Raw genomic sequence first — 144,179 nt, forward strand, 5'->3', positions numbered from 1 at the left:
AAGGGCTCCGAATCAGATTCTGATGAAGATTGGGGCAAAAAGAAGGGCAAAAAAGTAAGATAAACTTTTCTTCTTTATTAAAAAGTCTCAAGTAATGTGATTTATACTGCTTTCCATTTTTTTAAATATATAAAAATTTTTATTGAATGAACGGTATTTTGCATTGATTCTATCTTGCTATAAATGAATGACTTATGATCTGGGGATTTATTATTATCAATTATTCTCACCTTAGCCATGCAGAAGAGCTCCTATATTAGGGCCAACTTCAACAAACCTTCCCATAATAAATTTCCCTTATCCAAACCAAAAATTATCCATCTATTGTCTATTATAACCATAAATAAAAAGTAACTTCCAATCTTAGATGGGTAATGGTCTAATTATCTTTTTTAAAACGCTTTACCAAATTGTTTAAATTCAGTCTCTGAAGACAATACTCAAACAGTAATTTTTTCCCACAGTATTTGAACTTGAAAATACAATTTTAGTCCTGATGTCTTTGATGTTGTTTTTAAAGGTATCTGTTTGGTCCGCTCCTATTATATATGGTTTTCCTTCTTCAGTAGGATCAATTCTATGTCCATCTGCCAAGACCAATTCTGCGCCAGCTGCTAATTGACGACTAAGAAGCCTATCTATGCTACAATCATTGTAATCTTTATCCTCTGATTCTTCATCAGTAAAAGAACTGTGGTCGGCGGTTCAATATATATTGAGTCCACTGGTAGTTCATCAGAATATGCAATTTGAAGAGATTCCTTTAAAGTAAAGCGTGTAACGTGTACATTTCAAAATCAATATTTGCGGGTCTTACATAAAATAATATTATCAATAAATTTTCTTATAGAAATATGTATTTGTGTTTATTCAACTATATATACACAATAATGTTTTTCAGTTATAATAGTCTTTGAAATTTTTTGTTTTATATGAAATTTTGCAGGGTGGCGGTGGCGGAAAGAAAGGTGGAAGCGGTTACACGAAAGTAATGACTCTATCTCCCGAACTTGCAGCTTTAGTTGGTCAAGAATCAATGGCTCGACATGAAGTAGTGAAGAAAGTTTGGGCGATAATCAAAGAAAAAGATTTATATGACCCTAAAAATAAGCAGTACGCTATTTGTGACGACGCGTTGATGAAAGTAATCGGAACGAAACGTTTTCGCACTTTTGGTATGATGAAATACCTGAAAAATCATTTTATTAGCTAAACGATTTTCACAATAGGCCGATTAGCGTCCACACTATTAATTTTTCTTATATAAATATATATATATAAAATACTCTCATCGAGTAAAATTATTCAAAAGTAGTTTGGTGTTTGTATTTTGTGCGCGTTAGTCGGCGAGTTTCAAATATAAATGTTGAAAATAGAATTAAAAATATTTTTATTATAAGCCCCGTTTAGAACTGATTTAGTTTTTAGGTTTTAATATTCACAAAATTTTTTTTTATATACAAATATTTGTTACAGTTAAAACACATATTTCGTTAGAACTAGTTTTTCCTAGTTAAAACTAGTTTTTTTAGTTTTGTTAGTTTGTTAAAACTAGAATTTACCACTAGATATATTTCGGATATCATATCGAGCTGTATTTAAAACTAACACTAGAAAAACTAATTTGGGATTGAAAACAATTTATAATTTTATATATTCAGTACAACATCGTAAAATCCGGAATTGTTGGGAAAAGATTGATTCCGAATTTTAGATTTTTTGTTAGGGTTGTAAGTTAAGAAACTAATTTTACCTTTAAATCCAACAACAGATTCGTCTACCGATACCTCTCTTGATGTAAGTGTAGCATCCAAAAATTTTTAAAAATCGTTCTTTTCTAAATATGCTACTAAAAAAAAGTATTTTGGCGTTAAACTCTTGTAACCAATACTTTTGGATATTAGATACGGTTATCGTACCCGTATTTAGGATAACACCAATAAATTCGTTAAACTCTTCTACTGTAACATCTACCCACGTATGCCATGTAGAACATTTTGACAACCTCTTCTGTGCAATTTTATGTCTAGCGTAGTTATTTGTTTGCTCCACTATTTTTATTATTAGCTCATCGGTAAAAAAGAGCTTGAAAAAATCTATGGGTTTTGTACAAGTAGCTTGTATTTGTGGTTCTATCATTTTATCCCCAGAAGTAAATAGAATCTTGTCTGGTACCTGATCGTGCAATGTAATGTCCTGCCATGGACCAAAATTACTAGGTTGTCTTATATTCTCGTCGTCTTCACTGCTGCTTGAGCTTGATGGTAAAGGTAAGATTCTCTGTCTTTTAGCAACTATAATATCTCTACCAATACTATAGTCACTTTCTTCACTAATATTATCACTATCCAATTAATTATGCCGCCTATACGGCGACATACGAGTGCAAAGGGTTAAAAGTATTGCTCGCACCTCTACTCAAAAAGACCACTTCCTTTGTCTTCTTTTTTCTTAATACTATGAGGCCCGTTTTTATTTTCAACCTCCTATCGCTTCATGCAAACGCTATGCGGGCAAAAGAAAGCGCAGTAGGCGACTGAGAAGCTATCGCACTACACACACGCGTCAGTCGGCGTTGTGCTACATCCACGTAAATATATCCGCCAGCTTATTGTACTTTTTCAATTCAATTTCGTCCACTAAATTGTCATAATATAATATTTTTTAAGTCATCCCGAATCACTAATAACTTCTTTGAAAATTCCTCATTATACGTGCTTATCGGAATAAAAACAAAGCGAACGGCTCTGTTTGCTCGCACTTATTGAATCAGGTTATGTCTGGCGACAAATCAGAATGAAGTACTATAATCAGTTTTAACCGACTATCCTCGGAGTAACGCGTTTTGTCTAGTAAGAACTAGTTTTAACTGATATTCGATTTGAGCATTAGTTAATTCTAGTTTTAACAAAGGCATTCATTAAAAACTAGTTCTATCTAAAAACTAGTTTTAACTGTAACATATATATATATATAAATGCTACTGTGTATCGAACTTACCATAACTTGCGTTGTATAATTTTTGCACTTGTAAATGTTTTGTCAAAAAATTTGTATGAAGTATGTGCAGATTTTTATTGAATAAAATCCAAAAATAGCTTCTTAATTTTTTTAAATTGGTGTCTACATGACTTCGCAAAGTCAAGAAAAACCGGGGATTCGACGGGAATTTTCAGTAATTTTGTGTGAGCCAACCAAGCATAGCAACTTGTATAGCTTCCTACTGATCTATCGAAACATGTTGAATCGCCCTCGAACTGGATCTAAAGTTTAACTTAGATTTGGTGCAAGGTTATCTCCCAATTTGTTTTATTTATTTAAGAAATACGATTTAGGTTAGTAACCGAATAATATGTTTCATATCAGTTTTTAGGTACTTTAGATCAGGGTTGTTTTGTTTAAAATGCATAAATAGGCATTTTTTTTCAAAAATTTTGTACTTTCCTAAAAGAAAAAATCATAGTCAACCATTCAACGATATATATCGTGAATCATTCTCTTGCAAATAAAAATAATTAAATCAAATAGTAGACATTACAAATTTTGAGCACGTAATTACTTCAGATTCATTTTTAAACAGTTTTTAAAAACGATAAAAATAGTTTAATACATGAAAAAAGGAAAGTTGTTATCCATTACTGGTTGCTTTGTATTCCATCCGAAATTCTGTTCGGTACGATGACTAGAAAACCTGTTTAACAAAAAACACGAATCAGAAGCCATCATGTGAAACTTAAAACTGGAAAATTCTTTTAAGACCAATGTGTCCACGAATGTTACAAGATAATTATTTTCACAGATTCACTTTTATCGGCAAATTACAAAAATATTCTTATAGTTAATTTAAAGTATTCAAAAAATAATACTACAACCGGAAGACGAAGAAATCGCTCGGTGAAAATGACAATAGATGATAAAACACATCGAAAAAGATATTAAGTATCAAGCTACTGTAAAAAGTCAATGTGACGAAGTACAATCAAATATTAACACCGATAAAATTGAAAATAAAATAAACTGCCAGAAAACAAGTGCAAAGAAGAGCTTGTTACTGAGTCTATCAAAATAAACAATAATTAGATTATTGTCAAATATGAATATCAATTATTTTTCCCGGAAATAATTACGAATCGAAAAAAAGTCAAATATTAGTTAATGCAATGGAAAGTTGTGGAAATGATTGAAGGTGACCTGAAAGAAAGGATGAAATTTGGTATGATGAAGTTGAAATTATGGAGAAAATAAAACCTCTTGTAAAAAAATTAAAGAGAGAGACTATTCCGTCATCGGAATCAATAAATAAAGGGCTTTTGAATAAAAATTATTCTACTATGAACTAATCTGTCCACAAATGGTACAAGAGGGTTATTTTCATAGGTTCACTTTTATCATGAAAATATTCTTATAGTTAAGGTTTGGGAAAGCTTAATTATATAAAAAATAATACTACAACCCTTAGTTTTCTATAATTTTCACCGCTGTTTTGTATGATTTTCTAATTTTTAAGTACGCCTTAAACTTCCCAAAAATGGTGCTTCTACCCTATATGGTGTTGTAAAATTCGCTAAAATAACATAGATTAATGAGAAAAAAGATACAGTACATTTCATAAGATTCGTTGGGATTATTGATTAGGTAACGGTAATATATGAAAAAACAACTAAATACGTTATCAATTGGAAGATTATTTTATTTCTATTAGAGTTTTGGAGGTATGTATTTATAATGTTAAGGATCGTAGAGAACTAACTACCTACTACCTAAACTTAATATATTTTTGGTTTGTATTATCGACCTGGTTTTGTGACCTGTGAAATATGTTTAACACATGTTTTAAAATAAAAAACTTCACTTCCAAAATGATATTGAAATTAATATATCAAAAGTCTTGAAATAAAGAGATTTTTACATTCAATATTCCCACAGGAATTAATCATAAAGGAGACACCTTTTTTTACCTCGCTCTTTGTTACATTTTCTTGTCTGTCAAGTTCTAAGGCTTGCTTCGGTAGTAAAACTAGGGTGTGAGTATAAATTGTCGATTTTGTTTTGTCGAATACCATTCTAAAACGTTATTTTTCGAGTTTTTCATTTCTATTATAGTTTTGGAGATATGTACCGGGTGTCCCAATAAGAATGGCTCTCGGGAACAGTTTATAGTACAGCTTCGGAAAAAAAAAATTTTATGACAAAAGTGACATCGAGAAAAACCTGGAAATTATTTACAGAGTGGTAGGTCCACCGACACATGAACAATTTACAAATTTTGCCTAATTAAGATGCATTTGAACTATGATTATCGTATTCTTCAAGAAATTCGGCGTATATTTGATCTTACAAGTTTTAGTCTATCTCTTCAAATAAGAGGTGGGGGGAAACGGGAACTTTATTATGAAAAAACGCCTATAAGTCCTGTTTTACTTAACCTATATATGCAAACTTAATCTTTTTGAAGAGAGTTCCCTTCTACCAATGTAAGAGTTATAATTTCGAAACAACCTATTGAGTAACGTATACGCTAGAGGGCGCTATTTATTTATTTTTTTAAATCTAGCTATCCTTGAAAAATGTTGAATAGAAACATGCAGTTTTAATTAAGTAATATAAAAGTAGACCAAATTAGCAACAGAATAGCGAAAACCGCATATCAATATCTTTTTCGTATTACGAGATATCCTAAGAAATATGTAAATTTTAAGCATTTTCCTTTAAACATAAATTACTCCGGTTTGACTGAACGGATTTTAACATTTTTTGACTCCTCAAAATTGTCTTTCCTTGTTCTATTAAGAATCATTCCAATTATTATGTCAATATTAGTTATGCTGTCACCGGGAAACTGTTAAGTTATATCTAAGATGATTATTACAAACGTAGAAGCATTTGATATGATAGGCATTTACTTTGAATGTATGAGAAATGTAACTGTTGCGACTAGGGTATATGCCATAGGTGGGGAACCTGCGGCTTCCGCGAGGTTCTTGTGCTGCCCTTTGCCACCTAGTACAAAATGGAAATGGTGTTTTTTCTTATTCTTTTCTTTTTTCATTTAGAAGGAATATTGGGAATTAAAAAATTGTAGAATTGTCAGGTAATTGAAAAATTATTTATTCGGATATTTCAGAATTTCAGAAATCAATTATACTTTGTATAGACTTTTGCCGAAATGTTGGCTTTATATCCAAACAAATAATTTTACACTTTACTGAAAATTCCACATTGTTTATGTAATTTACATATCTAAAAGAAACAAATAATGTTCTATGTAATATTTATTTTAAAATAAAGTAAAATTACAAAATATTATTAACAAAATTTGTCATACAGAACAGCCATATGCTAGCAGACGATATGTTTACATCGATATTGACTAGTTGCATCATCGATTACACAGAGCCATTCATTAGTCAGCTGATTGTCTTAAAAAAAAATTAAAATAGCGCTAGCAACGCCAACTACCTTGTCTAAGAAGTAAACAAAACTCGGTTTCAGATCTCCCATTTGAGTGTCACACATTGCTTTGGCTTCTCGGACTCGCATCTCTCAACGCTTCTCTGTTGCGATCTTCAGTAAACTGTAGTTAACTGTGCCCGCTTATAATAGTTACACGGTTTTATTGTATTTCTAGAAGTATAGACTTTGTTAAAGATATTATTTGATATTCGTTTTTTTATCCATCATGTCAAATAGTAAGAGAAGAAAATTAGGTGATGAAAACAGAACATTTTTTTTCTTTACTGCTGAGAAAGATAAAATGATGGGTGTGTTGTGCAATAAAGTTTTAAGTACTTTAAAAAAAGCGAATGCAAATAAACACTACTTGACTCGTGAAGAATATAAATATTTCGATTTAGAATCACGAAAAGCCGCTCTTCAAAAGTTGAAAAATGAGAAGCATCATAAGCAGGCATCTTTTAGTGTCTTTGTAAATCAAAATTCCGCAGCAAATAATGTATTGTTGAAGCAGTGAGTATGTTATATTCAAGAAATATCGACAAATACAAACAATTACCTCTTTCCAAAAGAACTGTAACAGATCGACAGCACGAATTAGCGCAAAATGTAATAGAGCAACTGGAAGAACTCGCGGAGCCGATATTTTCGAAAACTTCAAAGAAGTATGTAATAAATTACAATTGAATGTCAGTAATTTAGTCAGTGTCTGCACCGATGGCGCGCCTTCCATGAGAGGCAAAAAATGCTTTGTTAAAAAAGGAAATTTAAACTTTAAAAAATTGATATCATTTCACTGCATTTTGCATCCGCAAAATCTACCATTTTGCAAGACACTCTGGATGGAACCATTGCCATTGTCATGCTCTCTTTAGATGAGGAAACGTATAGTGAAGACCTACCATACTACTGCAAGGTTCGTTGGCTATCAACACGTCAGGTTTTGATAAAAGTTTTGTCTTTAAGACGACAAACTTTTATCAAGAACAAGGAAAACATTATGTTCTATCAGATGAAGTATTTCTCAGAAACCTTGCATTTTTCTCTGATATGATGTCAAAATAAAACAATTTAAATATTTGCCTGCAAGGTGAAACGAGGTATGTTTATGAAATGTGGCAAAAGATCCAATCGTTTAAAAAAAATGTATCATTTTTCGAAACATTGCTTTGTCAATCGGAAATATCTGCACAACACTTCCCGCAGCTAGCTAAAATGTTAAATGAGCAGAACTGTGAAAATAAAGAGTATACAAATAGATTTTCTGATTTTGACGAGCACACTTCTGCTATAAAACTGGCAGTTGAACCACATTTAATAGATATATCCGAGGCTCCTACAGAACTACAAATGGATTTAATTGATTTAGGGGAAGATAGTATCATCAAATCCCTTTTTAACGCTAAAAAGGATCCCATAGAAATTTGGAAAAATGCTGTTGAATATCCATGCCTTCGAGAATATACTCGCCGTTTTCTTTCCTGCTTCGGAAGTACCTACTGTGGCGAGACAACATTTTCTCTCATGTCAAAAATAAAAACAAATTTAAGAACGCAAATTACAGATGCACATTTAGAGGATCAATTAAAGTGTGTGTTACGAAGCTTGATCCAAATATCCAACTGTCAAACAAAAAACAAAGCCAAATAAGTCAATAAGTAAATAAAAAAATATCTTTTATCGTATTTTTTTAAAATATTTTTATATTATTTTAAATGTATATTATATTTAAAATTTTGTAGTATTATATTTTATTTTTTCTATATAATGCAATAAATTGTTAAATCTATAGAAAAACTACAATAATTTCACAAAAGTCACTTTCTTAGGTCAATCAGCTTATGCGGCCTCTCTTATTGCCTCTAATGGTAAAAAGGTTCCCCACCTCTGGTATATGCCATACAATATCCCCAAAGACGTCATTCTGTTAGCAGAGTTTTTCGTCGACTCATACACCGTTTAAAACGACTGGAAATGTAAATCTTCCTGTATTTAGAAGACGTGGCAGAGGTCGTTCAGAGGAAAACACAATAAATGTTTTGTAGTATGTACGAGTAGTATGTAGAGCAATAAGTAGAGACTTGGGGATAAGCAGAACCACCATTCAACGTATTTTGACAGGACACAAGTAAATTATGATGTAAAAAGGTATGTTTTTTAAACAAAATATACCCGCATAATATTATTTGTGGGCATGATTATATGTTAACATAATAATTTATTTATCATTCCGGAAAGATATTTAATAGGACAATTTAGATTTCATCCATATTATACAGTCCTGCATCAACAATTGGTTGATCGTGATTACGACAGAAGGTTAGGTTAGGTTAGGTTAGGTTAGGTTTATTGCAACTCGTTACTACATATGGTATATGACGACCCTCAATTACTGTCACGTATTTTGTGGTCAGACGAAGCTACATTTAGTAGTGATGGTACGGTTAACCGGCATAATAAGCACTATTGGTCACAGAATTATCCACGCTGGATGGAAGAAGTTTAGTAACAGGGGCGATGGTCGTTGAATGTATGGTGTGGTATTGTAGATGGTCAGAAAATTGGATCTTTTATTCTTAATTAACGGGGAACGCTACCTAAATTTCATAAGGGATGAATTACCACTTCTAGAAAATATATCACTAGCAACTCGTAGGTCTATGTTGTTTCAGCACAATGGGTGTCCGGCGCATTTCTCCAGAGAATAATTTTTAGATAATATCCACCCTGATAGGTGAATAGGACGTGGAGGCCTATTTTTTTTGGCCAGCCAGATTACCAGACTTAACCGTCTTAGATTTCTATCTCTGGAGCCGGATTAAAGACCTTGTTTATGCAATTAGACCCACTACTAGAAATAACATGATCGAGAGAATAAGAAACGCCATTCAGAGAATTACGAGAGCAGAAATTGAGACTGCTGTTCAATCTATTCTTCAAAGAATAAATGCTTAAAATTTACACATTTCTTAGGATATCTCGTAATACGAAAAATATATCGACATGCGGTTTTCGCTATTCTGTTGCTAATTTGGTCTACTTTTATATTACTTAATTAAAACTGCATGTTTCCATTCAACATATTTCAAGGATAGCTAGATTTAAAAAAATAAATAAATAGCGCCCTCTAGCGTATACGTTACTCAATAGGTTGTTTCGAAATTATAACTCTTACATTGGTAGAAGGGAACTCTCTTCAAAAAGACTAAGTTTGCGTAGATAGGTTAAGCAGAACTGGACTTATAGGCGTTTTTTCATAATAAAGTTCCCGCTTCCCCCCACCTCTTATTTGAAGAGATAGACTAAAACTTGTAAGATCAAATATACGCCGAATTTCTTGAAGAATACGATAACCATAGTTTAAATGCATCTTAATTAGGCAAAATTTGTGAATTATTCATTTTATAATTTTTGGTATTTAATTACGCCCTCTAGCGATGGACCTACAACTCTGTAAATAATTTCCAGGTTTTTCTCGAGGTCACTTTTGTTACAAATTTTTTTTTCCCGAAGCTGTACTATAAACGGTTCCCGATATATGGCCAAGAGCCATTCTTATTGGGACACCCGGTACTTATAATGTTGAGGATCGGAGAGTACTAACTACCTAACTACCTAAACTTAATACATTTTTGGTGTGTATTATCGATTTTATATTTAAACTTATACCTGGTTTTGTGATCTGTAGCTCGAAAATCTTTTATTTTCTTTATTTTAGGAAATACCTTCTTCAGTAAGGTTAAAAATGTGTTGTTTTAAAATAGAAAGCTTCACTTCCAAAATTATAGTGAAGTCAATATATTAAAAGTCTTGAAAGAAAGGAATTTGTACATTCAATATTCCCACAGGAATTAATCGTAAAGGAAATCTTAATTTTTCTTTTTCCGTTGAAGTTTCAAGTTCTTAAGTTTGCTTCGCTAGTAAAACCACAGTGTTAGTGTAAGTTGTCGATTTTGATTGTTTTATTTTGTTATTTTTCAAGTTTTTTATTTCTATTAGGGTTTTGGCAGTATGTACTTATAATCTTAAGGATCGGAGAGAACTAACTACCTACTGGAATGTCAGTGTAAATTGTCGAATTTGTTTGTCTTTTCTGATATTTTTTTGTTTTGTCTTATCTAGAAAGGAGTCGTAATTGTTCTAAAACATTATTTTTCATGTCTTGGTCTGTTATAACCTCTTCCAGATCTTTTGTTCTCGGATCCACAAGCGGATTTCTGGACGAGTTATGTGTTACTTCTCCATTATCTCCTGATCAAGAATATCACTTGGCTTAAAAACTTTGTAGGTGAAGATAAGACGGTTTAGTGGGCAAATTCCTATGCTCGTAATATTTTGTGGTGTAACAGAACTTATGAAGAATTTTATCCAAATAATAGCCAATCATTAAAAGCAATAGAAAGTTCACTTTTGAAAAGCCTGAAAAGTCGTGTGTTGTATGTGGGGAAGTTATACCGTTTTCTCTAGAGTTAATAATTGCCTCTTATTATTGTCTAGTAAAAGTAAAATTCTAGTACTTTGTAAGAATTTGGTGTGGCTGACTAGATGTTCCAAAACTTCTAAAAAGTTATCTGAGGTTATTCAGCCATTCTTACTTCCTAGAGTAACAGGTATGTAAATTTGCGGAAAATCGATATGTTATATCGAGGAGGTGATTGATTTGACGCTCATTTCCTGCGTATAGCTTGATATCCTCCATTTAGAGAAGATGGGAGATGGTACAATTGGTGTTTCTGTTAGCTTCATTGTTGAATCCGGTCAACTACATTACGCTTACTTCAATATCTTATACATAACCACTGGATTTCTTGTTCATGTATCATGAATTTATATAAAGAAAAAAAATAAGTGTAAAACAATGAACGTTTGTCGCGTACACATCTTTTCGAGAGGTTAAAACATTTTCAAGATGGCCGCGATAATTTTGAACATGATTCACGTTAGGCTCGCACTTCCACATCAAAAACGGATGAAAATATCAAATTCATGTTCGATCAGACCATCGGTTAAGTAAAATTGTGCATTAAATCCTCACATTCGAACAAAAAGCTCACAAAAATATTTGTATTGACACTTGATGCGATTGAAAATGATTCAAACTTATTGGAAGAGGTAATAACGTGTGTCAAATCAAATCTGCATTGAAAGGAACAAGTTTTGAGTCTATTTAAGTTGTGAAAGTGTGTGAAAAAGACTTCCTGCAATATTTCCAACACTGGAATATTCCTCGCAGTCACATTTCGCACTTCCTTAAAGATGGTTCTAGAGTTGCAAACTCCTGTAGGTGGAAACTGGAAAGTAGAAAAAAGGAACCAAAAGAGCAAAGATATTTGGATCATTATTTATAATAAAAGACGTTTATTTCAGAAATATTGTATTTTCTATAAATACAATCTTTGGTATATGTACAAAAAATATAATAAATGCATAGTTTTAATATATATATATATATATATATATATATATATATATATATATATAGAAGGAAATTTAATAATTTAGAACACATTTAAATACACTAGTATATTAAACCCACATTATGTTATCCACTTCTATTTTTATGTCTAACCTAACCTCGGTTGAGATTGGGAAGTTGGTCGTGATAGATATCGTCTTTACAATTACATCTTTATTTCTCTAAAGAGGTTATTATTTATTGGATGATAGATCAGGACTGTAAAATAGGTGGTAAAAGACTAGCCACTTATACTTTTGGAGAAATGGTTATATCACCACATTGGCACTATGAGGAATCGTGCCAGGTGAGAACATGCCTCTTCGTCTAGTTTTTGGGATGAAGACACCAAGAAGCACGTTCCAAAACACCGTAGCCGTGGTTTTCTTTTTGGTCTGTTTTACCTTCTTTGTTAGTGCGAGTGCATCCATTGTTTTAACTTTTCTTTAGTCTCTAGATTGGAACCAAGTCACATGTCCAGTAACACTGAATTGTTATGGTACTTTATATGGTACTTTTCATTAATCCACTAGTGGAGAAAGTGGCTCTTTATACGGTTTATCAGTGTATATGTTACCGACTAAACTCGATTTCAGGACAAACTAGTTTTGCCTAGGCTAAACTTCTTTATATAGGCGATAAGATAAACTAGTATAGCCTAGTACAAACTAATTGATCCTGAATAAAATATGGACACTCTAGAACGAACTAGTACGGCCTAGTCTAAACATTATAGTATATCTAGAAAGTCAAAATAATAAATGATGTTAGGTTAGGAAATTCTAAGTGCCACAAAAGCACACCACACATGTAAAAATAAATAACAATTTCAAAAATTGAGATATAATTATTACTTTTATTTGAAAAAAAAAAAAATTTATTTGTTATAGTATGATTGTATTACCAATAAACCTAAACTTTTAACGAAGAATTACTAGGGAAATTATCTGCAAACCGAATATTTAATACAAATGAAACTGGCATAACTACAGTTCCCAATAAACAGCCAAACATCCTCTCATTGAAAGGGAAGAAACAAGTGGGACTGCTGGCATCAGCTGAACGTGGAACCTTGGTGACGGCAGAGGTCTGTTTTAGTGCGTCTGGTAAAAATGTGCCTCCTTTACTGATCTTTCCTCGCGTTAGAAAAGACCCGGCTTTTGAGAAGGGTCTTCCTCCCGACAGTCTGGTGGTTGCACATCCTTCAGGATGGATGCAAGCTGAAATTTTCGCCCCAATATGGTTCGAGCGTATCTTCTGCCATGCTCGACCAACTAAAGAAGAACCAGGTCTATTTATATTAAATGGCCATGCCACTCATACCAAGAATTTAACACTCATCGAAATGACGCGAACAAATAACGTGCATATTTTGGTTATTCCACTTCACACATCCCATCGACTTCAAGCATTGGATGTGGGGTTTATGAAGCCACTGAACATTTTTTATGCACAAACTGTGAAGACGTGGCTAAGAAATAATCCTGGGAAAGTGGTCACATTGAAAGATATCAGCTCTATTTTGGGGGAAGCTTATATGAGGGCAGCGACTACACAGACAGTAGTTGCGTCATTTAGAAGCACAGGGGTCTTCCCCTTCAATCCTTATATTTTCCCTGAGGAAGCTTATGATGCTGCCACTACAACTGATCGCCCACAACAAGAAAATAACTCCATACCAGCTGCTCTAGACCAAACAACGCCATCAACATTTCATAGAAGGCCAAGGCCATCTTCTCTTGTTACCACCCCTGAAGGGATATTCTACCTCTACCAAAAGAGAAGGCCGAAAAGAAACAAAGAACAGAAGAACTGGAAAGACGGCCGTAATAACCGATTTTCCTTATTTGAAAGAGCTTATGGATTCAAAAAATTCAACGACACGTCCGGTTAAAAAAGTTAAAAAAAATTAACCTTTGAACCTTCCAGTAAAAGGGTGAAAAAGAACCGTCGCCATTCATCGTCTGATTCCGATATAGATGAGAGGCAGCTCTGCCAGGACTCCTCTGGCTCGGATAGTGAGTGGCACGAATCGGAAACCGAGAGTAGCGAAGAGAATGCAGGGCCAAAATTTTCTGCTGACTATGGGGTCGGTGATTTTGTTCTCGTCGAGATTAAAAACGAGAAAATAAAAAAAATTGCTAATACTAAGTTTGGATAATGCCTCTGCCGAGGTCTCATTTCTAAGAAATTTTAGAAAACATAAAGACATATTTGTTTTCCCTGAAGCTGAAGATAGAAGCTTAGTATACAAACATGAAATAAAAGGAAAATTTATGTATGCTGGTTCGATGCGTAGGGGGCAGATCATTTTAAAATAAAAATGTATAAATTTATAAGTTCCATTATTGCAAGTCTTTAAAACTTGTGATATTTATTAAAGTAATGTTCAAATAGATTTATAGTAGCTTAAGAACCTACTGAGTATTTTTTATGTATGATAAACTGTTAATTGGATGTTAACCCTCACACTTTGCCCCACATTCCCCTATTGTTTTAATAAAAATGATTGTTTTTGGTTATGATTTTAGGTCTCTTCTGTTTCAAAATTAGTTTTTTTTTTGATAGTTTTTATTTTGATAAAGACTTGAAGAAAAGTCGAAACATCAAAATTTATCTTTCTTTTAAAAACAATAAAAAACTAATTTTGAAACAGAAGAGACCTAAAATCAAGAACATTTAGATGCATTACTATAATGTTTAGACTAGGCCATACTAGTTTATTCTAGAGTATCCATATTTATATCAGGATCAACTAGTTTGACCTTCTAGTTAATCCTATTGCTTATAGGAAGAACTAGTTTAGACTATAAAACTTCAATGATAAGGTAATTATGGATAAATAATTTATAATATTTTAGTATGATTTTAATGGCAAAAATATAAAATTATCCTTAGTAATAATGAAAGTTCAATAATTTCATTAAAATACTAAAAGTTTTCAAGTATCTATTTACAAAATTAAAAATTAGGTTATGTATAATAGACATCTTTGCTCCACGAAAATCCCCAACAGAATTCTGAATCCCAACGTGTTTTATTAGCACTGCGAACGGATAATTTCAAATTGCGCATGAAAATAGTGACAGGACATGTTAAAAATTTCGCGAACATCGCTAATTACCAACGGTTCCAGAAATTCATGCAATTGATTATATTATATCACAAATTATCAAAATGTGGGTTTAACTACTATGACTTATTAATATTCAACACCTGGCGATGAATTACTAGTCAAAAATTGAATACACACATTTACACATTGAAGAAATTGCGAAAAATATGCGAATATTGAGAAACCGAAGCTTATTCCACATGGTATAACAATAAAATCGTTCTAATTTATATAACATTTTAATACGGATATATAATTATTGAATGTCTCTACAGAAAATCTTGATATTATTTACCTAATCATTTCTATATCAGTTATCCTGTACCTGATCTGATGTGAAGTACTGAGCATAATTGACATCATCCAATTATAACCAAAAAACGTCTTAGAAACATGTGTAGCTTCAACCAGGAAAACATTCATACCATTGTTATCTATAGAAAATCTGGGGAAAGTAACATGACAAAATCGATAGCCCCTTAAAACTGATTTAAAAACTACGAAAAAATATGAAGAAGAAGAATTAGGTAAAAATAAAATACTACTAGATTAAAAAGAAAGGCTAAAAACTAAGATTTTATATTTAGATTTATTCATAAATGAAACAAAACCAGACTAGTCATGGGGACTTTTTCTTAACAGTAATGGTAAGTACTAACATTCTAAAAAAATTTTATTTTATTGACTAAATTAATCAATATAGTAATCATTTTTCACCACAGAAAGGACAGTAATACACATTTTCGTCATTTTTTTGGTTTCTTAAGAGTCATATTTAACATCATTCATCAGTCTTTTAGCAAATTTCGTTTCTTCATTTTTTTTCGTAGTTTCTAAATCAGCTTTAAGAGACTATCAATTTATCAATTTTGTGATGTTACTTTTGGAGGATCTTATATAAATCACAATGGTATGAATGTTTTGCTTATTGAAGCTACACATGTTGGTGAAAATGCATTGGCATCTGTACTGGTCACAGTTGTGTTTGTCGCTGAACAATATTGGGAGGTTTCTAAGACGTTTTCTGGTATTGTCTGGTCATAATTGGATATCATTTATGCTCAGTACTTCATATCAATCTAGTACAGGATGACTGAATCGTGTAGCAACTGTAAAGCTACTCAAAAAAGAGGCTAGCTCTGAAATACAAATAGAAATAATACCGAAGGCGATGTAGTTCCTGCACTTCCCAAAACTTCTTGTAGTTCTTATTATTGTTGTATCAATAATTAAAAGATTAATCATAGTAGCGCCATATATGTGGAGATCTCCGAAACAGCTCACTTGAGAGCATTGTAAACTGCAATATCTTATGACAATAAGTTTGTCGAATTTCAGTTATGTCATTTTATGAATAAAGTAGTCTTGTATAAACTCTTAACCGAGTTACAGCAGAAGAGGTGGACGCTACTAAGTAACTGAATCTTTTTGGAAATGTACCTCTAATGTTGTAGTTGGCAACATCTCTTCTAAATTTTGGGCAGGAGTCATGTTCGTTACAGAAGCTACCGCGAAATGTAACAGGGGAACATTTTCAATCGGCAAAGGTAAGTACTAACATTCTATAAACATTTATTCTGTCGACTGATCGGTAATTTTGCTGCGGGATCTTGAAATATTTGCTGTTGCGTATACTTACCCACAGTGCTGCGAAAAAAAATCCTGGAAATTAAAAATATCAAGAGGTGTCTCGTCGAAAATTTCAATTTCCTATTGGATTAACATGGAATTTTTTTTTCTAACTTTGGAATTCATTAACTCTTTAACACGTTAACGGACTAGTTGAGTCAGAACATATTTTTGTAGAGAATTGGACGGTCTACAAAAAAAAGATTCTTATCATTTTATTCACTTTTTCAAAAGTTGTTTAACGCTAAAGATGGATTGATTTAAAATTTTTACATTTTTCTAATTTTCCAAAACCACATTAAAAAATTTTTTTTCGTATTTTTTTTCAAGATCTATCAAAATCAACCGGTTCAAACCTTAGTTAAAATTTAAGTTCAGACAAGCCCTTTCGAATGGCGTCAACCACGATTAAATCGGTCAAGCTGTTTAAAAGTTATGGGAGGTTTTTAGTTTTTTACAAATAACTTACGATCTGTAAAACATTTAGAAAATTTTTCAAGGGCTACGTTATAGGAAATTAAATTTTTTACAAAAAAACTTTATCATAAAGTTGATGCTTTCGTCGGAAAATTAGAAAAATGTAAAAATTTTAAATGAATCCATCTTTAGTGTTAAATAACTTTTAAAAAAGTAAATATATCAAAAAATTATAACAATTCTTTTTTGTAGAGCGTTCAATTCTCTACAAAAATATGTTACTCAAGTAGTCCGATGACTTGTTAATGAATTCCAAAGTGAGAAAAAAAAATTTTCCCACGTTAATCAAATAAGAAATTGAAATTTTCTACGCGGCACCTCTTGATATTAAGAGCTCTATATTTTTCAGGATTTTTTTTCGTCATTACAAACAATATTTTAAATATTAATAAGAAAAAAAATAATCAATTTTTTTGAAACAGTATAGTGTATATGTTTTATGATTTTATTATAAAATGGAATCATTTATAACAATTAGAAACTATTGGTTGCTATTTTATAATAATTTATAGTATGCCTATAGTTAAATTTTGAAATATCGCAAATTTTTCAAAATTTCGTGTAATTAACGTTGATCTTCAATAATCGATTACTTCACTTTGCGTTTTATCTTCTCACTATTCGACTAAAGTTTTCGAATGATGCGATTGTTGTTTGCTTTTTAAAATTTTTTAGCGTTAAATTGGATCTATGAGCTATTTCTAAAGCTCCTTTTGGATAATTTTTACAAATCATATGGAATAATGGTTAACATCAACATATTATTCGGCGGATTAGACATCGTCATCCTCCTCCTAGTGACTTAAATCAGCTTCAAATCACACTTCGGGAAGAATAGGATGTTATACCGGTGCAAAATTTACTTTTTTCGATGTCTGACAGCGTTAGAGCTCTTCGCCGTAGCGGAGGGAAAATACCCGCAATCAGAATGACATAGCTTGTCAGAAAACCTAATAACAATGAAGAATAAAGTTTTACTTCAACCTCGATAGTTAAGAAAATATATGTTAAGTTTACATTTATACATTTTTTTAGTTATTGAAATCAAATTGAATTCACAGACACTGGAGTTTCAATTAATAGGTAAGTAGACAATAGCCGTCTCGATCGCCAAATCTGATGCCATGTTATTTCTAGTTTCGGGGATTCAAAAAGGATCCTATTTATGTCCCTTAAGCCCCAGCTGACCTTTTACGAAATATAAAGCAGCTTTTGCAACTATTACTTGAGATAAATTGATTAGAAAAAACGAATATTGTTTTGACGGGCACCCAGTGAAGAATGGTGCTTACGTGTATTATCATTCGTAGATTTTCATGTAGAATTGAATTGTTCTTCTGTTGGATGTATTATTTCTAACGCTATTAATATTGATACACCCGGTATTTATCGCCTTTATCTCGGAAACGGCTTGTACGATTTTATATATTTTGTGTTTTTCTATATATCCTGAAGAAATACTTATTGCCATAATTTATATAATACATTTGTGTCCTGCTAGAAGATGATCTTGAGTAATAGAAAAATATCCAGAAAATTTGATAGTGCTCCACCTCACTATGCGTGTGTGGTGAAGCAATGACCCCCGCGATCATTCGACATGAATCCTTTAGACTATTTCCTGTGGGGTTACTTAAAAAACATCGTTTATAAAACAAAACCTGCCAATATTCAGGAATTAAAAGATAAGATTACTACAGAGATGAGAAGAATTAAGAAGTCAGGGATGTTGCAAAATGTATGGACAACATGTTGAGCATCTGCTGTAATCGTCTTTACTGTATGTTTTCTAAAATTCGTAATTTTTCTGATTCACAAATGTGGATCTACTTCTAACATGACACAAACATTTAAAGTTTTAACTTCAGTTGTTATAGGATTTCTGCGCCATGATTTGGATAAATATGTTACTGTACTAGTTTCGTTAAACTTTTTACTAACTTACTGACACTAGATCTTGTTACGAGATCCGTATTAACACATAAATTATTAAAGAATATTTCAAATTAAACGAGTTTATTCAATCGTAGTCATCTAAATGTACAAAATTTATTGTAACTTTGTTGGAGGTATTGTAAATGTAGCTATAACTTCAAAATTATGGTATTTAGGTATAGATATAACAAAGTTCATTATTTTTCCTGAAAAAGATCTAACAACAATATAAATACCACCATTATACAAACTTTCCGAGATAATTCAGTCGTTCCATACATAAAACTCACTCTGTATGACAAACATAAAGCCATTTTCTTATTATTTTTGGTTTAGTGAATCATGCACGTTTTTTACAATACATTTAACTATTTAAGTTTTATACTTTTTGATTAATAATAATAATGGATCAAATATAAAACGCAATATTATGTAATCGATTATTGTTAATCAACTTATGATATATCATCGAAGAACGCATCATTTGATTCAACTAGCGCTACTTTTATTCTCGAATTTTTGTTGCAGCGTTGCAACATTCGAATTCGACCTTGCTGCATTCCGAAGACCCGTTGAACTTTTCGCACTGTTGCCGGTATCAGAATTGTTTTTACCGAGTTTATTAGCTACCACTTCACTTTTTTTCTCTTGTGATTTGGAATTCACAGGTTTGAGGTTATTTTTAACTTTAGATAAGGGCACTGTAGGTTTAGCACTTGTTATAGTTGGTTTTTTATTTACCGAACCACCACCTAATACGTCGGGCGGTTTAGAGGAATTAGTGTTGCAGCTGGTTACTAAATCCGGACTGTTCGTAACCGAACGATTGGTTTTTTGTACCGGCGGAGTCGGCCTCGTAGGAGACGGCTTTCTAGTGCGCAAATTTGGAGGAGTAATTTGTCTACTGATTGACTTAGGAGGTGTTTTATTTGTTGGGGAAGAGGATGTTTTTGATTTGTTTCTTTCTGGTGACATATCGATTTTTTTTAAATTTATTTGTGCTGGTTTAAACCCCGTAGTTAATGGTTTGTTTGGTGGTTTAGTATCTGCTTTGAAAGAACTTAAATTAGGTTTAATTTCTTCTACTTTTTTCGGTTCTTCTTTTACGGGCACGTTTATAGAAGAAGGTAGAATATATCCACTAGAAGTTGAACTGGCACTAGATTTTAAATTTCCGCTCATATTACTGTACTCGCTGTCCGGATAATGTAAAGTTGACGTATTTACGTACGTTTCAGAGGAATCTGGTGACAATTGATTTTTCTTTTTCTCTTCTTCTTCCTTTTTCTTTCTAGCTAAAGTCGAAGTCGAATATATTGAATCGAAATTTCTGTTTTGAATTTCTGTAACTATTTCTCCCAGTAAACCCATACTTTCACTGGAACTAGAATTGTTCGGATGTGTTTCGGGCGATTTAAGGGATATTGGAGATACGGGAGATTCCTCTATTACTGCATAAATATTATCTCCACTGGGATTGTTCTTAGCTAACGAAATTTCTTCATTTAAACAGTCATCATATTGATCGGAGTTGTCAGATTTCTCTTGCGATTCCTCTAATGAGGGTCTCGGGGGTGGTGGATTTTTAGGACGATTCCCAGAAGGTATACTAACAGGTCTTTTGAATCCACTAGGTTGCCGCATAGAGCCGAATGTCTGTATATGCGGTCTGTCGCTTTGTTTTGTAGCGCGCATGCTCTGTGCGCGCATAACCACATTTTTAGTACCTATGTTATCGACTGGTAAAGCTGTTACGGAAATTTCTATATGAGTTTGAGGTATAGGGTTAGAAATTTCTATGTTACGTAAAGTTTCTTTATCTTTTACTTTGGTGGCTTTTACTTGAGTCGATTTTTGAACTACAGAAGGTTTTTTATCTACTGGTTTTAGAAAAGAAGCTATTCTATTCAAAGTACTGGTACTAACACTTTCTTTGGGACGTTTTGATTCTTCCGACATATTTGTTGGTGAAACGTTGGTAGTGGATAAAGTATTTGGTGTGGATAGAGGCCTTGATACTTCTACAGGAGCTTGAGGGGCGGCTCTGATGGGAACCTTTGGAGCATTTTTTAAAGGTGACACTAGTTCTTTAGCTGTACAAGTAGAATTCTCTAGTATTGGAGATGAAATTATTGGTTTTGCTTGACTTCCAGGATTAGGTGGTGGTAAAGCAGGAGCCGCAGATATGTTGTTTACAGTAGATACTCCTCCAGACAGTGTATTACTCTTTCTAAAGGAATTATATTTCTGGATTGAATTGCTAAATATGCCTTGTTTCGGTTCTTGGGAAGTTGTTATTTTTGTAGATTTGGGAATTGGGGTAACAACAGGCGGAGGAGGTGCGGATCGATTTGGTTGCACTTCGTTCTTCAATGGACTGATTGAAAATCCTTTAAAATTACCAAAGAAGTTATTAGATAGACCGATAAAACCACCTGGTGGAGGCGACTCTTCTCGAAGTAGTGAATGATTGTCTTCTGTCCTTTTTGCTTCTTCTGACGCGAACGGTGGTGGCCCTCTTGATTTTGAAGGAGATTTCGACCTGTCAATATAACAAATAAAATGCGTTACTAACAAAAAAATAACCTCAATTTTATCAATAATAAATAAAAATCAATTGTTTAGTTGATACACGAAATTTAATGTATATTTTCATTAATGGATAAAGCGCTTAAGGAGGTTTGAGTTCCCTAAAAAAGATAGAGTGTAGTGGTGAAGATGAAGAAATACTTGAATGTAGAAGAAGAGAAACTACTGGAAATCAAAGATGAAAGGCATATAGAACCAGAAAACTAACAAACTATACAAAAAATTGAAAAGCAGTAAAAAGCTAAAAAACATTAGGATACGACAAAATATTATCAGAAATGCTACAAAATGTGGGAGAAAGGGGTCTAAAATAGGTGTCTCTATATGCTACATTGCATATAAAGAAGAAAAAATTCCGATAGATTGGGAATAAACATAATTCTACTATTTTTTGAAAAATGAGACAAAACAAATTATAGAAACATAATATTGCTAAGCTTCTAATGAAAATCAAAGACAACCAATTATAGGAATCGCAAAGCGGCTTTAGGTAAGGTAAAAGTACACGAGATTATGTATTTACCTTGAAACAAATTATAGAGAAAAAAACTAAAAACAACAAAGTATATCTCGGTTTTATAGAAATCTAAAAAGTATTTGACAACGTTCGTGGAAACCAAATATGGAATTGTTCACAACAAAGAGGAGTTGATGATTATGATAATGGATAATGTATTGAAAGAAGTGAAACAGAATTATGGAAATAATTGGAATCTCTGAATTGTTTTTACCGTCGATTTAGCTAACAATGAGAATGAATTGAAATATAATTTACTAATATTTAAACATGTATTAAAATCGAGGAACATGAATATCAATATGGAAAAGACAACAATAATGGCAGTGAAGAAACAAAAACAAATCGAAATAGATGAAATATAGTTGGAACAAGTGAAAAGATTCGAATATTTATATAGAGCGAGGTGAATGAAGGAATAAGCGCGGCAGTCAAACTTTATTATGCGTTGAAAAGAAATTTTCTGTGAAGAAATGTGATAAAAACCAACATGAACATGTATAAATGAATATTTCGACCTGTTTTTGTACATGGTGGCGAAAGCTGGGTATTTACAAACTCACTCAAATGCAAAATTCATGGTTTGGACACCTTAGTAGAATGGAGAACAATAGACCGGTAAAAGGGATTTGACAAGTTAGAGAAATGGAAAAGAGAAAAATGGGACGACCAAAGAAATCTTGGGAAAATACAATTGCATTTAGTAAACACCCTAGTAGTTTAAATTTTCATTCAATCTGTCCATTTTATACTAAGTTTCAATTTTTATTATAATTTGTTTTCTCTTTAAATTAGAGTAAAAACCAGTTTTTTAACATATTTTCAATACCTACTTGATGTAAATTTTTTCCTCAAAATATACTGGTTTTCAAAACTCAACCCAATATTAATACCAAAATATAACGAATTCTGATAAAAGGTAAAGGAAGTTCAAAACAATTTTTAGAATTTTCTAAAATCTCATATAACACTCTTTACTAACAGATTTCGATAGTGGACATTATAAAAATGTATTTTAAAATTACATAATTGAAATAATACAGGGTGAGTCATGAGGAACTTTACGTAATTCTATCATATGTAGAATCTCTCAGGGAGGGCTACCAAAAAGTGTCATCTTTTCTAGTGTAGGCTAAAAAAAACTTTTATTTTTTTAGTTACTATGAAAATATCGTCGAAAAAAAATTCTGGTAAAGTTTGAGCTCTTAATTTCAATATTTAGAAGTGCAGCATCGTGATTTTTTATTTCCCGTTTAAATTACACGGGATTTTTTTTTTTTTTTGGAATTCTAATGTATTTCAACGAATTATTATAGTAAAAAGAAATAGATATTTTTGTAGGAAATTAAACGGCCTACAAAAAAGGTTTTCTCAATAGTTCAGTAACATGTAAAACATTTAGTTAAAGTTTACAAAAAGCGAAAAAAAAAACTCATGGTTAAGTTGTTTAAAAATACATCGCGGAAAAACTTCGTGACACGTGATTTATACCTATCAAGATTAGATTATGTTGTAGGTACTCATTACAATTCATAAAAGCTTTCATTGGTTAATTATGTAGTTTCATAATTAGTTCTTGCATATGAAAAATATACGAATCCCTAAATTGATATTTCCAAAGCCAGTCCCTTCTAAGTTTAGCTAATACCATCATTAAAAAATTTGAAAAATCAAATGAGCTGCGTAAACACTATAGCTAATTCAAATTCATAGTCACTTTCACAAATTACCCTGTAAATTAATAAAAAACAGAAATTGACAATTTTAATAAAATCATGAGGGGCTCTACGTATGGTAAAAGTATGTAAAGTTCTTCATGACCCACCCTGTATAAATACCTACCTTATTGTGCATATATTTGTAAACATTCTTTTGGAACAGAAAAAAAACAGATTTCTTAACGCATGCAAAACAAAAAGTAAGAAGAAATAGAAAGAGCAGAAATATATTACAAAAGTTTACAAAAGTAGCACTACATAAAGAAGAAAGCAACTACACTACAGAGAAGTGAAGTAAAAAACATTATAATACAATATTTAAAATAAAATTTAGTGGACAACATTGATAAGAGTGTTTGTTGAAAAACATATTACCAAAGTTATTCAAAAGAATTAATAATTGGTTTAGAAAATTAGTTCTGAAAATAAAATTAGTATATAAAACGTGACAAATTTTCTAAATCCTGTAACGATGTTTCTTTCCTTTTGTTCTTACTCCACAAAAATTAGGGAATTTCATAAATTTTGGAATGATTCTACTCTTTTACCATTTACTCTATAAGCAGAACAAAAAGGTATTGTTAAGAATGCTTCATTACCCTGGAGCAGGCCCTACCTGGATGTAGTGGAATTCTAAAATTCACATCTTTGATATTTGTTTTTATATAAGTTTTCATTATAGCAGGCCGTTTATTTACATTGTTTCTTTGGAACATATTTTAGGAAGGTCTATTTATTTATTGGTTTTGTTTCTTTATTTTCTAGAACTTTTGAAAATGTTTTTGGAACATATAAGGAGTTTGTGTATCGCAGTTTAGTTCAGTCTATAACAAATAGTCGTAGTGAATAAATTATTCAAGTTAGTGTTAAGTGATATTGATAAGTGAATTATTAGAAGTTAGTGTAGTGTATAGTGTTTAAATAAATTAAGGACGTAAGATACCCCACGAATAGAAATCGTATAAATAAATAAGAAAAACATTACAGCGAATAGTCTATAAGTCACTAAAGTGGGTCAGAAAACATAGAATGACGGTATTTATTGTGGAAGATCTTATGGCCATTCATTGTTATAGTCATTTCTAATTGTTTGGTTAGAAACATACCAAACATACCTACTTAACATATGGAGTGTTTTTTAGGGACGATCCCCTGTAATCGATGGAATGTTCAATTTCTTGGGTATATTTGCAACTGCTTCGACCAAAGTCGACAATGACTTTCTCAAGGTCGTGAAAACGAAGACTGGAGTATTTGCTTGGCTGTTTTTGACTTCATGTATATGAGACACAATAAATGATAGCACATCTGAGTGAGATTTAATTTGTACACATTTCTCTTCATACAGATAGTTAGAGCGGCGTGTTTTCTGAGTGATTATGGTTTTTCACTGATGCACTTACAAGAACTTTTGCGTCTCCCTTTTCGGAAGCCATAGCCTTGACAGGGATAATGTCATCTTCCTTGGAATTTTTCTGAAGTTGGTGCTTCCTCGTACCAGGTTTTTCCCAAAATAAACAACCAGGTTCCACAATATCACTTACATTGAGTCAAACTGCCGCGTGTTAATACTGATCTAGTGGAAGGCACTTTCTCAGATGAAGACAGATTTGTTGAAGTATTCAATTTGTCGCTATATACACTACTAGTACCATTGTTAACTAATGAAACTGTGGAACGTTCCTCTTTACAGTAGCAAGGGCCTCATCTTTTCGTGATCTCTTGTTATCTTCAGGGTTTTGAAGTTTTTCGTTTGTGTTATCTTGGCATAAGGCACACGGAGACCAATCAATACCACTCTTCCGCTTTCTGAACTGCTGTTCATTAACAGACACATTTAAATCTAATAACTTAAATCACGGTTTGTTTATTTTGGATGAAAAAAAAAACATTTTGAGTACATGTGTTTGCATCGGTTAATGTTCATGCTCAGTCTTATTCTAGGAGCAATAAGTGAAAACACAATTAATGACGGCATATCTGAGTGAGCTCTTTTTCTTCATACAGGTAGCTAGAACTGTATATTTTATGAGTAATTATGTTTATTCACCTATGCACTTACAAGAGCTTTGGCGTCTCTCTTTTTGGAAGCCATAGGGGTAATGTCATCTTCATTGGAAATTTTCTGAAAATGGTGGTGGTGGTAATTAATCTCAGAATTTATGAATTTCCACAACTTTTGTGAAGCAGTCAATAATTTTAGAATCACGTAAGGTAGTGTTTAAATTTTATATAACAAAAAAATTTAATACTACGAGATCAATTTTGTATCTAAAGTTAATACATTAAAATCAAATTATTCTAACTTAAGAATAAGATTTAAAAAACTGAATCATTAGTCATGCATAAAAAACTACATAAAAATAACATTCACAAAAAGACAAGCACTTATTAAAAATACCCAAAACCATTTAAAATGTATTTATAGGAGAAGAGTATTTTTAGAGACTGAATTTAGAGCTGGTAATGCAAAATCTCAAAAAAATATTACCAAAACATGATCAAAGTTTTTATATCTGATTATATTTATGTAACGGGTGTCCGATGGCAGAATGAGGATTTGTTTGTATAAAAAATAATATAAAATAAGATATATGGCAGGATAGCTTGAATAAGAATAAATTTTCTAACCATGGGCTGCCAGGACGATAAAAACGGATAATCTCATTACCATTTACCAATAATAAAATTGTTATTTATACTTTTGTTGAACACAACCAGATAATATTCCAAGATGACTAAACAAGGATTACCTCCCTGTATGCAGGTACAGAAGAAAAACGAGAATTAGAGATACAAAAAGCTAAAGGAATATGGCACCATGAAGAAGATGAAAAGTTGATGGTTAGCCCACTTTACTGTAACTGTCATTGAAGAAGAGGATATTTTGCAATAGTTTAAATATATTTTTATATTTACAAAACATATTGACATAAATGAAAAATCATATGATTATATAGCACCTGGAATCGTGAAGGGGATACCTAGAAGTGGATGCGAAATTAATCTTATTTGAAAAAGTTATCCAGCCATATTATGTGCTTTTCAAGTACAAAAAGAATAATAAATTTCTATTTGCAGAAGTAATTTATTTCGTTTAATTCGAAAAGTATAAATTAACCTTTCCAAGTAACAGCAACATCAAGTCTTTTCGCCAGATCTTTGACAGATAGAACATTTGCATGATCGCTATCGTCTAGAACAGTCTCACATGTTAGAGGGCTTTTACCGCCAACTTCATCGGTTTGAACGGGTGAAAGATTTGTATTTAACTTTAAATGTTTCACATTTTTTAATGAGAATCTTCGTTCGGATTTGGGATCAATTTTAGAGTCCATTGGGACTATATTGTCGCATATATCGTCATTCACAACTAAATTCTTATCATCGTTCATAATTTTGTTCGAAATACGTCTCAACTTTTTGATTGATTTTAAAGAAAGTCTGCGTTCATATTTTACGTCGTTTTTATTGATAGTATTACTCCTATAAATACACTCGTTATTAGTTGATGAAACTGATCCGTTTACAAGTACTATGTCCGCTTTTTTAGTGTTAATAGCCGCTGAGACAGAAGGAATAGAAGGTGATGATTTGACGGATGAACCAAAACCTTTAAAAGCATGCTGTAACCATTGTGGTACATACGTTGATTGTGGCGATTTTTTTCTACCGAAGCGCAGATTATGTCGAGCATAATAGAATAGGAATGCCGTAATCGCTACCAAAGGCACTATGCCCAGGAAGAAGATGAACAGTCCTGCTACGAGTCCTTGACGAGCTACAACATATTTACATAAATATTAATATTGCTCTCGTTCTATTATATTACTCACTTTTAACTCAATCAATCACTACAGGGCTGTCAAACATGAGAGAAATCAGACCGGAAGGAAAGGGATTGAACAACAGTTCATTCACGATTTTCTGATTCCAGCCTTTTGGAGTACTGAAAGGGTATAGAAAGTAATAACGATTTGTGGATAATTCTTCGAGTTTCCATAGACATTTTCCTGGAATAGTTTTTCTTTACAAAAAATGGGTCCTGCCATGATTTTCTGAGAATATATCAAATGTTAACAAAATTTTTTTGGCAAAGTTTTTGAGGGCTCATCTCAAGAGCGTGATCTCAATCGACCTTTTTGTCCATATTAATATCCTCAACTGAAAAGAGTTGTTTGTAACCACTGACTAGTTTCGACGTTATTATGTCTCATCAGAGGGAATACTGTTTATATTCTTTTAGTACTCCAAAAGGCAGGAATAAAAAAATCCTGGACAAACTTCGGTCCAAGCACTTGATATTTGTATGAAAAGACATTAACCTAACCTAACCTCAAGGTTATAGGAGATAGAATTTCCAAATTTTAGGTTAGGTTAGTTTTTGTACTCAGTAGACCGGTAGGAACAGTGAGCTGAAAATATGAAAGCATGGGATCGTATACTATGAAAAATTGAAAATACGAAGTTTAGAATGGAAAAAAATTAGGTATGAGCGCCCTAAAAGATAGAATTTCAAAATATTTGTTATTGTCCAAAATTTATAGAAAATAATGAGAATAAATAAAAGTAATTTTTATATGAAAACAATGAAACTTTACGATTTTACTTTCTTTCTTGCAAACGAAGAGGTACGTTTTTTATCACACTCTGCAGACCTGCACATGTTTACAAGCTCATCATCTGTAGATTTTATCGAATTTTAATCTGGACAACGATATTCTGAATAGCAGAGAAATACTTAATCCAATATTGCCTTGGTTGAAAATGATAAGTTGAAAAACAACAAGACTCTGAAACCCATTAAAAGTTATGTCACCTGTGCATTAGAACTTTTCCAATCAAAAGCCTTCGATGTGCCACAAATTCACTGAATTGAATATTTTATTAACAGTTCTTGATATTGCAAAAAAACATTCATACAAGCAAATATTCTCACTTTATATTTATATTTCCAAAATATCCCGATAATAAAAATGGGAAGTTTTTAGTTAAGTTATTTTAGTTAATATACTGACCATTTGGATCCGCAGCTGGACCACTGTCCAGAGATCCCCCAGGACCCGGATAGTAGCAATTGGGAGGAGCAAAACCGTCTTTACAATGACAATTGCCTCTGTTGTTACACCAGCCGTTACCATTACAATCATCGGGACAATGCGGACCTTGCTTCCTTAAACTGGAGACCGACATACATTTTTGGTTAACACACATCTGAAATATTTTGAAACGTAAAAAAAGTTGCACACTTGATAAAATAGAAAAAACTATTATGTCCAAGTGACTGCATAATCTATTAGATGGAGAGGAAAATATCCTGAAGGAAAAATCTTTAAACATCTGACACATACTTCCAAAACTTCAAGCCAAAAGATCACATATGAAATTATAGAACAACGAGGAAAGTAGAAATCTTTGAAATATGACACAATACACTAAAACAAACATCTGAGCAGCGGCATAAAGTACACCCCCACGGTGCGAGAGGGCGCGTAGGCGGGCAGGCTTCGACGTAAGGCTAAAAATTAAAATAAAAAAAAGGTTTTTTGCTATAAAAAAATTATTATTAAGTTACAGAGCTGAAAGTCTCCGCAAAACTTTTCTTGGACACTGGATCCTTTGGATCGCAGTGTGTATGAGACCCCAACATTTTTCTCACCTTTTCAGTAGCTTTCGAATGACTTTTTTGTAATAAATATCGTTAATATAAGAAAGTGTTCCACTGTTTTCCAATCCAATTGCTTCAACGTTTCCATCGTTTTGGAATATGACGACATTTTGATCTGTATACAGATTTCACCATATTTTTTAGGAGGTTACTATAATACTGGGCTGTCACAGCTCGTTGTTTGATGAGAAAACCGCATTTACTCCCAAAATAATGTACATAACACCTTTCTCGCTGACATTAATTATTATTTGTGCTTTAAGCCCTGCCTTTAAACTTTTCGATTTCAAGCAATCTAAAAACCCTCTATATAATTGAAACACACTCAAAAGAACGCCCTACCAACTCCCCTATTATGCCTCCAGTTTACTTTCGTCAACCCAATGGTTTAGCGGACTCAGCATTACCAACTTACATTATTCAATACAAACAGAAAATTATCCTGACAACCTAAAGTTTTCTTAATCATATGATTGTCAAAGAATGGAATGCATCAGTTTCAAAAATCATGATCTCTCTTTCTCTTTTATTAACCCTTTGCCCCCATCACTTCTGATTTGAAATATCCTATATTCCCTGATTCTCACGCATTCTTCCCTTGCATCTCTCACAAACTGATTCATACACGTAGTTCTCACATGTTTCTATGCCCATTCCACCACACAGAATTTTGTTCTTCTCCTAAATCAAACCGATAAAATTGCCATGTCTTGTGGCAAATTGCATCTCTTTTTTGAATAGGTAAATCTTTCCGACTCCACTTTCCTACACGCTCCATATAACATACTTCGTTTCTTACGCCTAATTTCCCAATAACTAATTTTAAGTTCTCCTATCGCATATCGTATATTTCTTCCCCTGCTCTTGATTCAAAATGAGTCTTTTGTCCCCATATGTTTCCTCCCCCAATCAAATCTCACGACCTCATCATCTTTCTCATATTGATCTATCATTGATTGCACCATTACTTCCAAATTCATCATCACACAACTTTTGATTCTGTCACAACTCTCATTATTTTCTTTCGACTCCCTTGACCTTTCCAATTCATACCTCACTGCTTCCTTCCCACTCCTCCACAAGTCTTGATAATTTCACCTCCTACTTCTTGCCAGAGAATTAGCGTCGTTTTCGTACTCATTTCGAAGTTAATCACAATCAGCCAATTCCTAGTATAAATCCATCCAATAAATCTATGGGTGTAAATTTGGAAAATATCGGTGAAACAACGATAAAAAAAGATAGTACTAGGAAATCCTTTCAAGCTCCTGAGAATGTTGAATACATGACGATTGATGTAGGAAAAAACCCGCGAAGGCTAGCGTGTCGACAAATTTCCGACAAGTCTGCCATCCAGTTGTTCTATATCTTAAGACATAGCCAATGTCAACTACTTCTCCCATAATACTCGCACTCCTGTTCACATGTCTCATTCTGGTTTATCCCTCTCCTGGTGACTTATCCTGTATTCTTTCCTTCGCCACGGTGGGTCCCTAATGTTCTCATTCGCTCTCCATCGCATTCATTCCTTACCTTCCGTCTAGCTTTTGCATCCATTTATACATGCACCACTTGTAATGCATCAGTCGTGCTATATGCAGGACCCATTCCCTTCATGACAACCCTACTTACAACATCTAGATGTCTTTTTATTTTGAAATATTCTGCCTTTATTCGCCATATCTCAGTACCATATAGAAGAGTTGCCTTTAACTGGCGCACCATCGTCTTTCTTGTTCCATTCCATAGCGTTTATTCTCTGGATTATTGTGGTGTATCCAAGTTTCGTCTCTGATGAATATTTGGTACAATAAATTTTCTCCTTCCTCTTCATAGGCTGCAGTCCAAACTTCCCAGCATGTTAATTTCTGCTCTGCTCTCATTCAGAAATCTTGGCATTCATCTGGCGACAATTTTGCTGTAACCGAGCCGTTAATGAATTATTTGTTCACGCTGATGTCCTTTTCTTCAGCCCATATCACGTACAGTACTACAACGGTTTTCAAAAATGATTTTTTTTTACCTCGCTGTCGTTCTCATCGGTAACACTTGTTCTGGAGTGGCGAGCATGTGTCAATTTCTCGACCTTTTTGTATTTGTATTTGTATAAATTGAAAATTGATGTAAATAAAAATTATAGGAAATACCTTTCCATCCCCGCATAATGCACCATCAGGAGTTAATCCAGGATCAACTTGATTTATTCCCAAATCCACGATGGCCGTTCTACAAGGAATGATCGAGCCTTTTTTGTTAATGAAAGTATGGGATAGTATAGCAACTGATTCCATGCCGAATTCTAATCTTTCGTTCAAATGTTTACAGTGCAACATACCACATAAAACACTCCTGAAAAAAAAAATGAAATCAAAGTTAAAAATTGGTATAAATCTCGTAATTATTTGACAACGTACTCGTTTTCACACTTGAAGAATGTTTGGGTTAATTTATCGTAGCCGCAGTTTCCGTGTCTGTTACCCTTGATGTTCATCATATAACATTGATCATCGCTGGATTTCCCCGTATCGCCCCATAACAATTTACATTGATCGGATCTAGTACTACAGAAACCGTGATAACAGAAAGCTCTTCCTCCGTCACATGATTCGGTATCTAATTTGTAATTATCCTCTGGACAATATTCTGATTGTCCCGTGCAATATTCGGGAAGATCGCATTCGTAATCTGCGGATCGACAAAGAGTTCCCGCCGTTTTCGGTAAGCATGTCTAAAAGAGCGAATTCAATCATTTATTCCCAAATACAAATGTGATCAAATCAACATTAAATTCGGAAAAACAAAAATGAAAAAATTAATTAGATTAAAGTAGACAACTAGTTAATTTAATACAAGTAATTTTTTACAAAACTAAATCAAATTATCAGGTATGAGTGAGCGAACAAATTTTAAAATGGCATAGAAAATGGACGGCGCAACTTTTCAAGGTTACCGCGTTTTACCATATCGATAACTATGTAGCAGCTCAGTGTCGTTTTCGTACTCATTTCGAAGTTAATCGCAATCAGCTAGTGCCTAATTTAAATTCAATAAAGTAGAGAACAAATTTGGAAAATATGAGTGAATTAACGAGCAAAAAAGATCCTTTCGAACTCCTGAGAATGTTGAATGCATGAGGGTTGTTGTAGGAAAAAGCTCGCGAAGGTGAGCGTGTTGACAGATTGCAGCTCTTGGAATTTTCGACAAGTCTGTCCGAAGGATCTTCAAGTCAGATTTGCACAATCACCCTTACAAAATTCAAGTGGTACAGACGTTAAAAGGATTCTAGTGCCTGACGGCAATTCTGCGCAACGTTTTTGGACATGGTTGAAGAAAATGAGGAGCTTCTTTAAAACCTCCGATTGATTGACGAGCCGTGAATCAACTAGAGGTTAAGGAACATTTTGATTACTCTGAATGTGTGAACAAACAAAACTTCTGGTACTGGAGTGATCAAAACTTTCATCAACTTCATCAGCAACCTCTCCACTGAGTAAATGTGGTGTGCTATTCCCTCATCGGGAAACGTAATCCCATTTTTTTTTTCGAATGGGGGCAATCTGTTATTGTTACCAATATCGAGCAATTGTTTTGAAAAAACTTGCTTAGATTGGTCGTTCTTCAATTCGATTCACATGTTCATATATAATTTCAACGTTTTAACGTCTTTCCATAAAATGGATGACTGTAAACATGCGTTAAATTTGTCGGCTGGCGTTAATGGTTGACCAAGTATTCGTAACGTATATGTTGGTCTATCCAAAATTACCAAAAAAATGATCTTGTAATTTAAGGCTTGATGGCTCTGAATTAACCATTATGTGCACTATAATAAAAAAGTCCGACCAAAACATCTGTTGCAGCACGCATTCTGTCAATTCAACGTCAAATGTTATAAGGTTGACATTAAGCAAGTTTATATTGTCCAAAGCGATAAGGTTAGATAAATTAATTAAGAATTCTTAAATTAACTAGTTTTCCGCGCAATTTTCTTAATTTTTTCTTTTATAAGAACCTTCTGACAATAACAAACACAACAAAAAATGAATTAGCGAAATCTGCCTACCCGTTCACGCGTAAGTAATGGCGTGACAAAGGAAAATTTTTATGTAATTAAAAAAACATTTTTTAATTAATGAGCATGCCTCGTATATCACCTAATAATTCAATTCACGTATACCGCCGTCTACGGCTACAGATCTACTTGACTAATGGTTCGCAGTTGGAAGTGAAGATGTCGCCAGAAGACGTCTACTGAGGAATGTTCAACTACATGAATCAAGTAACGCGCCGGCTGACTGTCTTCAGTTCGGATAAGAAACTCCGTACGATAAGTTGTTACGCCACTCAGAAGAGACGCAACAACGTCGAAACTAGTCAGTGGTTACGCTCCTCTTCTTGATATTGCAAGCCATTAGAGATGCCAATGTCGACGGATTGTCGTAGACATCACGTTCTTCAGTGGAGATGTAATTCAATATTCTTCGTGGTATTAGCCAGGAAAGTAGTTGTTTTCTCCTTTGAGGAACGGCAAGCCATCACTTCGAATCATGAAATTCGAAATAATAAGTGCAAATAGATAATATGTATATATTTATTAAAACTTGAGCTCGTAGGTTGATTTTTATTTGGATTTTATTTTATCTTGACGTTTCCCTTCTGATTAGAACCATTATCGAAAGACTTATAATTAAAAATAATTAAAAAATGTGAAAAAAATTTTTGTTCAAATTATTTTTGTGTCACTTTGATAACTTACCGATAGATCGCAGCATTCTCCCGTTGCACAACTAGCGTTACTGTGCAACATACAAGTACTGGCATTACAACAATAATTATCACAGTGTTCTTCGAGGCCACAATCACATTGTTCACCTGGTTCCACGAATCCGTTTCCGCATACGGGACTATCAAATAATGCTTTAGGCTTATTTTTTAGACAGTAGTCCATACCGTGAGTGAAGGCTTGAAGGAGGTAGCTTAAGCTACAAGACGACCAGTGCTTCGGAGCTACAGTTGAGCTACTTGGTGCCATTATGCAACGGTCATCCGGACAATCGCACTCTACTGTATCATGTTCCATACCTAGATTATACATAGAAATATATATTAAAAACAAGATAGATGTGAGCAAACAAAAACATTCTGTAGAAAAAAGGGTAAAAAACGACAATATACTTTGGCCGGATCTATTGAATTTTCGTCAAAATAACACTAATTGTTTGATTGGTTCTACAAAGCTCTTCCTTCCTCTTTTTTATCAACTAATTTCTTTTGATAGCGTGGTGCTTTATTGTCAAAAAATAGAAACTAGAAACTTATTTGAGGTAATTTGGTATTCAAGTTAGTTTGGATACTCCTATAACTAAAATCGTATGTTCGAGAAAACTGAACTTTTTGATATAGTTCAAGATTTGAAAATTCTACTGGTAAATTTGTAACATATGTAATAAATCAATCGTGTCAACAAAAACTCATTTTTGAAAGTATATTTAAATCAAGGAAATGAGGATTATTCAAGGTTATGAATAGTTACTTTACTAGAATTCATTTTTTCAGGTAACTACGCCGTCTCTGGTGGAATTCTTAGTACGGAGCGCTTAGATATTACTACTAGATCATCAAAGAAATGTTATATGAGCTCAACGACTTATTAATGACACAGAGTGCAGAACGAGTCATCGTTTTTTTTTAATTATTTTCCATAACATTTTCAGGTGTTCCTCATTTCTTCTATGTTCTGTTCAATATTACCTTCCACGATTTCTCTAAAGTTCTACTTCTTGACATTAGTCTGCTTATTTGGTCTTTCGTTTTTTACCGATGCTTGCGCCATTTTCTTCATTGATCTATCATTACATATTTTATTTCTTTTATTGTCGTTTCTTATTAAGTTACTTTTCTTTTTTATCTTATAAACTTAGTTTTTCCTTCGATGAGTTCGTTTCGGTTGTTTTATCTAGTCTTTTCTCATAATTGTTCAGTTTTCTGTTAAGTGTAAATTGTTAGTAGAAGTTGTAAACTAATAATTTTTAAGTATATAGATAGCAGTTTAAATACATCGGACACCAAATTAACTTGAAATAAGTAAATTGATAGATTGGTTGAGTAGACATCAAAAAAAGTCAATATACTCACCAAAATTGTGACCCATTTCATGGGCAACAGTGGTGGCAACAAGTCCTACAACAGGTGAATGTTCGGTATTTACCCCACCGGAAAATTCATAAGTACAAATTGGACCTTTTAGAGCCTTTCCAACAACGCCGTTATCGAAATTAAATTTTCTGAAACAAAATACAAATTCGTAAAGTACATGATTAGTTGTTGGTGAATAAGTATTATACAACTATATACAGGGTTATTTATAAGTATAAAATTCATTTCTATGAACACAACGACGTTTTTATACAATACTTACGTTAATAGTTGAGCGTTGTCATTAGGATGGCTTTTGATTAATTTTTCTCTTCTGTAATGAAGGAAATTTGTAAGTGTCGTATCGCCGTTGGCAGAAAAATTGATCTCATCATTTTCACTCCAAATCACAACTCCCACTAAAGCTATAAAAATATTCAAGGGAGAATACAGCTGAAATTGAAATAAAATTTCTAATTAATACAAAATATTTGTGGATGTACTTAAAAATAAAATATATTTGCTTATGGGAGTTGAATATGACACTATTTATCAAATTGAGAAGAATGACAACAAGGATCTGTACAAAATAACCAAAATAAATAAAAAGCTACCACAATAACGAAAATTGGTTCAGATAATTCAACAAAATTTCCAATTTAATAGGTTGATGAGTACAGTCTTCACACACAAAATAATTATCATACTAACATTTAAAATTTACATTTGTTCTGTTTGGTTATCAAAATTCCATTGATTTTTGTGACAATGTACCATTAAAATATGCAATTCCAATTCTATTTTAGGCTAAAAAGATATATTTGAAAATTTATCAAGTACTAGGACAATAAAATTCGCACTATTTATAAAATTTAAATTTACTACTATTTTGTAATGAATGTGAATTTGTATATGTTAAGATTTAGTATTTAAGGCAGCTTGTACACGTATACGGAGTTCTTAATCGTTTGACATTCGTCGAGTACGCCAAGAAACCAAGTTTAATTAATTATTTTCCTGCTTAATAGTTTTTTCCAATTTTCCAAAGTAGTGAATTGATTGTTTCAACTTTATGTGTTAACTAATCACCCAATGTTTGGTTAGATATGAAGAATTAAAATAGAAGAAATAACATAACATTTAACTGTCTAAATACAAGCCCTTTTCAATTGGTGCATCCACTAAAATTCTAAATTAAACATGTTCGAAAAATTATAGTCTATTTTTATGTCCAAGAGAGAAACAAAAACCTACTTACTTGTAATGTACCTTCGGACTAACCAATAATGGTTGACTGTATTCTTTATATTAAAACTACTTTGTAACTTAATAACCAAAATTTTAATTTTTCATATCTAATTAACAACCGTCTCATCGCATACCTCGTCAGTTGATGGCATTAGCTTGAGCTGTCGCGGGCCAGATTGATGGCGCTGGTGGGCCGGATCTGGCCCGTGGACAGTATTAAAACCTTTAAGAATAAGATATATTTGTAGGGATGCTGAGGACCAGCTTTCATACCACCTTATAGGTGGTCGTCCAGGAGGTCGAGTTGTGTCTGGTTTCTCTTCCTTTGCAATTTTTGCTAACCGTTCATTTGGTCTCTCCATTCTCTTCTGCGGCTCCTTGCCCATCTTAATACATCCTGAATATCGCACATGTCCCTTATTTCTTAATTTCTCTTCCCATCGAGTAACATATGTCCTGTTATTGATCTCAGAGTTCGCATTTCTGTTGTTCTTAGGAGCCGTTTAGTGGTTGTGTTCTCCGCTCTAGTTTCTATTGCATATGTCATTACCGGCCTTACGCAAGTTTTTTATATTCTAATTTTACATTTTGTGCTCATGTATTTATTTCGCCAAATTAAATCTCTAAGGTATCCTGACATTAATGCTGCCTTCGTTGTTTCTGCTTTTACTTCTTTCTTTAGATTTCTATCGCTTGTTATGTTTGTCCCTAGATATTTAAAGGACATCACTTGTTCTACGCTCTGATCGTAGATCGCTAGTTTACATCTCTCAGTTCTTTAGATATTGAGAGATTTCGTTTCTTTTGTGGATATTTGCATGTTGTACGTGTTCGCTATTTGTTGGAATTTATATAGGAGCTTCTGTAGGTTACCTTCGTCTTCCAAGATGATTACTGCGTCATCAGCATAGCATATTATTTTTAACTCTTTGTCTGCCATTTGGTATTCTCTCCCGGCTTGCTATACTTCGTTGATGATTTCGTCCATTATGATATTGAACAGGATTGGGCTTAGGCTACCCCTTGTCTGATACCAGTTGCCACAGGTATTTAATTGCCTAATTTGTTTGCCGTTTTCACAAATGTTATAATTATCGGTGTTAAGTTTTTCGATAACTCTTATTATATTGAGGTGAATGTTCCTGTGCTGATACGTTAGCTTGTGTTGAACTATAGAGTTTTTCAAAATGTCTTTCCCATTCGTCTGCCGTGAATTAGATAGATATATAGATATAGATATATTTGCACCGGAGTATTTTCTTTTCTGGCTTATCCAATTTTTTACAAATATTGGCTTCTGTAGGAAAGTTCTTCTTTTTTTACTGATAATAAAATAGATTTTCCGTTTTGCACATCCAGATCCCACCTCTTTAGATGATTTTTGCAATATCGTTTTGCCAAGTTATGGTTGATCCTTATCTTTTGGAACAGATAACAAGAGTCTGTATAGTGTAAGTATTTCTCAAGTTTACAGTGAATCAACCAGTTCAATTTTTGAGTGACCTGAAGACGTTTTAGGTGGTCTAATTTACCTCTGGATCCAGACAAAAAAATCAAGATCAGAATTGACATTGAATTGAAACAATTGAAAGCTCAAATGATCAAAAAACTTGAAATGTGGCTCTATTGACGCATCCTGAAGATACCCTGGACTGACAGAATCACCAACGACGAAGTACTAAGACGCATTGGTCGCAAAAGAAAGCTGTTGACAATTATTAAGATAAGAAAAACATCTTACATAGGACGCAACGACAAATACCTAAGAAAGGCATCGGCAGGAAGAAGAAATCCTGGCTCCGTAACATAAGAGAATGGACAAATCTCAGCGGAAATTGTTAAATGTTGCCAGTGACAGACTCATTTAAAAATGTCGTCGCCAACTTTCAGACTTTCAGTTGGCTATCGGGAAAGAATACATTCAAATTTTAACAAAATGGGTAAATAGTATTGTCCGAAATTGCCTTTATCACAACTCTTGACAAAATATTTTGAAAACTGACCCAACTGTCCTAAATAGCAAATAATAAATAAATTAATTTTATTTATATATTTATACTTACCCCATTTATAATATTAGCAATAGTTTTGGCATGGTTAATGGTTCTAGTTTTACTTTCTCCTAATTCTTTGTACTGTTGATTATCTATCACAAGTACTAGTTCTACATATTTGGATTGTTTATTGGCATTATAGGGTCCTCTGACTAACTGTTGGTCTACGTCTCGTTTATACTAAAAAAAATGTATCAATATATTGGTGAAATCGAAATCTATATTCTTGAAGCTGAGAAAAGAACCAGATTTAATTTTACAACATTTTTCAATAGAAGAGAACAATAATATGCGAATACACATTATAAATATTATAAAAACTTGAGAGGTCAGCATAAATCCGGCAACGCTGTCGAAAAAAAAAAAAAAAATAAAACGAATCATGTTGTGTCGTGATAAAACATGCTCGGCGAGTAGAATGATTAACCGATGCAAGTTCACGCTTCAAGAAAGATTTTTATTCGTTACGTAATATCTGCGTGCGAACGCGGATTACGAAACTAACTTTACTGAATAATTTCAACAACAATTTCTGAACTCGCCGCTACCAAATCGTTCAACAGTCTGGAAGAAGTACCAGACATTCTTAAAAACGGGCTCTGTTGTCGACGCGCCGCGATCTGGACAACCGGTATCCGTAACAACTAAAGAAATTATGAAATATTTTGACAAGTCCAGAGTCAGCAAGAAATGAACATGAGCCAGTATTTCATTGAAGACGCGGTTACCCAAGTAAAATGTGCACATCCGAAAGAGATCACCGATTCATTGTCAGCTTATCACTGAGAAATCGGATCCTCACTGGTGTTTAAGTCCAACAAGAGTTCAGATAAACGCAGGGAGGGGTTTTGACTGACTGGACAGTAATAAGAAGGCTTAAGACAGCTAACCTTGAGCCGAAAAAGCCAGCTACTGGCCCCAAATCAACCCTAGCCCATATACGATTTACCAGAAAACACATGGGGCTACGTTCTCGTTACAGACGAAAGTAGAGTGTGTCTGCATGGTAGCGATAGAAGAAGACGAATCTACGAGAAGATCTAGAGAAAGATTAGCGTAGTGTTGCATAGAAGAACACGTGACTTTGGAAAGAGGTTCTTGGATGATTTTGGCGGCCATTTCAATGGACAACACACACAAAATCGGAGTTTAAAACGTCGCGGTGCTCACTGAAAAATGGGATAACTTCGAACAAGATCGAGTAAAGAAACTTGTTCGACATTTAAAAAAGCGATTACTGTTAATTATAACCCTTTATCATTGTTCAAGATACCTTTTAGTTTGATATTTTTTCTTTACAAAAAAAATTGTCAATAACAACATAGCCTGCTTATTATGTAGCTAAGACCAATGGTATTGAGATACTAAAATCAGAAAAAGAATGGAAGCTATGATTCTTTTGTTTTTTTGACCGCCAAGCGAGCGACTTGAATGAAATTTCGAAGAACGTCAAAAAGTTTTCTAGAAACCTATGAAGCTAGATTTCTGTTAATCCTTGAATTGGGTTAATACCTCCCGGAGTAATAAATTACTATATTAATTGCGACGCCATATTTTTATTGCGTCAATAAGTTCACTTCGCCCGTCTGATTATATCAATATCTTACCCTTAATATTCTATTTTTTTTATGGTTATGAAATTTTTTGGGGTCTACAGCGTCTCCTGCATATCCACAAGTCTTATTATGTTTTCGCAAATCGGAATGTTTATATAAAAAATGATCGGATTCTATATCAGCCGTCCTATTACGAGTTTCGATATAATGCATTTCATCTCCGTCAAAAATGACTCCCGAAAGTCCATCGCATGTCGAGATTGCCACCCACGAATTGGGTTTTCCTCGGACTTTTCCACTATAATCGCAAAGGTTCACTTCCTAAAAAAAAAAAAAATTCAAAACATCGATGTAACAAAAATCTTTTTTACTTGAAAAATGTAACATGCCTTTCGGTTTGTTACGTTTTTCTTCAAATATTTTAATTATTCCTTGGTTCAGTAATCAACTTTAACGTTCCACTGTTTGAAGGAATTAATTTATGTCGACCTTCTACTCTATTCGAAAAATTCAATAAAATATTGGTATCTATTCTAAAACGTCCTCTATATATCATTCTACAACGACTAATTAAAGTTCAAATTAAATTTTAGTAAATTTGTGGTGATATTATTCTTTATATTTAATGGAAAGTTTTTCTAATATCTTTTCAACTTGGCTTTTTTATTATAGTGCTCACAAAATTTCAATTTCATAATTTCCTATTTCCATTAGCTAGTTTTTATCCAGAACTCGTTCATTCTTTAGTGCGAATACCACCAAGGACCCAGCCGGTGCACCACCATGGACACACTCAACAACTTGGAACTCAGTTGAAGGGAATTTTATTACTTTTTAATAATATTATTATTTGCTGAACCTATTTTATTTATACAACAATAAATATTAATTGGGAGAATCATGTCCAGGGATATTTTTTAGTAATTTAATCAAAAGATGTTTACTGCTTTTTAACCTTGTCAATCACTTTCAACTTGGTTAGTTAAAAAGCTAGAGGTGTCCAATTTAATACTAATTCCTGAAGAAGGAAGAATTTCCATTTCCAAAAAGTATTCTTCAAGATAAGGATAAATAATATATTCAGAAGTTCACAAATTTTTTTTTCTCGTGAACAACTTTCAAAATACTTATTACTAGTTTTAGTTGATACATTTACACAAATTCAAGTACACTCAGAGCTTCCCATGGACCTCTGGGGTCGCACCTGCACCGTGGACCTGATGGGGAGAAGAATTCTTGGAGAAGATAATTGCACATACACATAAGACTAAATATTTAATTTTATCTTAAGAAAAGTAAGTAAACAATAATTTATTTACGAACCTCTAATGAAGGTTTGTGGATTTTATAGTCTCCGTTTTCTTGATGTTTGTGAAAAAATCCTTGTGGTATCAAATCTTTATTTATGGTTAAATCTAGTATCATGTCTTGTCCATCAACTTCCATCTTGATTTGTATATGGTCGGTGTGTGTTCCAGTCTAAATGAAAACAATAATAAAAGTAATTTGTATCAATTTGAAAACATACCACCCCCTATATTTAGAATAGGCAATTCGAAAATATGTAAAGACACGTCAAATTTATTTTTATGGGGATTTGTAGTTTGTAGGCAAATTTTCAACAAATTCTGTCAATTCTCTAGAGGCGGCAGTTCCTTTTTCGATATTTTTGTATTACAGTGTTGCCATTCTACACATGTGTATATAGTGTGATTTAAAAAAAAGTTACAACTTTCATCCCGTATATTTCTCAGAAATATGAAACTGGATTTTCCGTATATAAAAGTTTTTGAACTACTCGTATGAAAAAATCTCTTTGTACAAGAATTTACAGAATCTGAAATAAAATTTGGTTCAATTTTTAGAGCACAGGGGTCCCCTTTGAAACATGAAATTTTGTTCCATAACTTCTAATTTTATGTTATAGAATTGGCTTTGTATCATCACGAAAACGCTGTTGTACTGCTCCTACTTTCACCCTGTATATTTCTTACAAATATAAAACTGAAATACTGAATCCTTTATATAAGCATGTCAAATTTTTTTCAAAATTTCCTGGTTATTTGTTATTCTGATAAATTCAAGAATAACTGCACCGCCTCACTCCTTCCACCCACCCATATTGATATCTACTTGATCGTCAACTTAAAGAAGAAAGTGATATTTGGAAATGGACCCGAATCAAGTGAAAAATAAATATGATATTGTATATATGTCATTTATCTAAATCTTATTTGAACTACCTTTTGTTTTGTCGACGAAATTTGTCTCTTTTCTCGCCCATGGTACAATTTCGGTTTCACTATTGTATGATTGCCGAATTCCATCGTAGGATGTACTTCAACTGTTACTAAAAAAAGTAATGAAACAAAAGTTATCTGGATGCTTCTAAATGTTCTTTATCTTAGGTCTCTTCTGTTTTAAAATTAGTTTTTTTTAAATAGTTTTTGAAAGATTGACAAAAAATTGACGTTTCGACTTCAGTCTTTATCAAAATATAGTTATATATGTAAAACTTGATACTGTCTCAATCTATAAAAAGATCTAAACTTTTTCTTTAAAACAAACAAAAGTAATCTTTTTTTTATTAAAACAAATAAAAAAAATGCTCGGTACGAATGAAACTTTATTATTTATCAATCTACATATTGTTGGATGTCAAATGTCAAATATTATGGTTGCCTTCAGAACTTTAATTTGTGATAAAACTTTCCGAGTATTTTCATATTTATTTTCCTTTTAAACCTTCTCTGTTGCGGCTTATTTCGTTTTGATTCAACAAATGAAAAAACGTGGTAAATCAACATCCAATGGAAAAGATAAACAGTCGAAATAACATCACTTTATCTTATTCTTTGGGAACTGTCCTCTTCCACAAGTTGTTGATGTGAGTTATTTATGTTCTCCATTTGTGCGAAATATCTATTTTATTCTTTGAAGCTGCAATAAGCTTCATATTTTTCATTCAAAGTTTTAGAAATCTCCAACTTTTTCCTGTTATTTGAAATATCTCAACTGGCTATTCCAAAGGATTATTATATAGTAAAATGAATGTTATTCACATTTGATTTTCCTAGTGGGTTTTGAATTCAAATTGGAATTTTAGATGTTGATAAGATATTCAGAATTCATCCGGAATGTGTTCAAATTATTTCCCGCGAGGCTTTAAGTGTATCAATTGTCCCTTCAAAAACGTGTAATTGAATCAGTAAATAAATGAAAATAGTAAAACGATACGCCAACACTAAATCACAAGTATATTGTTTTTTTATTGATTGCAAATAATTCACTTTGAAAATTTTTTTTTACTAAAACAAATACTAACCATTTGAAATCACCGCTGCGCCACTATCCTGGGATCCCCCAAGATCAAGGGAGTGGCAATTGGGAGGGAAAAAACCTTCTTTACAATGACAAGTTCCTTTATTGTTGCACCAGCCGTTACCGTTACAATCATCGGGGCATTGCGGACCTTGTTTTCTTAAAGCGGAGACCGATATACATGTTTGATTAACACACATCTGAAACAGGTCCAAAAATTGGAAATTCTGTAACGTCAAAACTCTCAATGAGCAAGGAAAATAACTCATATATTCCAATTATTAGATAATATTTTAAAATTATTTGAAATAGAATGCTAAATAATAGATAAAACTAATGTTATTGGATCACCTTTCCATCTCCACATAATGCACCATCAGGAGTAAGTCCAGGATCAACTTGATTTATTCCCAAATCTACAATGGCTGACTGACAAGCAATAATCGAACCATTTTTGTTAATGAACGAATTAGATCTTATAGCAACTGACTCCATACCAAATTCTAATTTTTCATTTGAATGTGTACATTGTAACATTCCACATAAAACATTCCTAAAATATATGTATATACATATAATGTTTTGAGAATACCAACATTAATCACAACCTCGAGTAGACTATTCAGAACTTACATGACTGGTCAAAAGTTTTTGCCCACCCCATAATACATTCTTTAGATTTCAAAATAATACATTTAACAAATTCCTCTTTCATAGGTATCTTACAAACCAAAAATAATTATGTAGTTTAGTCCTAATTAGTCCTCTGAGACGCAAGAACATGCTGACATTTTTGGACCAAGATATCTTTTGGTGAAGTTCGTATACGAATTGTTTTCGTTCTGGCAAATTCCGACTTGAAAGTTTTAAAATAGGTAAAAGCCAAGGAACTATCGGTTGAAACTTGTGCATTAATCACAAGTCTTTATGGTTAAGGAATAAGCAACCGTACCATTGCCGCCTAATTAAAAATACCTCGATGTAGGTACCGTGAAAAGTTGCATCTACCAAGAGTTTTGGCGATAGAAAACGTTCAGGTCGGCCTCGAAAAATCAAAACTACTGAAGATAAACGTAATGTATTGATCAGTAGACGTGATCGACGACTCACTGGCCCAGAGATAGCAGCTCAGGTCAATTAATCTGGTGACCTGCCTTTGAATACTTCTACAGTTAACAAGAGTTTAAGGGACTCTGGTGTTTTTGAAAGGGTAGCAGTAAACCTCTTTAAAGATATTACAAGGGGCTGAAAAAAATTAAACACATGGGAGATAGTTTGAAGTTTCTGGGTCTAAGAGAAGATTGTTTCTGAGCTGGTTAAAGGGAGAACGGATATTAGATTCATGTGTAATCTCGACTGAAAAACTAGGTGATGGTTTGGGGATGTTGATGAAAGTAGAAAAGACACTTGAGTATAGGAGAGGATACGACCGACATAGAATGGGAGCCACGGAAATGGTCGCCTTAAGAAGAGCAAATAAACCTAAAAGAAACAATTATAGAACATATTGAGGAGAAACTGTTGATTTGGTATGGGCACATGCACAGGATGGAGGAGTAAAGAATGAAATAGATCCCACAGGAGAGCAGACATAAATAAAAACCACGATTATCATTAATGCATGGAATAGAAAGAACAAGATTATCATGAATGCATGGAATAGAATGATCAAGATTATCATGAATGCATGGAATAGAAAAATTATTGAGTGTATCTGAATGTGAACGATAAGAGAGGTTGCGATGAGAAAGGCTGCGACAAGAAAGAGCGGCAATTGGTCATCGGACAAGGTCGTAGGATGTTTTGAACCCTAATATAATGTTTAAAAGTATTTCTTACTCATTTTCACATTTGGTATAAGTCTGAGTTATTTTATCGTAGCCGCAGTTTCCGTGTCTGTTGCCTTTAGTGTTTAGCATATAACATTTATCGTCGCTGGATTTCCCCGTATCGCCCCATAACAATTTACATTGATCAGATCTGGTTCTACAAGACCCGTGATAACAGTAAGCTTGTCCTCTTTCACATGGTTCGCCGTCTAGTTTGTAAACGTCTTCGGGGCAATATTCTGATTGTCCCTCGCAATATTCGGGAAGATCGCATTCGTAATCTGCGGATCGACAAAGAGTTCCCGCCGTTTTCGGTAAGCATGTCTGAAACAAGGAGTTTGTATATTAAATAATCTATCCTTTGCAATCATTTTGTATACATGAGAGTCATTTTGTAAGTAATAGATATGAAGGGTAGAGACAACAACAATATGTGTATATGAAGGATTGTGCGTTGAAATGTGATAAAATATAGGTGGCGGCACATTATCATTTGGATAAATATTAAATGAAGCACCAAATATTTATTCACGCATTGTATAACTTTTCACACTTTTTCCATTTTCAATAATTACACACAATATTAATTTTTTTAACTCTACATAATCCAATTCATCTAAAATTATTACATTCACCCTCTGACTACACCAGTGCCATTCTGGAAGGTTTTTTAACTATTATTTATCGTATACAGCTAAACATTTTTTACTTATATAAGATACTTCTTCTTTTAACTACCCTCCATAGTAATTAATATGCAAATATCTTCATAAACTTTTATGTTGAGTCATTCATGAGACTTTTTTTCTTAAAACTATTTTACTGTCCGCAGAATGGGGTTTCCCGCTTACAGAAGTCTCTATTCCTTAGGTAGTTCAACATTATTTAACAAAAAAACGAATGACAGTAAGATAATGGATAATCTACTTGGAATAACTTTAGCTCAATGGGACTGAGCATGACTATAAATGAATATTTTTTGGAGCTGAAGAAGTCAGTGCCAGCTGAATATATCGTAAATTACGATGAAACCAATTTCGATGACGATTTCAGAAAGTCTAAAATCGTCTGCAAACAACGTAGATATCGAAAAAAATAAAAAATTACCCGAATAAACCACATTTTGTGGTAGTTCTTGGTGATTCATATTTTTCTTGTGTACCAATCCAAAATATTAAAACGGAAGCAGAAAAAATCAATGGAAGGTTAACAAGATGACGAAAATTCTACGGAATAAGTTTTTTTGGACAAATTTGCTAGAGCATCAAAATAGAAATTATATTTCGATTACTTACCGCTAGATCACAGCACTCTCCCATTGCACAAGTAGCGTTACTGTGCAGCATACAAGTATTGGCATTACAACAATAATTATCACAATGTTCTTCAAGGCCGCAATCGCATTGTTCACCTGGTTCCACGAATCCGTTACCGCATACGGGACTATCAAATAATGCTTTAGGCTTATTTCTTAAGCAATAGTCCATTCCGCGAGAAAATGCTTGGTGAAGATATTCCAAACTGCAGGTCGACCAATGTGTTAACTTTTCTGTTGAACTACTTGATGTCATTATACAACGATCATCGGGGCACTTGCAATTGCCTGTATCATGTTCCATGCCTAAAAAATATATATCCAATAAGTTGATAATTAGGTTTACGACCCACTAGATAATAAAAGTGGTGGAAAGTACCAAAGAGAAATTCAATTTCGTACAGAAATGATTACACAGACAGCTGCTTCTAACCCAGATATCACAATGCTAAAGTAACACGATACAGAGTTAACTTGAAATATGTTATCATTAATATAATTTAATGATAGCATCTCTACAAAATATTGTACCAGGTGAGCAACTAAGAACGGCCAGCAGCCATATCTCAGGAAAGAATTATATCATTACTCAATAAGTCGTGTGATTCACACACAGATGGCATTTATAACATTTCGATTAGTGACACTCATTTAAGTGAAGCTACTTTTGTTATTTTCGAAACAATAGATTCAAAGCAATTTCTTGTGTTGATTTATCATTGCTTTTTGATAAAAAAACATTGTACAAGCTCAGCAATGGCTTCAAAAGTGTTATCCGAACTCTGCTCTATCGAAAAAAAAAAATATTTTGTTATTGGTTTGCTGAATTTAAACGTGGTCGTCCAGACACCGATGATGGTGAACGTTCTGGTCGTCCAATTGAGATGATTACACCAGAAAACATTAGTTATATCTAATCTTAAATTGTAATAGTGTTAGTTATCTGAGACCGTAAAGTCATAAAAAATCCAATTTTTACTTTTATATATGACAATGGATCCATCAATTCACTTGGGAATCAAAACGATCATCTGAGAGGACTGTAGCCGGTAAACCACATCCAAGGGCAATGAAGGCAGCTGGAAGGGTTATGGCTCCAGTATTTCGGGATGTTTGTGGAATATTGTTCGTCGACTATTTCCGACAGAAAGAGACAATCAATAGCGAATACTACATAGATTTGTTGGACCGTTTGAATGCAAAAATCAAAGAAAAACGACCTCATATTTAGAAGAAAAAACCAATGTTTCAACAAGACAATGTACCGATTTACAAGTCGATGGCAACGATAGTTAAATTGAACGAATTGCTTCCTCATCCACCTTATAGTTCAGATCTGGCCTCCGTCGGTAAGAAATTCAACTCAAATGAAGCAATTGCTGAAACTGAAGCCAATTTTTAGGCAAAAGACAAATCCTTTTAAAAGCACGGCATATAAATATTTTTTGATTTAGATTGATTTTAGGCTAAAAAATGTATTTTTTTTAGTTAGTCAGACGACTTATTGAGTGATGTGTTGAATTACAGCTTCAGCGAAAAAAAAGTTGCTCCTAGAAATACTTGGAAATTATTTTCGTATTTGAAAATATTAAATAAAAAAAGAATTTTTTTTAAATTAATTAAGTGGCACTTTATATTCAATAATCGTATTTTTCATTTCTATTTTTCTCTTCAAATAAGAGGTGGGGGAGAGTGGGAACCTTGTTATGCAAAATGACTTATAAAGTCCGGTCCTGCTTAACCGATTATATACCTTTTGCCCAGGTATACAAAATATATAAATTCTAAGCAATTTCATTATCAACGTGAATGCTGGAGAGCGTTCTTGTGTATCTTTGAGGAGTAAACGAAAATAACATTGAAATAACGAAAATCGCATGTCAATATATGTTTTTCTGTCCCAAGATATCTCAAGAAATTTTTGGCTGATGGTATGTATTATGAAATAAGTGGAAATTCGTTTCTTAAAAAGGTTAAGTATCTTTCTCTATTAACTGTTTTATTAAAAAAAAATATGCCCAAATAGAACCTCACGCCCCTCATTTAAAGACCAACGAGCCCGTTGTTCGAGATTTATTTCGGATTAGTGGTGCATATTATGGTGATTTATTCCACCATTACTATGAAACGCAGCCTCAAAATTCGTGAAAATATTTCCGGATCCGTCGTGTATCATATTTAATACCAAGTTGCAATAATCTAACCGGATATCAAAATCTTGTTTGTTGCTAATTATTAGATTTGTTAATTGGTTTATTAATAGTTTTTATTGTTATTAATATTAGCTTTCAATTTAGATAAAGCTATCTAGCGACAATAATAAGATTATAAGAACAGTTCAAATAAGTACAGGTAGGTTAATGTGAGAATTTTTCATCCAGAATAAATTTTCAATTTCTGTTTCGACGAACCAGCCTAATAGACGTTGGAAAAAATTCTCGCCATTTACCCAATTTCTTAAGATATATTGGGACAGAAATAAGATTTCGATTCGCAGAAATTGTTGAATATTCGATTATTGGATATAAAGTGCCACTTAATTGGGTAAAATTAAGAAAATTCTTCTTTTTTAAGTATATATTCTCAAATATACCTTCTAGTGGTGGACCCTAAAATGTGAAAATAATTTCTCAGATCCACTTTTGTCATAATTTGTCCCCCAAGAAGCTGTAATTTAATCCGTTCCTGAGACATGTACTTAGTTACCCACTCGATCATAATTCTGGACAACCTTGTATAGTTTAATGAGTGCACAATATGTTATTGGTACAAAAACGAGTCTTCCCACCGGTTGAACAGTTAGAAAGAATTGTTGGTTTTCATAACAATCGCCTCATTTATCGATCAATTTGACTCAGACTGATTTCTGATTCTGATTTCAATTCGATCGAAAATGTGAGAGGTCAGATAGGACGTTTATACCAGGAATATGACAATTTTCCGCAGTGTTTAAATTAAAATCCTATCTGAAGATCCATCTTCTTCGACTTCATATATTATATCTTTTAAAAACTATTAATTGTCTTGGTGTCATTTGCATAAATTCATCCCCCTTAGAACTATCTACAATTTCCGTTCAGCCTCTTTATTTTTAATTCCTAGTTAATGGAATGGAATATGGAAATTGATGTAAACATTTAAATTAAATAAAACCGAGTGAATTAGAAGATTAGTTAACTTTTTTCTCAAAAGAAAATTCCTCCTTTACCAAAACAAAAAAAACTGAACCAAGTATGATTCTAATACGAATGTGATCCAAAACATATCTCGTTGTTTATAAGATGTTATTATCGTTAAAGGAAGTTTACATAATAAAACGAAATATTCATTTTAATTATAAAAACATAACATAGTATGAACTTCACTTAATAAAACCCAAATCGATAAAAGCTGTAGAAATATAACCAAATTAACTTGAACAGAAGACACGCGACCAGACGACTGATTTAAACGTTTTTGTTTGGCAACATATTGGTTAATTAATTGGTATATTTCCACCAAATTAACTATTTTTATGACTATGTACAGAACCGTTTACTTCTTCGACGAGTCTTTTACGTTACTCCAACTTTAACTACCAATAATAAGTTTAACGATTATTCTTACAGAGTTCAATAACCCGATTGAAGTTAAACTTTTTCGATTGATAAATTCTGATCTTTTTTGGATAGTTTTTAAGGAAAGACTTATATATAAACAATTTCTAGTTGAAAACAAAATTTTTATTTTCACACCATCCAAAATAGAAAAGAAAGAACCACATAAAAAGGGGGTTGAGTAACTGGCTAATTACTCAATAGCTTCATAAAAAAACAAACTCCAAAGAAAATATGCATTCAAATTCATAGATTGAATCATCACGCCAAACTTTATAGAATTAAAAAAATATATTTTTCGCTCTAAAAACAACAATTGGTATTAGTAATGTAAGTAGTAATTAAACAATTTCGAAGTATTGGCATAGTAAAAAAGAGTTTAACTTAAATCAAACCCTTCACCCTCAAAACAAAAGGAACTTAATAAAGATAACTGGAATTTTTGTGAGCACTATAATAAAAGAACAAAGTTAAAAAGATATTTGAAACGCTTACCAGCAAATACAAAGAATAATATCACTACACCACAAATTTACTAAAATTTACTTTGATTTGAACACTTGAGTGTAGGTAGTTAAAGGACGACGAGGTGGGATCTTGCATCCAAAGGAGAAAATTAAAAAAAATCCACTCTGCCCACTCAAACATGACGTTGTGAATTTTAAATTCCTATAAATTATCTTAATTTTTTTGTTACAATATAGTTGTTACCGTTGGAACTATCGTTTCGATATTTACCCTCCCGACTTTCCCTCCTGTCTAGGCGTGCTTTTCATTTAAAGGAAAACGGCCCTGCTACTAAGGGCAAAATAGGGAAACTTATCGGGGAAGCACTGAGCCACCTCTCAGGCATTTATAGCTACAGCTTTTTGTCGGAGCGTAGTCATCCCTTAACGATTCTCTTTCGCTCGGGCCAAGGACCCTGAAAGGGTAACTGATAATTAGCTTGCCCTTGTACCGTTTCTGCACTGGCGGCAGCAGCTGCTTTTTTTAAAAAGGAAGTAACCCACAGCAATTACAGTGGTGACAAAATCGACACTACTTTCATGAATTCAGATATCCAGGTCCTTTAAAATGTGGTATATCCAGTTTCTTCCTTCTTTTTGATAACTTCACTGTTGATCGTTATTAGTTTTGTAAAAAAACCGTTGCGCTATAAAAGCTATTCAAAAATATAATCAACGTTGCCAAATTAGCAAATTAGAAAGATACCTGAGTTGGAAGCTAGACTACAGGGTGTTATTAAAAGTCCCAATTATTATTTTTAACTTAACTGATAATTCGCTTACCAAAGTTGTGACCGATCATATGAGCAACAGTAGTGGCAACAACACCTACAACAGGTGAATATTCCGTGCTTATACCTCCGGAATATTCATAAGTACAAATTGGACCTTTTAGAGCCTTTCCAACAACGCCCTTATCGAAATTAAATTTTCTGAAACAAGTTAAAAAATTTGTAAATTATTGTAAATATTTGTAAACATTGTTCTTATAATGACATGGAATATTGATTCCATTTTCATAATGGCGCAGTTACAGGATTCGCGAAAAATACTTACGTTAAAAGTTGAGCATTGTCATTTGGATGAGTAGTGGTTAATTTTTCTCTCCTGTAACGTAGAAAATTTGCGAGCGTCGTATCTCCATTACCAGAAAATTGAATTTCGTCATTTTCACTCCAAATCACAACTCCTACTAAAGCTATAAAAATATTTAAAGAAGAGTACAGCTGAAATTAAAATAAACGTGTAATTAGTCGAAATTATTTTCTGATGTGTTTAAAAATAGAAATAGTGTAATAGAGAGATCGTTAGCGAAAGAAGTGCTACTGAAATGGAAACAGAAAATTAAAACATTGTAATGACAAATGAACAAAGGAGTATTAAATGAGATTGATTCAAATTGTTTTTTAATAAATTTATTCACTCGATATTATGAATTAACTGAGCACCACTCATATTTTTCTCGATATTATTTATTTATTGATAACTTACTATACGACAAAGGCCATGGACCTTGTTTGACAGTGACAGTTGTTAATTAATTTAAACTATAATATCACATAATCTTGTTTTGACAGTAATTCGTATTAAACCTCGTTTAAGACTAAAACGTTTTTTTAATACTTCTAATCTTCTACAAGGTCCAGATTCGTAAATCTATGGAATATTGCTCGCTTTTCGACTTTTAGGCAATCCAAGGTTCAGTTCAGAAACTTGGATAGCTTAGAGCATAGAAAAAAAGTCGTCGACCTAAATCTATTTAATCGATACTACCACGGAAAATACAAATTTAAAATAAATATTGATAGTATATTAAGTTGGAATTTTTGGTGATAATCATACTGAACATACAGTTTACACCAACACTCACAATTGCACTGTCTGACGCGCGTTTCGATAAACTCAGTTTACCTTCAGTCTCTGAAGACGATAACTTGGTTATCGAAGCGCATGTCAGAGTTTTTTTATGTAAAAAGCGAGTACAACAGAGTAAACCCTTTTACACTCGAGTAATTCGATTGGTGTCTTCCGTGGATATTGATATCGAACTTCTGTAGGTTGTAGTGGTAGGGAAAGCTGATTTCACAGGCTTCCACTTCTCCAAAGCGTCTGCAAGTGAACTCAGCAACGTCTGCCAGTCAAGTAGGTCTTGTAAAAACAGCTCTAGGTGGGATTATTATGGACAACTGGGAAGAGCATCTGCCGTGGTAGTATCGGTGAAACAGAGTCAAATCGGCGATCTTTCTTCTATGCTCTAAGCTGTCCAAGTTTCTCGTCAATTCTGGTTAATAAGTTTTTGAAGGTAATATAAAAGATCATCGCAATTTATTGATCTATTAGAACCTTTGCTTACCCTCACGGATTTTTTAGTTCTTTGGGATCAGATGGAGTGTGATCTTCATTTATTTTGTAAATCACTTAGAATAGAGCAGGTTTCTTTAGAAAAGTTTATAGAATATATTGAATCATCAAAAAATCAAAGATCGATAAATTAGTCCTTCTTGGTGTTAATATTAGTCATTGAGTTTATTTACGAAACTATCATTGAAATACGTCAAAAGGAAAAATTATAACAGAAAAAATTTACTTCTTGCGACCTTTCTAACTAAAAAAACATCGGTCGAATTTTTTCTAAATCTATATGATGTTTAGCCAAAGTTATTCATGGCCAAAAATGGTAATGATGGTGAAAAATTGTGTCTATCAAAAATTAATCATAAACAATATTGATTTTCGAATTATTAATGCACTCCTATTCTACATCTTATAAAATGAAACCCGTTGCGTATCGCCAATTGTAAATTTATTACGTTATATACTTACACCATTGATAATATTGGCAATAGATTTGGCATGGTTGATAGTTTCGGTTTTACTTTCTCCCAATTGTTTGTAAAGTTGATTGTCTATAACAAGAACTAATTCTACATATTTGGATTCTTTGTTGGCATTGTAAGGTCCCCTAAGTAACGGTTGATCTCGCTTATACTGGAAGAAAAAAATATAATACAATATAAAGTGAACAATAAATCGACTCGAATCGCACGCTCGCGATCAAAAGTCTCCTGCAAAAAATCTTTAACTTTCCTTCCATTTCTGATTTTAGCACCTAAAAACTATCAGTCTTAGCTTCATAGTGAACGATCCATGTCAAATGTCAAACAATTGAAAATGGTTATAAATAACAGTAAAGAAAATACAACTTTAAATGCAGGATTTCTAGCTCGAACTTTTCTCTAAAGTTCATGCTTCTATAGGTTTCCAGCTAATTTCGACATCCTGTATATATTACATTAAGGAACACGTGATACTCTAAAATTTCTTCTATGTATCGGTTCGCCAATAATCCCTCAGCTCCATTACCAGTTTCAATAGAAAACAAATCGTTTTTTGGTTGAATTGAAATTCTCGTCGAAACTATCCAAAAATCCGCTCCAAAAGCTACGTTTTTTTATGCAACACTGAGCTAATATTTCACCAGGTCTTCTGTAGACTCCCCTTCGTTTATCCCTACCATGCAGGTACATTCTGCTTTTATCTAAAAAAAGATCGGAGCCCCATTGTTCAATTAACGTCTTCCCTGGCAAAACGTAGACCTGGGGTTAATTTGCGGCCATCAGGATCTTAAAACAATTCGCATAAAATTAAACTCTGTTTAAACCCTGAAGATGATATGCGAATTGCAATTAGCAACATATATCTAAACAACGATGAGGTAATTGCAAACTTGCAGTCACTACATCTCATTAAACATTTATTGGTTTTTATTTTATACGAAAAGTATTTTGTTAAAATTATAAATAAAATTAATATGAATCAGATAAGACGATGTTTTTATCAATGCAACGAAAGAAAAGATCGAAATATACATCGTATTTGAAGATATTTATCTCTAGAGATCGCCAACAATTTTCTCTCTACAAAATAAGTTGCAGTTTGGACGCCAATGAAGATTATTTTCAAACACCACGTAGCAATTTAAATTACAATGATTCCAGATTTGATTGACAAACATATTTTTAAATTAATTACAAAATTATGTGAATTTCCTGTGAAGATTAACCCGTGTTCAAACTGCATATAACCGTTTCCACTCATAACAAATAACTGACTCTTCAAGGGAAATTTTAGGCCTTGAGAAATATTACTAAGTACAATTATAATTGAGAAATTAACTACTCACTCTTAATATCCGATCATCCTTATTGTCATGGGAATTTTCGTGGTCAACAACATCTCCTTTATATCCACAAGTCTTGTTATGTCTTAGCGAATCGGAGTGTTTATATAAAAAATGTTCGGATTGTATATCGGCGAGTTTATTTTTAGTTTCGATGTAATGCATTTCTTTTCCGTCGAAGATGACTCCCGAAAGTCCATCGCACGTCGAGATTGCCACCCACGAATCGGGTTTCCCACGAACTTTTCCACTATAATCGCAAAGATCTACATCCTGAAAGAAAATATTGATAATCGAAATGTCACAATTAATGTAAGTCCGAACAAATCAATTTTAATATGAAGTAAAAAAGATTGAGATTTAATTTAATTAACGACTGATATTAAAATTATTTCATACAGGAAAGGTGTACCAATCGCAACAAAGTCCATATTGTAAATTTTCTAAATAAATCATATGGTTTTCCGGTTACTAATACTCCTACTAGAGCCACTTCATCATGGTTTGTATGATGGTATATACCAGAAATAGAATTTTGACCGCGAGATGTGCTAAAACTTTTCAAAGACTTAGACATCAATAAAGCCACTTATCCCGGTGGAATACCATCAATTGTATGGCATGCAAACACTTCTCCCTATCATATATTATGACCCTGTAGATTTGAAACTTGCTCGAGTTGAAGCCATACGAAAAAAGATGGTTCCCAACAACTATCGCCCGATCGCTTTTGTCCTAACCATTGCCAAGGTGATGGAGAAAATCTTTAACCAACAAATCTTGAATTATGGTTTATGTTCATCTCTACCAGTAAAAGTTGTTGCATTTTCATTTTCGTTACTGTCGTCATTTTGCATATTAGATTCTTCGCTTGCTACTGATTCAGACTCATGTCGGAATAATTGATGTCATGAATTTCGTCATCAATATCAATAAATTGTTGTAGGGTTGGACAGTACTTTGTTTGTTATTATACAAATGTTTGTAAATTTTCAAAATACTCAAAATATTTACCTAAACTCTGCGGAATTCACGTAAACGGCTAAGAATAAAGTTTTGAAAACGGATTGAACTCAAAACCGACTGACAAAAGGTGACAAGTGTGCTAAAAATAGCAAGAACAGGTAAGTACTTTGTAAATACTTTGATGAGTCTATTAGACACCTTGACCGGATAAAGGTTGATTTTCTTTCGTTTTAGTATGTGATCTATAACATCCCTCACTTGTACAATTGTAGAACTGCTAGAATATGGAATTAAAGTTAAATAAGTGAACATTTTCTAATTTCCGTACTAAAAGGAGGGCAAAGAAATTGAGAAATAGTTAGTCACATAAAAGCACAACAGCTCAACTGGACTGGGCATATAATAAGAAGAAAACCGACTGAAATTAACAAAAGAATAACGCAATGGATTCCATTGTGGCCAAGGAGAAGAGGCAGGCCAAGAAAGACTTGGAAAAAACGAAATAGAGAACTTAATATAGAGAAGTGGAAGGTAAAATGCCGGAACCGAAATAATAACAAAAGCAGTCAAAACAGACGATGAACTATAAAGAAGACAAAAATGGAAAACGAGGAGTAAACCACCTCAAAAAAGGGTTTTTAAGCGCTATAAGCGATGGCTATAATCTAAAGGATTGAAAGGTTTGATGATGATGAAATAACCTTATGATAATGGACATGTAAATTTGTATGTCCAAACTCTCGATTGACTTCAGAACCTTTTCCAATTTTCGACACTGTTTGGTCTACCTCAAACGATATCCATCACCCTCAATGAATTCGAATAATTAATAATAATAAAAACAAACCATTAAAATTGAACATAGCAGAACTGTTTAATACTTCTTATAATTCTTCTGGTGAAAATACGAGATAAAGTATATAGCTGAAGATTTCACGCATGAAACTTCACAAAATTTAATTACGAACCTGTAATGAAGGTTTGTGGATTTTATAGTCTCCGTTTTCTTGATGTTTGTGAAAAAATCCTTGTGGTATCAAATCTTTATTTATGGTTAAATCTAGTATCATGTCTTGTCCATCAACTTCCATTTTGATTTGTATATAATCGGTGTGTGTTCCAGTCTAAACAAAAAAAGTAATTGATAAATTTAAAATTAAACAAATAATGATATTTAAATGAAACCATCACGTTTTATTATTTAATTTCTATTAATCAAATGAAACACCATGATAATTGAATTTTACTTTTCGAATATATACATGACCTCTGTCAAATGTCACTATTAATGCCATTTTAGTTTTAGATACGACAGTTGCTATTTAATTTTCAAGATATGGCACCACTGATGTGATTATGTCAAATCTGACGTTGACATCATGAAAACATTTTCAATGTTGAACGTACTCAGAACGTATTGTCATACGAGTGCTATTTGAGTTGTTTATATATTCTTGAAACATTAATCTTGGTGAAAAAAATTTCCTTGGTTTTCTGAATTTAATCGTGATCGTATTCCGCTACAGGATAAATGTCGTGGAGGTCGTCCAAAATCATGGTATACCATGAAATTGAGGCATACTTGGGGAAGAATTTAACTCGCATACATTCAATGTTGCGTGAGGATTTGTTTGTCAAAAAGATTTTTACGCGCTGGACACCTAACGTAAACATTATTTAAGGGTGATTAGGTAACTACGTCTTATAAAGTGCCGTGAGATCAGGGTTGCTTAAAGAGAAACTAGTGTCATCTGCAATGTCGTTTATAAATAGAAGAAACAAAATAGGGACTAGTACTGAGCCTTGGAGCACTCCACATTCTATTGACTACTTGTATCAACCCTTACAAACTGACTTCTGTAAGTTTGTAAACACCGAAAGAGTGCAATTGGGCGATAATTAGAGGCATTATTTTCATCTCCTCCTTTATGGCGTTTTTGTTTTTTTTTTTGAGTAAATAAAATTGGAATCGATTTTGTGAGTGGAAACTGAAATTTTTGTAGAAATATTTTTGTAGAACGTGATATATTCAAGTAGCGTTCATACCACCTCGTGTTTAGTCGACGAAATTTGTCTTTTTTCTCTTCCATGATAAAGTTTCGGTTTCACAAGTGTATGACGGCTGAATTCAGTGGCAGGATGTTGTTCATCTGTAACAAAAAAAACATAGTGTAACATAGTAAATTCGCTCTGTATTCAGTTAATTTAAATAATGCTATTTTACATTGAAAAAACACCGGTTTCCCATGCACAATTTAAAATAAATATGAACGATCACGTCATAATATTCAAGTACCAACAGGGACGAAATAAGGACAAGTGAAATTGAGTTGAAATTATTATTAATGAGGAAATATGATATCCATGCTTCAAATGAATCATAGTTTCATATCATACACATAGGTGATGATATTTTGAGATACAAGCCTTTTTAGGAAAATGAATTTATGTTTAAAGTAAACACCATATATTTATATAGATCAAAATATCTAAATTTTTGATTCATCAATATAAACCACTTTTGCTTTTATTATTTCAGTGCTTGGCATTCCCTCTAACGACTAATAATCGTCGTCTATTTGGTTCCATTCGTTTTTTCAGGGTATTCCAAAGATGTGAAGTGAAAGTAGGACACTGCTTTCTGAGTTCAATTTGTTCCACATAACATTCTTCCTTTCCAATTCTTTCAAATACTCTTTGCACAGATTCGAGGAATGCTTGGAATCGTTGTCATGCAGGAAGAGAAATTTTCTGTCGATCAGGCTCTGGCAAGAACGTACTTCATATTCCTTAGCATCCAGTCGTTCTATCTCCAAAACATTACCAAACCATCACCGAAAAAACCTCAACTTTTAACTGTAGTAGTATTCAAAGACATGTCCCCAGATCAAATGGCTCAAGTTGCTATTTCTGGGCCAGTGAGTTGTCGATCACGTCTACTGATTTTTCGAAGCTGATCAGAACTCAAGACTCTTGAAGATGCATAGTTTTTCACATTGTAGTCCACGGTACCTACGTCGAGATATTTTTAATTCAGTTTTTATAGCAAGGGGTTTATTTACATTTTTTCTTTTGAATAATATAATTTGAGTTTGTGCAGCGCAGTTAGTTTCGTTTATAATAAATAGTCGTAGTGAACATTGAATATGAATTTGAATAAATTATTATAGTTAGTTAAGTGATAGTGATAAGTGCATTATTATAAGTTAGTGTAGTGTATAGTGTTTAAATAAATTATTAGACGGTGTCTATTAATTCACCCATGAACAGAAATCCGTATAAATATTATTTTGAAATTTAATGAATGGATTATGGGGTGGGCAAAAACTTTTGATCGGTAGTGTAGCAAAGCACTTTTGTAACCGAATTTTCCACAACTTAAATGCTTGGAATTAGGGATCTTATCGAATGCTTTTGAAAGTTGGTGAATTTGCTTAATCTAATCGTTTTTCTTTAAACGTCTACAGGCAAATAGGGTGCATGGTCATTTAATCACGTTATTTTCACGAAAAAAATTGTCTATCTGCTGAGTGTGTGGTGTATTAGTTTACTGTAACTGTACGTTGATGTTAAAGCTTTTTTACTGCCTTTACTTATCCTGTATTACCAAAGAAAACTGCGTACATATTTTTTTGACATTATCTTCAGAGAATAGAACTTCTTTTACAGCTGATTTATTGCTGCATACTATAAATTTCCTGCGGTGTGTGTTTTTCATCATTTATAACGCTCCAATTTTTTTGGTACAAATATTTAACACTCTCATCTTGTAGACAATCCAAATTATACTTTTCATTTGTAATATTTGTACTTTGGTGATCCATATTTGGGACTGCTTTGTTGTGCTTTTCCTGAATGAGTATCACATTTTTGCTTTGAGAAGATAGGTAAGCCTTTCTCATCACTCCTTTTATTGCATAAATTTAAGAAATATTTGACAAGGACGTGGGAACAGGTACAAAAGTCCTGATATTGATGTGAAATAATTTATTGATGGCATCTGGCACGAATGTGAAGGAATGTCTTTTCCTAAAAACAAATCTTTATTTGTCTATGAAAATCCTGTTTAGTAGTTGAGTTTTCTTAAATTTAAGTTAAAAAGAAACACATAGATGGCACCACTTGAGGCAAACATTATTATTATCACGGATTTTAGGTCAAATTTTGTACCTAAAACATTTTTGTCTGTGGTAGCAGTTGTGGTTGCATCACCTTCATTTAAAATCAAGACACCACCTCACGTGATACTACTATACATGGAAGGTTATAATGCAACTTTATGAATAAATGCGATGGAGTCATAAATTTTCGTGACTCTTGCAAAACCAATATAGGAGGTAACATCAAATTTTTTCCTTTCTTTGTCGGGTAGGTAGAATCGTTATTAAATTTTTTTTCTAAATATAACCAAGATTAGTTCTTTTCGATATTGAGATGATTTAATCTTGGTTATAGAAGAATTACTTGGAAAAACTCGATAATAAATAAATGGTGATAGCGTTTGTATCGATGATATATGAACCGCCCTCGTATTATTCTTCGTTCTAATCATATCGACCTGAAATTGAATAATTTAATGCTCAACGAACATCTTGTGTTTTAGCATATTTTTACATTTACACAATAAACACCTCACATCATCACTCCCACGCCGTTTCAGTTGTAACAGCGAAAGTTAATAGGATTAACTGAAACGACCTTTTCTCTCAATAGAATGAAACATTTTTCATAATATTTCTTTTGACGATTACGATTTTCTCAACGAAACATTTTAAGTATCATCAATCCGGGCTCAATGAAATCATGTTTACGTATCATTAAGTTTTGACATTGAACAAATATTTTTTCAGTCGTTTCTTATTTTCGCTTGCGCTTACATTATGCCACGTGCAATACGTTGCAGACGACACAAAATTAAACAGAATTGCACCAGTTTTATGTATAAAATATGATCGAGTAAATTATGTGTCTAAAATAAATTTAATATACGAGTAGTAACTAAAAGAATGAAAATAAATATTAATTAATAAAAATGTGCAGGAGCTGCGTGAGCAATTTCTCGTACTTTTGTATATAAGGGTTGATCAAAGATAATGATTTCATTCAGAAGATGCAGCTCGATAGCGAACTCGAACGTGTTGGGCATTCTCTGTCACTATTTTCTGTCAATTTTGAGTTGTGTGGTGGTCCAAACAAATTTATTGAAAGAAATTACAAAAGAGATTCAAATTGATGCCCATCTTAATCAATGCATTTACGGTAATGTTTCTCAATGGGGAGACGCAGGTCCGGCGAAGTATGTCAAGCTATCCGTGATGAGTTCGGAGATCGCTCCTCTTGAATAACGCGGTCCTGGAATAAAAACCCACAGGAAGAAATCAAAAGGGGGTCAGGTCACATAACAACACAACTCAAAAATTAAGGTACTCCCGCATCACCTCCTCATTGTTGGAAAATATTTGACCACCGAGATATTTTATCGAGTCTGGGAACAGAAAATAATCCGAGGGGGCTGAATATGACGAATAGGGCGCATGAGGTAGCAACTCAAACTTTTATTTATTAATTTTAACCATTGCAATAAAAGATGTGTGTGCTGGTGCATTGCCTTGATAAAACAACACTTCTTAGCTAAATGTGACCGTTTTTGCTTGATTTCTTCGCTCAAACGTTGCAATAAGTTCGCATAATACTTGTCGTTCATTTTTTCAAGATAGTCAATGGAAATTATCTGACGTGGATTCAAAAAAACCGACACCATGACCTTGCTTGTGGATAGAACGGGCTTTGCCTTCTTTGGAGCCGGTTTTCATTTTTAGTTCATTGTTTTGGTTGTTCTCTCAAACTCTCGATGGAAGAATCTTCACGACGCTGTTTTTGTTTCATTGTGAGCAAACGCGGCCCCCATCTTGCGCATAGTTTTCTCATGTCAAAATTTTCAGTTATTATGCGATGTACCGCACTTTTTGAACTGCCCATAATGTCTGCTAGATGGCGAACTTTCAGTCGATGATCATCCAGTATCGCTTTGTGGATTTTTATCAACATTTCTGGAGTCGTCGCCTCATTTGGTCGACCAAAGCTGGAATTCGCAGATTATTGTTGCTAATAAAGGAGCAATCTCAGCCAGAGTAGAATATGGTGCAGCTTTTATATTGGTTGGGCTTAGACTTATAAAATAAAAGAATTGTATCACATAACGATGACTAATTTTTTTCATGTGCACTGAAAACGTTCACTATTGATGGCTGTCAAACAAATCCTAAACAACGTGCCGTTGAAACATGTGCTGTATAGATTGTGTGCTCAACTCTCGCCATGTTTAAGTAAGGCTAAGTACTTCTGGGACCATCCTCGTACTTTACAAGAACTATATAATTTTTTTACTTATCTACACATCGTTCGGAGATCTTGGTGCAGCGTACAAATTTACCTTTGACATCTAGTAACTTTTTTAGCGGCCCATCTATAAGTGGGGACTTTTAGGATTTTGTTTAGAGAAATAAAAGAAGATTCATGTGAAGATTCCAGCTTTTCCTTATTATTAACGAATTTCAGTCTTTTTCGTCTTCATTCTCTAATTATATGGATATTTTTACAAATTTGGAATCACAAATCATTCCACAGGAAGAAAATTTTTTATCCAAGAACTTTTAACTTATTTTATATAAAATATTCACCCTATATAATACAAAATATTTTTGTATTATATAATTGAGTATAATTATTTAATGGAAAAATGAAAATATTTTTTTAACCAAGCACTTTTAACTAATTTTGTGTTGAATTGGTTCAATTGAAGACACTCGGAACCACTTTAAATTGATTGAACACTAAATATGATGAAATGTTAAATTTCTAAGAACATTTTGATTTCGAGTTGTTTCGACTAATTTACTATGAATCACATCAACTGCCAGATTGGTTAATTTCAGAATAAATACTACTTATGATTATTTGTATAATAATTAACATCAGTAGTTGATGTAAATATTTCCTCTCAGATAATTTTTTAATGACACATAAAACGAACTTTAATTGTAATTTATTATAACAGGCATTCAAAATGCAACATCAATGATCTCGAATAGATCCAGAATAGATATGAATTATAAGATAATATTTTGTCGCACCCCTTTTAAGACCACGACAAACGCACCAAAGAATTCTATAAGAGTCCTACCTCACCTAGATGCCATGGCGACGTTGCCAAATAATTGGTATTTGAATATATAGCTTGGCGAAGGGTTCGCACCGTCACCAATTTGGAAGCGTAGCCACGACTATCGGCTCCCTGTGTGAAGTCTGGAGGCCACAAAGCCTACCCAATAAGTAGGTCAACTAACATGTAAATTTCGACAACACGAATTTAGTTTTGCCACTTACCAATCGTGGCACTGGTGTAATAAAAATGTATCTTTTCAGTCAACGTCATTTGTCCGGATCAATTTTATACAATTAGCAGTTTTTTTTGACCACGTAAGTAGTTGAGATTTTAAAAAATGTATGTGTCACAATCAAACAAGTCAAGTGAAATTTTAAAGCCCACTTAAATCTATAACTGCTTAATTCATATGGTTTCTATTTGCTACACTAGCCTATACTCGTTCACAGGCTTTCTTAATGTTGCCCTTGGGTATAGCTGGATCGATTCTGGAGAAACATAACCTTCATCACTGGAGAAGCTGCCATCTGACTCATGAGCATAAGTTGATTTTGAATTTCGCAGTATATGAACCGAATACGAATTCGATGGTTTTTGGTGCCTGATGGAAAATAGTGATTCTAGCCGAGATTCCTGGCTTTCCCTATCAAATGTATGTATGATCTTTGTGTATGGCCATCCATTAAGAAAGACGAAGGATTTAGTTTTTTAATTAACCACTTTTCGAAGAGATTATATACTTTCAGTAACACAAATTTAGTTTTGCCACTTACCAATCGTGGCGCTAGTGTAATAAAAATGTGTCATTTCTATCAATGTCAATTGTTAATATCATTCGTCCTGATCAATTTCCTATGCTTGATATTCTCAAAGATTGAAATTTTGCTTAATAAATCTAACACTGAAAAAGTTATGTCCAATCCTACTTGGTTAGAACAGTGTAACTAGCGCCCTCTATGATAGTCAGACATAAAAACAAATTCATTGGATGTATCAGCTTCCAAAACATATTCGTATGAAATTTCAATACAGTGTTGCCAGTGGCTGCGGCAAAATCGTAAAAAATCTTGAATTCGTATGGCGTTACGAAAATTTTTTACTGAGCAAACCCCAAATATTTTTCAATTTTCTATTTATTTGAAGACGGGATAACCTTTTTTTAAACACCCTGTATATATCCTTCAACAAACATTTATGCTCGTTGTATTCATAGTAATTAGAAGATAAATACCCGGTTTCTGTAATTTGACAATCGTAGGTAGCCAGAGGTAGCCATGGCTACGTAACTTGCGATATCACTATTAAAAAATGTATCCACCCATCTAGGCAACAAAAATATTATTAATTTTTTCCTCTCGGCACTCAAAAACATGTTTTTTTAGACCTTTTCACGTGTCTTCTGTATTCGGAGTCTCTACTTAAAGACCAACTAGTATCCAAGAATTGCTGGTTCACATTTTCCTTTTCAATTGGGGCGATATCTCCTCTTTCGTCACGAGAAGCGACCATATTTCCGAAAAAACCTTTTTTAGTATGATCAGAATATTGAACAGATCTATAGTTACCTAAAAAGTTTCCTGTAACTTTGACAAACGCCATCCAGGCTTCTTTTTCTTTATTATTTAAGGTGGTAATGAATGTCGGAGTTTGATTAATTTTTTGATGTCGGATCCAACATATACACCTTCCTTTATTTAAGCTCCATTCAAAAAAAGAAATTTTTGTTTTGAAAATTTGAAATCAGTTTCATCTTGGACCATGGTTTTTACAAAATTTTCGATTATGCCTAATTTCATGTGCAAAGGTGGTGGTTATACAATCTTTTTGGGCTTAACTAAAGGTTCATTTTTCACATTTTTTGCCTACGAAGGTAAACAGTTCTTGGCTCTCACTTAATGTTCATTTCTCTCGCAGCAGTTTTACTCGCATACAAACCAACGTGTTGCCAGTTTGTAGTCCTAAAACCAAAGCAACAACATTCAAATCTGCACAGATTTACCATTGGTGTTTGTTGTTTTCTATCTTTTCTAGCATTAGTTTCATAATGTCGTATGTTTCTTTTAAATGAGTTCCTTAAGCTAAAGATCGTTCTCTTCAGAAAAAGAATCACAATATGAACTGTGACGTTTAAGATACACGGTAATTTCAACTCCTGTCTTAAGCAAATTCCACTGTTTCAATTTTGAACTTTTTCTTTGGACAAATCCAAATCTCTTTCGGTGCTCATTAAGCTCAAATTGATAAATCAAATGCGCTGCTTGACGACTTACAGGAGCCGTAAATAATATTTAAATTTCCTCGGTTTCAGAACCATAAGCTGAAGAAAGGACAGGAAATGAACTCGTTCATTAATTATTCGGACACTTTCACGATATTGTCCAGCACCTAATAAGCACCTGATTTTATTACCTCAACAATTAATGTATTGTAATTATTTTCATTGCGTTGTTAGCATCACGTTTTCCTAGCACCGCAACTTTGAGTATTCCGTTGCTGTGAAAATTACAGAGCACTCAATTTTTGAACTTGGCATCTAAAAAGCAACGAAATCTGACATTTTCTAAATACAATTTCCTGACTTTGCGTTGCTGGCGAGACGGAGCTAGAAACTGGTGCTGCAAGACACTTTGAAAAAAGTTGAGACAAAGAAACTTCTAATGTTCACCAACTTAAAACGACGCTAACTATTCTTGAATTGTGTTATTCGCTGATTATATTCTGTAAAATAAACTAGAAACCTTTTTAAATACATGCGTACTTTTTGTGCCATCATGTGTATGGAAAAATATAAATTAATCTTTGTATTTAATGTGGTTATACAATGGTTACTTGCCTTTCTTTGTATCATCATTTGATATGGAAATGTCATGGTCATTGGCATAAAATACCAATTATAAAGTATAACTAATTTGTTTGCAAAACCGGTATTGTACATTATGCGTCAGAATTAGCGTAATTTCCTTCCGCCTTTCTCAATTTGGTCTAAGTTATGAGTAAGCAGTGGTAGTTATAAATCACATATTTCCTCTAGAAGTATTGCAAATTCAATGTTCCAGGTTAATCAACATTACATAGAAATAGCAATATATTCGGAGATGATTGAGGAAATTAATACTAAGATTCAGAATAAACATTTTTGGCAACGACATACTGCCTTAAGTTTCGGTATGGAATTCGAAGACTTGATGTAACTGAAGAAACACAACTCAAACACAAACCAAAACTCTGCAGAAAAATATAAAGACGAGGTTGAGAAAATCGTGGCTGATAATGATTTAACACCTAAACAGATTTACAATGCTGATGAAGCAAGGCTATTGCGGCGACGTTTACCAACATCTACACTAGCTGGGGAGGAGAAAAAGCTGCCAAGGGTTTTAAAAGAAAACATAGACAGATTAACCATTTTGCTATGTGCTAATGCGTCTGGAAACCACCGAGTGACAGGGCGTTTAAGAATGTTACACACTTGCCTGTCCAATACGATGCTCAATCAAATGCATGGTTGACTACCACCCTCTTTAAAGATTGGTTTTTTCACCACTTTGTGCCTGAGGTCAATGAATTCATCAAAAGTGTTGATCTATCAGAAGATACTAAAGTCTTCCTCCATTTGTTAGTTTCTGGAAATATTGTTGCTACTCTGCTCCCACCTAACGTAACATCTTTGATTTAACCTATGGACCAAGGGGTTATTAAAAATTTTAAATGCTTTTACAGAAGGTCTTTTATTCAAAGCCTGTAAAATTCCGACTGCGACGTGACTGATTTTCGAAAAAAGTTTACAGTACAAGATGCCATCTATGCTATTGCACTGTTTTGGAACCAGGTAAAAAAATACAACACTCCAAACATGCTGGAGAAAACTTTGGCCAGCTGCAAACCCTACATCTGACCTAACTCTACGGACTGATGAGGAAAAAAACCATCAAGACTCTCTGACCAAGTTTTGGATGTCATTAGAAATGCTGACAATCCCTTGAAAAACCTGCTTGAAGATGAGGTAGAGGAGTGGCTTCTAATCGACGAGAATGAGCCTGTTGAACAAGAACTAACCGATGAGGACATCATCAACATTGTAGTAAACCCTCAGCCTACTCAAAATCGTGAAGAAAGTGACATGCATAAAATTTATTGATAAAAAAATTATATTGTTTATTTTGATATAAATATTTTTTTTATTTTTTCATTTGAATGAATCTTACAATGTACGTTTTTCTTTAAATTTATATATTATTGCTTTAATAACCAATATACAAAACAAAAATATATATATATACATGTTGTTTAAAAAAAAGGTGATCTAGTCTTCAGAAAGGTAGAAAATCGAAAAATATTTGTGGTTTGCTCAGTAAAATATACAAAGACTATCAAGAGGGTGCTAGTAACGTCTTCAATATTAAATTCAAACACCTTTTTTCGAAACACCCCGTATTTTTTATTTACTAGATTATTAGAAAGCCACACTGTGCTTCGTGGATTCTTCCTATATGAAATCAAGAGGAAAGTTATTTTGAAATTAAATAGAATAATGATAAAAAGACTAAAATTCAATGTGTTAGGGTTTAAAATAAACTTCTTATATCGATTAAACCGAATCGAAAGTGAAAATTTATTTATCACCGATGTACGTATATTTATTCCATTTTTATTATATTTATAAATACATGTCGACAAAGGACGTGCTAATTAAAAAACAAACAATCTATAAATCGACGATAGTATTTTCAGAATCAAGTGGCGATGTGACAATAATAACTTGTTTATAACAACATATCATTGAACAATAAACAAAAAGGAGTTGTTTGACTGCTGTAATGATAAACTGAATCTGTAAAACCACAACAGTAAGTGGGATTCCTCGATTGCCTAAATAAATAATGGAATTTTGTGGTTGCGAAAATTTACTGGATTCACCGTAATTTTAATCAAAATAGCGCTTATCAAACATCCGTTTACAATAATGATACAAAACATTATAGTAGGGAAGCTCAAGCAGAGATTTCGGAATTTACTGCAGGTTATTATATAAGGGGATACTTTGTACCCGGTCAAGTACCTTCACCAAGTATGAACCCCATAAATAAGGACGCCCGTCAAAGATGAAATCATCAAAAATTTGCGAGCGCGTCATATTAAGATAAGGTGAGTTAATTACGTGCAAAAAAGTGCATATTCCACCGATAATTTGAGTGTGAGGGCTACAAAGTTGTTAAAAATACGTCATCTGAACAGAACTTCTGGAAAACGCCAATGAAATTTCACAGGTGACGTGATATTTTTGAAATTCCCGCGACCTCGCAAGGTAGAAAATCGCGGTCATTTCGTGCGCAGGTAAGTAGAAATATCCGCCATTTTGCTCGTTCATTGAATTAGTTGTTAAAAAAACTTTGCTAGCTTAAAACATTTTTTGTGGTTTGGTTTTTTTAGATTAAAATTAAAAGGAATACTTTCAAAAATCTAAGTAGTTATAAAATAATCCAATGTGTCGTCAATTGATGATTAATTTTTTAATTTTAGACTCTCATATTATTCACAAATAACATAATCCTAGACACAGACCCTCCCAAAAAGATGGAACCTTTTTAAAATAGCAACAATCATACCAACAGAGGCTTAAGCAAAAAATTTGGGGCATTAATAATAATCTTGTGCGAGTCAATAGATGGTGCAGCAAGCACAACCAGTTTGCTAAATGGTATGATGATGGTACCGTTTTTGGCCACTTCAGATGTTTTAGAAAAATGAAGGGCAGATCGTTCGAACATAAAGGTTCAGCGACAGAAGACGACACATGGTTCGAACGGTTGCACACTAACGTCCGTCAAAGAATAATCATCACCTATTGTTTTGTACAAGGATTTTCATTTGAACAATTTTGGAAACAACAGTTTCGTCCAAATCAGTGAGCGACGTCTTCAACTATGCTCGTGAAGTTTGTATGGCCAGTTTAGACGGAGCATATGAAGATGAGGGCCAAATTGATGGGGATGGTTGCGTCGTTGAAATAGACGAATAAAATCGGACGAAGAAAATACAATAAACGGCGTATGGTCGAGGGTCATTGGATATTAGGAATGATTGAGCGTGGCGGCGACGGCTACCGATTGGAAATATGTCTTGATAACTGTTGAATTGCCGAAACATTGATGAAGCTGATAAAGTAGCATGTCAAAGTCGGGACTATCATTTATACAGACTGCAATAAAAAAAAATTTGGCAGTAGAAAGTGAAGGCTACCAGCACTTTACAGTCAACCATCAAGAGCACTTTGTTGACCCTGGAACAGGGGCCTACACCCAAAATATTGATTCCAGCTGGAGGCACATGAGAAGAAGAATATCGAGGAGGGGAATCAGAAGTAACTGTGAATTTCTCTGGAGGAAAAGTGTGGATCCATTCGATGAAATTGTAGATATATAAAATTTTTGTGTCCTGGAAAGAATGATCGACCTCCAATGGAAGAGGACGAGGAGAGTGAAATAAATTTTTGTGGAATAAAATTGCTTTTCATTTATTTCTATTGTTTTTATTGCTCTTTCGGGATCGGGAAATACGTCGATGCTATCGATTCGATCAGGTTAGGTTAGGTCCGGTGTATTTACTATAGTATTTCCAATTTTCTTTCCTTTTTTGTGGCACGAATAGGCCTTTTTTGACCGAATTTTTAATTCACGTTATCCGCGCATGCGTACGATTCCAGGTATTTTTTCTTAGTCCTTATTCGATTGTGACCATTCCCTATCATTTTTACCTTCCAATTCCTCTTGGAGTTTTTCGGAAGTTTATCCAATCTGACAAGTAACAAAATTCCATCGATAAAGTTTAATGCTGGCAACTGCGTAATAACTATATTCACCATTCTATTCCTCTCTCATTCTTGCTCTATATATTACTCTCTCATTCCGTCCCTACTTTGGTTTCTGTTGCGATAAACTAATGACTACTGATGAAGATGATGATTAATTGATCAATTAATTATAATACCTGTTTTTCAATTATTCTCTTATAATACAAGTATTCTACTTAAGACAAACACTTGTTTATTTGCATGCGACCCAAGGATCTACTATATCCCCCTTGCTGGAGAGCCCAGTGTTTACAGCTGATCCATCATTCCCAATCCTTTCAAAAAGTCTAGAATGTGGTATGGCTTTGTTTACCAGAGATCTTCGTCTTCTATTTCAAACGCTCCCAGGTGTAGCGATCTGGATCTAGCGTCTTAAGGTGTTTATTGAGGTGTTAGAACTCCTGTTATTATTCGTAGATTAGGTTGATACATTCAGCAGATCTACTCTGATTATAGTTCCCCAGAGAAATTACGTTCATTGTTATCCGGAAACTGATCGAGTTAATAGGGTCGTAGTCATCCGTTACGATCCTTTCTACCCTAGTAGACCGATGGTAGATGCGGTCAGCTGAAGGTTTGTTTCTTTTATCTATGGTTATTCGAACTTTAAAAGTTAGTTATTCTTCTTTTTATTTTTAAACTTTAGATAGTTTTTAATCAATTATATATTTTCCATTTTTCTCAATGAGTTTCGCTATTCTTTTTTTTTGGCTTAAGATTCCGCGCTCATAAAATTTCTGATCCTTATCAGCCAAAAAAACTGAACCAGCAAAGTTTTCTGTCAGTAAAAATCAAAAGTTTTTGTAGATCATGTTTTAAATTTGAAATTCCCATTGAAAATTGAACTCGACGTTCGGAAACTGTTATCTAAATCTCGTTCTGGTTTAGGATCCTCAATCAGATGATCAGTGATTTACCTGAACTTGGAATATAGTTGGAAAAATACTAAAAATAGTGTCACAAATATAAAGGAATTACCTGTTTAAAAAAAATCGACGTGTTTCAAGATTTGTATATTTAAAATTTCTGCTAAATTCGAAATTATCGGGTATTTTAGACATTAGCTTATTTGGATGTTTCGATGTTATGCTTTACATATTCGATGTTTTTCGTAAGCTGAGAATACAAACTGTCGTACATCAGAAATGATTAATTGACGATGGAAATAGAAATCTGACAGTTCAATCAGAATGAAAAATGATATATGAAACTATTCTTTATAAATACTATTCATCGTCATACAAAAATTCAATACAAAATCGTTTCCAGTACATATTGATTCAACCATTACACTGAAATCTCGGAATGTTATTTGAAAAATGATTATGCATCGAAATATCGTAAATTGAAAATTGTCTCAGAAATTATATAATGGCGTATAATAAAGATTGTTATTCAGGGGATGACGGTTACTTACTAGCGAGTGGAATAAATCACCGAGTGAATAATAACTCGTTATACGCCATATCTCTAAATTGGAACAATAAATAATGATATATACAAGGGGTCCCACGACGAGTTAAAACTATCTGTATATGGCGAAATACTTATAGGAAAATCATGAAAATATCTATGTTTGGGTTTTCGGATTCGATCTTTTTAACTCAAATATTTTCAAACATGGCCGACTTCCGGGAGAACCGGAAGTCGGCTGTAACTTTGTTATTTTAAATAGAACACCCTATATATTAATACATTTTCGAAATCTACATAAAATTTTAGTATACTTTTTACTGTAAACATTTTTCGAAAAATGCATATTTTTTGGGTTAGTAATTTTTTTTGTAAAAAATTTGACCGTTGCAGACCCTTATAAATTATTTTTTTACGAGGATAACCTTAAACATATGAAAATGGTTTCTGTCGGTTGCTTTTAGCAAGGTCAGACGTATTTGAATCTATGTTGAAAAATTTTTCATTTTATACAGGTTGTGTATAAAAAGTATTCAAAGTTTAATCACAAATATCAAATTTTTTTATTTTTTTAAATAGAACCACCCGTTTTTTTCTATTTTAATGTATTCAGGGATGAAAAATAAGGCAAATTCATGTATACTTTCCTATATCTAAACTTCACCGTTACCCAGATATCAAATGTTTTCTGTAAATTTTTAGAGATGCATGTTTCTTTATCAAAATAAAATTTAGACCACACCTTCATCTCTAAAAATTTACAGAAAACATTTGATATCTGGGTAACGGTGAAGTTTAGATATAGAAAAGTGTTTGCCTTATTTTTTATTCCTGAATGCATTAAAATAGAAAAAACAGGGTGGTTGGTAAAAAAATTTGATATTTATGAAGATAAACTTTGAACACTTTTTATACACAGCCTGTATAAAATGAAAAATTTTTCAACATACATTCGAATACGTTTGACCTTGCTAAAAGCATCCGAATAGAAACCATTTTCATATCTTTAAGGATATCCTCGTGAAAAAATAATTTCTTAGGGTCTGCAACGGTAAAATTTTTTATAAAAAAATTAATAACTCAAAAAAGATGCATTTTTTGAAAAAAGTTTTTCGACAAAAGTTTACTAAAATTTTACGTAGATTTCAAAAATGTATTAATATACAGGGCGTTCCGTACAAAATAATAAAGTTATAGTAGGCTTCCGGTAGAACCGGAAGTCGGCCATCTTTGAAAATATTTTAGATAAAAAGAGCGTATCCGAAAGCCCAAACGTAGAAATTTTCATGATATTACTATAAGTATTTTGTCATATACAGATAGTTTTAACTCGTCTTGATAAAATATATTAAAAAAATATGGTAAAAACTTTGAGACTTCTTTAATTTAAAAAAAAAAATAACACAATAAAAAATGGAGTATTATTGTGACGTACGTTACCATATGCATTTCAACGTTATTATGGTTTATTAACCTCTACTGTGTCGGATTTTCGACGGGCGCTCCGGCTATAAATAATGATCCTCCATTTTCATGGGTGATACACCAATTATTGAAATTAATATGATTAGATTACGCCATCGGGTTTTATATCACAACAATTGAAGTTTATGAATGAGTTTAATCAAATCATGTCCGGTATCGAGGGAAATTAATAGAAAAGTGTATCGATTCTTAGGAAAACAATTTTCAAAATGTGAGTTATACAAGTTTAAAACATAATAAAAACGAAGAAATACATTTTTAATATTAATAAAACGGACTTTATTGGATAGATAATTTAATGACATTGAAGTTTAAATATAATGTGGCCGCCAAGGTTTGCGCGAACAAAGGTTACACGAATTTTTGGAAAATTTTCGCGTCCGTACATCGCCAATAACTCTTTGAATATTGATTTCCAGGTGTTTCTGCCAAGTGACTTCACACAATCCTCAAAAAATAATTAAATTTATATGAATTATTTTCCCTAAACGCTTCAATTTGGAAGTTCCTATCTCTAATCTTCAATTATTCACCATTTCGCTTTCTATATTTAGATAAATTACTAGTTCCAACCAGGGTATAGAAACTCGCTGGTGCGAGATGGGAAAATGAAACGTAGCGCACTCTATTGGTTCATTAGAACAACTAATACGTTTATAGATTTGACGGTAGGTGACACTAGGACCTATGGTGTCCAGCCAATTAGAAAACAGCATTGACATAATATAGTGGATGCGACCAACAACAATTTGTTAACATCAATATTGCACGTATTGAGTTGTATGTTTTGAAAGTGTTTAATAAATATGTAAATATTTAATTTATTATGTAAATAGTTACTAATCTATATTTCTATATTATTATTATATTAGATATGAGAGTTTTTGTTGTGGGAATGTGGCAAAATTAAACACCAAGTGTATAACTCTAATATATTCTGAGCTTTCGAATACTTATGTATTCAACGTCTGAGAATAAATTAGTTGAAAATTGCGGTGTGATCAATTTTGTAATATCTTTTAAAAAACATTGGATTCATCAAAAGACGTATTTCAATAATATCAAGAGTCAATTTGAATATTGAATTTTGAAGTCGTCCACCTTCCAAATCCCCATTAGAGTATATTGACGATGAAGACAGCTCTTCAAAGATTCAGGTAAGTTTAATGTAAACCTTCCAATTTCCACAAATGTTATGGCAAAATTAAACACCAATGTGTACTAACTCTAATATATATAGTGAGCTTTCGACTACTTATGTATTCATCGTCTGGGAATCAATTAGTTAAGAATTACGGTGCGATAAATTTTATATCTTTAAAAAAAAATAGATTCATCAATAGAAATATTTCCATCAAGCGTCAATTTGAATATTGAATTCCAAATCACTATCAGAGGATATGAACGATGAAGACAGCTCTACAAAGACTCAGGTTAACTTCTCAAGCTGTCTATGAAATACCAGGCCATCCAGTAGGACTATCAAAACGTAAAAATTGACTATTGCACAAAAATATTTTTTCTTTTTTCAATTTTTCACTTCTCAGAACCATAAGATTTGGCAAATAATGCAGCGTGGAGACTATTCTCAATATCAAATAATATTAGTCTTTATCACAATATGTATTTTAGAATAAAAGAACTCAGTTATCAACGGCACATTGGAATATAGCCGAATCAAACAAAATAATATGTACAACATAAAGTTGAGTGATAAGAACTTGAAAGAACGAAAGCCGATCAAATTTTTTAAGTAATATTCAACATTCAACTATTACAAATAGGAATAGTTTATGATAGGAAGTAGAAGGTGTGTTCATTTACGAGAGCGGGTAATTTTTATTATCTCCGATTATCTATGACAAGTAAAACATTATATGAATAAAAATTTTCGTGCATTCATCTATGAATATTATCTTGAATAGAAAACGGTCGGGAAAATGAATTGAAAAGGCGTATTTTTAAATTTTTCTCGAATAAACATTTTTTTAACATCTATTAGGTTTTGCATATCTGTTAGACCAATTAACATTAAGCAAAATAATATGATTTGAATACAAACATGAAGGACATATTTCATAAATACACACGGCAATTATACCAAATTTAAAAATGAAAAATAATGTTTACTCCCAGTTTAAAATTCTGTAAACATCTAACAAACCGTCAGTCTACGTGGACTCATCATCTCCATTGTTTACCAATGAAAACATCGAATCGTAAACATAAATGCATTTCTGGTTGAAGCCATATGTACACAATTTCTTCGAAATGGCCCTGCCATATAGTCTGCTGATAAGTAGTAGCATGGCTTGGTGAGATTAATTTAATTCAATTCCTTAAGATACTATAGTAGTAGAGACAAAGCTAAAATTTGAGTAATTATGTCTGACAAAAAATATTCCTATTCCTGTCAGCGATCGTAGAAAAAATAGTATTCGTTGAATAATATAATCAATTTACTTAGAATTTCTAGTGTATAATTTTTTTTCGAAAGCGGTTCGAGTTAAAAAATTTAAGAGAAATAATAGACCTAGAATAACTGCCAAAATCGCGATACTAGCTTGAAAATCGTATTTTTTCAGTTATCTCAGACCTATGACTTTCTAGAACAAAGTAGAACAAACAAAACTACCACTAAAATCTTGAAAAAAGCTAGAACAACTTATTTAATAGCGATTTCTCAAAATTGAACTAGTAGGGAGATATTAGTTGAATAATTTAATGAATTTTCTTAAAATCTCTGAAAAATATCTTTTTTTTTGGATAGCAATATTCTGAAAAAAATGAGAACAAACATACAACAACCGACAGAATCGCGATACCTCAAAAATGCGGTATAAGCTGAATTATCTGATGTTTTTCAACAGTCTCTAGAAGCTTCGTTCTCGATACGTTTTACGAGGATGTGTTGAAAAATTCTTAGCCTACTATAGAACCAAACAAAATTTCAATGCCAAAATATTTTATTACTCAAGATATTCTCCTCTTAATTGTATACATTTATTACAGCCAACCTGCAACGTCTCTAGAACTTTCAAAAAAAATGTTTCTTCTTGCTCTGCAAACCAGACTTCCACAGCTTTTATTACCTCCTCTTTGGAAGAAAATTTATGACCTTTTAAACTTTTTTTTAGCTAGGGAAAGAGATGATAGTCGGCCGGAGCCAAATCTGGTAAATAAGGGGGGTGTTCTAGTAATTCAAACCCTAAAACACGAATTTTCTGAATGGCAACATGAGATTTGTGTGCAGGGTTTTTGTCCTGCAAAAACAAAACACCTTTGGATAGCTTTCCGCGTCTTTTCTCTTCAATTTTTTCCCTTGAGTGCATGTCGAATAGTAATCTCCATATTATTGTTCTACCCTTATCCAAAAAATCAATCGTGATTACTCCATGGCAATCCCAAAAAACTGCAGCAAGATCTTTTCCAGCAGATTTTTGGACACGAAACTTCTTAGGTCTTGGAGAACCAGAGTAACAAATCGGTTTAAGAAGTCTACATCGTTTTCAAATCGAGCACAGATCGAAGGCGATGCTTCTACCCTTGCACTCTTTTGATCAACATTCAAACACTTGGGGATCCATTTTGCAGCAATTTTTCTCATGTCCAAAAATCCGTTTTAGCCCAATTCTAGGGTCTGGTGAAATCACGTCATGAACTGCATCGATATTTTCGGGAACTGACACAGAAACTGCCACTCTAGATCGGTCATCATCTTCAATCATAGCTCGGTGGGTTGGAGTTAATTTGGGGTCAAAAGCTGGCTCAAGGTTAGCTGCCTCAAATCGCTTTTCTGACTGCCCAGCCACTCACATTCACTCCTCGAGTTTCTCTGAGCTTTTTTAGCATTTGAATACTAGTGAGGATCTGATTTTTGATGTGCGATGTGCTAACAATAATTTTTCGGATTTACATCTATTTCTTCCGGAATCGCGCGCCTTCGATAAAAGTTACCAGTCTCTTGGTAACAACAATAAACTCTGGAATCAGCTGGAAACTGACTCATGTTCAGTGTTCTGAGAAGTTTTCGCTGTCTCTGGTCTTGTCGTACTAGAGTGACCATTTGAACGGCTTTATCACTTGTTTTGTACATGTCCAAATAGAATTCCTGTTTGTTAGTATAGAAAATGTGTATCAGTCGACTTTCAATATCTTACTGATAGTAAGAGTCAGTTTCAGATTCGTTTTAAACAGGCATAATTGCAGTAGTAAATTTCTTTGGGCCAATATTATTCGCAGATATCCCAGAGAATCCAAAGGTGGACGATAATATTAGAAAAAGAATGAACAGCACTCCAAAGATGATATTTTTAAATTTAAAAAAAATAACAAAGAATTATAACGTAATAATTAGAATTTAAAGTCAAATTAATGTAATTTTTTTAAAATTCCAGTTAATTGAATCTAATGAAAAGAAAGTTCTCGTTTGATGAAGTATTAATCGCGTATGTTCGTACAAGTATTATGCAATTAATTTTGAATAATGTTTACAATCTCAAATTTTCGCGAACATGTGTTTCAATAAATCTGTGCGCCTTATTCCACTAAATATGTAGTTTAAATATAGATTTGTGGAAGATACAAATTTTTAACGTGTATAAAAGTGCGACCCCTGCAAAGAATTTATTAATAGACAGTCTGAATACTCTAGATGCCTCGTTTTTCTTATTTTCAGTCTGCGAGATGACAAGAAAGTGGACCAGAGAAAAAACTGATACGGATGTTTATCTAAAATTAGAAACCCACAAAAAAACGCAGGGGACTAACCTGAAATTACTTATCTAGAATTTAAATAGAGATATGTGAATACGTTTAGAGAAAACAACTGAATTTGTATTAATAGAGTTTTCCAATATACAAATTCAGTGATAAGATTCTCAAATTATTTTATAGTCCAGTCATCTTAGACCAAATTTGGTGAATATCTCGGAAAATCGACATACCCAGTATATTACCATATAGAAACTTGTCATCTTGGCATCCTAAAACTATTCTCAAAATTCACATATAATTGGATGATTGCAAATTTTAAAGTTGGGAGTCAAAGGTTACAAAAATCGATATTTTTACATTTTTTGCAAATATGTTTTCTATGGGTTTTACGCTAATGGTATTTCTTATCAATATTGTAGTTAATTCAATTCTCTACAACTTTTATATTTAACATATTTTTATACCTTGAACTGTTTTCGCAATGGAGGGCGTGAAACGCGCGGTCAAAAACTCGTAATATTAAGATTATAATTTATTGCTAATTATATAATTATCGTTTTTTATTAACTTTTAGATTGAGTTCATTTCTTCTTGGTTACTTGTCTATTTTTAATTAAGTGTTAATTTCATAACGTATCAATTTATAGATTTATTATTGTCAAAATTAATAAAGTAGATCAAGTTCTAATTTCAATTCTCTTCTACTTTTTCTTCTTCATCATCGTCGTCATCGTCCCTCTGCTGCAGAATTTCAAATTCCTTTTCATTACCGTCTTCAACGACGTTTGTCTCCAAGTCATTCATGATTTCTAGGTCAAAGATTTTATTATCATTAATATCAGTATGATATGGTATTGTTCAATACACTGGTCGCGAGCTAAAGAACACTGGAACCCCGCTTCCCTACAACCACATCTTGAGTCACAGCTACTTTTGCAATTACAGAATTTTGAATCGATCAATTCATCTGGTGCAGCTGTTAAAATAGTCATGATAGGTTCCAGGAATTCATTACGGATTGTCCAACCCCATTCCTTGGGTTCTATATCATGTCCTAAACAAGTTTAAATTTGATAATAAACGCGATTGAGCTGCTCCACTCGTTGGTGGAATATTTGACAACTATTTTATTCAGGGGTCGATTCCCAGGCATAATTGTTAAAGTTATGAAAGAATTTGAGAGTTTACGGATTCTAAATTAAATGTAATTAATTATGTTCTACTTCGAATGCTATTAGTTTAAATAAGAATATAATTACAATGTAGTTAAAGGGTGTCCCTTGGTAATTCTTCAATTACCGAAAGATTGTTATTGAATTGATAAATTTTAGAATTTTCAGAAAGAAAGATTGAATTTAATCTAAAACTTAATAAAAAATGATAATTATATAATTAGCAATGAATTATAACCTTAATATTACGAGTTCTGAATCGGGACTACCAAATGACCTCAGAATGTTAAATATAAAAGTTGTAGAGAATAGAATTCTCTACAATATTGATAATGAAAATAAATAACGTAAAAGCAATAGAAAACGAGATATTTGCAAAAAATGTAAAAAAAATTGATTTTTGTGACATTTGACCCCTGACTTTAAAACTTGCGACCATTCAATTATATGTGAATTTTGAGAATAGTTTTAATATGCCAAGATACAAGATTTCACGTGGTAATATATTGGGTATGTCGATTTTTCGAGGTCAACCCCCTATAATGACTGTACTATTAATTCGAGTAGATTCAAGATTTGAGGTTATCTGCTTGGAGTTATTCCTTGAGATACCATGCAGCGTTGAGGACGGTTCTTTTCATTGCATACTTCGATAGCCTACAGCTGGTTGGTTACAATCGTATGAATATTTTCTAATATCTCAAAATGATGTCTCTTCCGATTGGTATCCCCAATGGGTTAGTCAAAAAAAAATTTTTAAACCGTGTTGTTATTCATAATCACTTTTTATCTCACAAATTGCATATTCTACAGATTTTATTATAATTAGCAAAATTTTTTTATTGGATAAAATTTCAATAGTGAGTTTGTCAATAACTTATATCGTCCTTTAAATTATTTTGTTCGATTTCAATTAAATAATTTATGAATGCATTGGAAACGACATTTATTTTTTTATTTAGTTTAACGTGTATTCGACAGCTACCGTCATTTTTCTTTCCTCAATGTATGAATTTAACAAACAGTCTCTGAAGACGATAATTTGGTTACGAAATATGCATTAGGCAGTGTAATTATAAATGTTGGTGTGATAGTACTATAAACAGGATGTTTAGTACAAGTATCACCAACAGTACCAGAAATTCCAATTTAGATTGCTTAATGATGATGAAAATCAAATGTTTGGATACCTTTAAATATAATTAAAGTTAACAAAAACACAATCAAAACATTTAATTTTCCTGAGGAATGTTCACCCAAGAAAGAAAAACTGTTTTTTCGGCCATAAGGTCGCGACTACAGTGTTTTTGGTGTATAGAAGTGTAATTTTTATTATTTGAAAAAAGGTAGAATGATAAATAGGCCAATACACTCATGAGCAAAAAACTACACTCAAGTCGCTCGCTCGCTATCAAAAGTTTATAGCAAAAAATCTGTAGCTTCCAATTTTTTCCTGCATTTAGCATCTTAAAACCATTAGACCTATCTTTATAACGAGTAGTCTATGTTGTTATCGAGTTATGTTTTGGTAAAAAAAAATATCAAACCAAAAGGAATCAGAACAATGGAAAAGGGTTATAATTAACAGTAAAGAAAATATAATATTTAGTGTTTCCTCCCCTGGCTTTAATAACAGCCTCCAATCGCTTTTTCATGGATTGAATAAGTTTCTTTTTACCATCTTGTACGACGCCACTCACAAGTAAACGCCGCGTCGTTTTGAGGCTGGCGCAGAATATTCACCTGGGACTATTCTTTTAAATTCATCTCACAAAAGCTCGATAGAACCTGCAGGATGTGGACGGACATTGTCCGGCATCCGATGAAGTTTTCACCGATGATGTCCGACAAAACCATCCAGGAATCTCCTCCTAAAATATTTTATTTAATATTCAGGTCTTCTGTAGACTCGTTCTTTTCTATGGCTATCATGCAGACATACTCTGCTGTCATCTGAGAAGAAACTATTGTTCTTTAGTCCAATTAACGTGTTCTCTGACAAATTGTAAGAAGGGCTGTTCGGTGGGCTGGAGTTAATTTGGGGGCAGTAACTTTTTGGCTAAGGGTTAGCTGCCTCAAGTCGTCTTCTGATTGCCCAACAACTCACATCCACTTCTCATATTTCTTGGAGCTTTTCTAGCACCGATTTCTTTCGAATTTGCATCTTTTTCTTCCGAAATCGCGTCCTCGATGAAAGTTACCAGTTACTTGGGTTAACGAAAATAAACTGTGGAAACTGACTCACGTTCAGTGTACTGAGCACTGCCTCTGTTCATAATAGACTGACGTTTGATCAGCTTTATCACTATAATATATTGTTGGACTGTGAGATCAAGGAACATTACAATATTTTATATCACCATAATACAATTTCGTGTTCAGTTTTCTTTTCCAGTGAGTTGAGGACGTGTCGCCTGAGAAAATTTTTTCACTGACGAGTGTACTTTGACACGTTTTGATGTCGAATTTAAGGAAAAACAACCGGAACATTCGTCCACTTTTGTTGCAGAAACGAAACCTAATTCCATTACCATTTATAGTCTTAACCATCATAAGCAGCTGGCTCCCACCGATTACTTTCTGCTCAAAACTTGGTAAAACGACTTGGTGGAAAGTGATTTCAATAAAAGGTAGCGATATTTTTTTATGGTTTATATATAGAATTGAAAAATACGTTTTATAGGAATAGATTATTTGTTCCAGTACTAAAACATTGAGACTATTGAAAGGTTACTCTTCCTCAAAACTATTTTTTGTGATAGGTGATCGGTAGCGTCATTTTCCCCTAATAGGAAATTTAATATTCGGGGTTATTTCCATTAGTCTACGTACTAATATTCATGAATCATTCGGTTTAAAGTTTAAACCGCATCAAAGTATTTTTTACTATCTGTTACAAAAAAAGAGATATTTTATCCCACTATAAGTACACAATTTGCAGTTATAACGCCCACATGCAGTGTATTTAGTTCATTAAATGATAATAGGTCGTTTGCCGCAAACGAAACGAGGAAAAAAAATGTCTATACATATATTACATCAAGGTCGGAGATGAATAAAAATGGTCGATTGTTCGTTTATAAAGCCCACTCCCAATTGGCTCGCCAAATAGCAACAAAAAATCGAAAATATAACAAATTAATTGCAATGTTTGAACAGTTGAATATCAAATACTGCACCATCACAAAAAAATATATCAAAAGACTAAGTTAATGTTAAGATACGTGGTCAGCAGTCATCTCTAACTGGGCATAAAGAGGAAGCTAAAGGGACGAAGGACTTAAGCCATTTTTTATTAAAAAAGAATGAAGAATTTACGTGAATAGTGATTAAAAAGTAAAGAAAGCAGGTTTATGAAGTAAAAAGGTTACAAGTGATGGCTTAACAAAATTAAGCAGTCCTGATAATGGTAATTACTTTTTAGATTTACACAAATTGTTTTTAATCATCAACTTATTTCAAATTTCGAAGGATTTAAAATAAAATCCACTGATGGGTCTCCGTAGAGGTCTTCTGGCCAGCGTCTTTTCAATCTTCTCTGTTCCATTGTATCAGTTTAAAGCTTGGATTTTGGTTGTTTTCGTTGCATTTTTTGTTTCTTATCGCTGATGTCTGAACAACTTCATTGATGGTTGGAATACCGAGGTCTGTGTGTAATGTGTGGTCGATTATAAACCATGGAGCATTAACTATTATGCGAAGTATTTTAGATTAAAAAGTTTGCAGTTTCTTGGTGTTCGATGGTTTACTGCATAGCTCTACGTCATATGTCCATATTGGTTTTAGGATGATTTTGTACATAAGTATCTTATTTTCCATTGTTAACTGTGGTCACTTGCGGACAGACCCTTCGTTTTGTAGTGAACTCTCATTCTCCACTGATGTAGCCATTCTTGTAGAACATTTAGGTGGCATTGTAGCTTTTCTGATGCTTTTGTAGGGTCTGCATCTGAAGACATTATTGCAGTATCATCTGCGAAGGTAGCGATAAGAGTATCGTCACTAATTTGAATATCAGTAGTATACATAAGGCATAGATAAGGGCCAAGGACACTTTCTTGGGAAACGCCTGATTTTATGGCATTATGCAGAGTTTTTAAAATAATATTCCCTGACTCTTCCAGGTTTTCCAGAGATCTAATTTTAAAACTCCCCGACTAAGTTTCATAATATTCGATTATATGTATAAATAGATAACTGTATTTAAAGAATATTACTTAGGAAAAGTGTAGTAAGTAAGAAATTACCATGACACTTTTATTTTATTTATATTTATTAAATAAATATGAAAAATTAACACTTTTAGCGCAAAAAATAAACTAAATAGCATATTTAATACATATATAATATTTTCTTTATCTTATAATTATTCATTTAATCTTTAATTTTTCAATTTTATCATCTACGGATGAAATATGTCGACGACTAGGTTCGACTAAAGCTTTCTTTTTATATAAAAGATTTTTCAATTGCTGTTTCTTTAAATATTTATTCTTACTGTCAAGGTCATCTAATTCTTTATCTTTTTTCATTTTATTTTTAATTTTTCTTCATAACGGCTTCTTGAATTCTTAACCGACTGAATCAGACTATTCGATATTTCAATATTTTCAATGCCAACATTTCCCAATTTATCATAAATTAATCTTTGGGCGATGAGCGAATCTTCTTTAAGATTTTCAAATAAGCAGTCTTTAGTGAAAATGAAAAAAATTTTATGTATTTGGTCAATTATTTAAAATCATCTGGCGTAGCCATAATATTATCTAACCACAAACAATTTAATTTTTTATCATTTGACTTGAAATAATTTAGGATTCCATCTTGAAAGGATGATCATCTGCATAAATTCTCATATTGATTAAGTCAACCCCGCTTATCCATTATTTTCGATTAAAATATCAAGCGAAATTGACAAACGTCCAATATCTAAATTTTGTGCGACATTTGGATTGTACACTTTCTTTGTGTACACATTTGCATTAAAGTGAGTGGCCTTCCTTTTTATTACGCCCTGTATATTGGTTTATATGTTTGTTTTTATAATAAAGAGATTCAATATTTAGAAACCATACACTTTGTGTATATAGATATTAAAACCACTTTTCTAGGTTAAATTATATTTTAAATTTATAACGTTTACCACGAAAGTATATTATTATAATTTTTCGAAAACTTTCTCGAAGAAACAAAAACGTATCCATACGGTATATTATAGACAGAGTTGTTGACGTACATATGGAATTAGTCTGGGAATTACAAAGAAAAGGAATGAATATGAGCATGTCTCGTGAACTGGTTTACCGTTCGAAAATAAACATAAAAAGACCTTTTTATGTCCGACACTACCGAAACAGAGCTTGGACTGTTTCGATTCAAAATACTTTTAAAACTTACTTATAGTTTATTGTGTTGAATTACTAAATGGAAAATCCAGTACAATTTTTCAATCTTTATAACAGACAGTTTTAGATACGTGGATTAACAAGTGCCTTTCACGGCCTTTCAAGTATCCTCATTATACGACGAATTACTACGTATTAAGAAAAGGCCAGAGTCAGCTGGACGTGACCAGTGCGCTAAAGATGAATCAGTCTGCTGTTTCCAGAGTTTACCGTCATCAACAAGAGACTGGTAACAGCATATCACTGAAAAATCGGGCATTCACTGGTGTTCAAGTCCAACAAGAGCTCAGAGAAACTCGAGGAGTGGCTGTGAGTAGTTGGACAGTCAGAAGAAGAATTTAGGCAGCTAACCATGAAACAACAAGTCCAGCCACTGGCTCCAATTTAACCCCAGTCCAACGAGCAAACCGACTACGATTTGTCAGAGAACAGGTTAATTGGACTCCGTTTGGAGGAAGTTTGGGCAGGCATTTCATGGAAGCAAAAACCGAGTTGTATTGAAACTGTAGGTGGAGTTGGGGGATTAACGACGAGGATCACGTCGGCGTCGTTTCCTATTCTAGATTCATCGGCGAAAACTTAATCATAATTCGGGACGTTGTTCGTCCACATCTTGCAGATTTTGTACGGCAGTATTTACATGATGTCGGAATTGTCGCTATGGATTGGCGAGTACGCAGCCCAGACTTAAATCCCATCGAACATTTTTGAGAAAAGTTCGGGAAAAAAATCAGATTTCGAAACGACGTTTACTGAAGAATGGCATCGAATAAATAAACTTATTCGATCCATGGAAAAGCGATTGTAAGCTGTTATTAGAAAAAAAAGAAGAAAAATTATTCTACATTCGAATGCTTCCCTCGCAACACACCTTTACATACTTTTTTCTATTAATCGAAGCAGTGCTGGAAGTCTTCTTTGGTGATGGTCTTTAGGAGCTCTGCCTTTTTTTATTTACCGCGTCCATGGACTAGAATCGGGTTCCTTTCAAAGCAGATCTTCTGGTCGGGAGACAGATTTGTTGGCACAGACTTTTGTCATGTGTAATTCCTCGTGTAAAATTTTTCTAACCGTTTCTTTATCGGCGTTAACAACCTCGGCAATCATCCGGATGCACACAGATCATCTGCACGCACAATTTGGTTGATTTTGGACACTGTTTCCGAAGTTGAAACAGTCACAGCGACCTGGGCGTTGGTCATCTTCAGTGTTCTCTCGGAACTCTATTAAAGCGCTTACACCACTCAAAAACACGCGCACGACATAGAGAATTGTCACCATAGGCCTCTTGCAACGATTTATAGCACTCAGTCGGAGTTTTTTCAATTTAACGAGAAATTTGAGATTGAAACGTTGCTCCTGTTTCAAACCGCAGCTACACAAATACTATAATAATGACGGAAACGTGTTTTGGGATCGTGCATCCGTCTAGAACGCCTTCTCGTTATTTAATAGCCAGACCTCGTATTGATAGGTTAATTTCAAATAAATTATTATTTTGATGAATTTAAGCGTTTATTTTCTGTAGTGTTAATTATCATCCTTTTCATTGTTTTAGATTCCTTTTCGTTTGATATTTTCTCTTTTGAATTTTGACCGCGAGCGTGCGACTTCAGTTGTTTTTTTTGTTTCCCGTTGTATGGTAAAAGTTTTGGTTTAACATGAGAGAAATTAACTGCGAAAGATTTTTCATTTTAATTTATTTTACAAACATGTACCTAAATAATTTCTCCAAAATAAAAAGGGATTTTTATCAAAAAAAAAAAAGATTTTTAGGTTATGTTCGTAAACCCGGGGTTATCTTCTAGCTACCCCATATATAAAATCTGGGCAACTACTCTGTTTACGTGTACTCAGTTGACTTGTAAAATAATAAACAAGATACGGCAACAATGTTCGATTGTTTATAATAAGTTGTACTTAATAATAGCTGATGTCTGTTGAAACACTTGAATATCGAGCCTGTTAAAACACATGGCCCACTGTTTTTCATTCATTTATTGTTTTTGTTTGAGGTTATGTTTAAATTCATGTCTATATATATATATATATATATATATATATATATATATATATATATATGTACATGTGTAACTTTCTACACGAAGTGGTACAAAAAATTGGCGAATAGCTCGAAGGATAAAATCGGTTTCCTTTTCTCGGATAAATTATAAACTTTCAATTAGTATCGAAGCAGCGTTTACTGGATTGTATATATCATAATCGATTTACAAACAAATAAAATACTTTGAAAAGAAAACTTAAATAAAGGAGCTTTTATCTATATACAGGGTCAGGTCAGCTAGTAGTTAATAATAAAGTAAATAGTAAATTATTTCTTAATACAAGAATAAAATGACTAACGATAAAATAAATTTTCTATTTTTTCCAACTTTAATTTATTTTTTGTTCCATTATCTCTAAAAACGTGTTTTCTATGTAACATCATATACAGTGTGGAACAACTAAATGTAATAAATTCGTTAACCCACAGTGACCAATACTAACTTTTTTATTTTATATGCAACTTCCCGTATTAGGCCAGGGCACTTACGAAAAAAAAAAGGCTTTTGGTGACAAAATTAATAGTAGATAAAAAACAACGCCATCGTGTTCTAGGGGTTAAATCAAAGTTATGTGTATAAAATTCAAAATTTTTTGTCTATGCGTTATTTTTTTAAACAATAAAAACACTGCGCTGAACCTATGCAAGACTCGTCTTTGTTACTATCGGCAATATTGTAAAGAAAATCTTTAAAATAAGCCTTTATAAATTAAATTTCGTTAATTTTTTAAATTGTTTATAATTTGTTCAATTTTGAGTATGAAAGTTATGTAAACGGGGATGAAAGAATTCTCTTCACAAGTATTGGATTGAAAAAGCAATCGATGGGTATAGACCTTAGCATCAACTTTTGCAATATAAATTAGTAGCGCTACGTTTCAACTAAATACTGTAATACCAAAAAGGTTTTAAATTTAGAGTATTATCCATAACTAACTTATTTATATGGACTCTACCGAGGGTCAAAAGAAACCTACGGACTAATTAGTTAATGATATTAAAACAATCGAAAAGTGAATTTAAACAAAATGTCGCTGTCTTTTAAGGAAGCAACGATGTCAATTTTTCCCGAACAAATTCTTTCACGAAAACGGAATGGATGCAGCTGAGTATAATTATCATTATTATCATCTAATGAATCATTAAAAAAAAGCAGAGCCGAAAAATGGAAAGGAAGAATCATCGTGGAAATGGAATTCCAGTCGGAACTTCTAATACTAAAATGGTACCAATATTTTCAAACGACGCTTTCCAAGTGTAATTGTTTATTGCTGATATTGGTCTGATGATAATCCTCACTGAGAGAAGCACATTAGTAATATCCTGGGTAGGAATTGTTGGAAATCATATTGTAGGTTCTTTTTTCATTGATGGTAACTTGCTCCAAAATAATGTCGTTCCAAATTTGTCAAATTTATTACCTCATCCTGCAAATCCACAAGTTGCTGCGAATATGATTTCAGCAAGATAAAGCCCGATTGCCAAATCAATCCCCCGCAGAACTTGAACCAAATGCTTTCAAATTGGTAAATAGGGAGGTAAGAATCAATATAACGATGAGCACGATCTACTGATCTGATGATCTTTATCATCGAATGGTATACAAGCATTTGTTTGCTAGAAGAGTTCGAAAAAATCAGAAGTCGAATCATTCTCCACCACGACAATGCGAAACTCTCACACTTAAATTCAAACAAAAACGTTTTTGAACAGTAAAAATATCGAATTCATGGAACTTGTTTGGAACTCAATAATTTCTTCTTAATCTCGCAGATCAAAAATAAATTGCGAGTTCAAGGTTTCTCTATACTTGAAGTAGCGGCGCTGCGTACAAATCACTTATTTCAGAGGTATCTAATCGAAATTGGTTTAAACGAATGCAAGTTTAATTGAGTTTAATGGAGAAAGTTTTGATAAATAATGAAGGAAGCTATATTAATTTGTCTATCTTATAATTTAAATACCAGCCCTTATAATATTACAGAATTCACTCGTTATTAAGAGAGCAAAAATTAAAATGAACAGCCAACAAATATTAAGGGATTTACACTTAATTTTGTAAAAACAAAATCAACCCTTCCATGAAATTATTTCATCTGGCAACGTCGTCGTATTATTTATCACACGGGCAGATGGCTTGCGTTTAAAAATAAAATGTATTAGTGCCAACTCGAAAGAAGTGAGGTTTAGATGATGTACGGCTCTGAATTACGTCAATAAATCTAATGCATACACGTGGAAATTTATCTAAGATGAACACCCTGTATTTTACTTAGATTATAAATTACACGAGGGTTAATTAATACAATAAATTACAGGAGATTATAGTAAAGTTCAAATGGCATGAACTTTTGTTAAATACGATGAAGCTTGTAATTGATAATTGCATATACCGTCTGACGTTTTTAAATGAATTAAATACGGGGTGTTTCAAAAAAACGCGTTCCCCTTTCTAGGATAGAGGGCGCTAATTACTCGATTCGTACCAAGTAGTATCGAACATAATTTTTCAATATTAGATTTGGTAAGCAAAATTTTCCAATTGAGCAAACGCTTCACTTATCACAGTTTTCTCATGTCCAAATTTTCAGTTAATATGAGACGCAGTAACGCAGTTTTTGAAATGCCTCCAATGTCTGCTAGTTCGCGCACTTTCAGTCGACGTTCAATCAGTAGGACTTTATGGATTTACTTCAGTATTTCTAGATTCGTCATCTCATTTGGACGACCACTGAGATGCTGGTCTTCGCAGGTCGTACGGCCTCGTTTAAACTCGGCTGCCCAATAATTTACTGTTGTCAGTCACACCCAGAGTAGAGTCTAGTTCAGCTTTAACGATGACCAATTTTTTCAATGTTTACAAATTTACTGATAACGTTCAATATTGATAACTGCCAAACAAATACTAAACGACGTGACGTCTTCAAACTTGAAACATATACTGTATAGATTGTGTACTTTTTGATACAGTGGTATTTTCCAAGAACCATATAATTTCTTTACTATATCTAAACATCGTTGAGAGATCTTGATGCAACGTACAAATTTAAGAGTTAAGATTCGTTCACAAACTTGATGGTCTTCTGAACATGATGTATGCTAGGTATTAGAAAAAGAGTGGTCTGCAATAAATGGGGGTGAAATAGCAATGTTAGTCATTGTTTGGAATGTAAATTTGGATCTTATTAATGCTGCAAGAATCTCAAGCTGATTTATCATCCGTTGTGCAGTTCTTGACTTCAAAAGTGAAAATGATGCACCCACACTGGGGGTAGTTGCCACCCCTTCTCGTTTTTTTTCTCGGATATCTATAGAAGGCCTAATTTTGAGAAAAAAATGTTGTTTTTTCAAACACAATATTTTTCAAGTTATTGGTAATTTAAAATTCGGAATTTTTTTACGTTTTTCATCAGTTTTTGCAAATATCTCCAAAAATATGCATTTTAACGAAAATTTTATGACAAAAAAATTGTAGCAGGTAAAAAACTGCACAAATCGGTTTTTTATAAAGTGTTTTAAGTGCAATATTGAACGAGATATTAAAGATCCAAGCCGTTTCTTATTTATTCAATGCCAACTAGCGGCGATCAAAAACATTTTATGCTTTATAATGAAATAGGGTTTTGTAGTACTTGAAATAAGCTTTAAAATGAGCACTGTTAAAAGTCTTTTGCACGTAAAATGAGTGAGCTGTAATACAAATAAGAGGAACATCAAATGGTTTTTTCATTTAAATCAATGAAAGATATGAAACATAAGTGCCATTTCCACCTAAATTAAAATTAATAGTATTCCGTCTAGAATTAACTTTAATATAAAGAATTTGATGGATTCTGGCAGTTTTGCTGTTTTAGGAGACATATTTTTCAAAAAAATCTCGATTTTAAGAAAAAAACTTTTCGAATTTTTAAAAAACCATCTTCTTTTCATAATATCTCAAAAATGATGAAAGATACATATAAAAGTATAATAATGAAAAATGTAAGAGCTTTTATAACAAAAAAATTTTTTGTCACACAAAAATTGACGGAGATATGATTGTTTAAAGAGCGAGCGGAAGCGTAATCAGAGTCTCTCTCGAGCCCTTTGACCCTTCACCGTTTCAAAATAAAAGGTTTTTCATTATATATTGTAATGAAAAAAGTAGCTCTTTTAATTACCTTTAAAATGGTTTTTTATAAGTTGTGATAGCATCAAAATTGAAGGAGTTATGGTCCAAAAACTAATCGTATTTTTTTCTACTTGGTAATTGAAAATTTCGGGTTGTGAATATTAGGAACAAAGTGAAAGTACACAAACTATTGTCTTCAAGGATCTAAAGGGAGAAATTCGATAATCAAGATAGAGAATATAAAATATTATTTATTCTATTTAAATCTTTTTATGTCAATTTAGGAGTTGTTGGCAAGGGTTTGAAGGGATTAAAAATGATTTTATTATGAGGTAATTGTGTTAGAAAACACTTCACAATTTCACCTTTTAATATCAAACATGTTTTCTAGCGATAAAATGGCTCAATGTCAATTTTTCCATTAAGGGGTTGTTTACACCCTTTAAAAATAATAGGCGGAATTCAGATCATTTTCCCTTTCGAAGTTAAGAGTAAGATGAGACTAATTCCAAAATTTCATGCAAATCGCTTCACAGTAAAAAAATTCGGAAGTCCTATTTTGCGCTTCAATGACTGTACTATATCTGGAGTTCATGATTATTATCGTTATTGTAATAAAAAAAAAACAGAAAATTTTAACCAAATTTCTCACGAGTAAATAAAAGAACTCCTTTCTATGGACAAGAAAATTTTCGTAGAAATGTTTTTCACCCTATTTTAGATACTATGAGTGTACAATTAGCCGGGCGTTAAAGTGCATATGAAAAGCTTAAATTTTTTATTGATTTATCTGAAATAGATACAAAATAGTGCAAAATCTGGTATCGTCATAATATGTCTGCTTGCATATCAGATCACAAAAATCCCAGCGCGACGTTTCTGTCTGTTATCATATATACTATCAAACAATTTTATTTTCGGAAATAAATTGAAATTGAATATTTGGATTCGTCCTGTTTGTATTCTTTTATAATAAAAAAATATTTTTTTATTTGGTTTGAGGAGCTCTTCGGGCTAAAGGTGTAGTTTTAAAATGAGATTGTTTAACAATAAAAAATGTTTTTCGCAGTAAAGTAAATTTTTGATTAAAAAGTTACTTTCCCTTTCGTACTGCTGATGTAATAACTATCAATGTTAAAAATTATTAAAAGCCTAAACCCTCTTCAGTTTAATCGTAATACTTCAATGACTTTATGCATATTTTGACCTACTGCTCTAAGTGCATAAATGGATATTGTGTGTTGTAATAAAGAGGGCAGGAGGCGGTTACAGAAATTTTTTCTTGTATCGTAAATTTCAAATTCATGTCGTACAACTTCTGAAAACGGACACAACTGGACTTACTTTTCGAGAGAATACTTAACTTTCTTTTTAAAATACCCTTATGTTAACATTTTTATATTATACACGGGTATACAAAAAAATTAATTTGCGCATGGGTTTTACTTAATATATTCTAATTATATAAGTGTCGTAGGTCAATAGACAAGTTGGGATTTTAGGATATTATCCCAGAAAAACAGGCAGTTGGTAGATGGCGCGCCACGCGTGCCTATTCTCCCGGAGTATTAGCTAAATTCCGGACAATTGAGCCAGTTACGACGAAAATAAGTTAAGTAATTCGAATTTAAAAAAAAATAGTAAAATTGACACCATGTGAGGCAAAATTAAAATTATTCGTAGCCCATGTAAAATTATCATTGTTTAAGCCCTAACAGCACGTTCCAAAAGTTGTAATGGTTTGGAACACGTATATTTTGAAAAAAGTTGTTTAATGTGAAAGTTTTTTTTCGATTTAAAAAAAAACGTTATTTTTCAAAATATCTCAAAAACTATTGGATCAACGAAAGAATTTTTTTGTAACTAAAATTTAGTTTTTATTTTACTGAACATTTTGTTTTTGTTTTAAACTCACGTAGCTTGAAAATTAAACGAGATATAAGCGTTTAAAGTATTGATTTCAATGCTAAGTGAGAGTCTTTTTTACTCTTTAACATCAAAATTCTCTGAAGAAAAGGGCCTAGAAGGGTTGCAACTCTCATGGTTGTGAACCTTATGAAATTCCCTACAAAATGATGCATGGATTAATGCAAAAAGCTTAAAGGGAAGTCGAGTTATTATTAAAAAACCGAATACATTTTTCTAGAGATAATGCTGGAAAATCACGAAACGTCCAAGTTTTTATCTTTTTGGAGTATTTATTCTTTTATACATGCTGTGTCTCATTTGTATTTATATATCTGGATTCCCACATGTACAAATACATGCAAAAAATTTTTCCCTAATTTTTGTGATAAGAGGTAGTTTTTAGGGGTTGAATTAAATTAAAAACTTATGCATTAGGTTGGTTTTATTTAAATTGTATATATTTTCTCTACTCAAAATAGAAAATAAAATGATTTCATACTTTCAGCCGTTTTTTAAATAACTGTCGTAATTCTTAGAGAGAAATTCAAGGGAGGAAGAGGCTCTTTCGTAGTTTTTAAGGGTAGTTACATATAAAAATATAAATATGACTTAGATTGTAAAAAAACAACATCATTTCACATGTTTGAGCATAATGAGCCCTATAACTGCTTCCATTTAGTAATTTGCAATTTTTTCCATTCTGAGGGGTGGTTTTTGGTGGTTGCATTATTAAAAATATTGAGGGTCAGATTTCTTATACTTGAAGAAAAAAATTCTCCTATTACGATCCAAAATGAAGAAAGTTTCATGTTTTTTACCACATTTTTTAAATAATCTTTGTATGAGGGGTTGTTTTTAAGGGTAGATGAGCTGTAAAATATCAAAATATTAAACTTATAATACAAAACAATCAACATTTATTATATTTGAACATAACTGTAGCCCATCACCGCTTTAATTCATTAGTTTTCAATTTATTGGAGTAAGGGGTGATTTTCACCCCTTAAAAATAAAAAGCATACTTTACGACCGATTCAGGTTTGAAGAAGAAGGGAATATGAACTTAATTCCAAATTTTCAAGAAGATCGATGAAGGTCTTTAAAATTGCGAGGTTTCGGTTGATTTTAAGCTTGAATGGCTGTACTGCACCACCGCAATTAGAATTTAAACATTCATCTATCAGTCATCAGTTGTTTATTCAATTTTTTTCATATTTTATATGAACTGCGAAGACATTTATTAAGCACTATTCACACCTTTATCTGAAAGAAAATATTTGGAATAATTTGAACGTTGAAAAAATTGATTCATTATCAACGTCTCTCGTTAAAAGTTCAGTCACGCATCGACCGCCCTAACAATTCCCTTACCTACTATTCTAAACATGACACAGCCGTTTTTATAGAAACACGCCCTTGAGTGTGATTCATATCGTTCCCCGTCAAGAAAAGAAAGGTTTCAGAATTTGAAAAACTTGATGCTGACGTATACAAGAAAACATCTTTGCTTCCAATGAATATAATATATAACGAACTTTATTTTTATACTCGAGGAGATGTTCGACAATTTTTTGAAACTGGAGTAAAAAATCAATCCAAAAATCGTGAAACTTTGGAATTATATTATACTAAATCTCAAATTTAAACGAACCAAATCAAAAATTTGTAATGAAATGTAACCTGAACTGGAAGGTCACATCTAATTAGTCCTCCTGTACATCAACGATCTACTCGACAAAACTACAAACTCGATCTATAGATAGCAGATTGAGGTCGTCGTTTCAATAAACTGTCCCAATAAACTCGACTAACATCCAAGACTAAAAGCAACCGCTCATAACCATCAATAGCGATATTGAAAAGATTATGGAGAGATGTGGAAGCTATCATATAGATTTGCAGTAAAGACCCAGGATGCTGTTTTGACAAAGAAGGCCGGAACTGAGAGTCAGGATTTGATCCTGTTTATACATAAAATATCACCATCACCGCAAATTCGTTTGTTGGGTGTTGAGGTTTAATTATCTAAGGCAGTTTCACAAAATCTTGGAGACTTCTTTAATACTAAAAAGTTATATATTGTACACAACAGCACTCCAGAGTTGACCCGAAACTTGGACAGCTTAGAGCATAGGAGAAAGGTCCAAACGTCCAAACCAAGTTCACATGCAGACGCCCAGAACTTCATATGGAATCAGCTACCGCGGCACGTCTTTTCTGAACGCTAAAATCTACAGAAGTTTAAGATTCACAGGCATCTCCATACGACAGACACCACCAGAGCTACTCGAGTGTAAAAGAGTTTACCATATTGTGCATAGCTTTCTCATGTCCAAATTTTCAGTTAATATGCGATGTATCGCACTTTTTGAAATGCCTACTATGTCTGCTAGCTCGCGCACTTTTAGTCGACGTTCATTCAGTACCACTTTGTGGATTTACTTCAACATTTCTGGAGTGGACACCTCATTTGGTCGACCACTGCGATGCTGGTCTTCGCAGATCGTAGGGCTCAATATTTTACTGTTGTCAGTCACACCCAGAGTAGAATCTAGTACAACTTTAACGATGACCAATTTTTTGCATGTGCACTGAAAACGTTCACTATTGATGGCTGCAAAACAAATACTAAACAAAGTAGCGTCTTCAAACTTGAAACTTCTGTATCTCTAGGTCAGGCCATGTATTTCTGGGACCATCGTCGTAGATAAAAGTTCTCAATTTGGCATAGTTTCACGGCAGAATTATAGCTAGTGTATCAAAAAATAATAAAAACCACAAAACTGACAAATACTCAATTCTTTAATCCTTCTAGATGAAAAAACAGTTGAAAGAAAATTAAAGTATGGTGATAAAATACTGAATCAAATACAACAGATCAAATATTTAAGACATTAATGAAGAGACAATTGATGCATCCCTTTCCTTGGCGTGTAGAAATTCTGCTGGAAAAAGAGTGAAGATGAACAAATAATTGTTGAAGTAGAAATACAGAATTATCTATTATAACAACATTTAGAAAATAACAACCTATTCAATCAATAGCTTACGATCTGATCAAATATGAAAATATAAACAAATTTATGGTTGTGCTATGGGAGCTTCCATATTAAGTGTTATAGCACAATTAGTAAAAGAAGATCTTGAGAAAACTGTCCTATAACTTTCGTCTGACTTATTTTGGCGATAAAACTTGACGTTTTCGAGAAAAATGAAAAAAAAAAACTTAATTTCGTACGTTTGACCTTGAATAGAATTTGTTGTACAAGTAGGATCGACGCGAATGTTCACATTCCATTTATAATGGTGTATTTAACGTCTCGTATCAATTTTCAGGTCACTAAATTCATTTTTTGAAATCTAATCAGTTTTGTGAACGAAGACTTAGTTTCAAGTTAGTAAATTTTGTGATAATTTCGTCTAGACGTTACTAAGACCTGTTTCAAAATCGAAATCGCCTTCCTCAAGTTCCGGCGTAAAAAGCCACCCGGCGGACGTTGCCTGAATTTATAATTAAAATAAAATGGTCATGGTAAAAACCGGATCGATTGCGGTACCGGAAGCACGGAAGACAATAGCGAATTTCAGTTTTTATGTCTACTCGTAACGGTTTTTGTAAGAAAGAACGTCTCGATAAATAACTTGTTTCAGTCATTGAAAATAACACGTATCAAAGTTTCAAATGACGATTATACACATAATTTTAAATCCTATTGATACTATTAACAATTTCTATTACATTCATCGTTATCATCGTCATATAGCTCCCAGTGGAGCAAAGGTGGAGGTTACTATCCGCATGCGTCGTTTTGCGAGTTTCGTCAAATTTTTTTGACATTTCCTTCCTTCTGCAGCCTCTTTCCATGTTCGTAAAGATATATTTTGCATGTTGTATAATGATTAAATGTTTGTCTGGTTGTTTTGGTTGCTGGTTTTTGTAATGTATGATCTATTCATCTCAATTTTCGCTTTCCCTTGACGATTTTCAAAAAAATAGGGTCCAATTATTCCCCTGCTTGACAACGCGCATCAAACCGTCACTTTGGGACTGTGAAGTGGCTGTTGATGTTTTAAGTAGGGGTTTGTGTTTTAGGGGGCAAATAACGATAATTTCACTTGTTTACACTTACACAATGCGAAACCGCCGCAAGATTGTCTCATAGACATTTTTACGTATATTATGATCATTAGGCTTTAGCGATTGCTCAATTGGAATTTTAAATGGATGAAATTTAAGATCCTCATTCAATATTTCGTGTATTATAGTTTTTGGAAACCCCAAGGCAGCCGATTACCTGCAAACAGACTGACATTTGCTGGGTTCCGGTGGTGAGTTGTTTTTTGCTGAACTTGTTGCTCAGAACCTTCGTGTCCATGATCTAATTAAATCCTCACTTGGGGCGTCACGTAACAGGCGAATATTTTAACGTAAACATATTGAAAACGCGTGTGAACGAATTGAAATACGCTTCGATTCCAAACGCACTTTGTTCGCCCGCCCACTGCGGCTAAGTAACCCACATGATTTACGATGCCCACTTCTGGATAATTTTCTACTTTTTGCTGTATTACTCCTAATTTTCGCAACCCTGTTCTCCTTACATAAATTATAAATTGTCCTAAGTATAAAATCTTGAGTAACTTTGTCCACTGAATCTCATCAAGCCACGCCACTGCTTATCGCAGACTCTTTGGCAGGAATATCTCGAAGAAATTGTGTACATACGCCTTCCGACAGCTTCGGGCAATAGAAAAGCATTTAAGTTTACGATTTGATATTTTCATTGGTAAGCAGTGGAAATGATTAGTCTACGTGGAATGAGCGTTTATTAAATGTTCACCATTATTTTTAATTTCTTAATTTGGTATTAGTGCCGTGTGAATTTATGAAATATTTATTGTTCCTCGCATAACTGTCTTCTGCAATTGATATTGGAAGAACTACCTATACGTAAATTCTTCTTTTCGTTTTAAGAAATCGTCGCCGCCTCTGTCGTTTCGGAGAGATGATCGTCACCGAAGAGGTTGACGTCTTTTAGAACCGGATACTCAAATAGATTTGAATGGTGTTTCCTTTTGTATGTTGCATTGTTAGTTATTTTTGTCCGTCGACAGTATAAACGGTCTGATGCACAACTTTTTGTTTAACTTTTATATTTTGTTTTTCTTTTTTTTTTTCGTTGCGATGATAATCATATAACATATTATTTCAATGTACTTATTTAACAATCACCCGGGTGTAGGGTAAAACAGCTGTGCACAGACACGTATATATATATATATATATATATATATATATATATATATATATATATATATATATATATAAATACGAGGTATGATAAAAAATACAGGTTATTATTTTATCTAAAACAAGAAGATAAGTAACATAAAATTTGAAGTACGGCCGATATTCGATAATTCAAAACTGCGATAATTCGATCATATGTCTCGATATTCTTTTTCTACGTTTTTTATGGCCTTGTTAAGTAAGTTAAGTAAGTCCTGGAAATGTCAGACTGATTCTCGTCTTTTCTTATTTTTTATTAATTATTTGCCAACAGTTGCGTGAGTGGGGAGATGATTAGGGGATGTTCCGGGTGTAATATGCTCTCGATATTCTTAGTCTACGTTTTTTATGACCTTTTTAATAAATCCTGAAAATTTCAGACTGATTCTCGTCCTTTATATTATTTTTTAATTATTTGTGAGTAGCTGCTTAAGTTGAGTGATGATTTGGGGATGTTCTTGGGGTAGTAATGTCTCGATATTCTTAGTCTACGTTTTTTATGACCTTTTTAATAAATCCTGAAAATTTCAGACTGATTCTCGTCCTTTATTATTATTTTTTAATTATTTGTGAATAGCTGCGTAAGTTGAGTGATGATTTGGGGATGTTCTTGGGGTAGTAATGTCTCGATATTCTTAGTCTACGTTTTTTATGACCTTTTTAATAAATCCTGAAAATTTCAGACTGATTCTCGTCCTTTATTATTATTTTTTAATTATTTGCGAACACTGCGTGAGTTGAGTGATGATTAGGGGATGTTCTTGGGGTAGTATTGTCTCGATATTCTTGATCTACGTTTTTTATGACCTTTTTAATAAATCCTGAAAATTTCAGACTGATTCTCATCCTTTATAATTTTTTATTAATTATTTGTCAATAGCTGCGTGAGTTAAGTGATTATTAAGGGATGCTCCGGGGGTGGTATGGTCTCAATAGTTTTTTCTACCTTTCTTATGTCCTCGTTGGTAATTTCTAAAAATTTCAAATTGATCATTGGCTTAAGTTAATTTTTTTTTATATTTTTGCTAACAGCTGTATAACTAGGGGGATGATTAGAGGATGTTCCGGGGGTGGTATGATCTCGATATTTTCATTCTACCATTTTTGATTCCTGAAAATTTCCGACTGATACTCAGCCATTTTTTATTTTCGGTCAAAATAAACTATAGGGATTGAATTTCAAGGGTGACTTTAGTTTTTTTACCCCTAATTTTTCGTTCTTGCTGTATACATGATCAATGGTATTTTTGTTTCGAAAAAAACATTTCCAACTTCAGGAACATTCTTTTTTTATGTATTATGCATTAAATTGGTTCATTAAAAATTGAAAATTTCTAGGAATGTTTCTATTTTCCATTGAACACATATGATAATTGAATTATTAATCAATGTACACACCTAACCACAAAAATTAAATAAATTTAAAATGCATGCAATTGAGCACTAAGTTATTATGGCAATTAGATATATTTCAAAGAAAATTTGTGATTCATCGGTTAATATAATAACTTAGAAAATAAAAAATGTTATTAATCATCATTGAAAAATGTTACGAAGTCAATAGTAAATTTAATAATTCAATTTTAAAAATCGCAAAATACATATTAACATAACCTTCTCAATACGACTAAAATTTCCGTAACAGAAATTTTTCGCTTCATATAACACGTTTACTAACATAATTCAAGCATAGAAGGTAAATATTACAGCTCCTAAGTTTTTTAAATATAGTTTGCCAAAACGAAATCTACCTGCTAGTTCGTGGGTCTCTCATAATACAGTTAGTGCCGATATATAAATAAAAAATATTTCCTCAATAGGTTTGTGGTTGCTAAATACACACTCATTAATATCTGTTATATAGCAACAATAAGCGAAAACAAATAAATGAAATGGAGAATGCATATGGATAATCACCTAATAAAGACTTCCTTGGTATATCCTCATTGCATACACTATACACAAACAATACCACGCACAGAAAAATCACTAAATTCGTCTTCATTGTAAAAAACTATTCATAATAAATTACATTATTGTTCACAAAGAAAACTTTGTTATACACGATTCAATAATATTTATAAATTACACCACAGTGTTCACCTAACGAACGCTCGTTCTGTACTTGTGTTTTTTTGTTGTTGTTCTGTTCCACTATTTCCTTTATGTTGTGTGTATTTCTACTTCACATCTGGAGCTTACTTCCAGCATCATTGAAAGGCCTTATATTAACTGCAGAGTCATCTAGTATAGATTGTTCTAATGTGGTTTCGTTTCAAGAAAGAAAACTGTAATATTACAATGAAAACAAATAAAACATTTCTTTTTACATGAATAATAAAACTTTATCAAATTGAGGTTTCAAAGAATATGTTTCTTTTATTGTAAAGGAACAAAACTATGGAAACAATTACTTTTTAAATATGGTGGCTGGGGGTAAGGAGAGCCATCTCGGTGTATCGATAAGTGTCTGTTGAAACGAAGCAAAGTCATACCTATTTCAAAAAAACTATTAATATACCTAATATAATACCTTAATAACGTTCAATTAAAAGGCGAGTTATGTAACTAGCAATACACGATTGTTAGTAGTGTGCTATAATTTACTGTAAAAAAATAAGTTTGAAGAGGATTAATAGAAAATGTTTTATTTCATCCACTATCGCAGGGGTTAGAACGAAACTAATAATTAGCCACAAAATAATAAATACCAATATATTAAATTAAATATCTAGACATTGTTATCTTTTTTCTCTCGAGTTCTTTATAAGCCAGGTACCAGCCGATTTGCCGTGGAATTTTGATGATCAAGGTCGATTTTTTTGAAAATTGGTATGAAAGCAGTATAAATAACCTTCAAAATCTACCTCGGGTCGAAGGGTGTAAGCCACCCCGTTTTGGATAAGAAAATGTATTTCATCAAAATAATCTAGTAGGCCCATAGATTGACTAATTCTAAGCAACTTCGATTCTATGAAGTTTTTTTGGTAAGTTGGTACTTTTAGAGTTATCAACGATTGAAATTGTTCATTTTTCATTGAAAACCCCATATTTCTCACCGTTTTTCATGAATAACTTGAAAAGTTTTCATTTTATGAGCAAAATTATTTAGAACAAATATGTAGCTATTAAAAAAACAAAGAAATTCGTTTTTAAAGGAATTCCGTAAATTCAATAATAACTGAGTTATAGCTCGTTGAAGGATGACCATTTTTGGAGAACCTCGAAATTGTAAACCTCAAAAAACAAGAAATTGATGAAATTTTTGGAAAAAACTCTGGAGATCTTTTACAAAGTACATAGAAAAACCTTCAAAATGAGCTATGTCAAAAGTTTTTTGCCTAAGAGTTGACTGATTTATCTCATAAATTAGTTTTATTCCTTTTTTATTGAAAAAATGTAATGATTATACCCTGGCCATTACCACCCTAATTGAAATTAATTGTAATCCATTTGCAATTAACTTTATTTATGTATTATTGATATGATTATTTTTTTTAAATAAACCAAAAATTATTCATGTTATGAGAAAATGTTTTAACTATTGATTATAGAGTTTTTCTTGCTAAGAATTTTAAGTTTTCTTAAATCTATGTATCATAAAAATTGAAGGAAATACATTAGTTCAAAGTTTGCATTCACGTACCAAATGTGGCTTATGCAACCCCTTTGAGCTGCATCTTTTTCGAAACTGGGGTTTAAAAAAAGTTTTAATGGATATGGAGTTGAAGTACTTGAAATTCTCTACAAAATGCCTTTTAAAAAAGTTTCTAGCTTGAAAATTGAAGGAGTTATTGTCGAAAAAACAACTGTTTTTTTTACAAAATTTCGAAGCACGAATTTTGGAGCATTGGGAAGAAAGAAACGTGGAGTGTACAATCGAGCAACAGCTGGCGTATAGTAAAAGTATTATAACGGTATTTAATTTTGAAATTTTTGGTCCTTAAAGGTGGGTTTCATAAGGGTTGAAATATTTAAAAAGCAACTTCTATAAGATACTGACGAAATATTCTCAATTCAATATAAATACACTTTTGAATAATTTTTAATTTTAAAAGAATCGTTGATATTACTTTTTAACTTTTCATATGATTAGGGGATGATTTGGAGGGGTTACATGCATGTGATTGATCATCAAGGTGTTTGAGAATGTCAACATATTTATGAATAATACATTGAAACTTCATTTCACCTGAAATATGAATAAAATCTGAGATTTTGAATTTTGATTTGAAATATAAAAAGTCCGGTTCCGCACAGGGAAAATTACGTAGAAGAGGGTGATTACAGATTGAATTCAAACTTTCATGAAAATGGAGATTATAATATGTGTCTTTAAAAAAAGTTTTCAATATTACTACCCTCTGAGGATTGGATATATTCCAATTGATCATAAACTTGTTTGAGGATATAAACAGATCTACGAAGAATTCATTTAAACTGTAAGTTACTCAAATAATACTAAAATCGATGATTTTTAAATTTTTTACTATAAGGGGTAATGTGAATTTTTCTTAAATAAACTAAAAACTATTCATATTATAAGAAAATGTTTCAAACATTAATTGTAGGATTATTCTTGCCAAAAATTTTGAGCCCTTTTAAATCTATGTATCATAAAAATTGAAGGAGATATTATTTCAAAGTTTGCATTCACGTACCAAATGTGGCTTATGCAACCCCTTTGAGCTGCACCCTTTTCGAAACCGGTGGTTGAAAAAAGTTTTAATTGATATGAAGCTGAAGTACTTGAAATTCCCTACAAAATGCTTTTTAAAAAAAGTTTGAAGCTTGAAAATTTAAGGAGCTATTGTCGAAAAACTAACTGTTTTTTCTTTCAAAATTTCGAAGCACGAATTTCGGAGGAAAAAAGAGAAACGTGGAGCGTACAGTCGAGCAACAGCTGGCACGAACGAGAAAAGGAAAAACATATTGGTGATGATGAAAAATAATTAATGAAAATTATTTCATTTTCTAAATAAAAAACTTATGTGAAAACAAGCCAGGCATTAGTTTTGTTTTAAGACTTTTCATCGCGTGCTCTTTTTTTAGTAATGTGTCGATTGTATAACTGCTCATCGACGTTTCCAGTCTTATATGAGACATAAAGGTCACATTGACATTTTTTTTTTGGAGAATAAAAGCTTAGATTATTCAAAGTAAACTCTCCGTGAAAAGTTTTTAAGGAAAAAGACTATACAATGCAGCTTTGCTTTTCCAAATACTTCTTACTCGATGAAACTCTACAACAGTGAGATTCCATTTTTGATAATTCCATCAGAAACCAGTTCAACGCAATAATTTTCCCTTTCATTCCAATTGATTGATTAATTTCCGATAATGTTGAAATAGAGGTACTAACTATTCTGGAGGAAGATGGTTTCCCATCAGTTCCATTTGAATTTGGAATTAGAGATACTATAAATTTATTTCTTTTCAAACTCCCGCACATCATATCGTTTGAATCAAAGACACAGAAGTCTATTATTCGGCAATATTTTGTCTTAATATATAAGTGCAAGCCCGTGGAATCAGCTTTCTTTGCCGAGCACCACAACCTACAAATGTTCAAGATCAATATCCATAGGAATCTCCAAACGGCAGGTACCACTCGAGAGTAAAAGGGTTGTGGTTTAAGCAACCACAGTCAAATTAAAATAATAGAAAATATTCCTCTTGATGAAGACGCTGTTAACTTAGATAACAGAAAATTTAAAGAACTGTAGGTTTTTTGTAGTTGAGAATAGCAACTGGTTTTAAGTTACATTCAAAAGTTATCATAAAATTGTTTGATGGCTAGATGAGGTTTATTTGAAATCTATAAAAACAAAGATTAAGGTACTCGAAGAAAAAGTAAAAACTTGATATTTAACGGATAGGTACTTAGTAGCAAAAAAGACAGTCATTAAATAAAATCTGAAAGAAACCTTTACTTTAGAAAAATATTACATTATATAAAATAACAGATAAATACGGTTTAATCGGAGAAGAAACTAAGATATCTCTTGTGCTTGGTTTTTTGAAAAAAAATTATATCCAATACTAACTTCTATCGATTCTAAAACTACCTTACGATCTTACATTTGGAGATTCAAAGCTGCAAACTGTGGTGCCTTTTATGGGAGCATTCAGAAGAAAATAGAAAACCTCACAATGATCGAAGATATCAATAAAGATTTGAAAAATCTTGAAAACATCATCTCTGCAGCATAATGTACTATTGGTAAGACAAAGCTGTTTCCAATTCCATAGTTGAGTAAAGCATATGAAAAATAGATGTCAGTATTTGGTTACGAGGATGTATTGTTATCTAGTTAGCCTAGACTAGTTCCATACATAAACAAAATATTGCATTACCATAACGAACAATAACTTATTAGAAGTGTCAGTGTAAAGTTTGACGTCAAAAAAGTAAACCAGAGTTACGAAATATTGTGAAAATCTAAAAATTGGAGTATCGAACCATCATCAAGTACCTGGGTTAAGGGGTGGAAAGGGTTAAGAGGTAAACAAATTTACGAAGATATGCTCAATACCCTTGGTGATCAATGTCTTTCGGATGCAACCGTGAAAAATTGAGCTGTAAGCTTCAAAAGAGGTAAATTTTCCATTGAAGATGAAACGCATATCTGAAGCACTGAATATTTCGTACGAACGTGTTCATCATATAGTTCACGTCAATTTAGACATGAGAAAAATTGCTGCAAAATGGATCCCCAAATGTTTGAATGTTGACCAAAAGCGTGCAAAGGTAGATGCATCGCGTTCAATCTGTGCTCGATTTGAGTACATTTCTACAATCCAGAAACAAAGCAACAATCGATGGAATCGCGACATTCTGGTTCTCCAAGATCCAAGAAGTTTCGTGTCCAAAAATCTGCTGGAAAAGTTCTTGCTTCAGTTTTTGTGATTACCATGGAGTAATCATGATTGATTTTTTGGATAAGGGTAGAACAATAACTGGAGATTACTATTCGACATTATTGACCACTCTACGGGAAAAAAATAAAGAGAAACGACGCGGAAAGCTATCCGAAGGTGTTTTTGCAGGACAACACCACAACACCCCTGCACACAAATCTCATGTTGTCATTAAGAAAATTCGTGATTTAGGTTAATTATTAGAACACCCCCCTTATTCACCAGATTTGGCTCCGTCTAACTTTCATCTCTTTCCTCAACTGAAAAAAAGTTCAAAGGTCGTAAATTTTCTTCCAACGAAAAGGTAATAAAAGCTGTGGAGGTCTGGTTTGCAGAGCAAGAAGAAACATTTTTTGAAAGGGCCTTGATACGTTGCAGGTTCGCTATAATAATATTTTGACATTGAAATTTTGTTTGGTTCTATAGTACGTCAAGAATTTTCCAATATATCCTCGTAAAAACGCAATTTCTGTAGAATAGATTTCAACTTCAAAACGCTCGTCTTTGAAAGCTATAACATACAAAATAGATAACCAAAAAGAATAATATTTTATTACTTGTCAATAGAAAACAGAAAACATTTCTATAGAAACTATTATGACACAAATAAAAATAAATATTCGATATAAATGTCAAAACTAACGGACACCGTTAGTTGTATTAGATTTTTCTTTAGTATTTGAGCTTATTGATCAAACAACGAGATAGTTTAAAATGGTTAGTCGAATTGAAAGAAACATCGTCAAAGAAATTTTGAGAGACTGTCGTCCCAAAAACATACAACCCAATGAAAATTTCGTCATGTACGTGGTATGTAAGAAATCTATAAAAATATCTCTTCCCCTTACTGATTAATATGTTGTAGGTGAAATTATTTCTCCTCGATCCAAATTGGGGCATTACTGAAAATCTCCTAACAAGCAGGGCAAATGTACAGACGTTCGTCAAATACATGATCAATCAATTGGGCTCGAAAGATTCCGTGGATATGATGACGTTGAAAATGCAATTTTACTATATGTGGAGTACAGAACATATACAGGATGTACTTACTAATAACACATCATCCTTGCTCGCTAAATTGAGTCCTATCAAAGATCAAATTTGTTTAATCAGGAGAATATCCACCGAAGAAGATATGGATAATTTAAGAAGACTAATCGTGGTTTATATTGTGTTTCTTTCTGGTTTAGGAAATGCCATGAGAGACGAGGTATTAATTCGATTTTTAAAAACTTATCTACTTATATTTAACATCTTAACGAGGGCCGTTTTTATTTCAATATCCGATCGCTCCGTGCAGACGCTCCCACACTACACTCTTCGCAATTGTTGACATTCAGACGTCAGTCGGCGTTGTGCTACAGCCACGTAAACATATCCGCCATTATTGACGCTCCCGCCAAGTGTGAATTGCGAAGTGTGATTCGTTTTCTACAAGCTGAAGGCCATATTTTTGCATCGAAGAATATGAGTCATGTATATTGAGAAAACTTCATGAATTATGGTGTTGTGCGTGAATAGTGTAGAAAGTTTAAAGATGGCCGTAATGATGTGCATGATGAAGAGGGCCCAGGACGCAAATCTGCCGTTTCAGATGACCTGGTTCAACGAATGGTTAAAGATGTACCAATCTTATGGTAATAAAATGTTTTATATATTTTTTTATTTATAGCCTATCGGAGATTGGAAGAAAAAAGGCTCACGTATACCACATAGCTCTTGAACATTTTTTGGCAACAAATTCGGGAATAAGGAAATAATATTAGTTTCGTTTTATAGCAAAGATTTATTCAGAACAATATTTATTTTTTATCTATGCATATTTAAAAAATAGTTTCTAGTTTTATTTAGACATAAAAAAATTTGTATACATAACCGACGCGGCGTTTCCTGCATCTTTGACAATTTAATTTTACGTCTGGAAAGTGACCAATATCATTTCTTCTTATTTCCCTCTCAGATAATGGCTTTTCTGGACTTTCCTTTCACTTTGCTGGTAACATTTTTTCAATATAGCTGTTAGATCTACAACGTATTAGCTAGGGAAAGAGATGATAGTCGGCCGGAGCCAAATCTGGTAAATAAGGGGGGTATTCTAGTAATTCAAACCCTAAATCACTAATTTTTTGCATGGCAGCATAAGTTTGTGTGCAGGGGCATTGTCCTGCAAAAATAAAACACCTTTGGATAGCTTTCCGCGTCTTTTCTCTTCAATTTTTTTCCCGTAGAGTGGTCAATAATGTCGAATAGTAATCTCTAGTTATTGTTCTACCCTTATCACCTTTTTTTGAAACACCCTGTAAGTAGTCATGTCTCGATAACTGTCACAATATTTATTTGTGTAAATAACTGAAGTCATTATTTCGATATATCGTGATATGAAATTTAAAAGGACTATATTATTTCTGCCTTCTGAACGTCTAGATACAATTCGCCTCGTTGCTTATAAATCACCCTGTATACAACATTTGTCTGGTTCTGATGAATTTTTAACAATAAATTACATTGATAGACACACTGTTAATTCATTGTATAATAACATTGTAATTTTGAGGATTGGTAAAAAATAAGACACCATTTATCATACTCAATTCCGATTCGATCGTGCTTTCTGAAAACGCTCTGATGTCCGATTTTCGGTGAAAATTGCAGTAAATGCGATGTACCAATTATTATGCTGTGATTTTCAATAAGAAAGTTGACAAATTCGCGTAACTTTAGTGGAGGACACCAGAAAACGCAGATTTTGGGTATAATCTCCTTTAATAACAAGATACAATGTGTCTCAAAAGAAAGTTCACTTTTTATTGCTGTAGTCCGTTGAAAATTCAGCAATATTCGCTATGTTGTGACTTAAATGATGCGCCAGGCGCTCGACTAATTGTAAAAAGGGTCAAGATACCGAATCAACTATGTCTCAAGGTTTTCTACAACGCCAACAGTCGACTTGGACTGTTCGTGACGAACCTGACTTGTCCATTCGGAAAAGTGCTGTTGCTTTATACTTAAACTTCCGCATTTCAAACATAGATTTGGGGCTGCACCCTTACCAAATTCAGATCATCCAAGAATTGAAGCCTCTGGATGCTAGTCAGAAGGTAAACAAGATGATTGAGCACTTTCCAACGTTTGCAAACATTCTGTTTTAATGGCTACGTCAACAAGCAAAATTATCGCTATTGGAGTACAACCAATCCAAAACATACATCAGAAAACCACCACATTAAAGTAGCTTAAAGTGAGGATGAAAGAGGATACTCAGTTATAGTGAAATCAAAGCGTTATATGCAGATGTTAGAAGACTTCTTCGTTCCTGTACCGCAAGAAACTTTGATGGTTATAACCAAAGAAGATAGTCCGGGCAGAAGGGAGCAATTTTACACACGTCCAATAGATCTCTGCTAGAGTTCGTGAATTTTTTCCTCGCAAATAAATCTCCAGGAGAGTTCACATAAATTGACCTCAACGCAGTCCCGATTTAACACCTACGGAATTTTCCTTGTGGGGTATTGTCAAATGTAAAATTTACGGTAAAAATCTGACTTTCTTGGTACAATTAAAAGAAAATATCCATCATGAATTAACGGCCATCACGAAGAATATCTGCCGAGTCGTCATATGAATTTGAGTGCTTGATTAAAAGAATGCCGTGAGCGAACGGTTCACATTTTTAATAAAATAAGCTCCTTAGTTTTCTCAAAATTGATTTTTTATATTTGAGGCCTTCTTTCATTGTTACCTACATCACTAATCTATCACTTTTTTCCAGGTATTTTTAGAAGGACTGACTGCGATGAAAAGCGTGATGACCGAAGAAGAATTGAGGGAATTTTGCACGATAGGAAAAGATCAAAAGGAAACACAATTGAAAGAACTGAGTAAAATTGTTTGCGGGATAAGACTTTTTAATAAATACTGTGATAAAGGAGGAGTTGGCATTCCTGATCGTAAGCAGTTCAAAATATTTTATCTGTTTGTGACTAACCTTCACTTCTCATCTCTCTTAATAAGTTGTGTGACACACACAGATGGCGCTGCTATTGTCAAATCCATATGTCGTTGATGAAGTACCAATTTTCAATTGACTTTGTATAAAATTTCGTGACATTTCGATTAGCCGGAAAAAAGTTACAGCCATTTAAGTGAAGCTACTTTCGTGATTTTTAAAACAATTTCGGGTGTTAATTTATCATTGCTTCTTGATGAAAAAAAGGGCTGTACAAGCTGAGCAATGGCTTCAAAAGTGTTATCCCGACCCTGCTCGATCGAAAAGAACTATTTGTTTTTGGTCTGCTGAATTTAAACGTGGACGTACAGACACCGATGATGGTGAACGTTTTGGTCGTCCAATTGAGGTGGTTACTCCAGAAACCATCAAATTAATTATATCTAAACATAAATTGGAATTGCATAAGATAGCTGGGGCTGTATAGATATCAGAAGGCAATGAACATTTGGCAATGAGAAAGTTTTTCTAATGTGGATGCTGCGGTTACTTACAATCGATCAAACAGTGTTTGGTCATATGTTTCGTCGATATGTGACAATGGATGAAATATGGATCCATAACTTTACTAAGGAATCAAAACGATCATCATTTGAGTGGACTGTAGCTGGTGAACTACGTCCGAAGTGTCCAACAATCAGCTGGTATCAGCTTCAGTATTTTGGGATGCGCATGGAATATTATTCATCGACTGCTTTATCAAATTATATCCAGAATGATGTTCAGATTCTCTACTATGCGCGAAAATTAAGAAGTTGACGACATCTGTTGATTTTCTTTCAAACTTCAATAGAGATGAACAATAAATCCCGAATACGAACTAGTTTTGTTATTTTATAAACAATAGAAAGTGTTATTTGAAATTTTAGTTTAAATAGTAGAATAATATACTTGTTTAAGGTGCTTTTTCTAGGTAAAAACAACCATAAATCCATAAGGTGTAATTCGAATGTACTTACATGAACAAATGCATTTCTCATCTTGAACTGCATCATTTAAATAAATTGTTATCTCATGAGGCTGGAAAGTTAGACCTGACGACTGTAGACACAAACTTTGATGGTTTTTGTTCCTTCTAGGTTACATAATACTATCTTTCATTTAAGGGTCTGCTTCTGCCACCGTAATGTTAAAAGGGGTTGCTTCAATTTTTAGACCGATTCTTAATCACAGCGCTTTTTGGTCTAATCACACAAACTCGTTTAGGAACTAGCGGAAATTATAAAAATAGAAATACATGAAAGAAACTAAACAGCGTCAAACACCTCTACTGATTGTGTTGTTGTTCATCGCTATAGAACCCAAATTCAGCGCCATCTAGTGACACGTGATTGTCGCCAATAGTCTCTTTGTTTGGTGAGATTATATATGTAATGTCCCACTATTAAAATGGTGACAATATATTATTTTCTCTCTCGTTCGAGAAGTATTCTTATAGTCTTGTCTTGTCACATGAAAATAAATTTTGTGTTTAAATTTTTCTAAAAAATAGCAGTTTAATATCAAATTTCAATTTGGCTTAGTTCTTTTTTATATATCTTGTAATTGATTTAGCTAATAACAAATTAATACCTCCGAATAAAGATTCGATTCGAAATGTTCATTATAGCTCAATTTAGAACAATTATTTTAGTGGCTGAAATATTTAAATCAGCAGTGAAAATTGTGAGGGATGAAATGGATCTTATATTGCTGAAAGTATTAGCTAAAGTTGAATATTTAACAAAACTCTTTGAAAAATATTATGCCATGAGAAAGTACGGTCCTCTTTATTTTATGGAAAGCGTCTTTCCATCTCACGTGGAGAAGGGGTACATTGAATTTTGTAAGGATCAACTCATACATTATCGCCAATACGAAGTGATCATTAGGTAAGAAAAAGAATTTATTAACAGAAACATTTAAAAATATTTAGGAAGTAATAGATAAATAAATAATTTTGGATAACGGGAAATTACCAAATATCAAACCACCACGTTTTGTATGCTTCAATGCACCATATTTTTGTATAACATGATTATCCGTGTGCCTCTCCGAAGAACTTTTCTGACATTCGGTAAAATAATAATGAATCACAGAGAATTAATATTTCTACAATGTTTGGATAATATACAGAATGTTGATGCAAAAAATTCGGGAGTAAATGATGTGAGTAATAATTTAGTAGATACATATTTTTTTATCCAAAATGATTTTCCACTCAAGTTATGTGATATTGCTCTAAACACTACAATCTGAAGGCCTGAGGCGGCTCATACCCAATGGTTAACAATCCGTAACTTTTACAGGGACAATCTGTACAATCTAAAAATGAGGCTTTCGATTGATTTTTTAACAAAAAAGGTATTTTTTGTCTAACTCGATAAAATGGTTTAAATAGATATATTAAATTATAAAACATTAATAGACGAGTAAAATATCTGCCTGTTAGGGAGTTTGGCTTAAACAGGATACCAGACGTGAACTGAGCTTTTTTGAACCCCATTCGTCTATTAGAACTTCTGTAGTCTTTTATCCGATGCAAGAGGTATTAAAACACAAGCAAACATTTCTTGGAGAACTACTGAATAAATATATTGATAAGGAAAAATTTTAAAGAGATTCATAACCATTTTTCATCTGGTATTGCTAGAGCTACAGTCAAATGGGCATAATCAATTAAAATTCCAAGCAATTTAGTTTGTTAATGTCAGTTTACTGTCAATCTTTTTGCAATAATTATCATATCGTATTTAAAGTTTTAATATGGTTGAATTTACCTTTAGTAAATGTGTCGATATACATTTGATGTATGGTTTGGCTTCTGGCAATTCGTCAGTGACCAGAAGGTTATGTACTGAACGCTTTCCAGGCAGCAAACAGGTACATAAATTAAGTAAACTACTTTCCATTATTTCTTATCAAATGATATTTTAGGAAGTGTCCTGCTAAAAATAAAGTGGCGAAGGTCAGCAACGAACTATTTGAACACCAGCTTTAGAGGAAAATGCATTAGACGCAGTTGATGCTGATCCCACTACTAGCGTACGCAAAATTTCACTACAATTAACATATCAACGATAAATATTTATAGCATATTCTCCAGGAGCGAGTGAATGCCATGGAAGTAGAGGATTATCCAACAAGACTGGCCAACGCTCGTTGGTTTCTAGATAAACGACGAATTGATAATACATTTGTTGGAAAAGTACTTACTAATGAAGCTGATTTCACACGAGACGGTTTTATAAATTCCCATAATTTTCATTGTTGGGAAAATGGAAATCATCACGGTTCAAAATCAAACAAAGAATCAACATCGATTTTGAGTTAATGTGTGGATATTTCGTCGGTCCATACTTTTTTGATAATAAGCTGAATGGGCATTGATACTCCAAATGATTTTCCATGTTATGTGATATTCCTCCAAATATTTGTAAAGACATGTGGTTCATGTAGCCATGGAGCCCCTCCCCATTTCCTAAATGATGTAAAAAATCATCTATAACATTTGCATGGCCACCACGTTCACCTGAATTAAATACAATGGATTTATTTTTTTGGGATATCTTAGAACTAAAGAATGCTCTTCCAAGTTCAAAGAAATATCGCCGAAGACGCAATGTATAGAACATTTATCATAGTTTTTTTTTGTTTATATAATTTGTAGGGTTACCAACAAACTTTTTCTCCATTTCAATTTTTTCCTAATGTAAGTAACACGATGTTCTACAGTATGCAGTTCAATTAAAAATATTTGATTGTGTTTCAATACCTTAAGTATTCTCAATGAAATTTATGATAATTTTGTTCAGAATGTCTCTTTATGGCGAACGGTTGGCATATCCAAAAATCTACGTATCTTCTAAACAATAAATTTTATCGAGTTGAACAAAAAATTGTTGGAAAATCTATTCATAAATTAATTTTTGCTTTATTTAGATTGTACAGATTGTCCCTGTAAAAGTTACTGAGTGTTAACCATTAAAAATTCATAATGTGCGAATGATTAATTTAGAAAAAATACTTAAATATTAGTTTTGATTTCGCAAATTTAGGCATATAATATGACAAATTTGTTTTCTATTTCACAGCATTATTCACTCTGTAGAAAACAATATGAAGTGTTTAAAATATTAAAAATAGGCCAGAGAGGACATATTTGTCATAATTGCTACACCTTGACTCGTATTTATTGAAATGAGTAAATTCGATGTTTTCATTGGTAAACAATCGAGATGATGAGTCCACGTAGACTGACGGTTTGTTAGATGTTTACCGAAGTTTATACGGGGAATAAACATTATTTTTCATTTCTTAATTTGCTCTGAGTACCGTGTGTATTTATAAAATATTGATTGTTGCTCGAAATAATTATACGTAGATTTTGCTTAGATCGATATGTTTGTGAGGTTTGCATAGGTCATCGCCTTCCCATGTAATCTAATCCTTGTTGAATTGATTTTTTAGATTTACAGATAATTCTGTTTTCAGAAAAAATATAGAATCTGCCGAAGCATTAATAAACAAAGTTACTGAAATAGAAGAAAATATAAATACTCTCATGGAGCATATATTTACTATAGTTAGTACAAGATTAGCAGTGCCCGTAAAAATAATTTTTGTAAGTGAATATATAACAAACAATATATTGCTGTTTATAATTTTTCTGTAACATACAAGAAGTGATAAAAAAATTATTGCGAATTATTTTAAGTGAAAAATAACATAAAATTTCAATCAATCTCCTTTAGCATTGTAATATTTTCTCATTTCCTAATGTATTTGAATTGGGGTAAATTTATACCCACTACCTCTTATTTACTTAATTTATTCTTACATTTAAACGAGACTCAACTATCTTATATAATAATTAAATTATCACTAATTGTATAATTAAATATTCATTATTTTATAACTACTTCTCTAATTTATTTACCGGATACTTCGAGAGAGATTTAATAAAACCCCGGAATGTACTCGAAATCGTCCTCTACCTACCCACATATTATTCTTTATATTCGTTGTTCTACAGCTGCTAGGTTGGGAGATTTTCACCACATCTAAAGGATCCAACTGGTGCATTACGAGCAACATCTGGGAATTCAGTTGAACCATCCCGAATTTCCATAGATAAGTCCAACGTTTACCATTATCTTGTCTTCAGAGACAGCTTATTTTCATCTTAATATACAAGTTACCAAGTGTAACCAATCCAAAACACATTCGCCTAAAGTAGTCGAATTGGCTGCGATGTCAGCGCGAGGAATTATTTTTTTTGAAAATGAAAAGGGATACAGATTTACAGTGAATTCAGAACGTTATGTACAGATGCTAGACGACTTTTTACATGACAAAACTTATAATTAAAGACCATATTTCCTCCTGGATGGAGTATTTTCACATACGTTCAATAGTTCTCTGTCAGGAGTCCGTGAAATTTTTCCTGACAAATTTATATGCAGGAGAGAGGACATAAGTTGGCCTCCACGCAGTCCCGATTTGATACTTTGTCCTGTGGAGACTTTCCATACAAAATTTAAAAAAATATCTTTCACGAAATGGCAGTCATTACTTAATTATTATTAAATGAATGCCGCGAGGGCAACGGTTTACATTTGAACGGTGTTATTTATAAAAAGTAATTTTCCTAGAAATATATTTTAATATGTATTAAACCTTTTTTTTTGAAATTGTTTTTTTAAATGTGAATTTTCTTTTCAAACGCCTTTTATTCAGCTGCCATTATTTACTGCAATAGTCCAAATTGTTCTATGAAAACGATATTTTCGATAATATATCATTTTTTTAACAGTTCATCAGAATTTCTTAGTGCTTTGTGATGTATAAAAATCCTAGTTTGGATTTAAATAAATTTAATTGATGATGGATATGGGAATCTAAAACCCGAGTTATAAATATGTAAATGACATAATAACAAAAATTATGAAACATCGAATAAATGTTAACTGTATGTATAAAAAACAAAAACACTTGTTCTCAATTATCTAAGAAAACAAAAGAAAATCTTTTCTTTATGTTTCTCTATTACATCACTCAATAAGTCGTGTGACTGACACATAGATGGCACTCACATTGTCCAATCTACATAACGTTTAAGAAATACCAACATTCAAAATGAAATTTCATGTCATTTCGATTTGTCACAATGAAACAATTTCATGTATCAATTTATCATTGCTTCTTAATGAAAAATAAGATGAATATTGTGCAAGTTCAGATATCTGGTCTCTACTCCATCGACAAGAACCATTTGTTATTGGTTTACTGAATTTGAACGTGGTCGTACAGATACCCATTATGGTGAAAGTTCTGGTCGTCCAATTTAGGTGGTTACACCAGAGAACATCAAAATGTCCACAAATTGGTTATATCTAATCGTAAATTGAAATTGCGTGAGATATTTGAGACCTTGAAGATATTTGAAGGCAGTACAACCATGAGAAAGCTCTTTTCAAAGTGGATGTCGCGTTTTATCACAGTCGATCAAAAACAATAACGTGTTGATGATTCAAAAGAGAAATATAATCAATAGCGAATACTACATAGAATTGTTGGATAGTTTGATTGCGAAAATCAAAGAAAAACGGCCTCATATTTCGAGGAAAAAACCACTGTTTCAACAAGACAATGTACTTGTTTACAAATCTATGGCAACGATGGTTAAATTGAACGAATTACACTTTGAAGTGCTTTCTCATACACCGTATAATCCAGATCTGTCCTCCAGTGACTACTGGCTATTCGCTGATCTCAAAAAAATGCACGCTAGTAAGAAATTTAGCTCAAATGAAGAAAAAAATACTGAAACTGAAACAAAAGACAAAACTTTCTTGAAAGATTAAATTTAAAAATAAAATCGATTTTTGGCAAAAAAAATATTTTTCTTAGTTAGTCACACGACTTATTGAGTGGTGTCTTATCTCTTATAGTTTTCGACATCCCAAAGATATTTTAAAATTTGGAAGGCTTAGTACAAGATTTGAAAACAGCTTATGTCGTTTTAATTTTTTCAGCCGCTTTTTAATCGATTATCAGATTTGTGGACAGATCTTCAACATCAAATGATATTATTAACTAGACATAGCAACATCATGTCTAATTTGGATACATACTCAAAAATGTTATCATTCAACCATGCGTTAATTGAAGACCTGCTACGTGAGGAATATGTTTTAGAGAACATTTATATAGTAGAGACTGTTGACTGCTGTCTTATAAAGTATAAAGATTTGATTGACATAGTCGATTTGGATGATTATGAAAATGTTCATTTGGAGGTAAGAAGTGTTTATACAGTGCGTTCAAATAACGCTTTAATTCATCATCTATTTTCCAATACTATAGGCGGTAATAGCTGTGATTTCTTGGTGTCTTTGATTCCTTATTTGGTGGAGTTAACGATCACAGCTAGCTTTTCTTAATCAGTTACATATTCTACTATATAGTTCTATAGTTTTTAGTTGTAATTGTTCAATGACTAGTGACCTAATCACTCTTTAATCATGGTGCGATTCTAATCTTCTCTGTATCAACGTATATACAAATAAAGTTTTATCACATAAAACTAGTTTGCAGTCACCTCCGACACCGTTTAATCTGTAAAATTTTTAGTGCTTGTTGTGGACAGTTCCTTAAAATTGAAGTTACATATTACTGCCTTATCTAAAAAATTAAGTTCCTCCTGTTTTGCGTTGAGATTGGTTTCCAAAAAACTGAACTTATCCACCTCCTAAACAGTTTATAATGCCCTCATTGAGTCGCATTTCCTATACACCCTTCCCTTCTTGGGTACGTGTGGTGCGACCTAATTTACTCGGGCTAAACAGCAGGACTCAGAACTTATTTAGAAGATTATTCATCTTTGAATCCGTTTGCCTAATTCGTAAGCAAGCTTCTCCAGAAAGAGCGTTGAACGGCTATCCAGTTAATAATGAATTAGTTAAGGGCTCAATATTTTACAATGCAAAAAAATGTACAATCACTTGCCAAATCAATATGGACTTGTAGTTAAAAAACACTGATTATATATTTTAAATGATTTCAGTATTTGGGATTTTGTTGTTATAAGTTAGTTGAGTCGAATGGTGCTCTTATACCTGGAATTACAGACATAGGCGTTGCTGTTTATAATGGAAAATTTTATGCCTTTTCTTCGGCAGAAGCGTACCATTGTTTTAAATTGAAGCCACAAGAGTAAGTTTACGTGTGTAATTGGAATGCTATTTATTTAATAACTTTTTCATCTTTAACGAAACATCTTTCTTCAAAAGGGCTATTGAGAAAAAGCAGCAAACAATTTTATTGTAGTAACCTCTACATCCACCGTAAAAAACAGATAAGACTCAATATATAATTTTCTATTTGTGGGTGTTTACAGTTTCGTGTCACTCAGTAAATATCGACAAAAAAACAATAATAAATTAAAAATATAGTTTCTGTTTCTGTAATATTTTCGCGCATTTTTGAGGCATAATGAACCGCATTCTTAATCCATTTTTGGTAATTTTCCGTAGTGGATTGGTGCCCCTGAATAACATATTCATTTTGACAACTGCCGGGTGATGCATTGTTCGCTCATGTATGCGGATGGTGAGAGATTATTTCAATTTTAAGATACTATTCACAATAAATTATGATGACTCATGAAATATGAACAATACAAATCTACAGTGAATAAATTTTTCTTGGAAAGACCTTACCTTAAAATTAATGAGTTAAGCAAACTTATACATTGAAATTCAACTGTCAACCATAAATCAGTGCTACCAACTGACCACCTACGTTATAATGTAATTTACCTAAAATATAAATTTAAAAATATTTCCATAAATAAATAAGCAGAAAGAATAGTATAAAACACTCGTAGCAGAAGGCCATTGCAGCATACATTCCAATTTCGGACACTGTTGAAGAATCTGCAGAAATTGCGGTTTATTTAGATTAGATTAGAACATGAAAATCACATACCTCTTAAAGAAAATGGAGCTTAGAAAAGTGAAAATGATAATGGTGACGAGGATGATGACGTTTTTGACTCTTTGGTCCCAAAATCAGATGATTCTAGTAATGATAATTCGAGTGACGAATCAGACGTATTGACTGACGTCAAACACTCGCTCAAATTACCAAGATCGTCGCTTCGGGTAAGAAAGGCCCCTGAAAGACTACGTGACTTCCTACGTTGCTAAAATTCTTCTCACAGAAGATGATCCGAAGTCTTTCAATGAAGTTATCCAGTCTGAAGATAGTACGGAATGAAACAAGGTAATGTACAAAAACTATGCATGGGAGTTGATTGAACTTCCTCCAGGAAAGAAAGTAATTAATAATAAGTGGGCCTATCGTGTCAATCCTGACGCTAGTATTGACAAGTATCGTGCAAGACTGGTTATAAAAGGTTGCGCACAACGACCTGGTATTGACTATGCAGACACCTTAAATCCAGTTGCTCGGCTGGAAGTGATTCCATCATTGTTGTCAATAGCAGCTGTTGAGAGGATGGTTCTGGAACTGCATTTTTATATGTTGATTTCGAAGAGGGAATCTTTAAGAAACAACCTGAGGGGTATGCGAATGGAACAGGGCGTATTTGCCGTCTCAAACGGAGTTTATATGGTCTAAGGCAGGTTCCGCGCTGCTGGAATAAAACTTTTGATGACTTCATAACTGGTTTAGGATTTTAGTAAAGCCGCGAGGATCTTTGTGTGTATATAATGCATACTGATGGTGATAAAATCATCGTTGTGCAATACGTTGTTAATGGGTTGGTGGCTGTAACGAACCGGTCAGTTTTGGGCTTATTCATTGGACAACTGCGCTCTCGATTTGAGAGTTTTGTAAGACAACTTTATTTTCTTCTTGGGCTGGAAATAACTCAAAGCGACCGCAACATCGTGGACAACCAATAAGCTTATATCAAGAAAATCATCGATCGATTCAATGTGGAAGGATATTAACAAGTAGTCACACCCATGGAAAAACTTATGCACCAGGGAAAGCTCCTGATTTTCCACATCGATCTGCTGTTGGTGCTCTACTCTATGTGGGGTACTCGTTTTGACATTGTCTACAGTGTGAGTGTCCTGTCAAGTCGACTGGAGAATCCTACTGATGAAGACGTGGTCAGAAACAAGTTGGTGTACAGCTGTAACCCTAATACTTGTCTACTTGAGTGCTACAGTGATATCGATTTCGCTGGATGTCCATACACTATTCGTAAAATTTACAGGTGTAGATATTACTTGGCTAAACCGTCGTCTAGAATTGGTTGTTGATTCTACCTGTGAAACAGATATTGTCGTAGAAAATCTTGGTTCAAAATAGACCATTTGGATTTCTCGGCTGTTCAGAGGAAGGAAGGAAGGAGTTCATAGGAATTTCTGATTTTCCTATTCTAAAAATTGACTTCATGTTCTACGAGTAACTTTGGATTTACTTTGTGCCAGCACCGTCTATCCAAATAAGGGAAAGTGTTGAAGGATCCAGACTCTGCAGTTATTTTTGTCTACTGAATTTGAGATTGGCGGTCCTGCTAATGACATTTTCATGTTGCCATTTTAATTTTTTATTTTACCTTATTTATCCCGATTTAATTGTATTTTGAATTTATTTTGTCAAGTACTTAAAAACTAAACTGAAAAAGTTTGTTTATATTAGAACATGAGAATAAGGAATTGAATATTTTATATACTTTTAGATATATAAATCGTGTTTTATATTTGGCAAGAAAAAAACCGCAGCTAATTCACTTTCTCATGTTGGACAAAGAGTTATTATCTGTTAGCAACGTGAAAAAGTAAGTGAATATACTATATTCTTAATAATTACAACTGAAATCTACAGTACGCCAATGATTAACGTACAAATAAATTTGTTATTCGTAAATATACATTCGAATTGAAGACTTGTGTGAAATAAACTAAAGAGAGATAGATATTACTCCAGACCTAACAAAATCCAAAAGATTCATCGTCATGTCAGATAAGAAGTCTGAGGAACTTTTCCTGATATCTAGAAACGACATTAAACTGCTGGTGGGTCTTCTGACAGATCACTGCCCCGTCTAATATTACCTTACGACAGGGGTCGGTAACCTTTTGAGTCAGGAGAGCCAAAAATTACAACTTGCAAAGTTTCTAATGAGTATTACTTACTTTTTTAAAAGGAAAAGCTCAATATCAATCGATAATCTATTCATTGAAAAGTTTTCTACTTTTGCAAAGTATCAAAATCATATACTATTTCCAAACATCTTTCACAGTTTTCAAAATATTTGAAACACAAGATTTACCTCAAAGTGCACAAGTTTTTAAAAACAGCAATTCATGTCGAAAAGAAGTTATTACCAACGGCTTCTTCTTTCTATGTACGAAGCTTCTAAAAAAAACTACCTGCTTGGAAAGTATAGATATGCGTGAGTCAAAAAACAAGCTCAATTAGCTTGTCTTCTTCCAGACTCAGTAACTGCTCATCAACATCTTTTTCTTGGTTATCAGCTTGACCCTACAGACTGGGGTTGGAAGTTGGCCAACAATACTTTGAACTAGTTCAAATTTTACAATTAAAAAAAAAAGAAATATGCTGTTTGACAATTTGATATGCTTCAAAGTGAATATAAATTTATGAACAAGGCTTATACGTAGGAACCGGTAAAAAAATTAAACGCTTTTAATTATTGCAACAAAAATAAATTCGTCAAATACTAAAATGATTGCGTTTGCAACAGAGATTTGTCGTTTTTTATAATCTCAATAGTGTTTTTTAATTCAATGCATACAACACCAGAAAAAGCTGCCCCCAAGTTATTGCTTCAATCGAAAATGGACTTGGTCAGCCAGCTGTTGGTAGATAATTGGATATGACCCACGCAGCGTTTTGATAAGACTGAATCCTTTCATAGGCGACCTGGAGCAGGCAGAAAACGATTTAGAAACGCTCGTGATGACCGCTTTATTGTGTAACAGTAAGACGAAGAATGCAGGAAAATAACCTGACCCCTAAAAACATTTAATTCAATTGTAATCGAAGCATTATCAAAATTTTAAAAATTAATTTCTCCAGTTATGATTGCACCAAATTCAAAAATCCTCATATTATTGAACAGAGGACTAAAATCCCTTTCCAACAAGGTGCTACACGACACCTCTATTTTATTTAAAATTTTCGAGGGGGTGCTTATAGTTCAGAGGGGGTTTTGAATGGGGATAATATTTTCATATTGTAAATTGTCAATTTAAAAATAAGAATCGACTTTTTTGGGATCCTTTAATTAGAAAAATAATTTATCGTTGGGCGATCTGTGTGGAAGATTATCGTTTTATTATATTTCGAATAACCGATTTATTATATTATGTTTATTATTTGGTTTAGTTATTATATACTTTCAACCGCCAATTTTTCTAATAATCTAGATTGGTAGGAGAGAAACTATACGTTAAAAAATCTACCTCTGTGAAGGTTCAAACAGAAAATCGTTATGTTGTACCACCATCAAAAGACGTTTCTTATAAATGGAATGTTTGGGATCTTAAAAGAGAGGTCATTCTTATGGTGAGTTGTCAAATTATTTCTTGGGATCTTTAGTGTTTTTGTGGGTGATGAGCAAGGAATTAAAATGAATCTAAGGAAAATTCAACATCGAATACGGGGTTGAAAAGCCAAATAGAATAAAATTATTATTTCGATTACTTCACACTTTAGTACATAAAAGTGCTAAATACGTTGAATTATTACTATTAAATTATAATATGATTTAATTTTCAACCTAAATATATATAATATATATAATATCATACTATCGATTGACTTGAAATTTGGTAGGAATATTCCCAAGTAGATGTCAGCTAAAAACGAATTTTACAATATTCTGATTAAGATATTATTTTTGTTATAATAAAATTGACCAAAAAAACGAGTTTTACGAAATAACATCCATACAAAGCAGTGCGGGGGCGTTAAAAATAAAAGTAATTTTGAACTTCAAATCTGTAAATTTGAAACATGGTGAAATAGTCTTTCTATGATTCTAATTTGGACTAATAATGAATCAAAAAACATGACCAAGTTGGCAGGAATAATATCTACAATGCTGGTAGTTACCTGGACCAAGTCCTGAGACACTACAATTTATTACACTACTACAGACTTTCAGGAATTGTAAATTTTTTATCAAAAACCAAAAAGTATGGCCAGTCTGCTAGCATGAATAATATCTGCAATGGTCCATATCCAAATTGAAGAATGCGAAGGATCAATAGAATAACCAGTGCGTCACTTGAGTATCGTGATCCGGTTGGGAAACTAAGAACGGTTGACAGCCATGTATCAGGAAATGGCTTATACCACGGCTTCGGGGAAAAAAGTATGACAAAGATAGTCGGGAGAAATACGAGGAAATTAGTTTCAGAATTTTAGATCCACCACTTGAAAATGTGAGATTAAAAAAGCAATTTTTTTTAATATTTACTATATCGCATCAAATAAGAGGAAGGGGAGAGTGGGAATCTTATTGTGAAGAAATCTCCGGTTTGCTTAATCGATTTTCATAACCTAATTTTGCTTTTTTAATTTCAAATTATCAAATCGTGGACCTAAGTGTTTCTCGGGGCCACAATGTTTTTCTTCCCAAAGCTGAAAAATTGTCCGTACTATGGCGGCTGACGTTCTTATTTGCCCACCCGGTATAGTAATCGAAATATTTCATTACATTTGAATTTTCTACACCGAAATTATAATTTTGTATTTTTCTAAGATAGAGAAATTGAAATACAAACATACAAAAAAACATTGTAAAAATTGATTTATTTCGTTTTAGAGTAATCTCTTGAATTGTAAGACGGTTTCAACTCAAACTGTCAAATCTCACAGTACGAACGCTTTAAGTAGTCAAACAGTGTTACAAAAATGTGAAGAAACCCAAACTACTATTGACAAATATACTTCGGTACCAACACCATCGAATTTCATATTCGGTCTTCGAGGTAGAAAAGATGACAAGCAATTTGTTTTGGAGCTCACACGACCTGTAGCTGAATGAAGATCTTAATTTCTATAGCAAAAACATCGATTTTTCCTGAAATATAAAAAAATCTAATGTATAAATTTTAATCCATTATGGAAGATTGTAGGAGAATTAGGTGACAATAAAAGTCGTCTTTAATTTTTTACCAATAGCTTTCACAATTTATCCATTTTGGAAAGTAAAGTATAATTATTTATTAACAGCAACGAAAATTATATTGTTAACTTCTCAAAAAGTATATTTTTGTTTTTTTAACCATCACCATAGTGCAGAAAAATGAAGTTATAGTATCATTTATATTTAGAATAGGATTTTTTGTACACTTTTTAGGAAAAGAATCAAATTTAATAAAGGTGTTTAGTTTTCAAGAAAATCGTGTTTTTTTCGAATATCCACCACCGATGTAACATACTGCAGGTTATGGTATCAATAATAGCGAAATAACCAAACATATCTGAATAAAATATTTCTGCTGAATACGATACAGGGCAATAAAATTGAATGTTTTATTGTATTTTCAATTAATATCAAATTCGACATTGAAATGTAGCTTCGAACAAGGAATATTTTTATGTATTCTTTTATATTTTATTACAGAGGGCGCTACATGCTACATTTCACGTTTTTCAATTACCAAACGGTGTAATAAGTGTATTGAAGTGAGAGGCAAACAATTTGAACAACTAATGCAAATTTGTTATTGTTGTAATACAGGGTTGTTTAAATATAATTTGTGCTATTATTATTTTTATCTTCATCGCCAATTTTGTTATTATTTTTGTTTGAAATTGAGATTATGAATAATTTTTATTAGTTTTGAACTACTTATGCTTAATCATTATTCGAAATTAAAATTATAAATTATTTACGTGCTTGCAGACTTTTGTTTAGTGGCATATTTCTACAACACCGTTCATTTTAGATCCATAAAAGGTTATCAGTTTTTTAACTAATTAGGCAATTTAAAACAAAATTAAAAAAAGAATTTGCTCCAGTGGCGTAAAAAATAGGAAGATAAAAGTGACAACTAACCGTGACAGCGCGCCACTGGTTAAATTTTTCCAAAGTTTATGTCAAAATATTTCTTTATTATGAAGCATATCGGTCAACAAATTTGAAAAAAAAATTTCATGATTTATAGGAAAATTTTGATTTAAAATTTTTAACACCCTATATCTCAGCAGCTAGGCTCTGTAACGGTTCGTATTCCTATATCAAAATAAATCATTTATCGAGATCTCTCTGTGGTAAAGCGTTGTCGGTCGAATATAGAAGCACCCTGTATATCATCTGCACATACATGGCTAGTAGTTATTAGTAGACTGGTATTTAGAAAATAGTTGAGAATTATGAATATAGGATACAATTCTGTTGAGTTTCTCAGGATGAAGGGATATTCAGAAATAAATCAAACTATAAGTAAAATTTTGCTTTTATTTCGTTTTTTTATATAAAAATTAAATACTGACATTCTTTGATCTTTACAACAAACACTTAAAACATAAAAACAAATTATGTATATGTACACAATGCGAGAAAAGTACAATGTAATATAAATAAATAAGCATTACTCTAAAATTTTTGAAGTTACTCATAAAAATTTTCAAAATAACTTCATATCACTCACAACATACGGTATTATGTTTTTTTTTCTTTATAATACTGGGAAGAATGTAAGATTGCTTTCAGTACAGTTCTATATCACGCTCTAGTTTAACAAATTGTATCATGCAAATCGAACTGTATTATTTTTCGTAAAATATTTTTCGTATTTTACCTATTAATTTATCGTGACACACAGTTCTGTGGTTTAATCACAACCAAAACTAAAAATAAAGTTTATCGATGTCCCACTTCAATCTGAATCTATTTAGCAGAATTGAAAAACTTGTTTTCAAAACGTACAAAACGTCAATAGCTGTATTTTGTGTTGTCTATGCTAAGTTTCTTTCCTGTAAGCGATCAAAACTTCATTCTGTGTCAAAGTGAAAATATCAGAGCTGAATGAGATTGTGTGCCAGGGTTCCCAGCTTAGGGAAAAAATTATGGGATGAGGTGTTTTTATGGGTATTTTTAGGGACTTTTATAACTTAAATAATTAATAGCAATAATAAAAATAAATATTTTATGTGAATACATATGATTTTAAAAAATCAGAATTTCTTTTAAGGGAAATACTAGTAATTGTGGGGATTTTTGGAGTTTTTGATTAGTGCTTTAGGGACATAAATTTTTGAGAGTTGTGAACACTGTTGTGTATAACATCCAAATCGACATTTATACAGTCATGTGACTCATTTGAATGTAAGAACATACACAATAAAATCAAATCCTGCAGAGGAGCTATTCCTACATCAGGGCCTCTTACAAAAATCGGCTTCAGGATGCTGATCAGAGGCTTGACTTCGCAAACCAGATGATTGAGCGATTTCAAACGTTTAACAACATCTTGTTTTCGGATAAAGTTCATTTTCATCTTAATGGTTCTAGGAAAACGGAGCAACTTCACACACGCAGACTCCAGAAGAGGCGACATAAGTTGGACTCCACGCAGTCCCGATTCAACACCTGTAGGGTTACGTCAAATCTAAAGCAGCCGTCACCTGCCAGTGAAGTGTCAGGGACGGTTCACATTTGGACGATGTTATTTTTAAGAAATAAATTCCTAAGAAATGTATTTTGATTTGTAACAAAAATTTTATCAATAAACTTTTATTGAAATTAATTTTTTTAAATATGAGCTTTCTGTGGAGACACCTTACACAACACAGCTAGAAGTGCCTTTGAACGATAATTGTCTAAATATATTACTTTTCATTAAATAATGTGGTAGATAAAAGATTGTATTTAGTTTTTTTTTTGGTATTGAAACTTCTGATATTGTTAGTTCCTTTATCAAATCGTCTTATTCAATCGCAATGTAGAATCTATCTAGAAGTAAGAAAATGTACTGTAAGCATCCATACAATCAAATTGCATTCGTTCAATGCAAAAACGACGATGCATTTCCAAATTTACAATTACATTAATTTGTTCGACTTGGCAACGTGTTTTTTAGATAAATAACTTGAAATATCGATTATAGCAAGTCTTTACAATGCATTTTTGGCATCTTTATTGATTGAACACACTTTATAGTTTAGAATTTACAAGAAAATAAATTATAAAACATGATTAATTTCTAAGCGTTTGGAAACATTAAATTTTAAAATGTCAAAATACCATAAATCACATCTCTTTTCGATTATATTTTTTTCTAAACTTGAAAAAATGGTAGTGGTCCAAGGAATGGGGTCGGTGTTAATGGCTATTTTTAAGAACAAGACAGTTATTGGTATGAAAAAGCTATCGAATTAACTAAACTAACTAAAAAATCTACTGATACGAACAATAAACGTACAAACCTTTCTAAATATGTTTTCTTGAACACAAAACCCGAAATGGACTATTTAAAAATGAAGTGTGCTGAAAAAAATGCTGAGTTAACAAGAAAAGAGTCAAATGTAATACGAGCAATAAACTAAAACGCAAAAGACTTTTTAAATAAGGCATCTTGAACACAAAACCCGAAATGGACTTTTGAAAAATGAAAATTGCTGAAAAAAATGCTGAGTTAGCAAGAAAAGAGTCAAATCTAAAGTTTTTATTGATTCTGATTCTAAAAGTAACACTAAATTGAGAGAAGTTTATAGTCGGAGAGCTGGTCGCCACTTCGACTAAAGTACTTTCACAAATCTTAAACTTTTTCTACATGTTATTTAATATATTTAAAGTAAGAAAATCAACAATTATTTTCTCGTTTGCAAGTATCTGTAAAATGGATCGAAAATTGCTAAGACGGGTAGTTCAGTAGTTCTACCGACTCTGTCGACCCTCCAGCTCCAGAATTTTTACCTGAATATAAAGTTGACATACTGGTAATAAATTCTTAGGTAGGGGAGTAAAACATTTTAAGAGAAATTTCCGTAGGGCTTGTCAGTTGCAATGCTGCTTATTTCGTAGCAAGTTGCCTTACATAGTTTCGTCTAATTTACTAACGAAATACATTTTTATACTATTTTTGGATACTTGATTGTTCAATATCCGTTTCTTTCCATATTTGAGGGTTTTTAAAATCAGTTTTCGACTCAACTGTATATTTCTTTCATATCTCAACTACATTATTGTGATCAGTTGTGCGTAATAATTTTCTATAAGTAACAAAAGAGAAAAGACTACTTGTCAATCCTTCATTTTTCAGAAGAGCAAAAAAAACCGAAATCCTGCAAATGCTCATATCACCGGGCATAGTAATGAGATATTTAAAACAATCGAAAAATTCATTTTTTGACGATGCCATCTGAAAGTTGTTCGTTCTGTATTCATTTATAAACCAAAAGTTGCGTTTTGAGTCTTCCATGTAGTGAAAGTTGACAGTTGACAGTTTCACTTCGGTGATTTTACATAACCTAAATTTCTAATTTAGTTTAATATTCAGTCTGAGATACACCCCAGAAGATTTAAAAAAAATGTACTTAACCTAAAAACAGTAAGAATTCTATTAATTTTTTATTTTGTTAAGCTACGTATTTTCTTATTGAACAACCAAATTTTAGCTCGAAAATCTCTAAAATAACTTGAAAAAAAAAATAATTACGAAATGTATGGGCACATCTCCCCTAGTTGTGGCTAATATAGTGCGTAGTTATTGGTATCCTCAATGAGTTTTAGTCTGAAGTGCAAAGGGTTGAAATTATTACTTATTTTAAACTTTTTTTTCATGTTATTCGAATAGGCAGCTGTTTAATCTTGAATAATATTTTTAAGGTAACTAATGAAAAAACAGTCAGTTTATTTGTTCCACCCCAATCTCCATAAAATTATAAGCTATAAGCAATTTTAGCAATTTAGTGGAAATAACTAAAATCGAATAGAGATGAATATTCTAAAATTTTCTTGTATAGTCAGTTTTAAAAAATATCTATTATTAGAAATTTTTTAAATTTCAAAAATGTAGAAAAATATCTCTCATATGTAATTACAAAGCCCTAGTGGCAAAGGACAGACATATTTTCATATTATTGCTATATAAAACTATATAAATATGTTATTTGGGAATTTAGAAATCAAAACTACAGTAGATTTTTTTAATTGAAAACTGGAGTTAAACATTAATAGTAATATAATAAATTTTCCTACGACCACTTATGAAAATAATAAATTGTACAGTCATTTTAACCTAAGAAAGTAGTTTATTTCACACATGTACTAAAAAATAACAAAACATACATTGAAATGCTTCCATTTCTTATGTTATATATGGTCTCGAACGATAGAGGCAATATGCGGAAACAATATGAATCTGGCTGGGTGTCGAAAGGCAAAAGGCCAAATTTAAGGAGACTAAACAAGTAGACAATATGATTTTTTGAGGTTATATCAGTGTTTACAATAAAAATTGAAAGTTTGTTGTGATTTGAGTTCAAATACATACTAGTGTCTGCAAGATAATTTAAACATTAAAATTAAGTGTTATTACTATTACTGGGTAATGTATAAAGTAATTGAATGAAAATTTATTCTCCATAATGAAGGCTGACCAGTGCATAGATGATTCTGCACAAGCACAGTAAACAAAGAAGTTGAACATAGTGTTGAACAAAATGCTGGATAACATACTGACACTGCACAAACCAAAAACAATGCAACTTCATCTATACAGCAACAAGAGGCAATAAACACATATGATAGGGACACCACCAAAAATGCAACTTTACAAAATCCACTGCAATTGAGTTGTTGTTATAACAACTTTACATTTTATAACGTCTCAGAAAAAAGTAAAACAAAATCGTTAATAATATATGGTTACAAAAAATTTATAGTTCTATTGGTTTTTTTTCTGTTTAGTTATAAAATATATCACAATCATTCTTTTCGTTTTTGTCATCTCTACTATTGCAAAATAAATATTTTGTAGGATTTTCAACTTTTCAGCACACGTTTTTATATATACTTTTCAACACATGTGTGATATTGTTTAATTGACTTATTTAAAAAAAATACGTTTTTTGGAGAATTTTTTACGTGGTCGTAGGAACTCGTTGACAAGTGCATTTCGCACTCGTTACGTTTCAGCACTCGCCACTACGCGGCTCGTGCCAAACAAATAGCTAGTACAAAATAGAATAAGTAAAATCGTATATTCCTCCATTTTTCAAGTATTATAGTTCAAGAGCTAGCCAAGTATTTGAGAGAGAATTTTAGGTAGGCTAGGTTTGTGATATGTGATCTCCCTCACTCTCAAGGGCGTCATACAAGCTATCTTCCTGGCGGTAGTGGTTGCGTTCATCAGTGCGCATCCTAAATCATTTCAAGACGTTTTTTTTTGATATTTTTAATGAACTTTATGAACATATATTTATTTTTAATGTTTTAGTATGGTTGCAATTTTTATATGATATTATTTGAGTATCTAAAAACCCAAAATTGGTTTGCTGAACAATAATACGATTGCTAAACGCCAATCTAAAAGTGGAAAGTGATTGGGTATGTTGGAAGAGTACAGACAATCGTACGTGTGTTAGTTGCGTAAGCGAGATAGACTACAGACAACAGCTGTTTGTAGTCAAGATGGCTTTGGTGTGTATTTGTTGCTGTTATTGTCAATGTTTTTGAAAAAATTGTGTTACAACGGCTAGTAAAAAATTAAAATATGTTTTTTGTAGTAAAAGTTAAATTGAAAAAGTGTAAAAAAGTTTATGACACTGATGGATATCACAAAAACTGTTACAACAGTTTTACAAAAATATCTAATCTGTTTGAAATTAATTTATCGTCAACAGTAGATATTCCCAGCACATTCTAGTTCAATTTTGATATAAAATACTGTGCAGTAGATGTTGGCAAAACCCTGCCAGATAAAACGTCTCAAAATTCACATACAGAAGTTGATATCTAAAAAAATGCAGTTCTAGTGCAATTATTCGATCTGGCTGAGGGTTTAACAATCGAATTATTGTTTGGCAAATTAATTTTAGGTTCTTAGATATTTAAATAACGTCATATAAAAATTTCAGCCATACTAAAATATTTAAAAAAAAAAAATTTTTAAATCAAAATTAGCACAGTTAGAACAACAATTAAAATGTCTGGCACTGATAAATTCGTGTTGCAAAAAGTTCGATAAAAATAATAAAAACAAAAAGGGACTTCTTAAAATGATTTGAAATATTGATATTTTACCTGGTCAGGTAGGATACGCAACCACTACTGCCAGCCAGATAGCTCGTAATTTTTGTTTTCCTGACGTTGCTAGCTCTCGTACCATTAAGAAAAATCTATATTCCACAACATTACAAAATTGAATGGCAAAAGTATGACAAAAACTACCACGCAATAGAGTTTGATGATTGACATCGTCGGGTTTCTGCCAAAACAAGCTAATTCCATTTTTACCCAATAGATTACTTGCATGGTTTGAAAAAAAATAGTTTTGAATAGTTTATATACAACTTTTATTATAATGTTTGTTTTAATTCTTTGATCAATATTTATAGGGAAAAAATTATTGAAAATACAAAAATTTTGAAGGTAGTTTAAACATTTCTGTGCGGCCGCCATATAGCGAGACGTCATAGGTATAAAATAAACATTTATATAAAGTAAATACGACAGTTATTCTAAAATAAGTGTTTTGTGCCAAGATGTAAAAATATCACGACTAAAATACTTGACAAAGTTTTTTTTTATGATGTAAAGAACTTCCAGTATTCCACAACAAAATGGTTTTAAAGTGTTGGTCGTTATGACGGTCCTGCGAGATGCAATTATTTTTGTTGCCAGGATCATTTTAATGTAAGTGAGATTCAAATTTAACTTATTTTATTATTTTATAGTAATTGAGTTTATTATACTTTTAATTTTTAGAAAAATTGGAAACTGTATTATAACAGCACATGCTACGTTGTCGGCAACGATAACCTCTTGATTATCAAACAGACAACTGCTTTTATCAAACCTATGACGTCACAAATGAAAACCAATGAGAATTGTTTTCTTATGTAATTAAAAATTTGAAATTTTTGCGATTTTCAATTAAATATTTAGTTATTATATTTTCACTTTTGATTAAATTTTTTACTTTCTAATATTATTTCATATCAAGAACTTTAAAATACACACAATAATAAATACTTTTTAGAAAATGCAAGTGCCCTATTCGAGGTTAAGTACTCCATTAGATTAAAAAATGTTCGAAAAACTGTCAAAGTATACAAAGCAAGTGGTCAAAAAAATTCTATTTCCATTTATACCACTTTTAGTCTGCTAAAACGAAATAAGTACAGTTGGATTTTAAAAAAGAAAAATATTGGATCATTTGAAACTTCATAGTTCTATCAGAACAAGACCAAAGTTTTATGTAAATTTTTATTGGGCGAAACTAAGACATTTGGTCGAAAAAGCTTAAAAAAAATTCGGAAATATTTTATGTGATTAACAGCTGTTCGGATTCGTCTAAAGTTTTTGTATAATAGGCCAAGTGCCAGAGCAAAAAAAGTAGGTTCATAATGTTCTAGAAAACGAATTTTTTTGGAATATGTTCAGGGGTCTCCCTTGAATGTAAATCCAAGTGGGTGTCATGGAGGGGCGCCCGCGTCAGTCACCATCTTGAAAAACACGATTTATCAAATATCTCGCGAACCGCGCATCGTACGATAAAAATAATAAAAATTATTTTAATACAGAAAAATTTTTGTCATCTTCTTTATTTGAAACTTTTGTATAACGCATAGGTTTTTAATTATAGCGCTCTAAACTTTCTCCCATATGGTTTTGGCTAAATATATAGTTAATGGTCAATGATAAATTAAAAATGATCGTAACTGAATTTGTATAGCGCGAAATTTCCTATAAATTTTATGGAAAATATTGATGCCTTATTCTATTTGGTTCGAATAAAATCTCAACTTATATGTGTGTAACATTTCTTCGATTTGGTTGAGCTAATAATGAAAAATAAAACCGAAAACACCTACAGGGATAAAGGTTGGCTACATATGAAATGTCTGAAATATGTTTTTGGTAAAGGCCGCTCCATTAATTTCACTGAGATCGACACGAAAAAAATGTATAATCTAAGCCTTGACCTATCAGTATTCAGAAGAAACAGGATTTGCTGAAACTGTGCAAATCAGGATAAATTTCATTAGTATAAGTCATTATCAACATCTGCGAGCATGGAAGATCGTATCCCTGAATCCTATATTCAGGATAATGATGCTCAAACTGATATGTAAGAATTAAAATGTTTTTTTTTTGTATTCTTTCATTCAATAAATCATTTTGAAGCTGTGTCGATTTTTGATTGTAATTCAAATTTTCACACGACGACTTCCAAATCAAATTATGACGGTACCTTGTTTCGACAGTAACAGATTTTTAGATATTAGGAATCATTTTTAGTAATTCATAATGAATCTATTTGATTTTCGTCAACTAATTTTGCCATTAAGTTTTATCTAATAACTATGTTGTCATATTATGTACATTATATAAATATGGACAAAAAATAATTTCTCGACTCTTATTAAACATAATTTCAGAGATCGAATTACGTGTTTGAAAATTTATACACAGCCAAAATAAGAATTTTATAGTTTTGCAATTATATATTAAAATTAGAAATTATTTTTCTGTCCAAAATTCCTTTTTCAATTCAATTTTTTTGATACACTGAATATTCTCGTTGGCTCAACAGCTTGTTTCTAAAGGCACAGTCTTAGTAGTTCCATTTGTTAGGACACTGTTGGTGTTGGTCAAAGTATCACCCATTGATTGGGGACCTTGAGAGCTGGTAGAATGATGGTTAGTTGTTCCTGCTGTTCCATTTTGTCGATGTTTTCGCATACACCAAAATCTTTTTACAGCTGATAATACCTACAGACATAACAGATTACAGAGCTACATAGATAATTTACAAAATGAGTTGTATTATTCTAAGAAACTTGAAAAATAAAGTAAAAGATTTACGTGATCTTATATACTATCAGATATAGGTACGAGATGTAACGCGCGTCGTTTTTTCTATCACGACAGATTTGAATCTTGTTACTTTTCATGAAATTTTGATTTTAGGAAAAATGTAGAAGTCACATGGTGCAAGAACCAACGAATAAAGTGGTATAGCACTAGGATGTTGTACGTTGCTAGAAACCTCTTGACGGAAAATGAGGAATGAGGCACTAGTTTAGCACACAATTTTCGCATGTTAAAATTTTCATGTAAAATTTTCCACGCACATTCTTCGTCAATTCCTATAGATTCAGCAATCGGACGAACTCTATAGAATATTACAGATTTTTTCGATATTTTCATTTGTTTTTGATGTGGAAGGGCTACCCGAAAGTTTCAATTAATCGTAAGTTTTTCCGCGTTTCATGTGAAATTTCGAAGCAATCTGTTGTTCTATTTTTACGGCAGATCAAAAAACTAGCCTCACCTAGTAGTTTTGGATACTCTTCTTGAATACCTAATACTGAGTTTCACTCGTTTATAACAGAATTAACAGAAAATGGAGCATTTTTAGATTTAAACATTACTATAATTAAAATGGAAACGGAAAATTTTGAATTAACATATATCTCACATAAGTCGTGTGACTCACTAAGAAAAACACATATTTTTTTGCCAAAAATCGATTTTATTCATTAATTAATCTCCAATACGCTTCTCCAACTTCTCAATGCCTTGCTCGTAGAAAGATTTGTCTTTTCCCTCAGCTTCAGCAATTACTTTTTCATTTGAACTGAACTTCTTACTCTCAATAGTAACTGAGAGCCAAATATGAAATATACGGTGGATGAGGAAGCATTTCGAAGTGTAATTCGTTCAATTTAACCATCGTTGCCATCGACTTGTGAATCGGTGCATTATCTAGGTGCATTGATTTTTTCTTCGATATATAAGGTCGTTTTTCCTCTATTTTTGCATTGAAACGATATAACAACTCTATGTAGTATTCGCTATTGATTGTCTCTTCCTTTTGGATATAATCGATGAACGATATTCCAAATTACTGAAGCCATAACCTTTCTAGCTCACTGTTGTGCCTTTTGGACGCTCCGGACGTGGTACACCGACTGGATCCATGTTTCATCCATTGTCACATATCGACGCAAAAAATCTGCTTTATTACGTGAAAACTTGGCCAAACACTGCTCTGAATCATCAACACGTTGTTGTTTTTGATCGACTGTGAGTAAACGCGACACTCACTTTGAAAAAAGCTTTTGTACAATCAAATGTTCTTGCATAAATGTAAACACATCGCCTTTTGGTATCTTACGCAATTTCAATTTCAATGTCTTTTGAAAATTGGTACTTCTTGAATGTTTGATTTGACAATGGCAGAGTCATCTATGGGTCAGTCACACGACTTATTGGGTGGTCTTAATATGGTAGTCACTGTATAAAAACAAAATTATTTACCTGCGGTTGACATCCAACAACGATGAAGATAAAAACACCATGAATGCTGTTAACTATGTCAGTGACATACCAAATTTCTTGGGGACCCCCTGCAGCAAACGAAATTAAATCGGCTATCCAGGTTACACCCATAACAACTACCAGCTTCAGACATACTCTTCCAAGCGCAGCTCTGTAACAAGTGATGGTTTAACATAAAAAAATAATTATTTTTACCTATTTGCAATGGAGGTTCAAAGTTACTTCTGCGGTGTACACAAAATGCTTTTTGCTTTTTCAAAATACCATGTGTTCAACTAAGAACATTACAGCTTCAGGGGAATAAAATAAATTTTCTTTTTCACTTATTATAATGACTTGTGAACCAGTTCGAATTCTTTATCAATAAAATGTTTTTCATGCACGAAGACGCAAAACCTAGACACCTACATTATCTGAAGGTAATTAACCAATCAAACTCTGAATCCTCAGTCTATGTTTGAAACAAAAAATAAATCAATATCCTGCCCAACTTAATTCTGTCATTCAGATATTCGTATGACGATACGTGTCGCTGCCTGGGAAATTTTTTGCAACAATGATTGATTGGTTACAACAATTTGGAAAATCAATTGAAAATATCCCTTCCTCATATTTAGGGTATCACAGACAGAATTCCCCAAGGAATTCGCACAATCGTCAAATCCCAACAGAAAATCTCCCATCTAATCAGATCTGTCAAAGATAAAACAAAGCAATGAAATCCCTTGCTAAGATTACCTTCATTCCTATATAAGCCAAACAAATAGATGCGTTTCCATTAGAGTAAAAGTACACTTGTAGTCTGTTACAAATTATTGTAAATCCTCTACTCTAGTCCAACATACCGGACACACAATCGACTTCAAAAGAATAAATCATCGCCCCACTTGTGTTGAGTAGTTTTAGAAAAAAACGTCTGAAAAATATAGCTAGAGATTACGATACGAATATTCTTTTCATATGCCCCTTCGCGATAGCATCTCGCCCTGTTCAACTGAACATAATCATACCATTACAGTTAAAACCTCTCGAGAACACGAAAAGACAAAACCCGCCAATAGATCCCCTATATTTACAAGATTTTACGGCTCACCAGGTTCAAAGTCAACAGTGTTATTGTTCACGGTGTTCTCGATGGTATGCACAATTCCAAGTAGTAGGCAGATTGAGGTGTGATTCATTACGTGAACTAACCAGATCCAGACCACAGAATCGGATCACTTCTAATTAATCAACTACCCTAATCCCCTTATCTCTAGATAACGGATTCAAAATGGAAACCGAGACGTTGAGAAATTTTCAAATTTTTCGTGTTTATTAATGTTTATTCAAATCGCAGTAGGCCGATGTCAAACACTGTTGTTGAGAGTCACCAAGTTTAGGTTGCAACCGGAATGTGAAAAAGAAATTTAACAAACACTCGTCGTTTCCGGATAGTTAAAAATGTAATGGTAAAACAAGCAATTTCAAATGAAACTGATGTAAACTCGAAAACAAACACTAGAAAAATTACCAACACTCCAAATACCAGCCATTCATCTGTATGGCGAGTTTTATAAGAGCAGCAGTTAACAGAAAATATGTGACAGAATCCTCAATTTTTCAAGAGTATCTCATAAGTTTTCATAATAGTCAGATAAAATTATAGAGCACCATTTTCAAAATATTTATTCAGTTAACGTATGGATTGGTACTGTTACGAACAAGCTCGCGAAATGGGTCCTTAGGCCGGCCCTGTCTAGATGAAATTGAATTTTAAAATTTGGCGAATTCGCTCGGCGTCTTCAACATTTTTTATAGAGAGCGAAAACACCTTTGAAGTGTCCTTTTAGAACTTCTTATTATAGCGTTTATTTATTTATTTATTTTTTGTTCTAGAACTTTGAAGAATTTTATTTAGGTATATAAATGATATTGGAAGAACTATAAACGCAGTTAGTTTAGTTTTAAATAAATAGTCATAGTGAAAAGATTAAATTAGTAAAAGTAATCGCAGAAATTATTTAAGTGATAGTGATAAGTAAATTATTGTAAGTTAGTGTAATGTATAGTGTGTAAATAAATTAAAAACTTAAAGAGACAGCATTTATTAATTCACCACACGAATAGAAAGAGTGGTAAATAAAATAAATATGAAATACATTACAGTATTGTACTCAATATTCTGCCTCAGCATTTAAATGCAATTTCTTACACTAGTTTTCCCGAAAATTATTTTCCTAAACTACTAAGATACAACATCCCATTCGTTGGATTGGTCGAGGTGTGCCCCAACATTGGTTTTCTCGATCTCAAGAGATAAATCCTTGTGATTTCTGTTTATGGGGTTACCTAAAATCATTAGTATACACGACACCCATAGTCGATATCAACGATTTGAAGATCAGTTTTCAAATTCAAATTTTATTTAAAAAAAGTATAAATTATGGTGTTTATTTTATTTTCACTGCTGCTATTAGTATTGGGAAAAATTTTGAGAATAAGAAATATATTTTTAATGAAGCAAAGATTTACAGTTATAATTTTATTTCATAAAACTTCATCTTAATAAAAAGTTGTGGAATAAAGTTGTTAATTTTACCCCCGTATAATGTAACAGAAATATTGTAAAAACACCCGTGGTTAGTCCTTTGCGAGTGCACTAAAATTACAGAATTTCTGGTTTCTAGCATCACTAAAATTTTAGAAAAAAAAATAGAAATTTTAGTCACCATACTTTAAGGGTTATATTTGGGAAAGGGGTGGTCTGAGGAAATTTTATTATAGGAAAGACTCATCTTAATTTCATAAGAGCAATCACCTCCTGAATTTTTTCGCATGAATTCAGAAACATCCCGTAGTACAGGGTAGCCCTGTGAATAAAATTACATTTAATAATTTCACTTAAATGAACGAACAGATTTTCAAATCAATATATTGAAAAATGATACGATTTTCTATCTGTTAAAACATTTGATTCCGACTTCCAACAAGTTATACAAGTTCCTTCCTATTCAAATACTGGTTGTTGTCTCCTAAGAAATCCGCGTTTATATTTATTGGAAATTTGTTTACTATCAGGTACACCAAAGTTTAATGACACGGCATTCCAGCACTATTTTTCTTTTTTTTGCAACTTTACAAGGTCTCTTTGGATTAACAAAAAATATTAAACTTCCAAGTGATATCCAATTAAAGATGGGCGGTTATTTAATTTCTTGATACTAATAATTATCAATTATTAACGTTTTAATTTATCAAAAATTATACTATCAAGAGGAGCTTCTAACATACAGAGTGAAACTATGAAAAAATCAATTCTTGTTGAACTTTCATAAGCTGATGACCACTTATAATACTATTTATAACTGTACCTTTTTTCAACTGTCCGCTTTATTTGCAATTTATAACAATTATCATCATAAGCAAATTATGTGACAATTCAATACCTTGACCTATTTTTATGGATAAGTTTTTTACGACAAAGTTTTGCACAAATCATTGAGTATTTGCGATAATTCGTAGAAGCTTCGATTGGAAACGCTCCAAAATTTCAATATTGGATTTGGCTGCTGATCCCCACAATGGGACTCCGTAGGTCCATATGGGCTTGAGGATCGCTTTGTAGATCAGTACATTGCTTTTTAAAGATAATTGGGATTTCCTACCAAGTGTAAACTCCTTAGTTTCAAACCCAATTGTTTGCATTTGGTGAATATGTGTTTCCTCCAGGTTAATAGCTTGTCCAGGTGCATGCCAAGATATTTGAAATCATCACGTTGTGGTGATTTTCTGTGAAAAAGATCGCTTTCTGCAAGTTTCTTGTCGTCATGCTTTCTCGACTTTTTTTCCATATATGCGTCGGCTCCATAAATTTTGTTATTTACAACTAATTTGTTGAATTTGATGAGCCAGCATCCAAAAGATATTACAAGGAGTGGTATCGGAAAGGAGAATTCGTGCCACAAACAGCGAAGGTCACTAAAAGTACTAAAAAATTAATGGCTACAATATTTTGGGACTAAGAGACACCTTTTGATTGAATTTAAGTTACCCAGGTGTGCGGCCCCAAAGCAGAATTATATGAAATTTCTGCGACAAAATATCTTAAAAACTTTCTGCAGGAATTACATTATTTTTAGTGCATCATTTATGGATTATGGCGTTTCCTCGAAGTTTAGAGGTATTCAAAAGACATATATAAAAAAAATACAGATATAAAATTAAATAAGTAATATTTAATGATAAAAAAACAAATACTTAATGTATGGTCTTAGCCTTCATAGGAGTTGGAATGTAACAAAATATTTTAAATAGATTTAGTTGAATTATGATGAATAACCTTTGAAAAACATGGCAAGGTTGTGTCACTCAACTCATTCTGAATTCTTTTAACACGTTGACTGCCACGACAAGGTTCAGAATTCCGTTTAAAATGATAATTTGATTTGTTTACATTATATAATTAAAAACTCAAACTCTAGTGCATAGTTATCATAAAAAGGTGTTACGAATTATCTCGTAGTCGGCTTCTGTAACATAAATCTCTTCGCGGAAGCCAACTACGCAGACACGATTCGACCTGTTGCTTTTCTAAAGCTAAATCATATATACGCGTCCCTATTCGTCAGTAGTATCTCAGAAATTGTCGAGTGCATTACATTTATGTCTTTCTGGAGTGTTTTGTTTTATAATTATTGTTATAATTGAATTCAAAGAATTCAAAATGGATAAGAAAAGACCACTGACTCAAAATGAAGTAGAGTACTACGCAAATTTGAGTGATTCCGAATTAGACGGTATTTTTAGCGAGGATGGTAACGACAGTAGCGATTTTGAACCTTCTGAGAATTCAAGTGATAGTGAAGATGTGATGTTGTCTTCGAACAAATCAGATTCCAAATCTGAAGATAATGTCGATGATTCCCAAGCAACAACATCAAATGCGAATGATAATTTGTGGACAGAAATGCAACAAAATCCTGAATTATTTATTTTCCAAGAAAATGTTGTTGTGAAATTGGATACGACAAATTTTTCAGTACAAACGCTGGTGGAACAAACTAATTTATATGTTGCGCAAGAAATTGAAATAAAAGATCTAATAGGTTATCAAAGTTATCAAAAAGTAACTTCTTCTAAAATAAAACTGCTCAAGTTCAGAGAAGAATTCGTCGTCGCGTTGATTGGAGAAGAGATTCAACCAGTTTCGAGAAAAATGAAATTGCAAGAGCTTCATCATTTAGAGAATCTACCACCCACCGAAAATTCATGCAAGCCAGCATTGATTTTTTTTTCTTTTTTTTTTCTTCTAATCTTTCTAATCGTAGCTGCACAAAAATGGCAAGTAAACACCGGATGAAATAACTCGTAGCTGGTGTCCTAGAAAAGAAAGCAATCTACGAGTTATCTCGTAGTTAATAGTGTTAAACACTTTGAAGGTAAACATGTCTAACATTTGCGTATGTTTAGATGCTGGTTTGAAGTTTTTATAAAAACTAGTACCATATTTGCTGCATAAAGCCAACTTTAATAATATTTTGTTACCTTTATAGCCAGCTAATTTGTCAGTGGTGCCTCAGCTCACACTGCTTGCTCTTGTAGCATTGCCCTTCTCCCTCACTTTGTTTTTATTATTTGATTTTCTGCATTATATTAAAAATATTCTGCGAGTAAGTTTATATTGTGGTTGTTTTCTTAGTAACACGCGAAATTTAGTTTTTGCGAGCTGCAACCTAATTTCACATAGGGCCAATCTTTCTCCAGGCCTCTTCCTCGTTGTGCGACCATGTCGCACTATCGCTCGTTGTTTTGCTTAGGGGATCTGCGGTTGCTTCATGACAATGCTACTATGCACGTTTGTGGCTTCACAGACATTGAACATCCACCATTTAGCCCTGATTTGGCTCCGTTCAACTATTTCTAGTGATTATCCTATTGGGGACTATTCATATTGAGTTATCTAATAAAATTTTAATCTTATAAAAATATATTTTCTCATACAAGTTTTTCAAAAATTACGACTATGCGACAAGGGTTGTAATCCTACAAATTTGAATTCAATATCACACTAAGCTTCCCCTCTCGATATTTAACAAATAAATTGCGTCATTTGATAAAAAAAAGTAATTTCTAATGGACTTATTAATATGTGAAATTTTTGTGGAAAAATAAGACTACAATAAAATTTATGTTGAAGTTTTCAAACATTTTAATTACACTAATTATGAAAGAATATATTTCAAGCTTTTTTATATTCGTCTAAACTATATATTAATGATGATCACCCAAAAACCTACTTTGTATCGATAATGATGTTCCCACACATAAATTGTCTTCTAAGACGACTTACGAAATGGTAACTGTACATTGTAATTAGAAAATTCGGTCGTTGTTCATGAAAAAAATTACACAAGTACATACCTCTCTGTCGTTGATTTGACGAGTTCTCTCTTCCATAAACCGCAGGTAAGTTCTCTGGCCGTGAGACCGAACAGCAGCAAATTGATGAACAATAAGGTTCCGACTGGCCCGAAAAAGTATGTCAATTTCTCTACATCACCTGTAACAATAAAACTCAATCATTTTTATAAGACAATGATAATTTTTAGATTAAAGTAAATATTAAAAGAAGTTTGTCACTCAAAACTTCCGAAAAAATAAAAATAAAACAATTCGTAAGTTGCATATAAAAAAATCCAGATTATTTTGAACATTAAAATGCAAAAGAACATTTTTCAGCATTTATTTCAATATAAAATAGCAATTGTTTTTTTTAATACATTCATCCAATGATTTTATGTTAATTCAACTCGTTAAAATTAATGTAATTCATTCAAAAATTTATAAAATTGTTTTGCTATTGTGAATAATAGTTATGTCTGCAACAAGTGAGTAAAGTAATATTTTTTTTCACGTGTTACTTTACCCACGAGTTTCATACAAAAATTTTGTCTTCGTACGTAGACTTAAAAAAATTCGACAAAAATTTTTATTTTGTAATAGTAATATTAAAAGTACAACTGTGCGAATTATTAATTTGGAATGAAGAAGAAATTACATTGATATTTCTACTTGAATTGGCAACATTTAACGAATTTAAATAACATCGTCTATAAGTTGTATAATCGTCTGGTCAAATTAGATCAAAAAATAAGAGTGAAGCTACATAAATTCCTGACAATCAATAAAATTGTTTTAAATACAATTGAAAATAAAATTTGAATGTTCCCCATCATTTCCGTGTATGGAAAAAATTTTATTTAAGGTCATAGGTAAAAAAATGAGTTTTTCTCGATTTTCAGCAAATCATTTACACTTTCGGACTTTATCACAGATATTTCAAAAAAAGCACAAATTGAATTTCGATAAATTTTCTATACAGTTTATCATGATGAATAAATTGTATATATAAATAAATCAGGTTCATTCAACCCTTCCAAATCATTCCCTAATCATATGAAATAATCTCAAAGATTCTTTTATAATTAAAAATTATTCAAAAGTATATTTATACTGAATTAAGAATTGGTTGATTGCAGTTGGTTTTTCAACAATAACTCGCTTAATTTTCAAGCTAGAAACTTTTTTTGAAAAGTTTTTTGTAGGGGAATTTCAAGTACTTCAACGTCATATTAAGTTAAACTTTCTTCAGCCCCCGGTTTTGCAAAGGGGGCACCTCAAAGGGGTTAAATAAGCGATATTTGGTACGCGAATGCAAACTAATGTATTTCCTTCAATTTTTTTGGTACATAGATTTAAGAAAACTCAAAATTTTTGGCAAGAAAAACTATAATTTATATTTGGAACATTTTCTCATAATATGAATAATTTTTGGTTTATTTTTTTTTCAAGATTACAAAATGCAGTGTTCAATTGAATTTTTTTTTCTAAAATAAGCATTCAAAACTGGTCAAATCATATAAATAATGACGAAGGTATAATTATTACATTTTTTCTAAGAAGAAAAAAGAAGAAACCTAATTTTTTTTATAAATCAGTCAACACTTATGCAAAAGACTTTTGATAGTGCTCATTTTAAAGGTTTTTCTATGTGCTTTGAAAAAGTTTTTTTGAGTTTTTTCCAAAAATGTCATCAATTCCTTGTTATTTGAGGTTAATAGTTGTCAATTTCGGGGTTCCTCAAAAATAACCATCCTTCAACGAGCAATAACTCTGTTATTATTGAATTTACAGAGGTCCTTAAAAAATGAATCTATTTTTTTATTAGCTACATCTTCGTTTTAAATGATTTTGCTCATAAAATGAAAACTATTTAAGTTATTCATATAAAACAGTTTTTTGAATAAAAAATGAGTAGTTTCAATCATTAATCACTCTAAAAATACCAGTTTTAGAAAAAACTTTGTAGAATAAAAGTTGCTTAGAATTAATCAGTCCATCGATCTACGAGATTATTTTGATGAATAAATGTTCATCTACTAAAAGGGGTGTCTTTCACCCACAGGGTAGATTTTAAAGAAAGTTATAAATACTACCTCCATACCAAATTTCAAGAAAACCGACCTTCATATTAATTAAATTAGAGGAGTAGAAAAAATAAATTTTAGTAACCTAATTTTAAATCTACTAAACATCGATTTGTAATAACAACAATCAAGCGTCAAAATTAATAGTTGAAATTATACATTCATGAATATTTATTTCCGTATGTCAGAACGGTGATTTGTTTTGTAGGAAACGAAGAATTGCATCACTCAATCAAATGACTATTAAAAAAATCTTTCCTTTTAATTTTAGCGCTTTCAAATTCTATTCTAGTCCAATTCAAATAGCTTTTTCTTATATTGCCTGGTAACCAATTGCTTCACAGATGAATTCGAAAGAAAAATGAGACCGAACCTTAAAAGTACAAGAGTTCATTGACCTCTCTTTTTCAGCAAGGGCTAGGACGTTTGATACACTTTAATGTTTTTTTGTTAGCTGTAATTCCGGAAACAATTTCAATTGAGTGTTTAACAAATCTTGAAAAAGTGATTTAAATGATATATATTATACAAGTGTTGTTTTTTTTTTAAACATCCGATGGGCTGCGAAGAAAACGCGTCAAATCTGAGAACATAAATGTAGCCTGCAATGGTTGGAAGCAGGTTGTGACGGTTTCTTTGAGCTCCACGTCAGTTTAGAAGCGCCGTCTTCCAAGCCACTGCTTCAATTCCAAAAGTCGACATACCTCTTTGATTTGAATAGCTCTCAGTAAACGCCACAAAGTTTTACAATATGAATCTGCATTAATTATGGTTCCAGGCTGCATAAACACGTTTTTGGTCTCAAAAAAGTTGCCATAATCATACGGTTGTTGAAGGTTCATTTAAATTTAGTTGGAGAATTTACGTGCATCTATTGATGTGATTTTCGGTTTGTTTCGGGCCTATCTACGTCTCATCACCTGTCAAAAAATCTTCTCCATCAGTATTGTAACTGTCAAGAGACTCCAAAGCTACACTCTTCGGCGAGTTTTGTGATTGTCAGTCAATATCGTTGGAGTCCGGCGAGCGCAAATTTTCCGTAACTATAGAGAAACGGGCAGATCTTGAAACTTCCGGAAATTACATCGATATTTCACTTACGGTAAACCTTCTAGTTAACCTAACCGCTTGGTCTATTCGCTGAACAATGTCGTCTGTAGCCACAGACTTGCGTCTTAACCTCCTTCATCATGAACATCAATTCGGCGCTCTTTAAATTTTCGACTCCATCAATCATGAAGGTGTCTTCTAAAATGAATAACAGTTCGCAATTCAGACTTTGCGACATAATTTAATAGCGACAGCAGTGACTACAACATGACGGGAAACAACCTGTTGGAATGTGACAGAGAGTTTGAGCGGAGAAGATGCGGAGTTGCCTACTAGGCACACCGATCATCTGCTGCATTACTGTCCATCAAACTGT

At 32.6% G+C, this 144,179-nt stretch overlaps 4 protein-coding genes across 6 annotated transcripts in view; 2 read left to right on the top strand and 2 right to left on the bottom strand.

Annotated features, from left to right (window-relative positions):
• LOC130894420 (uncharacterized) overlaps nt 1-3,098 on the top strand; it is a 6,314-nt gene extending 3,216 nt beyond the window's left edge. Inside the window, exons 3-4 of the mRNA XM_057801258.1 lie at nt 1-54; nt 947-3,098. The exon at nt 1-54 is cut by the window's left edge and continues 186 nt beyond it. Of these exons, the coding sequence (XP_057657241.1) occupies nt 1-54; nt 947-1,213 (321 nt within the window). The 3' untranslated portion in view covers nt 1,214-3,098. The remainder of the gene's footprint in view (nt 55-946) is intronic.
• Nucleotides 3,099-12,772: 9,674 nt separating this feature from the next.
• LOC130894422 (uncharacterized) lies at nt 12,773-100,037 on the bottom strand. Of its 2 annotated transcripts, none has more exons than XM_057801260.1 (23): nt 99,760-100,037; nt 58,312-58,412; nt 57,231-57,386; nt 55,300-55,569; nt 53,940-54,104; nt 52,173-52,342; nt 51,900-52,048; nt 46,995-47,320; nt 45,710-46,023; nt 44,222-44,423; nt 43,875-44,070; nt 42,793-42,899; nt 41,873-42,028; nt 40,601-40,870; nt 39,003-39,173; nt 35,975-36,144; nt 35,692-35,840; nt 34,313-34,638; nt 31,971-32,284; nt 31,704-31,905; nt 28,907-29,102; nt 27,537-27,669; nt 12,773-21,606 (listed from the first exon to the last, which is right to left on the bottom strand). In XM_057801260.1, exons 1-23 carry the CDS (start codon nt 99,845-99,847, stop codon nt 19,554-19,556), a joined length of 6,384 nt encoding a protein of 2,127 aa, XP_057657243.1. In that variant the 5' UTR covers nt 99,848-100,037; the 3' UTR covers nt 12,773-19,553. The 2 variants fall into 2 exon arrangements, with proteins under 2 accessions (XP_057657243.1, XP_057657242.1); XM_057801259.1 differs by having other exon boundaries at nt 58,309-58,412.
• Nucleotides 100,038-105,383: 5,346 nt separating this feature from the next.
• Nucleotides 105,384-123,168, top strand: LOC130894423 (cilia- and flagella-associated protein 206-like). Of its 2 annotated transcripts, none has more exons than XM_057801261.1 (10): nt 105,384-105,573; nt 105,629-105,976; nt 108,536-108,713; nt 110,406-110,643; nt 113,222-113,375; nt 115,789-116,052; nt 116,820-116,968; nt 119,472-119,570; nt 121,186-121,324; nt 122,589-123,168. In XM_057801261.1, the coding sequence occupies exons 1-10, from the start codon at nt 105,478-105,480 to the stop codon at nt 122,808-122,810; spliced, it is 1,887 nt and encodes a 628-aa protein (XP_057657244.1). In that variant the 5' UTR covers nt 105,384-105,477; the 3' UTR covers nt 122,811-123,168. The 2 variants fall into 2 exon arrangements, with proteins under 2 accessions (XP_057657244.1, XP_057657245.1); XM_057801262.1 differs by having other exon boundaries at nt 113,246-113,375.
• Nucleotides 123,169-128,705: 5,537 nt separating this feature from the next.
• LOC130894424 (probable G-protein coupled receptor Mth-like 1) overlaps nt 128,706-144,179 on the bottom strand; it is a 147,137-nt gene continuing 131,663 nt past the window's right edge. The window contains exons 5-7 of the mRNA XM_057801264.1: nt 140,688-140,826; nt 134,265-134,436; nt 128,706-132,713 (exon numbers count right to left, since the gene is read on the bottom strand). Coding sequence (XP_057657247.1) covers nt 132,528-132,713; nt 134,265-134,436; nt 140,688-140,826 — 497 coding nt within the window. The 3' untranslated portion in view covers nt 128,706-132,527. The remainder of the gene's footprint in view (nt 132,714-134,264; nt 134,437-140,687; nt 140,827-144,179) is intronic.

Source organism: Diorhabda carinulata, chromosome 5, assembly GCF_026250575.1.
Source record: "Diorhabda carinulata isolate Delta chromosome 5, icDioCari1.1, whole genome shotgun sequence".
In the NCBI taxonomy this organism is placed as follows: Eukaryota; Metazoa; Arthropoda; class Insecta; order Coleoptera; family Chrysomelidae; genus Diorhabda; species Diorhabda carinulata.

Coding starts and splice junctions, on each gene's coding strand:
- LOC130894422 (XM_057801259.1), bottom strand. CDS start 99,847: ATGAAGACGAATTTAGTGATTTTTCTGTGCGTGGTATTGTTTGTGTAT. Junction 46,024..46,994: donor GAGAGTGCTGTGATCTAGCG/GTAAGTAATCGA, acceptor TCCTTGTTTCAG/ACATGCTTACCGAAAACGGC. Junction 32,285..34,312: donor GAGAATGCTGCGATCTATCG/GTAAGTTATCAA, acceptor TCGCTCTTTTAG/ACATGCTTACCGAAAACGGC.
- LOC130894423 (XM_057801261.1), top strand. CDS start 105,478: ATGGTTAGTCGAATTGAAAGAAACATCGTCAAAGAAATTTTGAGAGAC. Junction 108,714..110,405: donor AGGAGTTGGCATTCCTGATC/GTAAGCAGTTCA, acceptor CAATTATTTTAG/TGGCTGAAATATTTAAATCA. Junction 119,571..121,185: donor TCTGTTAGCAACGTGAAAAA/GTAAGTGAATAT, acceptor CTAATAATCTAG/ATTGGTAGGAGAGAAACTAT.